Below are 141,512 nucleotides of genomic sequence, written 5' to 3' on the forward strand. Positions count from 1 at the left end.
CTGCCTCCAGTTGTTGAAGGGCTGCTCCGGTAGTTGTGCCCTCGGACATTGTGTGATGCAAGGATCCCAGATACCTCCGCGAAGTTTGCATCTTTCTTCTCAGCCTATCTTCTTCTGGGATACCAGCCCAGAAATCAGAAATTAGACAGCAAGCATCACAAATCTTGCTTTGTCTCTACTTCTGTCCTCTTCTCTTCTCCATAATCTCCTAGAGCCTGAAAGGGTCCCAACTGCCACCTCTTGCCTTCCATCATAACTTTCTTCCTTGGAGGGGGGCTTTGTCATTCTGTTCCTCCCTTCTTTGGGGCTATCACATAATGGCTCCCTGCCTGAGAACTTAATTTACTGAGGAGAAGAAAGACAACTTGAACTTCTGAGAGATCTGACTTTGTTTATGTTCTCAGGGGCATGTTAATTTTCACATATCCATAATTTAAAGGATAATGAAAGGCTGACCATTTGTGTATCACACATTCAACACTGACCAAGTGCTTAAATATCTGAAATGGGGGAAATAACTTGGTTTTGCTTTATGATGTGTTGGTCTAGAGCAGTGGTTCTCAACCTTTCTAATGCCGCGACCCTTTAATACAGTTGAGAACCACTGGTCTAGAGGCAAGTAAAGAAATGACCTCTTATAGTCACAATATCTTTCAGCTCTGGTATTTTGCTGCCCTCTCACAAAAAGCTGCCTCTGAATAGCATATTAAAACTTCAAGGAAATTTGAACCAAGCTGAGACCAGAGTGGATAATGATGCCAAATGGGTTGAGCCAATAAGTCTCGAATCAACAAGAGTAACTCCAAAGATTATGTCCTATCTGGGAAGTAGCAGAAAAGATTTTTCCCCAAACAAAACATAACACTGAATTATAACTCCATAGATATTTGCTGAAGTATTAAGGGTAAGGCAATGTGCTGGGCACCACTTGACAGAACTTCCACAGAGCCATTGAACTGCCATTAGGTAACCAATGGACAAGGTGATTCAGGACACTCATTACCAACTGTTCTGTTTTGCTTGGGACTCAGGGGGTTCCCAGGATGTGGAACTTTCAGTGCTAAAACTGGTAAAGTCCCAAGCAAACCAGGATGAATTGTTCATCTTACTGAGACAACCTCAGCTCCAAATTTTATGATTTTAATCCCAAATTTCTGCTGGATAATAATATCCCCTGGATGTCCCAGTTAAGATGGTGGAGTAGGTAAATGCAATATTGGGGACCTCCTACAACCACATCAAAATTACAACTAAATTACAGAACCACCATTATTCATAACTGCTTGAAATCTAGCTGAACACAAGTGCTATAACTAAGGACATAAAGAAGAAGCCATATTGAGACTGGGAGGAGGAACGAAGACAGGAATGGCCTGGTTCCACACCCACGTATGGTGGATAAAAATTGGGAGGGATATCTTGGCTATAGAGAACCCCCCTGAGGAGCTAGGGGGTCTTAGCCCCACACCAGTATCCTAAGCCCATAGTTCCAGTGCCAGAAAGAGAAGTCCCCATAACGTCTGACTATGAAAACCAGCATGGATTGTGGATGAGTGAGATGGAGGGCTGCTGGAGTCCCAGGTGTTCCTCTTAAAGGGCCCACACAGGAACTTACTCAGATTTTCTTGCTTTGAGCTCCAGCCACTAGGGCAGCAGCTCAAAAGGAACCAGAGACATTAGGGAACTGATTTGTCTGGCTTCAGGGTGAAGGCTGGGTGGACAGTTTTCTCCCAGACAGAAGTTTTGGCAGAGGCCATTGTTCCCTTTCTGAGCCCTCCCTCACAGACCCCCAGGCGGGTGCTATATCTGAATCTCTATCAACTTCACTAACACTGTTGGCCCTACCCTGGTGATTCCCTGAGACCCCACCCCACCCAACTTGTGGGCCCAACCCAAGACATTTCCAATGGCTTTTCTGTACAAATGGCCTCTCTTCTTCAGGCTTCGGAAAAGAAGCAGAATCTGGCTTCTTCTTACCTTGTACCACTGACTAATTGGACCCAGGCCTGGCACTAGCAGTAGCTGGCCTTGGTTTAGCAGTATGGCCTCTCCTGGGCACCTCCAAGCCCAGCAGTTATCTGCAGATTGCTCTATAGTTCTTGCCAGCTGGCCCCAGGTAGGGCACAAGCAATAGCTGACCTTTCACCTCCTAGGAGGCCCCAGAGTTAATGCACCTAGTGGACAGCTGTAGACCATGCCAGATTACCACCCTACCACATCCACAAGCCACACATTCAAGGGGAGAACTCAGTGAGCACCAAAGCCACACTAAAGCAAGTCCTGCTCTGTGGGGTCAGCCCCTACACATCAGCTCCTCCTCTGTAGTTACAGCTACTCCTTGCAGCCAATTAGCCAGGGGGTCAATCCCTCCAAGTGATATGCTACCAAGGCTCAACTACAACAGGACAGTGTACACAGCCCACACAGGGTTGCACTCAGCATAGGACACTGGGGAGGCTGTGCCACTGGGACCTATAGGACACTACATAAGGCCACTCTACCATATCCAGGAGATGTAGCAGCTCTACCTCATACACAGAAACAAATACAAGGAAGCAACCAAAATGAGACAAAGAAACAGGTCCCAAATGAAAGAACAGGAGAAATCTCCAAAAATGAAATGGAGGCAAGCAAACTACCAGATACAGAATTCAAAACAATGGTTATAAGGATGCTTAAGGAACTCAATGAGAACTTCAACAGCATAAAACAACAACAACATAGAAACCACAAAAAGAACCAGTCAGAAATGAAGAATGCAATAACTGAAATAAGGAATACACTAAAGGAATCAACAACAGATTAAATGAAGCAGGGGATTGAATTGGTGATTTGGAAAACACCCTATCAGAACAGAAAAAAAGAAAAAAGAATTTAAAAAATTGAGGATAGTGTAAGGAGCTTCTGGGACAACTTTAAGAGTATCAGCATTCACATCATGGGGGTGCTAGAAGGAGAAGAGAAAGAGCAAAAAATTGAAACCTATTTGAAAAATAATGATGGAAAACTTCCCTAACCTGATGAAGGAAATAAACATACAAGTCCAGGAGGTGCAGACAGTCCCAAACAAGATGAATCCAAAGAGGCTCACACCAAGACACACCATAATTAAAATGCCAAGATTAAAGACAAAGGGAGAATCTTAAAAGCAGCAGGTGAAAAGCAGTTAGTTATCTACAAGAGATCTCCCATAAGACTGTCAACTGATTTCTCAACAGAAACTTCCCAGGCCAGAAAGGGATTGGCACAAAATATTCAGAGTGATGAAAAGCAAGGACCTACAACCAAGATTACTTTACCCAGCCAAGCTATCATTTAGAATTGAAAGACATATAAAGAGCTTCCCAGACAAGAAAAGTTAAGAGTTCATCACCACCAAACGAGTATTACAAGAAATGAAAAACAGGGTCTTCTTGAAGAAGAAGAAGAGGAAGAAGAAGAAGAAGAAGAAGAGGAGGAAAAAGAAAAAGAACAAGAAGAAAGATACAGATTTGAATAATAAATTTTTCATAAATACAATGAAATCTCACCTTTGTGACAGCAGGGATGGACCTAAAGCAGTGGTCGGCAAACCTCGGCTCGCAAACCCCTTGAGTGTGGCTCTTCCACAAAATACCAAGTGTGGGCGCTCACGTACAGTGCAATTGAAACTTCGTGGCCCATGCGCAGAAGTCAGTTTTCGGGCTGGGTAAGTCTATTTTGAAGAAGTGGCGTTAAAGCATTCAAGGGTCCAAAGAGCCGCATGTGGCTCGCAAGCCGCAGTTTGCCGACCACTGACCTAAAGGGTATTACGCTAAACGAAATAAGTCAGTCAGAGAATTATACCATAGGATTATACTTTTATGTGGAATTTAAAGAATAGTATAAAGGAACAAACAAAACAGAAACAGATTCATAGATACAGAGAATAGACTGATGATTGGCAGAGGGGAGGGAAGTTGGGGCAGTGAGTGAAAAAGGTGAATAGATTAAGAAGTACAGATTCATAATTACAAAATAGTTATGGGAAGGTAAAGTACAGCATAGGGAATCTAATCTAATAATAGACAAATATGCAAATTGACCGCACCTTCGCTACGCTCAAGCCACGCCCACCAGCCAAGCCACGCCCACCAACCAATCAGGACAAATATGCAAATTATCCAAACAAAAATGGCGGCTAATTTGCATATCGCGACAGCGTAGAAAGAAGCCAAGAGCTGCAGAAGGGAGCAAAGCTGCAGAGAAGCAAGCAAGCCGGGGGGAGGAGAAGGGAGGAGCGGAGGCGGGGCCGGGGGACAAGGAAGTTGAGCAGGCGGGGCCGGGGAATAAGGGGCGGGGCCAGGGGAGAAGGGAGGAGTGGAGGCGGGGCCAGGGGAGAAGGGAGGAGCGGAGGCGGGGCCGGGGGAGAAGGAAGGAGAGCGGGCTGGCGGAGAAGTTAGAAAAGCAGGGGGGCTGGCGGAGATCGCGGGGCGGGGGACAAGGGAGGAGAGCAGGCAGGGTGGGGTAGAGTGCAGCAGGAAACCCTATTGCAGGATTTTTCCTGCAACGGGAACGCTAGTCCTATATAATAAAAGCTTAATAGCTAAGTGTCTGGTCGCCTGGCCATCCAACCAATCAAAGCATAATATGTTAATGATATGCTCGCTATGATGTTCACTGACCACCAGAGGACAGACACTCCGACTGGTAGGTTAGCTTGCTGCTAGGGTCCAGCCAATCAGGACTGAGCGAGACGGGCTGGACATGCCCTGGAGCCCTCCCATGGTCCCTCCCCAGCTGGCCAACCTCCTGCATCCCTCACCAGCCCCGATCATGCACCAATGGGGTCCCTTGGCCTGGTCTGCGCCCTCTCGCAATTCAGAACCCCTCAGGGCATGTCAGAGAGCCAGTTTTGACCCGATCCTGCAGGCCAGGCTGAGGGACCCGACTGGTGCATGAATTTGTGCACTGGGCCTCTAGTATAGTCAATAATATTGCAATAACTCTGTATGGTGCCAGGTGCATACTGGAAATATCAAGGGGACCACTTTGTAAAGTATGTGATTATCTAACCACTATACTGTACACCTGATATTAAATACAAGATAATATTGAATGTAAACTATAATTAAAAATTTTTTAAGTTAAAAAAAATGATAACCGTTGATATTTGAAGTAATTTATGGACCTGTAGAAATAAGCAGAGGTGTATAGGAAAGAGTTCTCTGGTCTTTGGAAAACTGGTTCTGCTGCTTTACTAGCTGAATGACCTGAATTAGTCATGATACATGATATAAATGGAAATAACCATCATAAAGGTTTGTTGTGAGGATTACTAGTAAATAAAATTATGTATGCAATGGTGTTTTGCATTATTTACAATATTATTTCTTTGCAGTTATATTCCTGCAGCAATAATAGAGTAATAGAAAACAAAAATTCTATTTTCCCGCAGTTTCTCATGATGTTTTCCCCTCAGCATGCTTTATAATTCACCAGTTAAAAATATTTGAAGATACAGCAGAACACAAAGTATTATTTTACTGCCCTCTTTGGGACACATTTGGAACTACGCTCATGTGCAGTTTTCCAAAAGCAATGTAGCTATGTTTTAAACGTTATCAGCAACAGTGATCATGATCACCAATGTAGAGCCTGAAGGCTTCTTAGCTACTAGATCAATCATAAGGAATTGAGTCAACAATGACTAACACCTGCCACAGAGCTATGCAAAGGGATGAGGCTGGTCTCCTGGAATGATTAGCTGTTAAAACTGGAAGGAACATTAGAAGCCAGTCCTTGCAGATGGCTTCCTGTCTGCTGCCCCCGAGCTCAACTCAGGGATTTAGTAACAGGAGAGTAGTAGATTTTGGGTCTGGGAGGCGCCCTGAAGAGGAGAAAGTCAATCTCTGGCACAAGGGAGAGACAACAGCCATCAGGATCTACACGTATGTATCGTCTATGTATCTATATGTGAAAGAAAGAAAGAATGAATAATGAAACTGGTGGCAGAGCTATTTGTTTCTGACCCTGGGCTCTGTCTGGGTTGACAGTGGAAATCAGAGACTCAGCCTTAGAGCCTCTGATCTGCGAATGTGAGCTCTGGCTGGAGGGGAACTTTGAGGGGGAGGTGTGATGGAAATGTTTTTTTGTTTGTTTGTTTGTCTTTATGTTTTTGGTTGTTGTTTTTTTATCTTGATCTAGTGGTGATCCAATACTGGTGCATATAAGTAGGCAAAGTTGTCAAGCAGTACACATAAGGTTCGTACATTTTTACGTCCTGTGAATTGTGGCTCAGTAAGATACTGTTAAAATCTACTTTCCTCTCCTTCAACCTTTCCACCAATTAGAATTCCATTCTGGTTTCCTGGCTCCTCTTTTACAACATTCTGGTGTGGTAATGGTAGGGGTTAGGTCATCCGGAGGGATCTTCCTTACAGGAAGCAGGAAGGAGGTAGAAAATTTCCAAAGATGACTTGCCTCCACCTTGCAACTTTATGCAGGAGTCAAGTAGTAGCAACTGTTTCAAATGTCACAAAAGAACATCCCCACCTACTCCTTGCTTACCCGGATGGATGGAGCTGGAGAAGAAACACAGCTGTGCTCATTTAGTCTCACATTACGTTTATCACCACATATCTCAAGTAGGCTCTCCGAAAATCCTTGCAATCCTATTATATTGCGCGAGTCGTTGCTTTCCTACTTCCTAAAATTATTTCATACCTAACGCCCTCTCTCTTTAAACCAACAAGACCCTTTCAGCTCAGGCTTTGTTTCATATTTCACTGAGAAAACAGATGCAATCAGAGGAAAACTGCCTTATCTTCCAGCTACCAAGTCGATTAGACTACCTGCATTTGTATGCAAGCTCTGTGTTCCTGTCCCACAGTGCATCAGTGGTTATTAGTGGGGGCTATACCTAGAATTCTTTTAAATCCTGGTGTCCAAACCCTACTCCTAGGGAATATTTTTTAATCTGGTGTGGGACTTTTTTTTTTTTTTAATTCTCAAAGGATTTATAATACATGGCTATGATTTAGAACCAATAATTTAGAATGCCTGAGCTCCTATAAGGCAACAACTCCTCTGCTTACAGAGTGGATCTTACTCCCTTTCATCTCCTCAAAACCTTGTTACTCTACTTATCTCCCCACTAGTGACCTGGTGCACGAAATTCATGCACATTAAAAGGGAATTAATTAGAGGAAACAATTTAATATTGCTATTTGCTCTTTCTCTATAATAGAAGTGTCAGAGATAAAGGAAATTAGTAAAATGTATATGAAAACCTTCCTCCTGTCAGAGTCTGGGGCTCACCATGGGACCCAGAATTAAGTCCCTGCATGTACCTCAAAATCATGTGAGACCCAGACCCGGCCGCCCCCTCCCCCATTGGGCTAGATCCAGAACCGGCCAGTCCCACCCTTGTCAAGCCCTGCTGGGCAGGGGGCATAGCCTCAGGTCCCCTGGCACGGTGCTAGGACAGGGGGCATGGCCTGAGGTCCCCCAGCCTAGACCGGGGTGGGGGGCGTGCCTTGAGGTCCTCCGTCAAGCCCCACCAGGTAGAGGACACAGCCTGAGATCCCCTGTCAAGCCCCACTGGGTGGGGGCATGGCCTGAGGTCCCCTGTCAAGCCCCGCCAGGTGGGGGGCACGGCCTGAGGTCCCCCGGCCTGGCGCTGGGCAGGGGGAGCAGCTTGAGGTCCCCTAGCCCAGCACCAGGACGGGAAGCACACCTTGAGGTCCCCTGTCAAGCCCTGCCGGGTGGGGGGCGCGGCCTGAGGTCCCCTGTCAAGCCCTGCCGGGTGGGTGACACGGCCTGAGTGCCCCTGTCAAGCCCCACGGGAGCGGGGGAGAGAGTAGCCTCAGGTCCCTGCTGATTGCTTGTTAAGGCTCCTTATGGAAACTTAGCCTCAGCTGTGGGTGCAGCCATCTTTGTGATGGAGTGATGGTCAATTAGCATATTCCCTCTTTATTAGGTAGGATTTTCCTGCATGATTATTTTTTTCTCTCTCTGCTAGATAATTCCCATCAGCATACAAACATGCTTTAATATCTTCTGTCTTAGGAACAGCCCTTCCTTAACTCCACCTTCCCTTCTAGCTGCCACCTTATAGCAAAACGCAATAGGCTGTCTCCATTCTATAACCTTCAATTTTTCATTAGCCTCCTCCTGTCTCTATCATTCAACATTGAAATTATCAACATCCTACAAGTTGGCAAGCCTAATAATTACCAGCTTTGTCTTATTCTACTTTTCAGCAATATTTAGCACAACTGATTTTTCTTGACTAGGTGAGAGAGCTTTCAGTCTTACATGGTTCCTTGAGCACCCATTACTATCATCTTCCTTCTTCCTTATTGGTGCTCTTTCTCAGACTTCTTTGCCAGCTCCTCCTCTTTTCCCAGCTCAGTCTCTGTTCCTAATCTTCAACCACGCTGTTTCTCAAGGTAATCTCATCCAGACCCATATGTTGTGGGTTCACACATATGTATCTTGAACTCTCATCTCTTTCCCAAGAGCCAGGCTCATACTCAACTGCCTCCTCAACACTTCAATTTGGGTATTTCAAAGAAATTTTTAAATTTATTTGAGTATATTTAGAACTATCTCGGAGGTTTTTAGTGTTTTGGGATCATTTGTTTGATGATAGCCTTTCTGTTTCAAGTTGTAGACTGTTCTATGAGCCTTGTGTGTCTGTTTATGATTAAGAATTAGTAGTTAAAGGTGATTGGGAGTAGTAGTTGTTGACTAATGGGCTTCATCCTAAGGTAAATATATGGGGCACAAGCATAGGCTCTATCATTAGAATTTTGTGGCATGGTGGGCATAATTCCTATAATAGGCAGGAAGATCATAATGGTAGCAGGAGAGGATGACCAGTATGTATCTTTGGAGATGGCTAATAATGACGATCATGGTATTCCTAAGGGTAAGACATGTGGGTAGGGTATTACTTTATATATATATAGAACTAGAGGCCCGGTGCATGAAAATTCGTGCACTAGGGTGGTATCCCTCAGCCTGGCCTGCCCCTCTCACAGTCCAGGAACCCTCAGGGGATGTCCTACTGACAGTCTGGCCGCCTTCTGTGGGAGGCAACTGGGCTGATCAGGGGAAGGCACCACCATCACCCTGTAGCTGCTGCCACTGCTGGTCATGGCGGCTGTGAGGCCTGAGCCCCAGGCCTCACAGCTGCCGGGGCTCACAGTTGCCTGAGCCCACAGCTGCCGTGAGCCCCGGGCCTCACAGCTGCTGTGGGTCCATGGACACAGCTGGCCCCACTATGAGGCAGATCTGGGTTAGGATTCCATCTATGACTTTAGCACCATTTGTTCTTCCCCTAATAGATGTTGGGTCCCTGAGTATCAGTGTCAGCTCAGATCCTTTATCTGAATCCCTTGACGGATCTCAATATTCTCCTTTGCCCATTGTTTGATTACCTGGATAAATGGTAATAGGGCCCTTTGTGAAATCACTACTGTATACACTTTGTAATCTTGCAGGGACCATCTTAATGTCCATGCAGACTCTTCTTTGGTAGACAGGTTAGGGTTTAGATCACTGTTTCAGGTCTGGAAACTGGATAAGAGAATGCCACTTTCCTTTGGGGAAGCAGATGCCAGCCTCCTGCTCATCCATTTTTGACCTCTTCAAATCTATACTAATAAAAGGGTAATATGCTAATTAGGGTGGATGTCTTCCGGACGTCCATCCGGATGTCCATCTGGACAAAGCAGCTGTGAGGCCTGGGGCTCACGGCAGCTGTGGGCTCAGGCAGAATCCAGAAGCTTTATCTGGATGGAGCAAATCCATGTGAGAAGCTAGTGGATCTGCGCAGTCCTGGGGTGAGCTGTTCTAGGTGCCATGGTGTCTGTTTCACTGAGCCAGGACATCCATCTCTCGGTGGCTGTGAATGTTGGCTGCTAATGGCAGTGTGTATATTCTTTCACATCTCGCTTTCTTGCATTCAACATTATTATGGTTTCATTATTTTATGTGGTTGTATATGGCTGTAATGCAGTTCATTTCTCTTTACTGCCCTATAGTATTCAATTACATCAATATAACACAATTTACTTTGCCATTCTTCTGTTGAAAGATCTTTGAATAGTTTATGGCTTTGGCTATTAAAAATAATGCCAATACGAATATTCTTTTACCTGTCTTTGAGTATATACACACACACACAATTCTGTTGGGTCTCTATCGAGGAGTGAAACTATTGGATCACAGGGGACACATGTATTCTACAATAGTAAATAGTGTTAAACAGTTTTCCAAAGAGGTTTGAGTCCTGTTAGAAACAATTTCACAGCTCTACAGTTATGAAGATATTCTACTATATCTTCTGGAAGCTTTATTGTTTTATTACCATTTACCTTAAGGTCAATAATCAACTTGGAATGAGGCAAAATAGAAGTTTAATTTGTTTTTTCATATGCAAACCAATTGACCATTTGATTTAAAAACACTTTATTTAAAAGATTTCCCTTTGTCCACTGTTCTGTGCACAGTCTCATGCAATGATTCATTTGTTGGATTGTTCTCATAAATGAGCTTTGGTGCTAAGCCAAGAACTGGACAATTATTGGGTTGAACCTTTTGTGATATTCATATTATCTTCATTTTACTCTGAGGCAACCGAGGCTCACAGATGTTAATTAGTTTAGTGAGCAGGTTCTACTGTACAAAGATTCACCTTATTAATGCCTTAAATGAGATATAAATTATAAATGGATTCATCATTTAGCAGATAACAGGAAGAAGAAAGGGGATTCGGGTCTGCTAAGGCACTTGTTAACTTCATGTAGTGTCCATTTCTGACTCCAAGACAGTTTGTTTCAGCTCCACCTTTATGCTTTCATTGCAGCCCAGTGGGAAAAGAGGAAGAGCATAGAAATGCATGACCCTTATTTTAGGAATGTTACCAGAAATCACACAACTCCACTCATATCCTGTAGTCCAAAATTCAGATATACAGTGTAGCCACAGGGAGCCTGGGAAATGGAGTCTTTACTTTAGGTGGCCAGTGTCTCGCTGAAATTTGGGGTCTCTGTTACTACAGGAAAAAAGGAGAGAATGGATATTGGAACTGCTAGCCATAGTCGTATACTTAGTTGCAGAATAGCCGAGATGCAGACAAAAGTCCGTGTGACTCTAGGCTGCACTGCACAGATCATGACAACTAGCTGGACTGCAAAGCTTGCCTTTGGAGAAACTTCTTGGGAGACATTCCTGTCAGAGCTTAATTCCTAGATGTCTCTCCACATGTGTATAATTTTCTTTTATTAGAAAATAAAATTATTTAACTCAATGTATTTTGCTGTTGTTGTAGCTTTCCGAAAAATGGAACTAAATTTAGATACAGTGCTATTGTGAGTAAAATAGTTTCCAAAGCCTGTTTTAATCCTTCCTCCACTGACTTGACTTTGACTTCTTTCTCTTACCCTTTTTCCGTTCTTCCTTCTCTCCTTACTGCCTAGTTTCCCCCCACCCCCCACCTTTCCTCTCTTCTCTTCTCCTCTCCTCTCTCCCTTTTTCTCTGCTTCTCTGGATATGGGGAGGATGAAGGCAAGTGATGAGTAACAATGTCTATTCCACTTTTTAATTCTTTTTTTAAAACTTTTATTAATAGTTTTTATTACACAAGTAATACATATTCATTGTAGAAAAATTAGAAAACACAGAAAAGCAAAAAGAAAAAATAATCACCCATAATCCCACTACCCATAAATAACTACTATTAACATTTAATGTATGTCCTTCTAGCTTTCTTATGCATATATATACATACATAGATAGATTTATATATAATTTTCTTTTTTACAAATATTGTATCATACTATCCATACTGTTTTATAACATGTGTTTTATATTTAATATATATTGTGAACATTGCTATTTATTCCCTGAAAAATTATACAGATACTACATGCTTATTGTGGAAAATTCAGAAATTACAGATATGCAAAAAGAAAATATAATTGCTCCAAATCTCACCTCTCAGAGATAATTGCTGTTAACATTTTAGCAAATAGCCTTTCAGACTCTTTAATGCACACATGTATATGTATATTTTTAAAAATGGATTTTTTCTGTAACTTTCTTTTTTCATTTAACAATATAGCTTCTTTATTTCCCTGCATATACATATGATGCTTATTCTTAATTGGTGCACAGTATTCCATTGAAAGGATATACCATATTTAACCAGCCCTTTACTGTAGACGTATTTACATTTTTCTATTTCTCCAAATATTGCTACTATCAGCATCCTTTCTTGCATATATTTTTTGAATGATGAATGAATGCAACTTAGTTCATTTTTTTCTGACCTTTTCGGGGAGAATCTCCCTGAAGTGGAATTACCTGGCATACATGTAAAATACATTGCCAAAATATTTTCCAGAAAGATTGACTCAATTTACACTCATGTTGACTCTGTAAGAGAATATTCATTTCCACACTTCCTTCAGTCCCTGGGCATTTTAATTATTTATACCTTTCTGATACACAAAAAGGAATATATTACAATAATTTACATTTTTGATTACCAGTATATTCAAATAGTTTCATAATTATCATTAGTGCATTATTTAAATTTATGGTACATTGCCAGTTTGTATCTTGGCTCAATTTTCTACTGGAAAGTTTGATATTTTTTTGAGTCATAAAATGTCATTTATTCATGAATTCATTATTCACTCATCCAATAAATGTTTTTAGTATTTGCTTTGTGTCTAGCACTGTGTTAGGTGTAGAAGATATAGCAGTAAGCAAAATAGACATGGTTGCTGCCCTCTTGAACTTCCAGTTTAGTAGATATAGACAATTAAATAAGCAATAATGAAAAAGTGCAGTAGAAAAGAAAATAATGAAATGGCAACATTTGGATGGATAGGGGATTGTAAACCATGGAAACTTATCAAAGTAGTGGAATTTAAACTCCTGATATATATTACAGGTCTATACTTTTTGTTGCACATATTTAAACTTTTATTTTCTCCTTATCTGATTTATTTTTCATTGTATAGGAGTTTTGGATTTTCAATTGGTCAAATCCATCCATCTTTTCCTTTGTGGTTTCTTCCTTTTGTGTCATGCTTAGAAAGGCTGTTTTCCACATGAAAATTATTTAAATGTTCATCAGTATTGCCTGCTAGTCCTTTTATATGTTTATTTATTTGCTTTAGCATTTTAATCTTTACTGCAGTCATAATTGATTTTGATAAAAGTTATGAGGCATAGATATAATAATTCCCCCAAAATGGCTAGCCAGTTATCTATCTATCTATATAAAAGCCTAAGCGACCGTCCGACCGGTCAATCATCCAACCTGTATCTATGACACTCACTGACCACCAGGGGGCAGTCACTCAACGCAGGAACTGCTGAGCTGCGGTGACTTGGCAGCTGCGGTTCTCGGGTGACACACCCGGAACCACAGAGGAGGGAGCCCGATTCTGGGGTGCATTACCCGAGAACTGCCCTCTCACAATCCGGGACCCCTTGGGGGATGTCGGAGAGCCGGTTTCAGCCGATCCCTGCAGGCCAGGCTGAGGTACCCCACTGGTGCATGAATCCATGCATCAGGCCTCTAATACCAATATAATTTACTTAATAATCCAATCTTTCCTCATGGATTTGAAATGTCATTTTTATAATGTACTCCATTCTTCTATGTTCTTGGGTTTATTTCTGGACTTTATATTTAATGCTAATGATTTATTTTGAGCCAATACCATCACTACTCTTTTTCATGCTATCTATAGTTAACTGAAACTTGAGCATTTTGCATTTGGTGACATTCTAGAATACAAAGAAATGATAGACATTGCTTAGGGATGTGTGTGGGGTGGGAAATTAATCTGGATGATATCCCTGATCCTTTCAACTCTGATACGTCCAGAGTCTGAAATTCATATAGGATCATTGTTAATATGGCCCATTTGTTTGCTGTCTAAGATAAATTAGATGCTTTTATACTTGGTTTCCCCCTCTCACTCGAAAGCTCAGCTTTCAGAAGGTGGCAGTATTGCCAAACAGTAAGTATCAAATGTTACATGGAGCACCAAGGAGCCAAAGGATCTGGCAGGATTTTAGAATCTCCCCACGAGCTTTCACTAGAGGAGGCAGCAGGGCTTCTAAAGTCTTCTTTGTACTCCAGAACAATGGCACACCCAGAAGAGTGCCGTGAATCTGTCCTCGATGTGCGCAAAACATTAGTGGACCCATATTTTAAAGTGACACCTTGGCCTTCCGGGCATTTCTTTACAAACCTTATCCAAAAGTGTCTTTGAGCCCCACCACTGACTGATGCAATGCCGAGAAATGTGGATTTAAACAATGTGATCGTGGTGGGATCCGGGTGATTTTTATTTTCTTTATACTTAGTGGTATTTTTCAGATTTCCTGCAAAGGACATGTATTGCCTCATAATCATAAAAAAAATAAATAAAAAGAAGAAGAAGGCAGCATGGGGCATTAAAAATATGTGGAAGTAAAGTGGAAGATTGTGTGCCAGAAGCAGCTCACATCCTTTTCTTTTTCAAGCATGTGGGTACATGCAACAAAATGGATTCAATGTTCTCTCCTTATCCCTAGAGATCAGCTCAGTGTTATTGCTAATCTGGAAGCAGATGCCAGCAGGAAGCTGAGACATTAGAACTCTATCTCATGGAACTACACCTGAGAAAGTCCCTTGGTGGGGAGAGGACAGGGGTCAGGCTCCTAAAGAGACACATTGGCATATCTAATGGGAGACTGTGAATTACCTGTTGCAACTATGAGCCAGTGTAGGTTATCAGGACTTTGAGGACTAAATTTAATTTTAGGACCTGCCACTGAAAAAAGATCTATAAATCTTGGAGTGTGTCTAAGGGAACTACAAAACTGATCAAAGGCTGGGAAACAGGCACTATGAATAGAAGATAAAGTGGTTGCATTTATTTACCTTAGGTATGAAAAGCCTAGCTAGGGAATTAGACAAATTCCCATCTCCATGAAATGCTACTATGGTCCTCCCAATCATGGAGGTGAGACCTGAATTTATTAACAGTCTTCAGTTGTACAAAGCACAATTGCACAGAAGGTAAGTGTTACTTTTACGCTGAGACTAAGAGACTAAGGCTAGAGTGAGCACAAATTAACCAAGCAGAAGTGACTTAGGCCAGGCATTTAGAAGAACGTGCTGAACACCAAGGTTAGAGTTATCAGTTAATAACTGCGCATGGATTAGTAGGAACTAGAATGAAGCTAAGGGTTTAATATAGTAGAAAGATGGGAGAGGACAGAGACTAAGTGAGAATGTGCCAAATTAGGCTACTTCATAATCTCTAAAACAATGGACCTGAAGTCAATTAACTCCAGGGGATAAAAATGAACCACATTCAGGAAAGGACATTAAGCTTAAATCAAACCTCATTTATGAAAACCAGAGTTTGCAGACCAGGTAAATCTGGGAATGGTTACCTGCTTTGCAGGGGAGTACTCACCTGAGGTGTCTTTTAAATAGCATATTCCCACAACTGTTTGTTTTACAAGTATTTGATTTAGAAAATTGTGATTTTCTTGGGTAATTTTTGAGGGTACTTCTTTATATGAAGCCAAGCATACCTATAATCATGCATCCATTACCAGTTCATTGGAACACAACTCTGACTCTACGAATAAGGCCAACAGCCAGCTGGTGTGATCCACACAGCGACCTGTGTAGCCTTTGAGATCTCTTCCAACCCTTTAATCCTTTCAACCTGAAAAACCTAGAAGACAATTCCAAAGATTATTTCCACAACACTAGATATTATGTTGAACTATATGAAATTGCCGTTTCTTAGGTCAAAACAGTCAAATATCAGCTATTTCATATAATTCAGCCTAATACAATAATTATTCCAGTAATTTGTCTGTACCTGTCTTCATCTTCACTAAAGCTAAAGGCTTTAATATACTTAGTTTTCAGGTCAAGATATTGGTGGGCATGTAAATGCCTGTGTACATAAGTAGGAAGAAATTATAGGGTTGGGATTAAAGATGCGCTTTGAATACACCACTTATAGGCATCTTGATCCTCCTTTTATTATACCAGACACTGGTGCCTCTTGTCTAACTTCAGGATTTTTCAGACTATGGAAAAAAGAAAAGTCCAAAGGCCTGATCTGCCAACCTATGGGAAATTCTGTCTGGGAAATGGGCCAAAGAAAGAACAGTGGGGAATACAACAAAATGTGTAGCATGTTACAAGTTTAGTGGAGGAAGATCACAACAAAGTTGTGAGCAGAAAAACAGCACGTGGCTTCCTCCTTTCTAAAGTATAGTATTGCTTTATGTGTCCTGCTTTCAAGAATCTGCATAAGGTAAGACACCGAGTACACATTGGAAAAGTCATATCTGCATCGTCATCTAAAATGAGACAAGCTTAGCTGAACTGAAAAGATTTTATTAACAATGTAAAATGTTAAATATTTTTACGATCTGAGCTAATTCCAGCATGCCCTAAAGAGTTAACACTATGCTGATGCGCAGACTTCATGCTTCAGATTTCAATTAGAACAAAATGTCATAATATTCAAATTTTACATTTGAGGGTAATTGTATATGTTACTACACCATTTCCTAACTGGATTACTTCATTCTCCAAGAAGCTGAAAAAGACACCATTGGATTGAAAGGAAATTAGTTGCCCATATGCACTGTACGAAGGTATTAGGATTATTGTGTATTTACAAAATTTAAACACTTTTCATAGATGGTCTTTGCTGCATTATAAATTAAGATATTTTTCTGTTGAAGCTCTTAGATTCTGATGGAATGGAAGACTAAATGTAAATGAAAGCAGAGAAAGCAATAGGTGGGGTGGTGTGTTTGCTTATATTGTTTCTAATGATATTGATAGATTGGATTTTAACACAGTTTTGCAGTTTTAAATGGATTTCTATGTTTAAAGACTTCTTCCACATAAGATAAATTGTTAACATGAGATCAGCAAAAGTTATAGGTTTACTAGTATACATGAAATGATTTTTCTCTGTATAATCCATTTTAAAAGACCTTTAAATAATTTAAAAATCATAATTCTTGCATCTGTCATGGTATGGTTTGGAGCAGACATGCACAATGTTGACTTTAAAAATCCTTTTAAAAACAGCCTGCGTTTTGAATCTGTGTTTTTTCTTTCCCCGTTGACAGCAGCTACTTTCAAATGTAAAATCATTTAAGAGGGTAGAGAGTGGCGGATAAAAGTAATAAGGAAGCATAGAAAACATAGTCAGAAACCAATAACTGTGGTTCAGCTGTCTGGAGGTCCTCGGCGTCTGTGGTTTTTTTTCAGGTCTCTCCTGGGGTGGGTTTCCAGGAGGAATTGTCTAGCTTGAGACGAGACAACATAGCCCAAAGAACCTTCTCTTCCGTCTTCTAACCAGAGGGTAGGAAGTTAGATTTAGAAGACTGCTGTCATCTGTGATGGGACAAAGTACATATGAGTGAGGCACAGACAAAACCTTCTTCTTGTGAATTGGCTTTAAAAATCCACCATCTTTTGAATCAAGGTTTCTTAACCTTATCACTATTGACATTCTGGATCAGATAATTCTTTTTAAAAAAAATATATATTTTATTGATTTTTTACAGAGAGGAAGGGAGAAGGAGAGACAGTTAGAAACATCGATGAGAGAGAAACATCGATCAGCTGCCTCCTGCACCCCCCCCCCGCCCCGACTGGGGATGTGCCCGCAACCAAGGTACACGCCCTTGACCGGAATCGAACCTGGGACCCTTGAGTCCGCAGGCCGACCCTCTATCCACTGAGCCAAACCGGTTAGGGCCAGATAATTCTTTATTATTGGGGGCTGTCCTGGGCATTGTAGTATGTTTAATAGCATCAGGGCCTCAACTCACTAGATGCCAGTAGCAACTCCCTCACCAGTTGTGACAATGATATGGCCAAATGTTCCCTGGGGGAGGGACAGAGAGCCCACAGTTGAGAAGCAGGGCTTGGAGTTAAATGTAAACTGCTTAGCTGCCATCTTTCAGTTGGGAAAAGTATAGATTCTTGGGAAGAGCCCACACTTTGGGGAAAGTAGGTTTCTTTTCTAAACTTGCCTCTGCTATTTACTAGCTCTGTAATTTGAACATGCAACTTAAACTCACTCAGCTTCAGTTTCCCCATCTGTCAAATAGGGTTTAATATTGCTTAGAGGAGGATTAAGTGAAAAAAATCTATGAAAAACATTTAGCTTGGGTGGATACCTTGGTGCCTAGCAGAGAGGAAGCACTTAGTAAATAGAGCTACTATGATGTAGGAAGGTCACCTTGCCTCCATTCACCTACTTCATGTCTCAGGAAGAAGTGTCAACTATTCCCTGTTCAGTCTTCCTCTCCCACTTTCTATAGATATCCATAACAAGGGCAAGAGAAGCTGGCCAGCTGTTGAATTCATAACGTTTTATTTGAAAATTTTTCCCATGATGACAAATAGAGAAAGAAATAAGCCTGAAAACCAAATCTAGTTTAAGGGGCTGGGTTTTAGGAAATAGTGCAGTCCAAAGAGAGGCTGAGTAGAAATATCCTGCTGGGCAGAACTGGCCAGTGTGGGTCCCAGAGGCTCGAGAAGGACCATGAACAAGTATGCTTTTCATTGCCAACAGGGACAGTGCTAGAACATGGTGAGACTGGAGCTAAGTGCAACCCCATGGCTGGTTGGTTTTTATTGATGACTGAGCCTAGGCACTCAGGAAACTGTCAAGAACAAAAAGAGTGCTGGATTTCGGGTCCTCTTATGTAAATTGTGTCATCCCAATGCCCAGGCCTTTCTTTCCCTTTCCCAAAGGTTCATGTAAGCAAATTAGCATCATACTTGCAAGCAAATTAGCATCACCCACCAAGTTGACAGTGTTCCTTGGAATGGTATGTACTATGCTATACATTTAGATGAAACTGAATAGCAAGTTGGAGCCAGGGAAGAAAACAGGCACCTCAGCTGGGCACAGCAAATTAGTCAAACACAGTCCACTTTCCCAGTCTCCACAGATTAAAATCCTTTCTTAAAACTCACATTATGCCGAAACCGGTTTGGCTCAGTGGATAGAGCATCGGCCTGCGGACTGAAGGGTCCCAGGTTCGATTCCGGTCAAGGGCATGTACATTGGTTGCGGGCACATCCCCGGTAGGGGGTGTGCAGGAGGCAGCTGGTCGATGTTTCTCTCTCATCGATGTTTCTAGCTCTCTATCTCTCTCCCTTCCTCTCTGTAAAAAATCAATAAAATATATTTTTAAAAAAAACCTCACATTATGCTAACATGGAGGGAAAAAAAGACTCTCTATGTCCTTTCCATGGTGAAAAATAATTCACTATAATCTGGATGTCAACATTTTGAGAGCTAAAAATAGGATGTCCTTCTTTTATAATTAAACTTGCCCTAGGGAGGTGGAAGAGAGTAAAGGGGGAATAAAGGTGGTAGAAGGAGACTTGACTTGGGGTGATAAATACACAATGCAATGTATAGATGATATACTATAGGATTATACACCTAAAACCTACATAATTTTAGCCCTGGCCAGTGTGGCTCAGTTGGCTAGAGTGTCATCTTATAAACTAAAAGGTTGTGGGTTCAATTCCTGGTTAGGGCATGCACCCAGGTTGCAGGTTCAATCCCTGGTTGGGCGTTTATGGGAGGCAACCAATCGATGTTCCTCTCTTGCATCAATGTTTAGCTCCCTCTCTCAAATCAATAAAAAATAGTTTAAAACCTATGTAATTTTATTAACCAATGTTACCCCAATAAATTCAATAAAAACACATACACATACAAAAGCAAAAACAAATCTTACCCTAAATAGTTAAGACATTGAAAGCAATGTCAGAGAGTCTCTATGAGCCAGACTTCCCAAGATAATATCTCAGAGATGAATCATGATATATTTGAAACAGAAAGATAGCTCACTTTCTCACCAGTTTTCGGACTCTTACTTCTTTAACCACCAAATGAGCAATGACTTAACCTAATTGGATATGGCAAAGATATAGCAGATTCTGAAGAGTAAAGAATTTTATCTTTCGATATCTGTTTGGATACTGACTACATTTCCTGAAACTCAAGTTCATCTGCAATTCAATGCTTCCTTGGAACAGAATCACCAGATCTATGAAGATATTTATAGGAAAGAAAGTCTTTGCACTTTATTTCTTTAAGACTTGGAAGACCTATTTCCTGAATTTCCATATATCCTTTCTCCAAACCTTTAAGAGATTTGGGGAGTGACCTAATTGGTATTTTATATATTATAAAATGCAATTCTGATATGTACAGTTCTCACTACATGAGGAAATGTCTACTACAATGTTGTTTTTACAAAGAAAGTATGCATGTGGATGCTGGGGTATGTGGATGCTGTACATTTGCTCCCATTCTCTCCTTTTTGTTATACATAGATATTAAGAGACTAGAGGTTCGGTGCACGAAATTCGTCCACTCAGGGGGGTCCCTCAGCCTGGCCTGCACCCTCTCTCAGTCCGGGAGCCCTCGGGGGATATCTGACTGATGGCTTAGGCCTGCTCCCAGTAGGGAGCAGGCCTAAACCATCAATCGGACATCCTTAGCGCTGCCATGGAGGCGGGAGAGACTCCCACCACCGCAGCTGTGCTCACCAGCCATGAACCTGGCTTCTCTGTCCACCAGGGGGCAGCTCCTGCATTGATCATTGGCCCCTGGTGGTCAGCGTGCATCATAGCAACCGGTTGTTCCACCGTTCAGTCGATTTGCATATTAGCTTTTTATTATATAGGATTTATACCAAGACTGACAGTTGTCAGAGGGTAGGAGGGTTGAGGGGCTAAGTGAAAAAGGTGAAGGGATTAAGCAGTACAAATTGGTACAGAATAGTCACAGAGATGTAGATTACAGCATAGGGAATATATTGTGATAAATAAGCATGGGGCTGGGTGGGTGTTTGAGGCAGTGGGGGGACCACTCTGTAAAGTACATGATTGTCTAACCACTATGCTGTTCATCTGAAACTAACACAGAATAATATTGAATGTAAACTGTAATTGAAAAAACAGGACTGACCCTTGTATCTATGTATTCATTACAGTGAATGAGAAACCTTTTGTGCTACTGAAAGTCTCTTCACTCAGTCTTTATATATATATTTCACTTGTGTGAGTACTATACACACACATAAGCAAGCATAGTACTCACACATAAATAGGAAGTGTTAGGAATGATGAGAAAGTGTTAGGATGGTGAGCAAAGAGCAGTCTGCCTATTGAGGATGACTGCTGGTTTGGGGCATCTTTGTTGAGCATTGGTGACACCTCAGCCTAGCCCAGAGCTTGTCTGATTATCACCAAGGGCTGAGGTGACACAAAAGCTCAAAAGTCGTTGGCAGACGTTCAGAGCAGCTTTCTACGCCATAGGAAGCTGACACCTGCAGTAAATGCTGACATTCACAGAGCAGTAAGTACTCCTGGAACAGTTTGAAGCGAATTGAAGTCCAAGGAAAGATGTCTTTCCACATTGATTAAAATCCTGTCTCTGAAGTGATGGGTGACCAAAAGAATGTGAGCAAAATGGACCGTTTCCCCACTCATTCTAAACTTTCTGGGCTACTTACTCCACTTGACCTTGTTGAGACATCTTTGATTTTTATTACAATTGTTTGAAATTTTTGTAGCATCTTTTCTCCAAAGTACATACTCTCAGAGAACTGTAACCTAGGAGAATTGTAAACGTGAAAATAAAAAGTGAGAAAGGAAAGGGAAGGAAGGAATGCATAGGAGAATGTGAAAAAAAAATAGACTAGGAAATTCAACGACCAATTATTTCAGATCTTAGTCATTCAATGTTTAATTCTTGGATGCTACTTGAGCCACTGGAGTTCTCTAAGGCACAATGATACCATGTTTCTATTGCTCAAATCTCCTTAGCTAAAAAAGGATCTCTTATATAAATGATATGACAATAAATAGGAAGACATAAAAATGAGAGGTTTTCAGCCATGGCCAAGCATTACCAAAAGGTTGCAGGTCCAATTCCCCATCAGGGCACATACCTAGGTTGCAGGTTCAATACACAGCCTGGGTGAGGATGGGAGGCAACTGATCAATGTTTCATGTTCTCTCTCTCTCTCCCTTCCTTTCTCTCTCTCTCAAATCAATAAACATATCCTCTGGTAAGGATTTAAAAAAAAAGAGAGAAGTTTTCCAATAATAACCTGAGTTTAAAGCTATGTTCTCAGGTAAAGTCAAAAGAAGTACTTATCATGGCCAGTGAAAGACCTTCAGTTAACCCAGTGGTTATCAAACATTAGCTTCCTCAGCATCGTCTGGGGGCTTATTAAAGCACAGATGGCTGGCCCCACCTCCAGAGGTTCTGAATTGGTAGGTGTGTGGTGGGACCTGAGAAACTGCATGTCTTACAGGTTCCCAGACCTGCTGATGCTGCTGGTCCTGAGACCACACTTAGAGAGCCATTGAATTAGCCAAAGTGCATGCTCTGTATCAGGTATAGATGGATTCTAATAGAAAGATGGTCCTTGGCCTCAGGGATCTTCCTTTGAGTAACTATGAGGCTTCAACAGTAATGCTGCAAGAGAGATGCAAATACAATGTTATGAGAATTCCAAGTGGGGAAGTTACTCCCAATTGGAGGACGAAGGAAGAAGGAAGAAGACATTCGTGAATCCACAGAGGCCTTGGTATTCATGGTTGGCCACAGGGATGAGGAGAACTTGGACATTTGGTGAAGTAGAGGGTAGGCATTCTAGATGGAGAGAGTAATGTGAACAAAGGTAGCCTGAATTTGGGTCCAAATAAACAGTCCAGCCTGGCTGGAATGAAGGGTATATGAAGGAGGGGATAGTACAAAACAGAACTACTAAGAATTCCCTAAATATGGCCAACCTCCCCCTGCCTCTCTGCCTTCATATATGCCATTTCTTTTTCCAAGGAAATGCCAACCCCCTTCTTTAAGATTAGCTCAATCATTTTTCCCCCTGCAAAGTCTTTTCTGAGTGCTCCATGCTTCTCCATGCCTTCTGTAAACAAATGCCACAGCCCTTCACACAATTATCTGCTTGCAACCGTCTTTTCCTAGCATCCTATAAGCAACTCTTCATAGAAGCCTTCATAAATTTACCCTTGCTGCCCCAGCACTTCATCTCCCACACACTCCTCAAACCTCCTTAATTAGGCCTCCAGGCCCCAAGTTCCAAGTAAGCTGCTCCTGCCAACATGTATGTCATAAGGCTCTTTAGATTTTCTTCTCAGTCCCCCTGGTAAACTGCTCCTTTCCCCTCAGGGAAATGCCTTCCTGGACTCTTCTCTATGCACATTCTCCATGGGTGCTCTCAAGCATTCTTAGAGCTTCAATTACCATTATGCTGCTGATGCTTAAATCTGTATTCCTAGTGCTTCCAGTTTACATGTCTCCCCTCAGCATAAGACTTATATGTATATCCACTCTACACCACTGGGAATTGCTCTTGGAGTTCCCCCTACGTCCAAAACTTCAGTTGTCTTCTATCTCTACTGCTCCTCCCCTGTTCCCTCTAACTTAGTGAATGACACCATCATTCACTCTGTTTTCCAAATCTGAACTTAGGTTTCATCCTTGATTTTGCCTTCTCCCCTATGCGGCCCATTCAATTGGTCATATCATTTCCTCCAGCCCGCTGGCTTTATCCTAACTAAATCCCTTCAATGGCTTCAGGATAAAATCCATACCTCTTACTACAGCTTACAGGGACCTTAAAGATATAGGCCCACCTATCTCTCTAGTCTCTCTCTCAAGCCTCTTTTCTAACTACTTTCCCAACTAATGAAGTTCTTGTGGTTCATCAAAATGCCCCACTCTTTCATCTCCCCAAATGCCTTCACATATCCAGGATCTTCTGCCTACACTATCTTTTTTCTATCTCTTTCTTTGGCTAACTCTGATTCATCCTAAGAAATCTCAGTTCAGATACTTTTCAAAAAGTAATTATCAATATCCCCCATATTCCCAAATCTGGCTAGATTAGAATACAATATGCACTTGTAGCAACCTGTGTCTATGGCATCATTATATTCTAAGCACCACTTTCTTTGTCTTTCCAGTTGTGTGTGTGTGTGTGTGTGTGTGTGTGTGTGTGTGTGTGTGTTAGTTGTTTGCAGAATTTACATGTTCTATCCTGAAGATTCCATCCCAATTTCTGAGATGGGAGGCATATATCATTTGAAAGAAAGTTCTAAGGTGATTATCTGTTCTGTTAAGATGGAGAGCCTCGAAAGGGAGAGACATCCCCATCACCTAGCACAGCATTGGACACATCATAGGTGCCCATCACGTATTGAAAAAGGATGCGAGGGCAAGAAGCTTGCTCTTCCTTCAGTAGACAATGAGCAGGCAGTTAAGGTTGTGAGTAGGGGCTCAACATGATCAGAGTAATCAATCCATTAAGAAACTCATGCGTGATCAGTGATGCGAGGAAAGTGAGTGATTGCATGTCACACTGAATTCTGCACAAAAGGTTGTAGACATTACAAAGGGTATGGGGCTACCAGTAAAACTGCCCAAAGTAACATTCAGGCACCAACTTAAAGCACAGAAAATTTTTATGGAAGGCCCTGGGGGAAGGACCCACAAGGTCATTTCCAGGCTCGAAGATGGCATAACTGTCCAGTGTTCTTCTGCCAGATGTCAGACTCTTCTGTCTGACATAATATGCTGGTTCTGGGTTTTGGAGTCCCAGATGAGAGCACGTCAGGGGTATGAATCTGCGGAATAGTTCCTAGACCCAGTTTAGACTGGAGTAGGACTGTCCACAGGAGGAGACCCATTCTAGAGCAGACACCGTTCCTGAAGAATTTGTTTCAGACTTATTCAAATGCACGGTATTAACAACCAAATTCTAGGCAAGAGTGAATGTACTAACACACCCCACAGCATTTATTCAGTCAGAATTTTAGAAAAGGTGAAACTGTCTTTCAGGCTAAATATATTTCCACCGATTTGTTTTGTCTGATTACAGCGTGCATTTAGAAGATGCTTGTCCTTCACTTTCCAATCTCCTTCCAGGCTTTGTCAGTGACCTTGTGGGCTCTCCACAGGTGTCTCCATTTGTAATCCATTTGACACAGCAAGACAATCATAATTAATGAAGCTCCCTACAGCACTGCCAGTGACCCAGAATGTAGGACAGGAGAGTCACTGAAGCAGGGGAGAGAACGCGGGCTGAGAGCCAGGAGATCTGGACACTGTCTGGAGGAACAGGGTGGCTCACTCTTTCTTCATGAATCTCTCTGTCTCTAGTCTTAACCTGAAAGGCCCTGTCTAAAATGAAGGCATAATCATGAACCATTAAAATCTCTGTTCTTGGCCACTTTCCGTTATTTGCCAGTGAAAGTCAATTTAGAGTACACTGTTGTTAAGTCAAGTTTTGCTTGTGGCAGGAAGTGGGGGAGGATCTGATTAAATCTTTAAGTGCCATGATAAATGCAGAACAGTTTCTGATTTGAGGGTGAGGATGGAGCCTGGGGAACAGGGGAGCTGAGCATTTCCAGTGTGGGTTCCCCCAGCACTCGCCTGGCAGAATTTTCACATGGTCAGGTTTTGAGGAAGGAAACAAGAGGGACAAGGAGTAGTATCTTTTCCTTTTTTCCCCTCTGCTTCAAATACACATAAATGGAATAAAAAGAGAAAGAAAATAAAAAAGCCAGAAAGAAAACAGATGTGTTTCTATAATAGTTTCCATCCAGTTAGTATTGTTTTGACCATAAGGCCCCACAGAAGAGAAATGGAATAAAACTGTCTACATTTCAAGCCAGACCATTTCCTGCATATGTTAACCTAGACTTGTATAAGAAACAAATCACCTGGAAGGTTATGGGGAAGTCCCTGTGGTCTAGTTCAGTAATAAGAACTCAGAGAAAGGAATCTGGCTGATTTGTTCATTAAAATGGTGCCATATGCATCTGCTAAAAAGTGTGTCCAGCTCCAGAGACGTGTCCCCCTTCCCTGGGGCCTTCTCAGACCCTGGCCCAGACTCACACCCTTTCTCTACTAGTCAATTCACAGTGGCATCATGCTGCCAGCGCCCATTAAACATGTAGAGAACAGAGATGTACCTTCATATGCTAAGGGTTCCCATTTCTCCCACAAATGAAGAAAACTGAATTACCCACAGGACTTCCCTCATTTAAAAAAAAATATTTTAAAATCCTATTGCATCTCTCCCTCCTTGAGAAGTCTTGCCTTTCCTAGCTTTTTCCTTTTACTGGAATCCCCAAATTGATTCAGGGTTCAAGTCCTGGGAATCATTTATTTGGATGACTATTCTCTTTTCATTCATGTTTATTTAATTTTATTGATTTCAGAGAGAGGAAGGAAGAGGGAGAGCGAGATAGAAACATCAATGATGAGAGAGAGAGAGACTCATTGTTTGTCTGCCTCCTGCACGCCCCCTACTGGGGGTCAAGCCAAAAATCTGGGCATGTGCCCTGACAGGGAATTGAACTGTGATCTCCTGGTTCACCGTTTGATGTTCAACCATTGAGTCACATCGGCCGGGCCTCATTCATGTTTTTACTTACAGTATCAATCTTTAATTACTATTATTATATTTAAAATCAAATTATCTTTCTGTTTATAAAAGTGATATAAAGTTACACAAAAATATTTATATTATACTTTTTATGGTTATAAAAACATCCTAAGTAAGTAAAATGAAATTGTTTTTCCATTAATGCATGGTTCAAAAACTGTTGGATGAATTTTCACCAAATGTAGAAGGGATGTTTGGGATGGTCTGGTTTAGAAAAGAGGCTACATAGCATACATGGGATTCAGACTGGGCACTCTGGGCAGTCTTCCTCCTGGGCAGCTGGCCGTGAGGTATAGCGAGAGGCCTGTGTGCTGTTGATGGGGGTAGATTTGCCCAACATATTAGGAAGCTGAGAATAGCTTCAGACATGAACCCACATCCAAAGTCTTGAGAATCAGTGTTCTGAACTGCAGACTCAACCTTTCATGGATGCTACATATCATCAGTGGTAACAGGGACTGCTCTCTTTGATGATGACTTCGAGTTTTCCTGAGCTGAGTTGGTGGGGCAGCCAGTAAATAATAGTAATAATAGTTACATCAACAATAGCAACAACAATATAATAAAGCAATTGAGAATGTTTGCTCTCTGTAAGGGTGGTAATAGGTATGTGACATGCATTGCATCATTTAATCCCCACAACAATCTTTGAACCAAGTGATACTGTTATCTCTTTTTCAGGGATGAGGAAATGGAAATTTCCAGAAGTTAAACAACTTGTTCCAGGTCATAAAGTTGGTAAGTGGCAGAGCCAGCATTCAAATCCCAAGTCCCTATTCCCAACCACCGGGCTTATTTCTAGCAACAGACTTGCATGCTGTGGTCACATGTTGTGGTAAAACACTGCTTTCTTAGAACTGACTACCAGGTCACCAAAACACTGCACCATGGCTTAAGCCAGTTAGCCTTGGTCGCCAGGCTCTTCAGTTTGATACACCACATCCCCAGCCTCTTATTTTCTGACACCCGCCTCCAGCCCATGGGGCTAAGGCCACATGACTCCCCGGCCTCTTTGTCTGGTGTTCTCCCTTCCACCTCTCCACCTGCTGCCACGCTGCTTCCCAAGCAAAGTGGCGCTCCATCTCTGCTGCCAAGTCCTCTCCCTCCTTGCTCAGAGGCGGGCAGCACCCTGTGTTCCCTCCTGCCCAGGCTTTGCTCAGTGGGAATGATACTGTTTAATTAGCTAGTCTATAATAATAAAAGCATAATATGCTAATTAGACCGGACAGCCGGATGTCCTTCTGGACAAAGCCGGGGCTGCGAGGGCTGAGCCCCTTGCACGAATTTCGTGCATCAGGCCTCTAGTTATTAATAATAGGAAATGAGCAAAGGGGTAAGCCAGACATTATAGGCATGTCATTTGGGCAGCTTCACCAGGAAGCTACAATTTCACACTCCCCAGAGAACCACCGGCCCATTCCCCATAGATTACTGGGGAAGGGACCAGACAAAGGCAAAAATGGATGCATAGACAGTAAATTTGGGGTGACATAGGGAAGGTGCCTGGCAGTCAAACTTGGGAACGGAGATCATTGGCCAGAGTGGGCAGGGCCACTGCAAACCTGCAAAAAGTTGGGAATGCATAATCATAGACAAAGGAGCTAGTGCTCTTGTGTGACCCTTGGAGCTCTCTCTTGGCTCTCTGGTTCCTTTGGCTTTGCTCCTGCCCGTGCTCCCTCCATAGCTGCATGGCCCAGGGTCCTGGGGACCCACACACGATGGATTGATAGACTGCAACTGTGAACACCAATTAAGCTAGCCTGATGCTGTATTGGACTGTGCAGACATGGAAGGGGAACTCCGGGCCCTGGCTTTGATCTTAGCCCCGCTGAAGGCAAAATGGGACTTCTTCCTTGGTGGGCAAAGGGAAATGGGACCTTGGAAACTCGGGTGTGTAATTCCAGAGATATAAAGCTTTTTACAATATCTCATCCTCCCCTGTGAGTCTCAGAAAATGCTTTTCTTGGGATATCTCAAGAAGCCCACTCCCACTAGCAACCTGCGGAGATACGGAGATCTCCCCACAGAGAACAGAAACACAGGAGTTTCTTACCTCTAAAAATCCTCTCTCACCCTCTATGCACCAGTCTCTAAGGCCGGTGCTTCACTTAAGGCTGCTCCGGCCATGTATGCTTAGTGAAAGTGCTTATTATTAGTCCCTTGTACATAGCTTCAGACCTGGGGCTGCAAAGTTGGGTGCAGATTTAACAAACATTTCTTGTTCATGGCCAATGTTATTCTACTATGTTCCAGGGTTGCTTTAGGTACTAGAGATACAGTAGTTAACAAAAGCTTATAGCAGTCCCTCCCTCATGGAATATCCCTTTTCCCTTTCTGGGTTAGGGTGTATTCTCCCATAGAATAGTTCTGGAGAAGTACTGCCTAGAATCATCTCCCAGACTTTCTACTTATAGTCTGTGTGACTTTGATTAAGTTAGTTAACCTCTCTGTGTCTCAGTTTCCCATAAATTGGAAACATTAATAGCATTTCTCTCAATGATGTTATTAGAATTAAATAAGTTAAAATAGTTAATAATCTACAGTATTTAGGATAGTAGCTGTGATATTGTGACTTATAATAAATAGATATTTGGTCTTCCTCCTAAAACCCTTGGAATTTCTTAAGTGATGAGAGCTATAGAGGTTTCTTTTGTTATGTTAATGAGGAAACTTTTGAAACCGCCTAAGAATGGAGGCTGGTTGCCAGGAGAACCAACCATGAGATTACAAGGTTGTAACTTTTAGTCCCAACCCTGACCTCCTGGAAGAAGAGAGAAGCTGGGGATTGATTTCCATAACCGATGACCAAAGATTTAATTAATCATGCCTGTACTGAAGCCTCCATAAAAGCCCAAAAGGACGGGGCTCTGAGAGCTTCCAGGTTGGTGGACATGTGGAGACCTGGGAAGATCGGCATACTTGCAGAGAGGTAGAAGCTCCACGCCCTTTCCCCATACCTTGTCCTTTGCATCTTGTCTATCTGGCTATTCCTAAGATATGTTCTTTTATAATAAACCGGTGATCTAGTAAGTGAAAGTTTTCTCTGAGTTCTGTGAGCCACTCTAGCAAATTAAACCCATGAAGGGGATTGTTGGAACCGTCAATCCATAGCCAGTTGGTCAGAAGCGCAGGTGACAACCCTTAAATTGCCATTGGCATCTGAAGTGAGTGTGTGTGTGTGTGTGTGGGGGGGGGTAGGGGGGGCAATCTTTAGGACGGAGCCCTTGACTTGTGGGATCTGATATTATATCCAGGTAGTATCAGAATTGCTAGGTGGGATGGACATCACGTCCTAGGTGGGATGCTGAATCATAGTGACACACTTTAAGTTCCCAATGTATGTTAACTATTACTGTTACTTTATTTAGATAATTAAATGTGTGAGTGACAGAGACCTTCCTTTGGTAGTATTCTCCACTAGGCTGTAAACTTCTTAAAGGCAAAGGCAAAGACTTCAGTTCTTTTGTGTTTGCCACACCTGGTTTAGTGCTTCCACAGCTCGGGCAACGGGTAACTGCTCTTGACTGACAGGGCCAGCGGAGGACACGTCTGCTTTGAGGTCAGGATAGATCTGGGCTATCTTCGGGAAAAACTGTGTTCACCGGAGGGATTCCATTCTCATTATCACATTTTTTTTGAGGAAAGACAAATGTACACTAAGTGCTTCCTGTTGTTTGTGTAGAAGAACTTGCTTTAATTTCTTCTGAAACAAGTCCCAAGGTTCTCATGTTAGAAAACATCCTCTGCTTCAAAAGGAAATTACATGACTCACCTTGATTTTTCAATGGTAAAGGCATAGTTTCCCTGAGTTTGCTTAAAAGGTTTTTCATTTCTCGCATGTCTCTGTAAAAGTGATAGAAAGAAAAAAATCATCAGCTGTAAATTTTGGAAATGCAATCTCAGTCTGTTCTGTGATTCAACGGAAGGACAAGAGTCTGTGCTTAATTGTATTAGCTCTTGTTGCATCAGGCAAATATTGAATCTATTTTGCTTTTATAAGAAAAAACAACACAAAACCCCAAGATGGGTGACTCTGGGAGGAAAGAGAACTAGCCTGGCCAAGATTTCTCTGGGACGTTCTGCTGCAGGAGCCCTCATCTCTGCCACAGGTTGGACCTGGCTGAGACCAGGGAAGAGCCTCTGGTCATGAGGACAGTACTTCAGATTTCCAGGGGGAGACAGAGGACACACAACTAGAATAATGGGGTTACCCTGGGTAAAGCTGAGGCTGGGTGCTGGTCAGATGGCTGTTGTGGTTGTGTAGGTTCACTTCCTGTTATCTCTCTTTTTCAGGATTGGAATTTGATATAACACAGGTATTAAGCATTCACAGAGCCAATACTTATTAAACTGACTTGGAATGATGGGAGAGTATAACAAATTCTAACAGTGTCAGAGAAGAGCTCTTCATAGTGGATGAAACGGAGAGAGGGAGAGAGAGAGGGCGAGAAAGAGAGAGAAATGGCAGGGGGTGGTTGAGGTGGTGGTGGTGTGAGACAGCTGGGCCTTCCTCTACACTGGCCTATATGTCTGACACTGCAAACCTCCAACATCCTCCCTCATCCCAGACTACGTATGGCCATGAGACCACAGAGCTGGAGAGTCAGAAGCCATCTTCCTAGTAGGATGAGGCAAGATGGACTTTTCAAATCTTTGGGACAGTGGTTCCCCCTATGTTCAGCAATGGCTATCCACTGGAGTCAGCACTCTTGAAATCCCAAGACACAGTGGTGGATTTCATTTGAAAGAGCAAATATCAGATACATCTTTTTGTTAGGCAAGCAATAGCTGGCACCCAGGATTTAAGAAAAAAAAAAAGAGGTTTCTTTTTTTGGGGGGAGGGCGGGGGAAAATCTTAAAATTAAGGATATAATATCTATTAATTGATTTTTTTCCGGCAATTTGAGGAAATAGAGGCATATTTTAATTTTAGGTTTGAAATCTCTCAGTCCATTTCATGAAACACAACTGTTCTGTTGAGTATAGTTTGAGAACCACTTGCCTTAGGGAGACCCCTGTGGGGTCTTCTCCTCAAGTATTGACTGGTATGTGAAAAGGAACTCAGGAAGAGTTGAATGGAAAAGGAGCAGAAAGCAGCCTGGGGATCTGTAGAAATACACCCGTATAAACACTCAGAACACCTTCCCACAGGTGTAAGGATCGTCTGTGCGGTACTGCATATTGCTAAGCCTCAAAGGGTATTTCTAGAAAGAGAAGTGGGGGGGAGTGAAAAGGAGGACAGGGCCCTGCATCCAGAAATACAAGGGCACCCTATGTTTTCCTGTGAAATTCCCAAGGGTAGGTGGGATGGGTGGGTGCTGGGCAGGCACAAAGTGGGAAAGGGCTAGTAATGCAGTATGTGAGGCAAGGTCTCCTTGGAGAGCAACAATTCTCAGCCTTGGACGCTTCATGGGAGAATCACCTTATGCTGAGCCCTACGACCTGAGAGCCTGATTTGGTTGGTTTATGGTGGGGTTCAGTCATCAATGTTTTTAAAAAGTCCTCCTGATGATTGTGATGTGCAGCCCAGTGTGAGATCTTAGGGCTGAAAAACAGAGGAACTGTGGAAGCCACCCTCCAAGACAGGTCTCTATTCCTACTTCTCTCAGTCATTCCCATCTCCTTCAACCTGAATCCAGGCTTTAGGACAGAACTGAAACACGCCAGCTCCTTGGACTATACGTCCCTATTTTTATTGCTAGCCATAGCTTGCTTTTGCAAGCATACGGGGCTTGGATGTGGCTTCTCTGCAAAGCTTCAAAAAAGGAAAAAGGCTTTGCTGATGGCTTATGCCCTGACCACAGCCCTTTGGCAGATATTTCTTCCTGGGAATAGAGCAAAACATTTTCCATTTTATAAATTAAGATAAATCACTCCCTCATCATTTGTCTATAGTTCTAGCAAACTGTGCCAAACAGCTTTATTGTTTGAATTGTTGGATTTCCAAGCTTATACAAAGTCCAAGTTTTATTAATAGTACATAATTACCACATGCTTCAATTTTCTATAAACACAGAAATTCGGCAATTAGCTTTAGAATTATATCATGATCTGAAAGTAGAACCACAATGGCTATAAATGCCCTCATGTGTTACATTTCTAAAAATTTAAAAAGAAAATGTTTCTTATCTTGTCAATGACTCCCCCCTCCGCCCCCCCCCCCAGCCCCCACACCCCCTCCCCCCACACCCCACACCCCACACAGAGCACTGGTGGAATTGCCCAGCATTCATTCAGTTGCTTGTGCAGGCGCTGAGGACATCAGTAGCAAAGGACAAGATATCAGCGTGAAGGACAATAAACAAGCACCTTGTCCTTCTGCCTCACAGAATAGCATTTTTAGCATTTAGATGAGACATGGCGCTTATCATTGCACCCTTTCCTCAGGTGAAACAGAATCACTGCAGACTCTATTCTTCCCAAGAAAGAAACTCCCTCTCTAGCAGTGAGCAACTGCTCGCTAAGACAGATGCATTAACTCGCTCTGACCACTAAGGGGCCATCGGCTACACTCTGGGAGAAGAAGAGAAGGGAGCCCAGCAAAAAGCTGTTTGTGAACTAGACCGCATGCTCAGCCCCTGCGTGGCAGCCAAGCAGGCCAGTCCATGCATCTGAAATCCGAGAACCTCCCAGAGGCATCTTGGCACCATTTGGGGACCCAGCCCACTAGATAAGCTGTGAGGGTACGTAGATCCAACTTCCTCCCTTGCCAAGGAAGCACACTGTTTTATTTCCATGGAAACGCGATGGGGTAGAGTGGGATGAGCAAGCCTGCCTCCACGGGAGGTTCTGCTGCGGTTCCATTGCAGTTCGGACCCCTTACCTTCTCTCAGTTCAGTTTCCTGAGCGCTCTGTTTCTGACTCTGAAACACAAAATCTTGACTCCCTGCAGCCCAGAAGCGTGGAGGAGGATTGGCAGTCTATTTAGGGTAACTTCCCACTTACCTTTCAGTGTTCTCAATGTCTGTGGAAACCTGCCAGGAATGCTGCTGCGTATCTACGGCGGGTGAAGCGGAGTCCTCTAGAGCAGGTGGTTCAGTGCTCTCTTCAATTCTGCAATCCAAACTCTTGGTTCCCCCGCCAGGCTCCTTTCCTGAGGGGCAGGGAGGTGGGGCCAGGGGTAGGGGTGATGGTAAAGAGGAGATAGACAAGAAGTCATAAATGCAGCTGTATGCCCAAGGTGTCATGACAAAGGTTGGCTATGCTTTGGACCAAATGCTCCATTAACACTAATTTCTGAATACTAAAATAATTGATATATAAAGATAAATGTGTGTGTGTGTATGTGTGTGTGTGTGTGTGTAGCATGTTTGCACAACATTCTGGGAAAGATAGCTTGAGGTCGATGCAATTTTGAAGATCAAGATAAAAGTAAAGGTCCTGTCTTTGATGGAGTATTGGTGCTCTGTAACCCGTTCTTAGGGAGTTAGATCAGGGGAAGGAGATAAGCAATTAAGTGGCGATGAACTAGATACCATTCATCAGCTTAGAGTAGAAATGAGCCTCTGAATATTTAGCCAAAGCACAAACACACATTCACCGATGAGAACTTTTGATCCTTTTGCGTGGACTTTATGCACATCGATCCTGGGTAATGGAATTGCTTTTCCAATTTTATGGCATGCTGTTGGGTGTGAGTTAATTAAGCACATAATTTAGCATATTACCACTTCACCGTGGGAGGGCACTGACCTCTTAAAAGCTTTTGCAGTGTGCTTCCTGGGAGAGTGCAGCAAATGCAGTCCATTTGCTCCCCCCTCTGGGCAGGTCAGCATGGGACGCTAGTCTGTGAGGTGGAAATGCCTTGGGGAATAGGGTATGGTTTGGGCAGCAAAGAAGATACACACAGATGGAATTCCTTGCTCTGTGGGCTCTGCCTGACTTAGGGGCCACAGTGGCCCCTGTCCTGCCATCAGGACTATATTGCCCAAAGGTTTTACTCCTTATTTCAAAATGAATAATATACCAGATATATTTCAAAAATGAAATATATCTGGTATATTATATTATACTAGAGGCCCAGCGCACGATTCAATCGTGCGGGTAGGGTCCCTAGGCCTAGCCTCCTGCAATCAGAGCCATCTTCTGCCTGTTCGCCAGTCCCCAGGCCCAATGCTGCCTCCGCCGCCGCCACTGAGCTGCCAGGCTGTTGGGATCACCAGCTCATCCCCAGCCACTGCCGCTGCTGCCTGGGCTTGAGGCACTGACGAAGGGGAGCACGGCAGGGGATCCGGGTGCACGTGCATGCACCAGGCCAAAAGCCTCCGGTAGAGGCTTTTGGCCTGGAGCCAGCGCGGACAACCGGCTCCCTGCCTCCAATGGCAGGGGAGCCGGGTGTCCGGGGTGTCCGAGGCAGCCCCCCTCACCGGCCGCCAATCCGGCCGTTGAGAGGTGTGGGGGGGCCGGATATGCCACCCCGAGTCCCGCCCCCCAGCCTCCCGCCGCCCAATCGTGGGCGTAGCGGAGTGATGGTTATTTGCATATTACCTTTTTATTAGGTAGGATTATATTATATTATATTATATTATATTATATTATATTATATTATATTATATTATACTAGCGTTCCCGTTGCAGGAAGAATCCTGCAATAGGGTTTCCTGCTGCACTCTACCCCGCCCCGCCTGCTCTCCTCCCTTCTCCCCCGCCCTGCCTTCTCCGCCAGCCCGCCTGCTTTTCTCCCTTCTCCGCCAGCCCGCTCGCTCTCCTTCCTTCTCCCCCGCCCCGCCTCCGCTCCTCCCTTCTCCTCCCCGCAGCTTGCTTGCTTCTCCGCAGCTTTGCTCCCTTCTGTAGCTCTTCGCTTCTTTCTACGCTGTCTCGATATGCAAATTAACCGCCATCTTGGTTGGGGTAATTTGCATACGTGTCCTGATTGGTTGGTGGGCGTGGCTTGGCTGGTTGTGGCTTGGGCGTAGCAAAGGTGCAGTCAATTTGCATACTTGTCTATTATTAGGTAGGATTAGTTTCAGGTATACTAATTAGTTTCAGGCATATTAGCTTTAGGGAACAGGTAGTATAATGTTCCTTCTTGGAGTCCTCTCTCTACCTTCCTCATATGTACACCTTTTACAACACAGGCATCAATAGAATCCAATTCATGACCACTTTGTTTTCATTTACTAGTATTGTCTGTAATAATTATACTTTTATAAGACAAATACCATTCTATAGCTTTTTCAAAGTAAAATAACTATTCATGTATTCCTGAAATGCCTATGAGATTGTAATGGCAAGCAATATCCTCCTTTTCCTCATTTTAGCTCTATAATGTGGATGAATAAGAATAGCTCTTGAACATTGAACTTGAAGTTTAGTAGTTGTGTCAGCTCACAAACTCTCTGAAAAAAATTCAGAATGTTATCTTTAAATTTTTGAGTTATGAAAGGACTCCTAAATATGTCTAGGGATAGGTTCTTATTATATTAACTAGAGGCCCGATGCATGAAATTCATGCAAGAGTAGGCCTTCCTTTCCCCCTCTGCTGGCACCAGTTTTTGTCTGGCACCTGGGACCCAGGCTTCCCTCGCAGCCCCAGAAGGACGTTTGGAAAGATGTCCAGTCTAATTAACATATTATGCTTTTATTATTATACACTTTTTTGGCATTTGATTGGCATTTGCAATCAATTTCCTCCCTTTTTTTGTTAATCTTCACCCAAGGATATTTTTCCATTGATCTTTTTATTTTTTATTATTTTTGGAGTGGAAGAAATGGGGAGAGACACAGAGAAACATTGATATGAGAGAGACACATTGATTGGTTGCCTCCCACAGGCGCCCTGACTGGGCCAGAATGAGCCTGCAACCTAGGTATGTGCCCTTGACTGGAATCAATTTTCAGGCTGCCGCTCTATCTACTGAGCTAAACTGGCTAGAGCAATTTCCTCCCATTTTTTACTTTGAAAATTAGCAAACCTACAGCAAACTTTCAAGAATGATACAATGGACACCCAGATATTCTAGTTTCACCAATTGTTAATAATTAGCCATATTTTCTTTTATATTTCATTCTCTGCTTCTGTCTCTCTCATCTATGTATATGTGTATGTATTGTACATTGGTTTCATATACATTATATTGATCATATATGTTTTTCTATATAAACAATTTAGAAGTAAGTTGCAGACATTAATGACACTTTATCCTTATTACTTCAGCATATATTTCCTAAGGAACAAGGATGTTTTCCTATATAACCTCTAAATAATTATTGTATCCCCAAAAATCTTTGGTTAAATATGAGTCAATGCAATTTGGTACAGTGCCATTATTTAATAGTATATATTAAAATTTCCACAATTGTTCCAATAATATCCTTTATAGTTTTTATTTTTATTTTTATTTTTTAAAAAATATATATATTTTATTGATTTTTTACAGAGAGGAAGGGAGAGTTAGAAACATTGATGAGAGAGAAACATCAATCAGCTGCCTCCTGCACACCCCCCACTGGGGATGTGCCCACAACCAAGGTACATACCCTTGACTGGAATCAAACTTGGGACCTTTGAGTCTGCAGGCCGATGCTCTATCCACTGAGCCAAACTGGTCAGGGCTATATAGTTTGTTTTTTAAAATCAAGGGATCCAATTAAGGATTATGGACTGCATTTAGTTGTTCTGTTTCTTTATTTTCCTTTTATTTAGAACAGCACCCTTTTTTTGGTCTTTCATGTTATTGATATTTTTGAAGGAAGAGTGCAGGCCAGTTGTTTTATAGAATGTCTTTCATATTGGATTTGTCTGATTATTTTCATATGCCTAGATTACGAGAAAACCTTTTGGCAAGAATATTATAGAAGTGATATTTTGACCTTCTTACGTTGTCATGTGTCAGAAAGCACATAAATCAGTTTGTTCCATTATTAATGATGTTAGTTAAGTGTTATTGATTGCTTGGTTAAGGTGGTTTCTGCCAGCTTTTACCCTTGTAGATGCAGCCTTTTCTCTTTGTAATGAAATATCTATGGAGAAATTTGTTGATAGTTATGGCCTTTTCAATTTAAATCTTTGTTTAGGCTTTAGAAAATTTTCTCTATTTTTCTTGGTTACCTACTTCTTTCTATTCTCTCTGTTCTTTCAGAATTCCATCTATTTTTCTTAATTATCCCCCATATTCCATATTTATTTTTGAGGTAAATTCCGGGAGAATTCCCTGACTTGATCTTTCAGTTCATTATTTTAGGCTCTCAGTATGTCCATTATAATAATTAAGAACTGTGAAGGTTTGAGATTTTCCTCTATCTGTGAGTTAGCCTGCTACAGTTCAATAGGTACTGGAAGAAGACACGAGACCCCTGGGTCGGAGACAGACAGCTTATTACTCACACAATGGCAGTAGCCAGAGCGTCAGCATTGGTTTCTTGAGTACTAATTCCCGCAGGGAGATACAAAAAGGGCCAGATCTTATCCATACATCCAGGAGGCTGTGTGACAGAACAGGAATGCTGAGCTTAGGGATTTTGAGTCTTTTTATAAGCATGTCTGCCTTTTGCTCCAGAGGGAAACATTTTCATTATACTGAATAGTAAGCATGCTTTGCTCCGGAGGGAGACACTGTCTCTGTTTCCCAAGGTATTTACTAAATAAACATCCTGGAAAAGATAGTGTAAAACAAGGGGCAGTCAGTGCCTCACTTTGCAAGATGTACAGAAATGCCAAAGACTAAAGAGAATTGTCTTCCAACTGTAATTAATCCAGCTATTGCATTTTTATTGGTTGATACCATTTTTTGTTTCCAATGAATCTGGCTGCTTCCTTCTGTTTGCAGACAGTTATTGTTTTATGGGTATGACATACTAATAAATCTTTCTGAGAATACTGATTACATATATTTTAAATTCTTCATCTGTTTCCACTTTAAAACTTGTTCTTGAAGTATCAGTTGTTTGTTTTTTGCATTTGGCATTTCCCTGTCAGGGTACTGGTTTTTCTTAAAAATCTAGTCATTCCTGATGTCTATTTGATACCATTGTAAATAACCTGGTTATTCATAAGAGAAAAGGAGCAAAGGAAAGGCCAAATAGTATAGTCATTTATGCAGTTTTGCCAGGAAACTGCAGTTGAATAATCCCCAGGAAGCCACCAGTCTGTCCTCCACGGGGTGGGCGGCGGGGGGGGGGGGGGGGGGGTAAGACACTGGAGAGGGGAAGAATAGGCGCATGCCCAGTAAAGTCTAGGTGACATAGGGAAGGTACTTGTCTATGGGTCACACCTGGGAGCAGCTCATTGGCCAGAATAGCATGGCCACTGCAAGCATGGGAAGATTTGAGATACTTTAACTCCTAAACAAAGGAGTTTGCTCTCTCTTCCTCTTGCCTCTTGCCTCACGCTCCTGCATTCACCCACAATTCCCACAGCCATGTGGGCCCCACACAATGGACCGATGGACTAACTGGCCTAATGCCATACTGGGCCCAGCTCTACTCTGGACATGGGCTTTGCTTTTAGCTCTGCTGAAGCCCCAGCTGCACCTCTTCCAGGCCTGGATTAAGGGAAATGGGACTTTAGAAACTGAGGGATGCAATTCTACACAAATGATTATCACTCATCCTCCAGTGTGAGTCTCAGAAAATTCTTTTTCTTGAGATAGCCGAAGGATCCCACTTCCACCAGCAAAGGAGAAAGACCACCCACACATTTCTTCGATAACATATTCAGATTAGTCTTTGAGGCTATCTGTTTGCCTATCATTCTGATTACAATATCCTCTTTCTGGTTATTGTGGAGGAGGGGCGGGATGTGTGGCTGGACAAGGTGTGTCTAAAGCTTATAAAGGGTGCTTCTTTTTTTTTTTTTGAAAAGAGGTTTTAATTTTATTTTTCAATTATGGTTTATATTTAGTATTATTTTGCATTAGTCTCAGGTGTACAGCATAGTGGTTAGATCATCATATACTTTACAGAGTGTTCCCCCAATATTTCCAGTACCCACCTGGCACCATACATAGTTATTACAATACTAGAGGCCCAGTGCATGAACTCGTGATGGTGGGGTCACTCGGCCAGGCTGGCGATCAGGGCCTATAGGGGCGGGGGGGGGGGGCAGCCAGTGGCGGGGAGAGGCCACAGTAAGTAGGCCTGCTGGGAGGAGTTGCCACAGGAGGTTGGCAGCCGCCACCCCACCCCCCCAATTGGGGCGGATTGGGGGGAGGGGCTGGGCAGGGGTAGGAGCTGTGGAGGTTGGCTGTGGGAGCACACTGACCACAAGGGGGCAGCTCCTGCATTGAGCATCTGCCCCCTGGTCAGTGCATGTTATAGCAACTGGTTGACCAGTCATTCAGTCGTAACAGTCGTAAAGGTTGTTTGGGCTTTTATATATATAGATTATTGCCTATATTCCCTATGTTGTACTTTACATCCTGTGACTATTTTATAACTACTAATTTGTACTTCTTAATCCCTTCACCTTTTCACCCAACTCCCACCCCTCTGGCAACCATCAGTCTGTTCTCTATGTCTATAAGTGTGTTTCAATTTTGCTTATTTTGTTCTTTAGATTCCACATGTAAGTGAAATCCTATCATATTTGTCTTTCTCTGGTGCTTCTCATCAGCCTGTTCTGGGGGTCCCATGCTTGCTGAGTTTCCTGTTTACCGCTCCTATGCTAATAAAATATACTGAACAATTGACCCTGGGAAAAAACACAGGAGTCCTGTGCTTACTTTCTTATTTCAACAGCTGTCCTTTCAGAAGCTCAGAGTTATTTTACACTGTGCTCTGCTTTGCTGCAGTCCTCACACTCAGACCAGGCATTTTCCTGGGGCAAGCAATGATGCCCTCACTCCTTTGCTCAGCATGGGGCAGCCCAGCTTTTCGACTACAGATTTGCAATTGTTGATTCCAAGTTTGAAGTATCTGCAGAATTGATTTCACTTTTGTAGTAATTTTCTACTGCATGAACTTGTTTTGTTTCTTCATGCGTTTCTTATCCAGCTATGGTTTCCTCTGTTTAGTTATATTCACCAATCTAGTCCCAAGTACTTTCTAGTTTTGAGAAATTCCCTAGTTTTTAGAAATTCCTTAAAAGTTCTAGTTTGTTGAAGTCATCCTTTCTTATTTTTCAGGGGCATGGGAGACAACCTCTATATTCTTTTCCTCTTACAAACAGGAGGGGTCATGTGACAGTTATGGCCAATGGATTCTGAGCAGGAGTGATTTATACCTTTTCCAGACTGGCTCCTAGAAATCGTCCCATATGATCCCCTATGCTTTCTTTCCTCTCCCTGATGACTGAATGGATGTGGAGAACAGAAAGAGAGACACTGCCAACCCCACTCAGCTCTGGCATTGGACTATGGGATGGATAAATAATGAACTCGTATTATTCTAATCCATTGAGATTTGGTATTTCATGCAGCAGTTACTCTACCCTGACAGATATAAGAACTAATATGGATTTATTCTTTTCATTATATCTTTTTCTGTTATTTCAATAGATTCTCAGTAGGAGGGAAAATAGTACATGCATGAGTTCAGTTCAACATCTCTGGACAAGCTTTTCCTCCAATTATACTCCCTGTCTTTTGACAACAGATACAGAATGAAAGCAATTCACTAACTTGTTCAATAATTATTAATTGAAAATTTACTTTGCTCTAGGTACTGTGCTAAATGCTGGGGGTACAATGGTGAGCACACTCAAGGCAATCAAATCTAGAAAGGACAACAGACAAGAAACCATGCACTATCCCTCAATGTAACACGTGCTGCAATCTGTGCCATGGAAATGCTTGGGAGACACACTTGGTGGGCATCATCCCAGCCTTGAAAGGCCAAGAAAAGCTTCCTCCTATAAGAAGTCCCATCTGAGTTATGGCCCAAAGAAAGTATAGAAGTAGGCCAAGTGAAGGGGATGGGTGTGGGGTGGGGTAGTGTGGGTTTCAGGAAGAGGGAACAACTGGGAAGAACTTGCAAGTTCAGGTTCCTCCAAGTAGTTCAAGATGCCTTGAGTGTGGTAAGGCAGAGAATGGGGTGGGGGACAGGTGAGGGGCTTGCTGGTGAGCAATGAGGCTGGAGAGGATAAAGGATCATAGTTCATTGATGCTCTTCTAAGCCACATTAAGGAGTCAGCAGAGAAACACCCCACAGATCTGGACAGTGGCCAACTTGAGTTCTTCCACAGCTTCCCCCTTTGACCCTTAGAATTATTATTCTAAGTTGTCCTTAGAATGGAGCCCTTTTCTCTAACATCAGGTGGGCTCTCAGGAAAGGAATCAAATGGCATCTTTAAGTCAATGTGTTATTTCACCCAACAAAGTGAATATGCATTGAAAATCATTTCACTTCTTATTATGAAATAAAAAACAACAACAACTCTGTCCCCTGAAAAATCAATTTCAGGCCTCACTGAACAAATATTTGCTCAGATAGGGGATGAAGGTAGGGGAGAAGGAGAGCTTTTAGAGCACCTTGAAATCATTAAGCTGGCTTCATCGCTGTTTAGAACTAGGATATCAAAAAGTTGGCCACTTTTCTCAGGGCCTTGCAGAGCTTGCTGCCTCCAGCTCCTTTGGGACTTCCATGTATTTTTAGCCTGTTTATGGATAATATAATAGGCATGTTTGAGGAAATGTTAAGGGAAACCACCCATGAAGCACATACCAGTTTGGAAGGCTGGTTATTCTTATATTCGTGAGAAATCGTCAGCCCTTTTAGGGGAACAAAACTACATCTGATTATGGGGCAGTCTCCAGAGTACCACAGAACACCCTCACCCTCAGAGGTCCTAGCCATGGGCCCGGGGGATTGGGATGGGTCATTTATTTAGAGTGGGGGTCTTTTTTTACACTCCACTCTAGAGATCACTTCCCTTCTCCTGATCTCTTATTTCTCCAGTCCTCTTTCTCCTTTGTTCTCCTTTTTACTTCCATTCCTTCTTGCTTTCCCGCCTGTCTTCAGCCAACCAGTGACAATGAGAAGCACTGACATACACAGTGCCTTTTTCTGAGGTCCTGAGTTTAGCCTCTAGTAGTGTTCAGCAAAGTCAATTTTATTCATTTACGTAAATTTCCCCCAGAATCAAAACAAAACAAACCAATAATCTCTGAGCTAATAATGTATCTGTGTACTATCATTTCCTTGATGGCAGGGGCAAATTCCCTATGTCCTGTGTGCTCCAGCACATTATCTGCTATGAGACTATGCCCAGGGAAGGCTTTAGGACAGTTGTCATACTGACTGTGAAAACAAAATGAACATGGCTGGCATGAGATGCACGGAAGCTTATCCAAACAGTTATTCTCACTCTCATGCATTTTCATAACTGGTAGGTGCTTTTTAATTCCACGCACTGTGAAAAAAAACACCTGGGGAAATATAGGCTGTTTGTTAAGTAATCCACTTTGACTCTCCCATTTCTAAAAAGCATGTAATTTAAATAGAAATAAGTTACATTAATTCAGTTGTTTACCTATGTGAAGAAACAGTTTCAAATGCTTTTCTATACTATGGTAAGAAGTTATTCAGAGTGCCATAAAACACATAGTGGAAAACAACAATTATATCATGCACAGAGCTCCATTCTTGCCCATACACTGAGAAATAAACATTTGCCAGTTCAGAAGACATACAGAACCATCCCCTTTTCCCTCACTGCCCCAAGTGCTAACTCTGTGATCCTTAGGCACTGTAGTCGCATCACTGCTCCCAGAGTAGCAGCCCTTGAGGTGGCTTCATGGTGGTGAGTGAGAAAGCACAGGGTCCCCGGGCAGCACAGGAAAGGGCCAGACAATAGAAGATACATTAGAAGAGGCCCCTATGAGACTTTCACTGCTCCATTTCTGGCCTTTAAAGTAGAGCAGAACACTGGACAAGGTGGATTTACTGTACAATTAATTAATTTCAGCTCTCCCACAGTAGGTATCTAAGGCTAAATCATGGTCATTTTTTTAAAAAAAACACACAAAACTTTATTGTTGAAAATATTACAGATGTCTTCTTGTTTCACCCATTGATCCCTTCTAGGCGGTACCTGCCCTGCCCCCCTCCAGGCCTTCACCACCCTATTGTCTGTGTTCATGGGTCATGTATATATGCATACAAATTCTTTGGTTAATCTCTTCCCACCCACCCCTGCCTTCCCGCTGAGTTTCCACAGTCTGTTCCATGCTCCTTTTGGAGCACATAAGTGGTATATTTTACATTTTTATTATTTATTTATTTATTATTTATTTTTTGTTAATCCTCACCCGAGGTTATTTTTCCATTGATTTTTGGGGAGAGTGGAAGAAAGAAGGAAAGACAGAGAGAAACATCGATGTGAGAAACACATCAATTGGTTGCCTCCTGCAGGAGCCCCAACCAGGGCCCAGGCCCAGGAGGAGCTTGCAACCAAGGTACGTGCCCTCAAACCTGGGACCCTTTTGGTCTGCAGGCCAATGCTTTTTCCATTGAGCCAAACTGGCTAAGGCTAAATTTTTATTTATTGGTTAGAGTGAGAGAGAGAAAGAGAGAGAAAAACATCCATTTGTTGCTCTACTTATTTATGCATTCATTGGTTGATTCTTTGATGTGCTCTGAATTGGGAATGAATCTGAAATCTTGGTGTATGGGGCCGATGCTCTAACCAATTGAGCGCATTTATTTTATTTTACTTTACCAAGTTTCATCATTTCTTAACATTAAGCTTCCTAACTCAAAGTAAAACATTTTATAAATCATTAAATGATTTCTGGAGTTCACGTTCTCTCCCATCTTAAACGTAACTCTCTGAACTTCATGTTATTTTGGAAAGAAATTAAATACAATGGATTTTATTCATTAAACATGGTATTTTGCAGTACTAGTAGCACACTAATAATAAATAAGCCAAATCTGTGGATAAAATTTAATCATAGTGCTATTATTTTCCATTTCTCCGTTTAATATGCTCTCTTTGTCCTTCTCCAATATAGCTTAGTGGAAAATGGGACAATTAGAGGACCAATTACAAACTTTGCAATGGGACCAATGTGCTGTGTGACCTTGGACAAGTCACCTCTTTCAGCCTCGGGTTCTTCAAATGTGAAAAGGGGAAAACGATACTTAAGGATAAAATAACACGTATAAAGCACCTGTCAAGTAGAAGGTACATAATCAGTGGAGGCTATTATCATTCCTTTAATTCTACTGCTCAGCTCATATCTACTTTGACAAAAGGTGATGACTATGGTGTCTTAGTAACTGTTTGGTATATGAAGACATGACGATAGAATAATAACTAATGGTTTTAGATCACCCTTAGAGTTCAGAAGTTGGTCATGTTTATATTATTCAAACAGTGTACATGTGTTCTGATCTTGGGTCCTTTGCATTAGATACCAGTGTTTATGAGATTGTTTCCTCTTGTCATTCAAATCTAGGTTACTAGTAAATGCTATCTCCTTACAGAGTTTGACCATCTCTTCTAGAACACCCAGTCATGATGACATCACCCATTCTATTTTCATTACTGACATCTCACTTATTGGTATTTGGGATGTTTATAACATTTTTTAAAAAAACTATTTCTTTGCACTAGACCCATGGTTGGCAAACTGCGGCTTGCGAGCCACATATGGCTCTTTGGCCCCTTGAGTGTGGCTCTTCCACAAAATACCACAGCCTGGGCGAGTCTATTTTGAAGAAGTGGCGTTAGAAGAAGTTTAAGTTTAAAAAGTGTGGCTCTCAAAAGAAATTTCAGTCGTTGTACTGTTGATATTTGGCTCTGTTGACTAATGAGTTTGCCAACCACTGCACTAGACTATATGGTCCACAACAACAGGGATCTCTTCAGCCTGATCACTGTACCTACAATGATGCCTTACATATGCTAGGTGCTCAATACATACTTGCTCAAACAATGAATGCACGTTTCCACTCAGAATTGGAATCATAGTCTATTTTAAGGTTTATTCTGCTTCGTTTCTTCTGACCTACTGTTCTATTTTAGTATCAACTGCCTCATTACATTAGAAAAGGATAAGGTCTTTACTTCTGACTATATTCCATTTCTGTCTTTATGTCGCTTGTTTCTTTCTTTGGTGTGGGTCATTTCCTTTTCTTAATGCGAGGCTGGATATATTAGAGTCTTTACTGTTCATAGTCTGCTCTTTGTCTTGAATTCATCCTGAATGTTGCTGGATAGCAGTTCATTAATTTCTCATTAGAGCCTCTTGAGGCCTCAGCTCCCACTAGATTTTGAATTAAGATTTTTCAATTTTTAACATTTTTCTATTCTTTCCCTCTTGTGATTACATTTCCTCTGCATATTTTTATCTCTGTGTTAATCATGGTGACACATTCCGGGAGAGAGCCCCTTATTTTGGGGGGAGAATGGGAAAATGGTATACGCTCAGAGGACCTGGGGACAGATTTGCTGTATGCTGTGGCAGAGAGGCAGAGCAGAGCCAGAGACGGCCACTGACAAGTGAGGTGAGATGAGAACAAAGACGGAACGAGCAAGGTCAGGTGTGAAGGGGAGTCACATGGAGTGCTCTGTCATCTCTGCTCCTTCAGAATGGGACTGTTGCCAAAACTGATTGACTGGGACGAGAATGAGAGAGAGAGACGAAAGCCATGGCCACGAGAGCAGGATCATTCAATTCCCTTAGAGTGAATGAAACCTGCAATCTCATTTCATCTGGTGGCAGGAAATGGCATTTACGGTCAATGTGATACATGGACTCAGTTATGGGAAAAGATTTCCTACCAACCAAAGTGTGAAGAAGTGAGAGCAACTATTTTTCACTATAAACATAGAAATTAGACTTTGTCAAGTAATGGTCCAATCTACAATTTAACATGCTGGAATATGAAACTACAAGATGTCTAAAATTATTCTCCTCATAAATATAAACTACAAACATAGTTTTTCAGAACCACACTCTGCATGGGATAACCCAATAGCCTTTATTAAATGTGGATTTTACCTCACATTTCGGTAATTTAATTTAATTTTGTTGGCTATGAAAAAAAGAAAACATCATTTTAGTAGTTTTTCTTCATTTCTTTGGCGATAGCTTAATGTTGTAAAGTATAAAAGATTTCCAAATAATAGATTGTATCAATCAAACTTATGAGATAGCAACAATTCAGAAGCATTGTATATGCAAAAAAATATATATAAAGATCCGCTAAAGATATTGCTAAGGACTAAGGATAATCATGATTTGCTTAAATGGGAGAAAATGACAATCTTTGTTACTAAATTCATGCACACTGCAGGAACGTTAAAATGATTTGAGGCTTCTTTTTTCCCCACAAAGAAACCATACTCTTTGCACCTGCAGTGACCTTATGTGCCCTCCAAGGAGTAAACTCATGACTACTCGATACAATAGTAAAACTAAGTGTGATATACAATACTTGCTGGACCTCTGGTGGCAGCCAGGGAGGTGATTAGAAATAAAAATAACCGTGAAGCAATTTGGTTTCAGTATTTAATCTCAAAGAAAAATTGACTAGACTCTTATTGAGCCAAACTTAATGACTCAATTACAATTCCTTTTCTTTCCTTGATGGAAAAGAAATAGTAAAGAAGAGGGGAATGGCCAACCTGTAACACTCACACAAAGAAGAAATTAGATAACCTAAAAGTTATCAAAACACCAGTTTTCATAATAGCATTAAATAAATATACCAGAAGGGGTTCTAAGCATAAAGAAATTTTGGGTGTTACAGGCTAGAATGGGAGTCACTATTCCCCTGAGACTCTAAGGACTATTTGATCTCTCTCTCTCTCTCTCTCTCTCTCTCTCTCTCTCTCTCTCTCCCCCTCTCTCTCTCTCCCCCTCTCTCCATTTATCTATCTCTATCTCTATCTCTATCTCTATCTCTATCTCTATCTCTATCTCTATCTCTATCTCTATCTCTATCTCTCTGAAGATGGAAGGCAGACAGATGGATCCATAGTAACATAGGTTAGAATTGATGGTGGCCTAAGAGCAGACATGGACAGAAGATTAAAGAGATGCTCAGGAAAGCTAACAGTCAACATGAATTATAAGTTATTAAATTTGATGTTAAGTAGTAGAATTTAGTAGTACATTGTGGCTGGCTTATAAATATGTGTCAAATAAATGAATGAAAAAAGAACGGTTTATGGCTTGGAAATTGGCTGACTGGTGGTGCATTCATTTCTTGAAGAACTTAGTGAGGTCATCTAGATGGGCCCCTTCCCTAGCCCAAGGCCACATTGGAGATACCACTGTATCAGCTATATTATGTTTAGAATTGTATATAAGTTAGGCACTAGAGCAAGAAGCAGGGTTTATTATTTTTAAAAGAAGAGGAAGGGAAGGAAGTAGGTCAAATGCTGACAATGGAGACAGAAGACAGTGAAGACCAAATGAGCTGATCAGTTCAAAGGTGATGTGTTTTTTTTATTTGTATGCTCAACACCAAATACAATAAGGAAGAAATCTGGGTGAGGGGCCCTCTTTTACTTTGAAACAGAGCTGGGAGGTGTGTGTGTGTGTGTGTGTGTGTGTGTGTGTGTGTGTGTGAGAGAGAGAGAGAGAGAGAGAGAGAGAGAGAGAGAGAGAGAGAGAGAAGAGGACAAGTAAATACATTGGGCCATGACAACCTGTTTGGATGTCATCAGTTCATCAGGGTGTATGATACTCATTTTTCTGATCAGGCTTCAGGAGTGTTGAGATAATCTCTTCAAACAAGTTCACTTGTATTAGTAACAGAAGTAAAGATAGAAACCATTGAAAGGTAAGCTTTTGGAATGAAGATAAAAATAAATAGTATACGTACATGGAGAAAATGTTCTCTTTTTTGGAGCATAGCATGACCCTGTTTTTAGTCCTATGTGTGTGTATACATCTGTATATACACAGATATAATTTTTACAAATACTTTATCATGTTATTTAGCTCCCCTCAAATTACATGCTCATTTTATTTCAAATCTCTTTGTTTCTTCCCCTGAAGTGTCTTTTTCCTTCCCTACCTGAACCCTATATTCTTCACAATCCAACTCAAGCCTAAGCCTTTCAATAAGATTCTCCTTGAGTATTAGTTTAATAACTTCTTCTATCTCTGAATTTAAATAATAGACAAGTATTTCATTTTATGTACCCTCTATTCTCCTGAGCTTAAGCACAAAATGTTTGCATTCGGGAGGTTCCCAATAAATTACTGTTTGGTGAATTAGTGAAGAAAATATGGGTTTACTCCTCCAGTAATGGAACTTTTGGCTTCCTCCTAGCATTCACTCCATTCCACTCTCTCACGTCATGTAAGAGCCACTGGTTGGGTGGGGTTGACCCTCTGCTAGTTCCAGGAAAGGGCCTGGATTGCCTAAACCAGTCCACATAATTCCATCCCTCTGGCAACAGTGATTTGTTCAAGTGTAGACCCATGATCTGACCTGGTCCAATCAGAATGAAGCTTAGGATGTTTGCTAGTCTGTAGTAAGGAGAAGTTCTGACTTTTTATGGATCTCGTGATGTGCAGATGTTATTACTCGAACTGTCCCAATCGGTTTGCTAATGTGGGGGAAGGCAGCCTGAAGGTAAAGCCAGAAGAAGACAGAACATCACTGAGAATGGGAGTCGGTAGTCTGGTCAAACCATGCTGAAGCCACTGCCACTGCTGGAGGCTTCGGTCATTTCAGCCAATAGACTCCTTTTTTCTTTTTTTTTTAAAATATATTTTATTGATTTTTTACAGAGAGGAAGGGAGAGGGATAGAGAGTTAGAAACATCGATGAGAGAGAAACATCGATCAGCTGCCTCCTGCACACCCCCTCCTGGGGATGTGCCTGCAACCAAGGTACATGCCCTTGACTGGAATCGAACCTGGGACCCTTCAGTCTGCAGGCCGACGCTCTATCCACTGAGCCAAACCAGTTAGGGCACCAATAGACTCCTTTTATAGTTTAAGCCTGGTAATGAGATTTTCTATAACTAATATGCCTCCCTCTTGTTTGTTGAGTTTCTCCTATTTTTAAATCTTTGGGATACAATTTGTCTTCTTGCAAGCTAATTCATTTAGGGAAATACATAGTAGCAATCTTGGATAGCATTTACTAGCCTAGTAAGATCATTATATATTTTTGATGCCTATGTCAATTCTAACCAAAGTCATGCTCACAAGTGGTAAAATAATAAATTGAGAACTGTTTCTATCACAATTTCTGCTCAAGGTGATCAGTGTTCTTTGGCATTTAGAATTGATATTGATTTCTTTTATTAATTTACTAGAAGCCCGATGCACAAAGATTCATGCAAGAATGGGCCTTCCTTCCCCTGGCTGCTGGCACCGCCTTTGCTCTAGCCCGGAGCCACCTTTCCGCCTTCCCACGCTGCCCAGAGGCCCGGAGCGGCTGGGGCGGCGCAGAACACCTGCATCATTGTCATAGTGATGACACAAGCGTCCCGCTCCTGGCCGCTTGGCACCTGTGTATGCAAATTAACCCACCATCTTTGTTGGGTTAATTTGCATACTCACTCCTGATTGGCTGTTGGGTGTCACGAAGGTTCGGTCAATTTGCATCTTTCTCTTTTATTACTGTAGATATCAACTATTTCCTGAACATTTACATCCTTTCTAATTATGTGTGGATAGACATACAGTGCATGCAGGTACTTTGCAAAAGATGAGCTTCTGCTTAATATTCCTCAGGTTTTATGGCAATATATTAAATGTAGCTACCTTTTCGATGAAACTGAAGAGACCCCAGCAGACATACGGATTTTAGCATCTCTGTTGTGTACATTTCTAAGCAGCACTGCAGCTGGATATAAAGCCGACAGATTTCTGGATGGATCTCACCACCTTCCGGGCTGCAACACAATGAAAGAGAAAAGCTGTGAACATTCTCAGGATTTCACTCATCAGCCATTTGCCTTAGCTCTGAGAGGAAAAGGTGCTGAATAATGCTTCCTTAAATCTTTGAGTCTAAAATTTAGGACTTCCTGCTTTCAAACCAATGACCAATATCATAGTTCTTACGTAAGTGTCTTTCTGACTAACAGCTCTTAATTCCACCACCCCCCCCCCTTCAGCAGCAGATTTCTCCTGGGAGCTGAAAATCATAAATGTTTTAAGTAATTGAAAATATCAGATATTTTCAACTTAAGTATTGGAACAAATTCCAAAATATATTTAAACCATAAAAATATCCTGGCTTGCAAGAAGAGATTAAAACCTCTTATTTTCAGAGAGACAAATGAAGAGCTAGTCAATTGCCAGTGGTGAGATTGTTCTTTAATATTAAGACCCTAGTATAATATGATTAGAGATACAAATTATTTTTATCGAAGGCTTTTGTTTCTGTCTAAAGGATGTTCCTTTAAGGTTTGCTATAGTTATTTTGTGAGAGGCCAAAAGTTTTTAATGAAAAAATAAAATTTTTATGAAAAAAGAGAAAAGTAATAAAATTCTAATAATTATGCTTAACAATCTAGTGCTAACTAAACACTGAACTTAGGTTTTAAATTTTATTCTACAGTCCTTGAGCCTTTCTCTATTAACTATGATAAAAATATAAATGTGAATATGATAGCCCTTGCTGGTTTGGCTCAGTGGATAGAGCATCGGCCTGTGGATGTCGATACTCTATCCACTGGGGGCGTGCAGGAGGCAGCCAATCAATGATTCTTTCTCATCATTGATGTTTCTATTTCTCTCTCCCTCTCCCTTCCCCTCTGAAATCAATAAAAATGTATTTAAAATAAACGTAAATATGATAAAACATGAGTGATCACTTTTATTTTTTGATTAAGAAAGGAGTTAGTTGTTAATAAAACTCTTTTTTTCTTAAATCCTCACCCAAGGATATTTTCTCCATTGAATTTCAGAGAGAGTGGAAGTGGGGGTGAGGAGTAGGAGAAAGAGAGGGAGAGAAGGGAGAGAGAGAAATATCGATGTGACAGAGACATATCCATTGCTTGCTTCCCACAAGCACCTGACTAAGCTGGAGTGAACCTGCAACCCAAGTGGTGCCCTAGACCAGAATTGAAACCGAGACCCTTTGGTGCTCAGGCCGACCAGGGCAAAACGCTTTCTTTTATATGCAAGTAAATTAGCATGTGTTGAATAAAGCAAACTAAACAAAAGGGATAAAGTTTAGAGATAGATTTGAAATGGAAGAAGCTTACAAATGAACTCTGTCCATTGTCCTAATGTGTTATTTTTATTTCTATCCCCATTCATTTAAAATGCATTGAAATCTGATGAAATAATGCAGTGTTTGGATTTGATTCCTTTGGAAAGTGGGTCAGTGGCAAAATGTCTGGGGTAATTATTAGGAGAAAAATTGAGGCTTCAATTTTTAAATTCTGGATGTAAAAGGAATTTGTATTTACGCAGCACTTTACAATGACAGTTTCCATTTTCAATACTTATTTAGTGGATGAGCCAGAGTGTGTCTAACTTAGTGGCTTACATAACACAAGAAAATGCAACATTCCTTGCTTCAGCGCCAGTGAGGTGCACAGTCATCCTGTGTCTTTCCTGTGTCAGAAAGAACAAAGTGTCTCCAAAGAGCTTATATGCAAAATGTATTTTATCAGAAAAATAAAAGACTATATTACTCTCTCATTGGTGTCTCAGGGGTCTAGCCCTAGGCCAGTGGTCGGCAAACTCATTAGTCAACAGAGCCAAATAGCAACAGTACAACGATTGAAATTTCTTTTGAGAGCCACATTTTTTAAACTTAAACTTCTTCTAATGCCACTTCTTCAAAATAGACTCGCCCAGGCCGTGGTATTTTGTGGAAGAGCCACACTCAAGGGGCCAAAGAGCCGCATGTGGCTCGCGAGCCGCAGTTTGCCGACCACGGCCCTAGGCCAACATTGGAATCAAGCATATCTCTGGTGAAAGTTTCCAGATTTTCTTTCAGAGTCTCCCACCCTCAGGCTGGACCTCCATACTCCTCCACCATACACACAAGGTCTCATTGTTTCATAGCATCTGAGCCTTTCAAAATGTCTCTGTCTGTGGCCCATCCCCGCATGGCCCTGCTAGACTCTGAAGGGATAATGGGCATTGCTAGTTGGTGTAATCAAATGTCATGCTGTATGTTACCTGCTAATACATTGACTTCGATAGGAAAATGTGAAGATAATGTCTCATCCCTAAGGCAGGTTAGAGGGAAAATATTTTAAGGCAGGCGTTTTCGTTTCTGTGCTGCTTCATCGTCCCAATCCTAGCTGCCTATTTTCACCTACGCATAACATTGGCCCTGGTGGCTCATATGCAGATTTAAAAAACCACCTATAATAAATCTGTTGTATGTATGGTACATTTGATGAGTGGGACAATTAGCGAGGACAGTATCATTCCAAGCCATGGAGTATTCTTATTTTCAAAGATATAAAATATGTGTGTAGTGGCTTAGTTCCAAAAATATGCAAACCTCATATATAGATGACATTTAAAGTAATTTAAAGAAATGACTAGAGTTAATATTCTAGTCACAACTTCAGAGCCAGTATGTTTTATTTATTATTTTGTAGCTAGACAGAGAGAGATAAAGCAATGTATTAAGTGCTTCTGTAAAAGGCAAATAGAAATGGAGATTAAAATGCCTAATTCATAACATTTCCTTGGGTGCCATCTCCCTAATGCCTCTGTAGCCAATGGCGATTCCAGGAACTGTGGAACCATTTCACCCTTTGTAACTGTTACGGGAAGGAATTAAATAGGTGCCACTGGAAGTGGAATCTGCCCAACTATAATTAATTGCTGCTAAAGTTGCATTACACATTTCCTAGTTAAAACCTTCACACATATACTCGTGGATTATCCTTTGAGATCTTGGGAAAATTGAAGTATAGCGAAAGAGAGGAACTAGTTAAAGAGCAGTGGGAATGTTATCTTTCATGTCAGTGATTCATGATCCCTTGACCGGGTTGCATTAGCCTCGAGACTTGTATATTTTATTTCTCCCACTTTAGAGCACTCAGCTGTATTACTAATTACTAAAGGTTCATTAAAAGGCAAATTGTCAAATGGGTTATACTCTGTTTAATGTTATAAGCAGTGAACTGAAATACGGTTTTGAGAAGCATTAAGATCATTTAGGCTATTTTCATAACAAATGAGCAAGAGTCAGAGCATGGGGAATGGAGGAAAAGCCAAGAAAGCAGCAATTTGAAAGCTTGAAACTTCCTAGGGATAAATGGTAGAGCCTAAGGAAACATTTACATTAACATAAAATTGTACCCGGCCGGTGTTGCTCAGTGGATGAGCATCGACCCTTGAACCGGGAGGTCACGGTTGGATTCTGGTCAAGGGCACATGCCTGGGTTGTGGGCCCTATCCCCAGGAGGCAGTCAATCAGTGATTCTCTCTCATCATTGATGTTTCTTTCTCTCCCTCCCTTCCTCACTCTGAAATCATACTTTTTAAATAATGATTTAAAAAGGAAATGGCAGCAACTTAACTCAGAGCTAACTTTACCACATATCACTTAGACTCAGTCTACAATGATTCATTCTTCTTAAAGTTTTAGGTCTATGAGACATTCCTGAGGTGACTGATGCTCATTCAATTAAGACAAAAGAAATGTTATCAGTTAGTGACTAGGTTGTGATTATTTATTTTCTTATGAGCATAAGTCAAAAGCTAAACTGACCATTTTGATTATGTTGAAAGCCTCAGTATTAATGGGAAAACACCCTAGAAATGAACGTCAACAATAGTTCAGTGATTTAGAGCTCAAGTTGAATGAAAAAACATTTAAAATAACTGCCAAATAATGTATCTTTCAAATAACTCCTTATGGATGAGAATTAGGATTTAATGTCTTTAATTAGCCAACTTAAGAAACCTGAACTGATATAGTAACAGGGGTACAAGTGTATGGATATCGCCTTAATCATCCCTTGATGATAGAAACACTTTCTATTGTAGATATTCTTATTTTGTAATTCAAGACAGACTGACCAAGCCAACTATCAGTGATGATGTGCAGCAACAGAGACTCTCATGCATTGTTGGTGGGGGTTAAAATGGTACAATTCCTTTGAAAATAGTTCTGGAAGTTTCTTATAAAACTAAACATACTCCTGTCCTATGACCTGCAATTCAAGTAATTACCCAAGAGAAATGAAAACATTCACAAAAAGATCTCTATAGGAGTATTCACAGTAGTTTTATTTAGAATAACCCAAAACTGGAAATAGGCCAGGTGTCTGTCAAGAGGAAAGTGGATAGAGAAATCAGTATATTTCCACAATAGAGTAATACTGAAGAATTAAAAGGAATAAACTCCTGGCACATGAAACAACACAGATGAATCTCAAGAACATGATCTTCAGGGAGAAAAATCCCTTAACACAAAAGAGAAAATAAATTATAACACCATTTATATGAAGTTGTTGAACAGATAAAACTAATTAATGGTGACAAATATTAGAATAGTGATGAGAAGGGGCATGAGGGGAGGGAACTTTCTGGGCTGAGGGTAGATAGAGATTTGAGATACACGGGTGTATACATTTGGCAAAACTTATTGAATGGTACAATTAAGCTTTATGTATTTGATTATAAGAAAATTGTACCTAAAAAGAGAACCGTAAGCAAGTATTGACCTCTAGTTAATAATATGCATGCTGAACTGTTCAGGAGTAAAGTTTACTGATGTCTGCAACTTCAGAAACATAATGTGAATTTCTGGTTGGATAGAGGGATGAAAAGACAGGTAGATACGTAGTAAAGCAAGCGTGATAAAATGTTAATTGTAGAATCTAGGTGATGGGTATTTTCTTGATGTCCAAGGATTTTCATTTCCCCAACTAATTTCATGGCGTAAATTGAACAAAACAACTGAGAAGCTTTATGGCTACTGAGGTCAAGTTTAGGAGAGAACACACTGGGGATTTCAGTTACAAAATGCCTTGGCCCTGTGTCTGCTTTTTTGCCGAATTTGCCAGACTTTGGTGTTCTGAGCAGCTACTAAAAGCTTTTTGAAAACCAGCAAAATGTTTGTTGTTTTTGAAAGTCTGTCCCTAATGTAATGGTTTATATATTTAGTTGAAGGCAGCAAAACATAATAAAAGGAAAATGGGTTCTGGAGTCAGAAAACTTAGTGCTAAATATAGACGTGGCTGGTTAGCATTGTGATCTTAGAAAAGCCACTTTAACTTCTCTGGGACTCAGTTTCCCGATCTATGAAGTAGGAATAACAACTATTCGGGCTGAAGTACCTCAAGGTTGTTGCAAGGATCAAATGGGACCATGTGTGGGAAAACGAGTACAAATTGTGAAGGACTGTTAGCGGTTGGCTGCAATCCATCTTAACTCATGAAAGTTGTGTTTACTTAGCCTCATGCTTGCGTAGAGTCTCTAGTTTTAAAATTATCTGCTATCCTATTACATGTTTTATGCGCTTACTGCTCCCACATATGAACTTTGGTTAAATAAACATGCCATTAGGCTGAGGAAAATAGGTGTGACCCCATTGACAAGCATCAGCACTTCACAGATGTTAGTAAACGTGGGGTTTGTTGCTACAGCAGAGATGGAAACCAGAACTCCTGTTGTAGCCAATGTAACCAAGTTTGTCATTTCCCAATCAGTCCTGCTGTTGGCTATTGAACCAAATGGTAAGGAAAGATTCAGGAAGCCAAATGGGATGAGGGAAGGGATCATACCCTTTGCTTTATTTTTCTGAACAAATAGCCAGGGAGGAAAGAGATTTAATGGTTTACCCAAGGATTTTTATCTCCAGGTTATCTCTTTTAATACCGCCTGTGGTTTCTTCCCAGATGGATTCCACTTAACCCTAATTCTGTGCCAAATTTAAGGACAGCCTCAGAATCTAGCCTTCAAGGTTTCCTTGAAGTAGACACTCAGGTAGTCAGTCCCCTGAGGGTATAGAACCCATGGAGAGTCAGAGGTCAAAGAGGGCACACATGTGTGTGGATACGAGACCCAGTTATTATTTTAGGTTTCAGATTCACTCTTACAGGCAATTATAGGATCTATCGGAGTTCATAAACCCAGAACATATGCTAGATACCTACTAAATAACTATACTATTTTATACCAAAATAAGCATTTCAATAAAAAGAGAAGCCTAGTTAATGAGAAGAAATGAAAAGAAGACATTTTTCTCCCTATGTCTCCATTTTTCTCATAATCTTCTTCTAGTGAGTTTTTTTTTTTTTTTAATGAAAGTTGTATTTTAGGCGGAGACCTGCATTTTCTTCATAGAGAGTCATAGCAAGTTTGGTATTCCCAGGATCACTGGAGAAATAATTGCAGTAAATCGCCTCACTTCACAGCACCTCCTTTCATGGGAACATATGGCTCTGTGATGTCCTCACCACTGAACACCAGTGGGGATCAAACTGCCCTGGAGCTATTCGAGTTGAGTCAGAAATGAAAGGATTTTCACAGGAAGGAGAAACTGAAGTGCAACTGAATTACCTTTTGGTTGCTACCTAGAGCACCTTTATGCAAAGCAACTAGGTTCAAGGGGCCAGCACAGTTCATGGTTTAGGGCCATATTATTTATGGCCCTCCTTTCCCTGTTACTTTTGTTTTGTCCTCTGGCAGGATCTCTGACATGACCTCTGACATTTCCCCCTGACCCCGTTGGGAGAGAGTTGATAAATAATGGGTAGCATTACCAAGCAGCTTATTTATTTTCCATTTAAAGAGTAAAAACTATATTTAAACAGATTTTAAACACTTAAAAAAATCAATAGCCATCAGTTTCCTGACATTATGATACTTATAATGAAATAAGACTAAAATATGACTATTGAGTTGTAAATCATCTTATTTATCTTAGAAGTTACTGATTAAGGCATTGCTGGAGAGAATTGGGACTGGGTGGTGACTTTGTTGGCGATTCTGAGACTTTCTGGGAATTTCTCAAGGCATCAGAGGCTGACAGAGTTAATAGGCTGCACATCATGAATTCTTTTTTCATGATACTTGAATCTCATGCCTATTGATCAGTAGGAAATGAACCTTTAATATACAAGGCCCTATCTTTTCAATCTCCAAAATAAAATAGCTTTTTTACTTTGTCTTAGCCTCTTCCCTCATCTTTCTATCCTTTGGGCTTGAGGGTTTCTTTGCCCTTCCATTTTTTGTTTGTTTGTTTTTTAATCCTCACCTGAGGATATTTTTTCCATAGATTTTTAGAGAGAGTGAAGGGAGACAGGGAGAGAGAGAAAAAAAGGAGAGAAACATTGATGTGAGAGAGACATATGGATTGGTTGCCTCCCATATGTGCCCCAACCTGGCCAGGGACAGAACCTGCAACCCAGTGCCCTTGACCTGGAATTGAACCCGAGACCCTTTAGAGTGTGGGCCGATGCTCTAACTACTGAGCACACTGGCCAGTGCATTGGCCCTTCCATTTTTTTCTCCCTCTGATTCTCTCAGTGGTTTTCTCTTTACGATCTACTGTTTGGGGTCATATGGAGTCTGCAAAAAGCTCGTTAGGTCCTGGTTACAGGGGTTGGGATTCTCACAGCTGGCAGACAGAGGCCTGTGGCTGTGAGAGTCTGAGTCTTGAATTCTTGAATCTCTGCTGGAATGACAATTGGCACATTAGGTTACATGGGTAGAACACAGCTCTTTCCCACTGACTATAGCTAGGATCAGTCTGTGCTTAAATATGTATGTGTATGTGTATGTGTATGTGTATGTGTGTGTGAGTGTGTATTTATTTTACAGAAACATATAACTATCTGTTTCCAATTTTATTCTGGAAAATGTTGGGGTTTTTTTGCATCTAAAATCAAGATTTTTAATCACGGATACTTATTATTTGTACCTGATGTAAATGATCTTTAAAGGTCAATTATTCAATTATCATGTGATACACTGCAAAGAATTCAACTCATTTATTTTCTTTATATTCAAAGTCTGGGTCATTAATTGCAGCATGCAGTTCATTCCTGCTTTTATCCACTGGGATTTTAGGCCTCAATATATTGAACTATTAGTTTAGCTAAATGGTATTTAGCCCTTCATTCTTAATTATGTCATTAAGTCAGGTGCTGCTGTATTTCTCTTTAGCTGAAGCTGCAGGCTTCATCAATATTGCTGAAACAATGCCAGTTTTAAAACAACCCAAGAGAGCTGGGCAAATTGAATTTATTCAATTAATACAAAAGAGAGTTTTTGATTAAAAGAAAAAAAGAAATCTCCTCATCTTCTTTAACTATAACAGCACAAAATGCCAGTTAATACTTTAAAAATGAATTGTGACATGTGAACTGTATAGGTATAGAATAACTAATTGTCAAACCCATCATGGTTGCAATGCCAATCACCTCCTCTTACATGTGAGACTGTTTACAGCGGTGACAAAAGACCAGGAGAGTCCAAAATATGGCCAACACAGGCCTGAAATTCTATTTTTTAGACTCACAGAAGTATTTAGGCAGAAAGGCTCTTTGGGCAGGATTTAAGGTTAGGGCAGACAATGGCCTCTGTTTATCATACTAATAGCAACAGCAAACATAGAGCTTCAGTGCCTCCAGGTTAGCCCTCTGGTTCATTCTTTAGTTTATAAGGAGGATTTAGAAAAGAGTTAGAACTTGTTTTTAGCATTTTGCAGTTTACTGTTTCAACTTCAGACTTCTACCCAATACTAGAGGCTCTTTAACTATTATATCTAACTAGAGGCCCAGTGCACGAAATTCGTGCACAGGGAGAGGGGGGGTCCCTCAGCCTGGCCTGCACCCTCTCCAATCCAGGACCCCTCGGGAGATGTTGGACTGCCAGTTGAGGCCCAATCCCTGCAGCAGTCAGACATCCATCTCGCAATCCGGGACTGCTGGCTCCTAACCCCTTGCCTGCCTGCCTGCCTGCCTGCCTGCCTGCCCAATAGCCCCTAACCACTCTGCCTGTCTGACTGATCACCCCTAACTGCCTCTGCCTGCCGGCCTGATGCCCCTAACCGCTCCCCTGCTGGCCTGATCACCCCTAACCACCTCTGCCTGACTGCCTGATCTTGTCCCTAACTGCTCCCCCACTGGCCTGATCTCTCCCCTGTTTGCTCCCCCACCGGCCTGATCGTGTCCCTAACTGCTTGCTCCCCCGTGACGGCCTAATCTTGCCCTTAACTGCTCTCCCCTGCCAACCTGATCTCCCCTAACCGCCTCTGCCTTGGCCCCCACCATTGTGACTTTGTCTGGAAGGACGTCGGATGTCCAGAAGACGTCCGGTTGATCCGGTCTATTTAGCATATTACCCTTTTATTAGTATAGATAGGATTCTGTGATATTATTCTGCCTTTTTATTGGCATGCAATGAAAATCTTTATTTTTTTTTTTTGCATAACTGAAAGGATGACACTTCATGCCAATATGGAAATGTGCATTTCTAGACAGATGTAAGAGCTATTTTCTACAAAAAGGCAAAAGCCTTATGCAAACAGAACAAACCAGTGTCTATGTAAAAAAAATATCATATTCTACTAGGAGCTTTTCCCACAGGACTATAAATTCCTCAAAGCCAGCAGGTTTATCTTGTTTATCTATAACTTGCAACACTTTGCAGATTGGCTAGTACACAGTACGTGTTCAATTAATTGGTTCTCAGGGTGACTTTAAAGAGTAGTGGCTATGAGATGTGAGGAGTTGGAAGGTCGGGGTTACATTTCACCATCACAGCTAGGTTTCTTAAGAGTGTCTTTTCTTGCAGCCCTCTTTTGTAAATGGATTCTTTAAGTAATGCATATTAACAGACATTTTATTCAGAAAAGTAAAAAGAGAAAAGATGACACACAAATACCAGAAGTATCCATTATTAAGCTTTTGGTACATTTCTTTACAGATTAATATCCTCAAGAGCAGGACCTTTTGTTCATTATTTCTGTTTCCCAAGCACTTAGCACAGTCACAGTGTCTGACTCGCTGAAGGCTCTCAATCCATGGTTGTGGAAATGAATCAAACTGAACATTCAAGGCTGACCATGTGCACATGCACGCTTCTCAAAGAGGCCAGGCTGGTAATTTCAGCAACTGTGAATATGACCGCAGGAGGAAGAGCCCACTTCCCTGCAGTTGTTTACATTTTCTCTAAGAAGGAATAAATATTAACATAAAGACCACCCCACAACCTCTACAGTGAAGCGTAGGTGATCCAGTGCCAAACAGTCTGGGTTTATTATTTCCTGATTTCATGACTTACAACGTGTGACCTTGGGCAGATTTCTTAACCACTAAGTGCCTCAAATAATGAACTAACATAAGAATAGCTGCTCCATTGGCATTATGAAAAGATTTAAGTGAAATAATATATAGGAGCTATATGGTCATAATCAGCACAAATGAATGGCGAAGTGCTCGAGGGAGGCAATTGTGTATATGATGTCTAGACATCCTTCTATCTTTGTCACAGGCTTTCTTCTTACTTAATTATTAATTCACATTCACATAGTATTTACTGTGATTTCCTGCTGTCCACAAAGGTGAATTTGGAAAAGAAAGAGAAGAAAGTGTTACTTTTCCTGGAATCCTTTTGTAAGAGTTCATTGAAATTCCCAAGATTACCCCATGGTGTTTTGATGATAACATATTGTAAAGCCTCCTTTAAGACAAATTAATTTTTTCTCCACAGTGATAGAAAACTTGCAGTCTTTTATTCCTTCCTTGGTGTGGTATCATTTTACTGCCATCAAGTTTTCAAGTGAATGGCTCCACCATGGAGAGCTGCATCTAATTTCTTCTTTCTTTGATAATGAAGTATAATGCACCATTAGGTGAAACGGAATGACAGGACTCTGTGCCTCTGCCAACTGTTCGCTCAAGAGCAGAAACAGCTCTTCCAGGCAGACGGGCATCTGGGCAGGAGGAGATAATGATGAACACACGTTTAGGTCAGTCTCTCCCATAGAAGCATTCCTTTTGATTTTCAAACTAGCATAAATTATGTAAGATCATTAGTCCTTTGCTAAGGGGAAAAAAAGATTAATGAACTTACTGACAAAGGACTTGAGGGTAGAAACCTGCTTTGTTATTTCTTCGCATTTGACTCAGCAGTAGCCAAATGCAATATAACAAACGTTTGCAGAGAGTTTACTATGTGCCAGACACCATGCTAAGTAAGCACTTACATCTCATTTAATTCTCACAATGAGTCCATGAAGTCGTTACTGTCTTTATCCTTAATTTACAGATGGAAGGAAATGAGGCTTAAGAGAGGTTATGGAGCTTCCTCAATCACACAAATAGTAAATGGAATGATAAGACTCAAACCTACATTTATGCTTTCAACTGCTACATGAAGTTGCCACAATGTGCTCAGGAATGTTCATACGTTTGTTCATGCATCCAATGCACAGATACTGAGAGTATACTTTCTGTAAAATATTGTGCCAGGAATTAAATAAAAATTTCCTACTTTTTCTTTATTTGAGCCCTTAAATTATTGTGGCTTAAAAATCGGCCCTGCTCTTAGTTCCTTCATTTTTCTATTTGTAGGTGTACAATATTTTCTGCCTAACTCGGGGAAACACCTATAACAAGGGGAGCATAAGCGTATAACACAGGAGGCACACCAGGCTAGCACAGGCTGGTGTACGTAGGGGGACGGTAGGGGGGTGGAAATTGCTGGTGACCCTTCATCTAAGTAGAGCAATGAGAATGGGAAAGGGCATGATAAGGATTGGATACAGAATCCTCTTTCTAGCTCTCTGTCCCTCTCTCTGCATGCCCAACAATGAGTGCACTGAGGGGAAGGGGAAGGTGGCATTGATGCTGTTCATGGGACATTATTATTCTGTCTTTGCCCAAGAAGAGGCCAGAGCATCCAGGATGCAATGCAGAGGATTTTTTTTACCACTTTACTAGGAATGGGAGAGTTCCCTGCAAAAATGAAGAAACAAACACTATAAATTATTTGCAAAGTGTTTCAGAAGTGAATAGTGAAGTAAATATACAGGGGTGGGCAAAAGTAAGTTTACAGTTGTTTGTATGGAAAATAATACAGTAATCCTATCTAATAAAAGAGTAATATGCAAATTGACTATACCTCTGCTACACCCACAAGCCACACCCACCAGCTAATCAGGAGCAAGTATGCAAATTAACCCAACCAAGATGGCTGCGGCCACAAAGAGAGCAGGAGGCTTGGGTTTCCCTGGCAATGGAGGAAGCCAAGCTTTCCGCACACCCTGGCCTGCCTTGGCTTCTGCTGAAGGCTACAAAGTTTCAATTATAGAAGATAAATAAATGGCTGCGGCCACGGAGTGAGCAGGAGGCTTGGCTCCGCTCAAGGCTACAAAGTTTCAATTATAGAAGATAAATAAATCCCAGATCCCAGGGCCTCCGCTTGGTTCACCGGAGGGCGTGGCCAGCCAGCAAACCACCACAGGCCCCTCGCCCAGGCTGCCCCATGCCCCAAGGCAACCCCCACCCTGATCCGGGACACCCTTCAGGGCAAACCAGCTGGCCCCACCTGTGCACCAGGCCTCTATCCTATCTAATCCTCCTATCTAATAAAAGAATAATAGGCAAATTGATCATCACTCCAACACACAAGATGGCTGCCCCCATGTGGTCAAAGATGACTGGCCCCATGTGGACACAAGAGGCCACCACAAGATGGCCAGCAGGGGAGGGCAGTTGGGAGGGTCCAGGCCTGCAAGGAAGGGCAGTTGGGGGAGATCAAGCCAGCAGGGGAGGGCATTTAGGAGTGACCAGGCCGGCAGAGGAGGGAAGTTGGGGGCGACCGGGCCTGCAGGGGAGGGCAGTTAGCGGTGACCAGGCCTGCAGGGGAGGGAAGTTGGGGGTGACAAGGCCTGCAGGGGAGGGCAGTTAGGGGCAAACAGGCTGGCAGGGGAGCAGTTAGGCATCAATCAGGCTATTAGGGGAGTGGTTAGGGGGTGACCAGGCTGGCAGGCAGAAGTGGTTAGGGGCATTCAGGACGGCAGGCAGGCAAGCAGTTGGGAGCCAGCAGTCCTGGGTTGTGAGAGGGATATCCAACTGTGGGCCAAAATGGGCAGTCAGACGTCCCTCGAGGGGTCCCAGATTAGAGAGAGTGCAGGCTGGGCTGAGGGACACCCGCCCCCCATGCACAAATTTCGTGCACCGGGCTTCTAGTTAATAAATAACAATACAAGACTAAACTCTGTGTTTCACATACTCACAACTGTAAGCCTACTTATGCACACCCCTGTATTAATGCAAAAAAATGACATTGTTGGTGACTAATGGCTCAGTTGGATATAGAGCATAAGAATTTTTACATGTTAGACAGGTAGGCTTCAAACTTTGTATACCATGCATCCCCCTCAAAAAAATAAACATGCAGCACTCCTTAGATGCAACCTGTATTTGTTGATAACTTTTTTCATATATAATGATACTAACGCATTGAGTATATTAAAATGTACGAAAAGAGGAATTAGAAAAGGAGACTCTAAAATACAAAGTTATAATATTTTCTTTCAGATCGCCTTGCACGCATCACTTTGAAGCCCACAGGCTTAGGTTGGAGGTTCTCAAACTTTAATGTGCATTTGAGTCACTTGAAAGGCGTGTTAAAACACAATGCCGCGCCGCGTCCCCAGAGTTTCTAATTCAGTGGGTCTGGGCTGGGGCCTGACCATCTGATTTATAATAAGTTCCCAGCAGACCCAGGAACCATACTTTGAGAAGCAGTGGGTGAGCCTATTACAGCCATACCCCTCAGGGAAGGCATCTAGCATCCAAAGGAAAGAAGCAATGATGTTGGCACGCCATTGGTAAGGCTGACCTTTAAAGCAGATGACCCTATGGAGTGCCCCCAAATCACAACACAAGGCCACAGTGCTCATTCCATTAAGCAAAGGAGTAGCTTCAGTAAACATCCAAGTACATTCCAGGCACCTGGAGAAAAGAATGTTTTCAGATGACATTCAGGATACACATTAGGGAACTCTTAGTAAACAGATTCCAACTCACACCTTAGCTCAGCTTAGGCAGATGGGAGAGACCACAGGAGGATCCAGGACAGCAGTGACATGGCATCCCCGGGACAGGCGCCCCCAGGAGCCAAGCATTGCTTGGCAGATTCTTCTGAGAGGCCTCCTGGAGGGTGTGCGTTCAAGTTGCAAATCCTATTTGGTTCTCACTCCAGGTTTTACCGGGCAAGGTTTCATCCTCACGTTTTAAACGTCTTGTTTTAAAAGTGTTGCTTCGTTTTGGCCTCCTTTTATCTCCTGTCCTTGAACTCATGTTGCAACACTCAAATATGATCTGACATCTCATTGCAAATCAAAGGAAACACAGGAACACCTACTACAAATGAGTACATGCATTATCAAACAGCCCCACAAGAGAGAAGACTGGAAAGTGGCATAGTCCCTGGCAAGGGCAAGGCCAAGGCCAAGGGCAAGGAACTCAGAGGCTCTCTGCCTTCTGCTCTGAACAAGTCATTTAAGAAGTGTTCGTTGCGCCCTGACTGGTTTGGCTCAGTGGATAGAGCATCGGCCTGCAGACTGAAGGGTCGCAGGTTCGATTCCGGTCAAGGGCATGTACCTTGGTTGCGGGCACATCCCCAGTAGGGTGTGTGCAGGAGGCAGCTGACCGATGTTTCTCTCTCATGGATGTTTCTAACTCTCTATCCCTTTCCCTTCCTCTCTGTAAAAAATCAATAAAATATATTTAAAAAAAAAAAAAAAAAGAAGAAGTGTTCGTTGGGAAGCACGTGGGAAAGATAAAAAAGCACAAAGGCACATTCCAGCTCACGCTGCTAAAATCCCAGAGATCCATAGGAGATACTCGGTCTGCTTGAAGGATGTAAGACTGCCGCACCACTGGAGCCTGCGGTCTCAGAGACAAACTGTAAAGAGAGCTCGAGCCTGTCCTTGTTAAAGGTGAAGGTCCTGGCTGTGCTCTCGGGACCTGCTGCAGAGAGTGCTCACACCAGGGGCAGAAGTCATCACTCAGCGGAGTGCAACAGGAAAACTGGGAGAGTTGATCCAGGCAGGAAATGGAAAAATAATAGAAAGACGTCTGGGTGAAAGTACGACAGAGGGAAGGGGCCGATGGGGGACAAGGCTGTTTGGGTATGCGTGGGAACTGAAGCACATTTCACTGGTGGGAGGTTACACATGCTGGTTGCTAATGTGGCCGTGAAACACGAAGACAGCCCATTCTTTTTCAAGGATTTAGGTAGACAGGAAATAATTTGTATTTAATTTTTTACACAATCATTTCTCTCTCTCTCTCGGTTTTGTTTTTGTTTTAAACCCTGCAGTTCCACATTTTAAACAACCTCATTCATTTCCTAAGTGGACTACTTACTTAACTACTGTGTGCTTACGTTCCATTTCCAAACATGAATGTGCGATGTCTCCAAGAGATAGGCACAGAAACCCATTTCCATCTTCTATGAATTATGAAATGCAGTTTCCACTGCAATTTAAACATGTCGTCTAATTAAAGATACAAATCTTGAAATGTTTTTCTTCTCTCACCACTCTATTTTACACACACACACTTTTTTTCTTTTTTCTTTTTTAGGTCAAGCACACAGTGTTCTACCAGAAAGGAATAATGTCAAATAACAATAATAGCAGGAATAAAGAAAAATAATCACCCAGTCTACATGGAGCCAGGAAAAAGACTTAGAAAACAAAGAGTAAGAAGCTTTAGGGCAATTTTCCCAAACATCAAGCAATATTACATTTGTTTGTTTTTTGAAAAGGATAAAATAGTATGACAATATTAAAATAATTTTTAGATGAAAAGTAAGTTACCCCCAAATGCTACTTTTTAATATTTCTAAATTAACTTTTGTGACATATTTTCCAAACTTTGATCATCCGGATATTTATTTTCATCCAATTGAAATTATTGTAGGCCAATTTTGTGTTCTTCCTCTTCTTTTCTAACTTATCCCTTTATCATAGACAATCTCCCATTTTAAATAATTTCAGCATAGTAATGTGGAAAAAAACAAACAGGGAACTCACAGAAAAGAAAACATGAAAGGATAATAAATACATAAATAAATAAGCACTCAACCTCATTAGTAATCAGGGACATGCATATTTAAATCAGTGAAATACAACATTTCATACCCACTAGATTAGAAAAATAAAAGTCTGAAAATACCAAGTGTTTAAGAGGAGCTGGAGCAATGTGCCAATGGGAAGGTCAATTGATACGACCATTGGAGAACAATTTGAAGCATCAAGTCCAATGTAAGTTGTGCATATTCAACCAGCATCAATTCTGCTCTGTGTCTGTCCGCAAGAGCAGCACTGTTCCACAGCGCTCCTTGTGGTGACGGAAATAGTCTTCCGTGCAGAGCAGAATGGTAGCCAATAGCTGCCTGTAGCTTCTGAGCATTTGAAATAGGCTAATGTGACTGAAAAATTGAATTTTTAATTTCATTTCTGTAAATGTAAATGTCTCTGCCTGTAGCAACATATAAGTATACCAATTTTACCACAGAATTACCAGGGCCGATGTAATCATGTTTGACATTTTGCTAATATACAATGTGTAAAATACTATATATTATTTTACCATATGGTTTTTCAACTATTAACAGAATTGCCTTTTTTCCTCATGTTTGATTACTCCAATTGTGTATCCATAAGCTTTGTCACTTTTCAGCTAAAGTCTTTGCTATAAATCCCAGGCAATATATTTTTTTCCTGGCAATAGTTACTAACCAATTTTTATAGACTCCTTAATTTCTTTCTAATTTGTATCTCCTAGAACTTTAGAATAATTTTTCCATTTTGTTTTTCAATAAGCATTAAAATATTTCTGCATTTTTACTTATGGTTTCTCATTTAAAGGTTAAAACAACTTTAGTTAAGATTAACAGGTACAGCCCAGCCAGTGTGGATCAGTGGTTGAGCATGACCTATGAATCAGGGGGTCACTGTTTGATTCCCAGTCAGGGCACATGCCTGGGTTGTGGCCTCGATCCCCCAGTAGGGGGCATGCAGGAGGCAGCTAATCAATGATTCTCTCTCATCATTGATGTTTCTGTCTCTCTCTCCTTCTAAGCTTCCTCTCTGAAATCAATAAAAATATATTTTTAAAAATGATTAACAGGTACAAGTGTGAAAAAACTAAACTACTATTAAAACAAGAGAAAAATGCAAATACTGAATTACATTGAGTAAAACAGACAAATATGCATAAAGTATAAAGAACTCATTTGGTTCATAAGGAAACAGTCATCTAAGAGATGGAGGCCATTTTATTGCTCATTTATTGAGTTGGTTCATTTACTGTTATCTGCTATACACTTTATTCCATTGTCATCTGGCCTCTATTTTTGCTGTGGAGAAACCTGCTTTCAGTTTCATTGTAGTTCCTCTGTGGGCAATGCCTTTTCTCTCTGGCAGTTTTTAAGATCTTCCTTTTTCCTTGGTGACCTGTGTCATCATTATATTCTCTCTATTTTTCCTTTCTGAAACTCTTATTAGAAATATGTTGGACGTTCTCATTCTAGCTTCTTCTCTATGTGTTTTACGATTTAAGCTTGAAATCACATATTCAACAGGACTTTAAATTCCTGAAAAGTATTGCTTTTGGACTACAATGGCAGTGAAAAGCATAGTTATTATTTCTTAGGAGGTCGAGTCAAGCAAACATCCTAGTTATCTTCTTGTGCTGGAGGTATATTTCCCCCAGACTACCTTTTATGAAACATGTAGCCCTTTGAGAGTCGTGGTTTGTATCAGAATCCCAACAGGAAACAAATGAATGATTCAAAAAGCATTTATTTACATAGGGATTGATGACAAAGGTACACATGGCCAGCAGGGACCGTAAGGAATTTGAGACTGACCTCATGGCACTGTCACACTTCTAGGCACTAAATGAGGAGAGGAGAGAGAGTTGTATAGTGCAGGCCTCCTTGGGTAGAACAGTTACGGGTGGTTATGGGACACAGCCAGTTCAAAGGGACCTCATAAAGAGGGATATAGAAGAATAAATACCTTGATCTCATCATTCCCCATCCCTATAAACTTTGGCCAGGGTTTCCAGTTGACTAAGCTCAACAGGAAGCTAGAGGACCAGGGAACCTGGCGATACAGTGTGGACAAAGACAAAGACAAAGATCGGATCTGAGGGGCAAGGGCAGGCACGACTTTATGTGAGTATCTCTTTTCTACATCAGTTACTGGTATATATTTTAAAAAGTGTGCATCATATTTTATACAACTTACCTGTCTTGTATGTTTTAGAGTTATCTAGCCCAGTGTATTGCCAGAAATAGAAGACACAAGACTCTCGGAGGTAGATACTATTCACATGTTAAAGATGAAGAAGCAGAGGTTGGGTCACATATATATTAAGTCTGGGATTGGAACACTGACTCCAAAGTCCAGGCTTTTTCTATTGCACTAAACATTGAATGCAGGCATACTGTGTGGATGCCTTTTTAAAAGGAAGAAAGGGAGGGAGGGAGAAGGGAGCTCCAAGATTAACTGTAAAGGCCCCCCAAAAGAAAGATATGTAGGCTAAAAAGTAAGAATACCAGAGAGTCACTAATATAGAACTAGCATTTAAGTATTATAGGTTGCAGGTGTGAATTAACACTGACATTGATTCTTCCACAGAAGCCATTGTTACAGGAGGAAAAAGGTAAATCCTAATTATCTATTTTCCTTTGGACGATACAAATAAAAATGTCCTGATCTCAGATTATCTGAGCATTTACAGCTGTACCATGAGCATATGACTTTAAAACAGAATCAAAAACCTCCAAAGAGATAAATCAGTCAACAAACACCGTGGATGGAAAAAAAGCAACATTTAAAAGTCTAGAAAACCCTCAATTTAAATTCAGACCCAGATGTAGAGCACAGAGAAGAAATTCTAATTCCAGATTATGTTAAATCAGGTCAAATAACTGCTTCACAGGTAGAAAAAAAATGAAAATGAAGATATATTAGCAATATGAGGTCAATTATATTCTAAAACTTTTGTTTTGCAAAAGCAAAGGAAAATTCTGCTTTGTTGAGAAATTAGGACAAAAACAAAATCAAAAAAGAAACCCGTAGAATGCAGTAACACACATCCTATTTGAAAGGCTAAATAATCAAGAAAAGTTGCTGATAGAGTCTAAAAACTAGATATATTTTGGGAAGCTATTTAGAAAATATCATTGACTTTGGAAGAAATAATCAGAATTGGTAGACGATAAAGGAGAAAAAAAATTATAAAATTAAGAATTTTCCTAATGTGTACATTTTTAAAAATTATTTTGGGAACTGTTGTTTAGGGGTAAAGTTCTCTCGACCGTTTCCCTTAGAACACACTACCACCATCTTGTGATCATCCAAAGCCCTATTGGATTGAGTGTAAGTGGTAATTCTTAAGTGAATATGTAAGATTTAAAATCCACAAGTTTAGAATGAATGAGATTATATAAATAGTGTTTTGTAATCTGCTTTTAGAATAATGGTACACTGTAAATACTTTTCTATGTTAGTGTACCTACAAAATTTCATTTTAAGAAAAACTTATCCACATATCCTTATAAAACACGATTATTTCCTTAGCATAAATTGCTATGGAATTAAAGGTGGAAATATTTCTTACAGCTTTATTGAGGTATAATTGACAATAATTATGCAAATTTAAAGTATACAATATGATGTTTTGATATTGTATACATTTGTGAAATGATTACTACTAATTAACATATATATCACCTCACATCATTATTATTTTTGTGCAGATGGTAGAAATACTTAAGACCTACTCTCTTAGCTAATTTCAAGTATACAATACAGTATTATTAGCTACTAGAGGCCCGATGCACGAAATTCATGCAAGAGTAGGCCTTCCTTCCCCCTGCTGCCAGCACTGGCTTCCCTCTGGCACCCAGGACTCGGGCTTTCCTAGCAGCCCTGGCTTTGTCCAGAAGGACGTCCAGAAGGATGTCTGGAAAGACGTCTGGTCTAATTAGTATATTACGCTTTTATTATTATAGATTGTCATCATGCTGTTCATTAGATCTTCAGTACTTATTTATCCTACGTAACTTAAACTTTGTACCTTTGACCAATATCTCCCCATTTCCTTTACTCCCCAGCCCTTAGCAACTACCAATCTATGCTCTCCTTTATAAATTTGAATTTTTTGGATTTCATATATAAGTGAGATCATGCATTATTTGTCTTTCTGTGCCTGTCATATTTTATTTAGCATAATATCCTCTGGATTCATCCATTGTTGATGAATCTCGCAAATAGCAAGATTTCTTTCTTCTTTAATGCTGAATAATATTCCATTATATGTATACTAGAGGCCCAATGCACGAATTCATGCAAGAGTAGGCCTTCCTTTCCCCAGCTGTCGGCACCAGCTTCCCTCTGGCACCTGGGACCCAGGCTTCTCTCTGGCTACCGGCAGGCACCCGGGACCAGGCTTCCCTTGCAGCCTTGGCTTCATTCGGAAGGCTGTCCGGAGGATGTCCGGTCTAATTAGCATATTACACTTTTATTATAATAGATACTAGAGGCCCAGTGCACAGATTCGTGCACCGGTGGGGTCCCTTGGCCTGGTCTGCGCTCTCTCGCGATCCGGGACCCCTCAGGGGATGTTGGACTGCTGGTTTCAGCTCAATCCCTGCAGGCCAGGCCGAGGGACCCCACTGGTGTACAAGTCCATGCATTGGGCCTCTAGTGTGCATGTAAGATCTTTGGTTAATTTCTTCCTGCCCTCCCCCCTCCCCACTTCCCTCTGAGATTCATTAGTCTGTTTCATGTTTCCATGCCTGTGCATTGAGTGTCTGGCCCCTGGTGGTCAGTGGGCATCATAGCTACTGGTCGGTTGGCCAGTTGGCCAGTCGCTTAGGCTTTTATATGTATACATACCACATTGTATTTATCCATTCATTCATTTGTAGACAGATTGTTTCCCTATCTTGGCTGTTGTGAATAATGCCACAGTGAACATGGCAGTCCAGATATCTCTTGAAAATACCAATTTCATTTCTTTTGGATATATACCCAGAAGTGTGATCGCTGAATCAAATGGTAGTTTAACTTTTAATTTTTTGAGAAATCTCCATACTGTTTCCTATAATGCTATACCAGTTTACATCCCCATCAACAGTATATAAGAGTCCTTTCCACAGCCTTGCCACCACTTATCTTTTGTCTTTTTATAATAGTCTTCCTAACTGGTGTGAAGTGACATCTCATGATTCACTTTTGATTTGCATTTCCTTGACCACTAGTGATGCTGAAATATTTTTCAAAAGAGGACATAAACATGGCCAACAGGTTTATGAGAAATGGAAATTTTTTAAGGGTTTTGATAAATGTTGTTAAAAAATCATCCATCAACTTTAAACTAATTTATGTCCTCTACCAGCCATTTCTGAGATAGTAGTAAATTTCAGAACTTTTTAAAATCTTTGGCAATCTAATTGACATTTCTTTGATTACCAGCAAGCTAGAAAAATTTGCAATATATCTTCTGATCATTTTATTTCTTCTTTCATTATTTCAGATTTCATACCCTTTGCTTATTTTATTCATAAAGTCTTTGTCTTTTTATTAATTTTTAAATGTTTTTAAAGTGTGTTAACTTCTTTATGAAACATTTGTTGAAAATCTTTTTCTTTGTCCTTCAATTGCAACTAAGTAACTACAGAAATTAATTATACAATTAATAAATACAGAAAACATTCTTAATACTATCTAATGTGTTTTCAAATTTTCTCAATGGTCCCTAAGTATCTTTTTTTTTTATTTTTAAAACCAGGAATCAATCAAGGCTCACACAAGGTTGTTAAGTCTTTTCCCTTTTTTTTTCTTTTTTTTTATCTACAGAAGTCCCTTGCCTTTTTTTCCCTATGAAATTGACTTTTAAGAGACCAGATCAGTTGTCCAATAAAATGTTTCACGTTTCTGAACTGATTTGTTTTTATGTGGTATTATTTTATTTTGAGTAAAGAAATTTAAAATTTTGAAGTCAAATGTATCAAATACTTTAAATTTTGGTCACTGGTCTTGGTGTCATTTTTAGAAAGGCCTTTCCCAACTCAATTATATAAACACCAGAGGCCCGTTGCATGATATTCGTGCAAGAATAGGCCTTCCTTCCCCGGGCTTCACTCCCAGCCGCCCGGGAGCCGGCAAGTCCCCGCTCCCTGGCCGCCTGGGAGCCTGCACCTCCTCGCTCCCAGGCCGCCCAGAGTCGGCAAGTCCTCGCTTCTGTCTGGAGCACCACTCCAGTAGCTCCTTCCACCGCCCCCCTTCCCCTCATAGCAGGCTTCACTCCGCTCCCGTGCCTGCATATGCAAATTAACCCCCACCTTTGTTGTGTTAATTTGCATATCACTCTGATTGGCTGTGGGCGTAGCAGATTGAGGTTAATTTGCATGTTTCTCTTTTATTAGGTAAGATATATCTCTGTTATTTTTCACTACTTTCATCACTTCAGGTTTTACACTTAAATCTGTAAGTAACCTTATTTTGGTAAAATATGTGAACAGATTTTTCAGTACATTTCCCCTGACATTTAAATTATTAGGTGATGATGTTAACCACCAACTTCATGTGTAATATTAACATGAATAAAGATTTATCTAGTGCAAAAATAAATCATACAGAAAATGTTATTTGAGTGTCATATATTTACTTTCTTTGTCAGGTTTTAGATATTGCATCAAATAGAAACTACATCAAAAGAGAGGGAAAGCTTATGTGTCAAATTATAGAATAGCCATATTCAATTTCATGCCAATAGTTTATTCTATTTTATTATTTTCTCTCAAAAGATTCATGAACATTCTTCAAAACAGTGGAGTCTATAATTCTGATCATAGTTAATGATGATTTTAAGTATAGTTCATTAAAATGAAAATGAGAAGAGGAAACAGCCATCATCTTCAAACTCACTACTTACACAAAATGTAAATTGGAATAGATGGATCAAGGAAAATTTCATCATAACATAAGCCACTCAATTCTTACTAAGACATTGATTGTAATATTTCCCACATCTTCATAATTAGGAGTGAGATTCTTTCTGACAGGATTTTCCTGATCATTATGTTATAATTTAGCTAACTTTAAAGGGGAATTAAATTACCTCTTTCTTATGAAACATCTGAATTCTGTTTACATGTTCTTAATATTAGATTTGGCCTACTGAAGGGCAGTAGCCAATAATGGAAAATGCTTAAGAGAAAGCTTTAAAATGTTTATAAATACCAACCGAGAAGCTGTGGCCTGTATAATCTCAAAAAGCCTGACTTTCAAAGCATCTGCTCACCAGAAAGCTAAAATAAAGAAGACAGACAACTCCAAGCTTAGGTGAGAAGAATTTCTATATCTTGATACTGGGAGTGTAATTGGTACTATTCCTTTAAAAATACTGTGTTTGTACAGGGGTGGGCGAAAGTAAATAAGTAATAATACAAGAATAAACTTTGTTTTGTGTACTCACAACTGTAAACCTACTTTTGCCCCACCCTGTAGTTTTTACTTACTCATGATGAATATTCACCTATTCTATGAGCCAGCATTTTACTCCAAGAGAATTGAAAATGTCTGTCCACCAAAAGATCATATACAAGAATATTTATATCAGCTTTACGCATAATAGTCTTAAGTCAGAAACAACTCAAAGTAGTTCAATAGGAAAACAGATAAATTGCAGAATATTTTAAAAACTGCTACATGCATCACATGGATGAATCTCAGATATATTGTATCAATTCATTTACATGAAGTTTAAAACTGGCAAAACTAATCTATGGTGATAGAAATTAGAATAGTGCTTATTTATCTCTTGAGGTGAGGTTGAGTGGGGAGAGGCATGAGGGAAGCTTTTGGGATACAGGAAAGGTTCTACATCTTGATCTAGGTGGTTTTTACACAGGCGTGCACAATGTAGGGATTAAATGAACTGTATACTTAAGATCAGTGAACGAACCCTCTGTGTCCTATGTGTGTTCTGCTTTATATGGGAAAAACATTCTATCCTTGATGGTTTTAACTATATGATAGCTAGAATAAATATATTCAAATTTCTCCCATCTTAAAAAATACCTCACCCCTGTGACCCTCCCATACCTGCCTCTGTTCTGTTTATAAAGTTATTTCAAAAATGTCTGCATTCACTTTCTTTATGTCTTATCTCCCAATCTTGCTTCCACCACTGTCCTCCTCCCTCCCTGAATAGTCCTTCCCAAGGCCTCTCATATTCCTGCTATTCAATCTAAAGGACAATTTGCAGTTATTGTGTGACCTCTCTGTAGCGTTTGACACTCTTGACTTCTCTCTCCTCTTTGAAAGTGTCTCTTTGTTTCTGCGATGCTCTGTCTTTCTTGGTTTTACTCCTGCCTCCCAGGGTGCTGCTTCTTGGTTTCCTGGGCTGGCTCCATTATCTTTCTTCTTACTGTTAGTTTCCTCAGGGTTCTGCCTGGCACGCGTCATCTCACATTACTCACTCTCCCACCCATCTTACCCATTCCCGTTACTTCCATTAACACTTGTAACATTTACTTCCAGCCCAGACCACTTTACTGAAGTCCAGATCCACTTATATAAAAGCCTATTATTCATTTCCATTTTGATTTCCCACAGGGGCCCCAAATCAATATTATTATCCTGCTCCCAAATCTTCTCCCTTTGTATTCCCCATCTCAATGAATGACACCCCCATTCACTCAGATGACCAAGCCAGAATTTTATGGGTTAGTCTTAATCTTTCTTTCTTTCTTTCTTTCTTTCTTTCTTTCTTTCTTTCTTTCTTTCTTTCTTTCTTTCTTTCTTTCTTTCTTTCTTTCGTTGCAATTAACCCTTTTGATTCTAGCTTTTGAATTATGCTTAATTCCTTTTGCTTCTTTCCATTCTCATTACACTAACCAAATTCAGGTTAACATCACTGCCCAAATAAATTACCCAAGCATCCTCCTAAGTTTTGACCCCTTCCAACACATCCTTCACAGTAAAGCCAGAGTGAATTTTATTAAATGCAAATTTGATCATGCTATTGCTTTGTTTAAAACTCTTCAATGGCTCCCATTGTCCTCAGGATATAAGCCAGCTGCTTGATGTGGCCAATAACATGGCTCTTGATTACCCCTCCAGGCTAATCTCTCTCTTCTGCTTATTGATGTCCGCACTACAGCCTTATATTAAACCCAATTTTAGTTCTAAAATGTGCCATGATTTTTGGCAACCCAGGGCCTTTGCACATCTCTTCCCCTGGCTGTCACACTTTTCTCAACAACTTTTTTCTCTTCAACTCCTATACATCCCTCAAGTCCCACCTTAGATATCAGTATCACTTTCTTTGGAAAATTCTCCCTGAAATCCCTAATTTGCATTAAGTACTATCCTGGTGAGATACCAGTGCACTCTCTAGTTAACCCTAGAATGCCATGTCTCATACTGAATTATCATGACCTGCTTGCTTCTCTCTCTACCCCACTGCACTGTCAGCTTGATGAGATGAAGGCAGGGCCTGTGCCTTACTCATTTTTGCCCAGTGCCTAGTACAGTGCCTGACTGTATTGTATATTGACTCAGTAGTTGTTAAATGAAGAACAAGCCAACTATTTCTAAAGTACTAAATATTAAACATCATTATTGTATTTATATGTATAATTGTACTATTAACAGAAAGTAATGAATCAGGGATGTCTAAATCATCATTATCATATTTTTTTGGCATTTCTGGCAAGGGAGCCCTATTAAAGAGTTATTACTTTTTAATACTCAAAGTTTACCTATTGTACAAAGATAGGGACATTATTTTGCCACAGAAATAGAACTCAGGACTTCAGTTAGTGATTAAAGACCATGTCTCAAAGGCCTCTGCCCTTCCACTTTCTTTTTGTCCTCCAGGGAGAATTCAGTGGATACCCTGTGCAGCTGCCCCACACACCCTCCTCATGTGTCTGAGCACAGTTCCCCCAGGAACAACTACTCTGCCTGCTCCACTAATGTACCTCCTGCTGATCTGTCATTTTCTTTCATGACACTGCTGCCCTAGCCACAGGAGGTTGGTTAGAGAGAACGCCAGACTTAAGCTGTATCATCATAGTACCCACCTGTTATCCCCAACTGATTACTCTAGAGATGGGAGCAAATCTGTTCCTTTTCTGGGATTTTTCTTTTTTCACTTTTTTCGCTAGGTAGACGGAGCTGGTTTTGAGTGCCAATGGGGATGAACTGTCACAGAAATGACAGATAAATGCTCCTTCTGGTGTTTAAGTTCTGGATTTAGTTATTCCTGAAAGCGACCCCGGACCCAGTTATTCCCACACTAGAGGCCCGGTGCACAAAATTTGTGCCCCTCAGCCCAGCCTGCACCCTCTCCAATCTGGGACCCCTCGAGGAATGTCCAACTGCCTTTTTAGGCCCAATCCTGGTAGGATCGGGGCTAAACGGGCAGCCGGACATCCCTCTCACAATCCAGGACTGCTGGGTCCCAACTGCTCACCTGCCTGCCTTCCTGATTGCCCCTAACCGCTTCTGCGTGCCAGCCTGATCACCCCCTAACCACTCCCCTGCCAGCCTGATTGATGTCTAACTGCTCCCCTGCCAGCCTGTTTGCCCCTAACTGCTCTTCCCTGCAGGCCTAGTCACTCCTAACTGCCCTCCCCTGAAGGCCTGGTCACTCCTAACTGCCCTCCCCTGCAGGCCTAGTCCCCCCCCAATTGCTCTCCCCTGCAGGCCTGGGTCCCCCACAACTGCCCTTCCCTGCAGGCCCGGTCGCCCCCAACTTCCCTCCTCTGCCGGCCTGGTCACCCCTAACTGCCCTCCCCTGCAGGCTTGATTGCCCCCAACTGCCCTCCCTTGCAGGCCTGGTCACTCCCAACTGCCCTCCCCTGCTGGCCTGATCGCTCACAACTGCCCTCCTTTGCAGGCCTGGTCCCTCCCAACCGCCCTCCCCTGCTGGCCATCTTGTGGTGGCCATCTTGTGCCCACATGGGGGCAGCCATCTTTGACCACATGGGGGCAGCCATCTTGTGTGTTGGAGTGATGGTCAATTTGCATATTACTCTTTTATTAGATAGGATAGAGGCCTGGTACAGGGGTGGGGGCCAGCTGGTTTGCCCTGAAGGGTGTCCCGGATCAGGGTGGGGGTTCCCTTGGGGCATGGGGCAGCCTGGGCAAGGGGCCTGTGGTGGTTTGCAGGCCAGTCACGCCCCCTGGCGACCCAAGCTGAAGCCCTGGTATCTGGGATTTATTTATCTTCTATAATTAAAACTTTGTAGCCTTGAGTGGAGGCCTGGGCCGGCCAGGGTGTGCAGGAAGCTTGGCTTCCTCCATTGCCGGGAAACCCAAGCCTCCTGCTCACTCCGTGGCCGCAGCCATCTTGGTTGGGTTAATTTGCATACTCACTCCTGATTGGCTGGTGGGCGTGACTTGTGTGTGGCGGAGGTATGGTCAATTTGCATATTACTCTTTTATTAGATAGGATCTGATTTCAGAACTTTTATAGAGTTCTCTTTTCAGCATAAGGTAGTCTGTGTTGGTTTCTGTCACTTGCAGCTAAAAAAACCTTGACTACTTTAGAGTGAAATGCTCTAGATCTGTTTCTGTCTTGGCCAACATTTATTTATCTAAAAAGGCTCCCAAACATCCAATTATCTGGCTAATAATCAGTACACTAACTATTGATAGCATGGTTATGTTCTACCAGCAGAAGTATTTTCCAGCATCAACCTTGTGCGTGTGTCCACAGATGGACTCCGCCATTTTTCTTGTTCAGAGGGCAACTCTTTGTGAAATATTACTTGACATCACCCTATTTATGGCTCTAAAAGGATGACTATTTTCTATGCATTTTTCAGATATATGTTGACTCTCTTCAGTAGTCTAGTATTTTGATACTAGTCTTCTCATGAAAAGTGAATGGGATAGAAAATCATTTGCTTAATTTAGAATTCTAAAGGTTTTTTGAGTATTTCTTCACACTTAAGTAGACTTCCTATATTTACTGGCACTATTGAGTTATATATTTTCCTGCATATGTCATGTGTACTCTGAGCATCTCCATTGAACTATTATGAAATAGCAATGTGTATCATTTACAAAATGGGGATATGCCTCCTTATTTGGATCAAAATAACATAACCATGACATTAATGAAGCTACTTCCACATGAAAGAAAATACCTGGAATGCGGTAGAGGAGTTCTCCCCCAACATCAACATCAAAGAGTTTTATGAGGCCAAAGGAGCTGATGCATGTGCAAGAGACAAGCATCATGGGCTTAATAACTTTGTGTTCATTCATTCATTCATTCGTTCCTGTGATGAAAATGTGGTACCATAAAATGTTGATGAATTTTAGACGCAGAGCTCAGGTTATTCAATTCATGGTGCTGGAGGGGACATGTTAAAATGGATACAGAAGAAATTGCTTGCGTATGTTTCCTTTTATTGGAAAATCAAGCAATGCCCACATGGGAAGCAAAGAGTTAACAGCCTGAAACACCCTCTCTCCTATTCATGGAAAGTGAGTGACCTTAACCAGAGCTCTTTATAAACACGCTAATGGTATTTATTAGTGGAAAGATACCAGAGTCCTTATCTAAAATAACACTTTTTGGCAGCATAGACCTGGTCTGTCTAGACTGTGTATTGTAAATAAATCTGCAGTTTATGGATTTATGGGGTATGGCTGGCTAGAGATTGGGAAGTACTTGTAAGCATTTTCTGTCTAACTAAAGGAGCATAAAACTGGAAACCCCAAAACCAAAATGACTTCATTTATTTATTTTTTTGAGAACAACATGTTCACATAAATTGTTCAGAACTCAGCTGTTAATGTGAAATCAAAACCTATCCTAACACAGGAGAAAGGGACAAGGTTTGGGGAAGCCGTGTGTGATGGACTCGGGCCCCTCTGAAAGAAGTGCCTCATCTTGGGTTCTTGCCAGTAGCCTTGTATCCTTAGTAAAGTTTTGTGTTGGATAAGATGTATGATACTCATGCATCTACGTTGACCTTTCAACTCTTTGGTTAACACACCATGTATATATACAAGGAATAAGAAGCTGATAAAGGTGGCATTTCAGAATAGAGAGAGGGGCTAGATTATTTACAAAAACAGTGCTGTGAAAATTGGTAAATATTTAGAAATAAATCAAATCCTTCCTTAGATCGTATACTACAAAAATAAAAGAAGAGAGAATCTTAAAAAACTAGAATAAAATAGAAAAATGTATGAAAATAATTCTGATTTTGAATTAGGGAAGCTCTTTCTAAGCAATAAATAAATAAATAATCAAAAGATGAACTGGCAGAGAAAGGATTGATAGACCAAAAAAATGAAGAAAGGTATTTGCATCCCATTTGACAAAGGTGGAGTTAGTATATTAAAAGTTTTAAAATGACTGAAAAAAATTAATAATACCAAAGGTGATGACCTACATTACTAATCAAGAAAACTCACATGAAAAAATATATGTATTTTTTGTCCACCACATTGGCCCCTTTCTTTTTGTTAATCCTCACCTGAGGATATTTTTCCATTGGCAAAAAATACATGCTATTAACTTACTTATACCTATAGACATATTTACAAAAAAAGAAAAATATTAAAATATGATTACTGGTTATTCTTTGGGTGATGATATTATGAGTAATATTATTCTTCACTCTCCTGAATTTTTAAAATTTTCTAAAATTAAAAGTAATCTTCAATACAATTAGACTTTACTATTTTTGAAAAGGCAAATCAATTTATAATGGTGCTTGAGCAATTAGACATTTGTATCAAAAATATGAACTCAGCCTATTTATCATACTTTATATAAAAATTAGCTCAAATGGATCAGAGATTCAAATGTGAAACATAAATGTAAAACTTTTAAAAGAAAATAGGAGAAAATCCTGTTGTCTTGGGTCAGACAAAGACAACCCAATGACTCTTACCCAGTGTCATTGAGGCTGGGTAAATTAGACACCAGAAACATGATTTATAAAAGTTACTTGAAAATTAGAGTTCATCAAAAATTTTTAAAATTTGTTCTGTGAAAGACACTGTTAAAAAATTGAAAATACAAACTTCAGACTGGGAAGAATATTTGCAAATCACATGTCTGACAAAGGACTCATATTTGGCATATATAAAGAACTCTCAAAATTCAACTGTAAGAAAACAAACAACCGCCAGGCCCACATGGCTCAATGGTTGAACATCGACTTATGAACCAGGAAGTCACTGTTTGATTTCCAGACAGGGCACTTGCCCAGGTTGCAGGCTCCATCCCCAGTGTGGAGTGTGCAAGAGGCAACCAATCAATGATTCTCTCTCATCATTGATGTTTTTATTCTCTCTCCCTTTCCCTTCCTCTCTGAAATCAATAAAAATATATTTTTAAAAAAAGAAAACAAACAATCCAATAAAAAATAAGCAAAAGACTTAAATAGACACTTCACCAAAGCATGGATCAGACCGTCAAACCTCAGAGGGAAGGTAGGGGAGAGTGGGGGTAAGGGGGAGAGATCAACCAAAGGACTTGTATGCCTAACCAATGGACACAGACAACAGTTGGGTGAGGGCATGAGTGTGTGTGTGTGTGGGGGGGAGGTAATGGAGGGATAGGGACGCATATGTAATACCTTAATCAATAAAGAAATTTTAAAAAAGAATATATATGGATGGCAAATAAGCACATTAAAAAGTGCTAAACATTGGGTAAATTCAAATTAAAAACACAAGGAGACACCTCTAATCTTTTAGAATGACTAAACAAACAAAAGCTAACAATATTAAGTGCTGGCAAGGATGCAGAGATATTTTAATTCTATTCATTGCTGACTGGAATGCAAAATGGTACATCAGTTTGGCCATTTCCTATGAAGTTAAATACATAATTGCCATAGGATCCAGAAATTCCATACCTAGGTATTGCCCCAAATAAACAAAAATTTATGCTCACACAAAAACCCATATGTGAATGCTTGCAGCAGTTTTATTCATAATCACCCAAACTAGAAAGAACACAAATGTCCTTCATTTGGTGGGTGGATAAACAAACTGTACAATGGAATATCCATGCAATGGATTGCTCCTAGACAATAAAATGGAGTGGACATTCAACAACCTGGACGAATATCAAGTAGAATCTTGGCTGCGTAAAAGAAGTGAAAGAAGCCAGATGCTCTATGCCACAGCTAAGCTACATGCTCTTTGGCATTTTGACAAAGGTAACATTAGAGGGATAAAGAACAGATCTGCCTTTTCCAAGAGCTGGGGATGGCGATGAGGGATTGACTACAAAGGGACAGCATGAGAGAATGTTTTGAGGTGATAAAATTCTTCTGTATCTTGATGTTGGTAGTGCTTATACAACTCTGTACATTTGCCAAATCTCATAGAAATGTACAACAAAAAATTAAATTTTAGTATATGTGAGTTAAATAAATTTTTAAAAGGTAAAAAAATAAAGTAGGGGGACTAAAAGGGAGAATTGGGGAAATGTTAATTTTTGAAGCTGAAAAATTAAGTTTTATAGGTGCATTCAAAATTTTGATATAATATTAATTGAAATTGGTTATATATATATATACGGTTTAGGTTGTGTGGATAAACTAATGCATATTGACTAGGTTTACCAACTTTTAATTAAAATTCATAAATCCATAAGAAAACATGTTAAAGCAGAGGGGGAAGGAGCTTTATATTTAATTGGCTGAGATGGTTATGTCTAAGGCTATGATTTCTCTCCTCTTCCTTTCCTGTCTTTCCGAATCTTCCTATGTGGCTGTCTTTAGGCATTTAACACTGAGTGAAGTTTATCATGTGGTTCTTCAAGTATGAGGCTTACCATATATATTAGAAAGCTTATACAGCAGTTTGACAGAGGTATTCTTCATACAGTCATCTCTTTTATGGAACCTCAATAAAAGTCAAGAGTTAACACTAAAATCACATTTCTGCAAAGGAATTCCCATAATAATCTAGAGCAAAATAGTCCTGTGATGTAGCTTTCTGGGGATCTGACTGAGCCAGGGATGGAACTTAGAGAAACTTGTGGCTAACGTATACCTATGATATTTCTCTTGAACATAAATGATTGTAGCTGTGCTTCTAGTGAGAAGTAAAGCTCAGAGACTCCAAAAGGAACATCCCTAGCAGGTACAGTAGAATCTCTCTTACCCAGTGTCATTGAGGCTGGCAATTGCAGGTTAATGTCAGCTATAACTCTATCTTAAACTGTTATTCGATAATTATACACTCATCCACCAATCTTCTGATGAAAATCTTGTCTTTGAGTATGGATCTATTGATTGGAGTTCTCATCTGGCAACACACATCTCCAATTTCCATTTTCAGTTTCTTTGAGGTACAGCCATAATTTAAAGATACTTTGTGAGGTACCCCAAGTGCAGAATCCTCCAGATTCTCTAGAATTTCATTATTGTTCATAGCCTTTTACAGTTCTCTTGTTCACACCTGATTTGATAGCAATTAATTTCGTATACACTCACTTTTATGGTCACTTTCTAAAGTATTCAACTACTTAGTTTTTATACTAACAGTTTTCTTTTGGCCCTCCTGTTTTATCAGATTATATCTAATCAGAATTACAGCAGAAACATAAGCCAATATAACTGATTCTTGATAAGCATACAACCCAACTGGAGGGGCAGAGGTCCATGGCGGGGATTAGAAGATGCTTGCTAACACGGCATTAGTCAGTAGGATTCACAGAGAGAATGGAGAGCTTCCCTTAATTCAGTGACTCGAGGAAGTGAACGTCAGTTAAAAGAATATCTATAGTACTTGAAATGTAGGTTGATTGACAGACTACAGGTATGCTTTTTAAAATATATATATTTTATTGATTTTTTTACAGAGAGGAAGGGAGAGGGAGAGAGAGTTAGAAACATCGATGAGAGAGAAACATCAACTAGCTGCCTCCTGCACACCCCCTACTGGGGATGTGCCCGCAACTAAGGTACATGCCCTTGACCGGAATCGAACCTGGGACCCTTGAGTCTGCAGGCAGATGCTCTATCCACTGAGCCAACCCGGTTAGGGACACAGGTATGCTTTTATACATTGTTTTGAAAAGTAATGTGTATGATATGCGCTCCTTGGCTCGAGGAGAAATCAGTCCTCTTCACAAAGAAGAGTTGCAGCAATAAGGGCGAATAGGACCAAGATTTTCATCCTACAACTACTACCACTACTGCTGCTGCTACTACTAAACATAGTGGGATTTTTTTGTTGTGACTGTACATGACAATACACCATAAGGAGCATAATCACCCTGGTCAACACAATCTCTTTTTCTCCAGGCTCCCCCTACACCGGGTATCTGATTCCCACTAGATTCCTCACATAGTCCTTTTAAGAATTTCCTTCACTTCTCTATTTCCTCCCCATGCTTACTACTTCTTGCTCCCATCTGAGGTCTGCTCACCGAAATCAGAACTATTTTCCTTATACTACTATGGCCATAGGCTTTGGTTTTCAAACTTGACCCTGCTCCAAGATGATGAGCTACTTTTTTTGGCTATTGCTTAATGTCTAATTAGGATGGCACCTACCTGAAGAAACTTCTGGACTCCGGTTCTAAAAAGGCGGCTATACAAGGCAATACTATTTTGACTTTGAGAGTTAAAAATGATCCTCCTCTGTAAAATAGAGACTTAAATCGGTACCTCTATAGTACCTTATTTCAGTAGTGACTGTACCCCAAAGGGCTTGTCTATATGGATACCCAGACATCTAAGTCTCTGAGTATTTTTTTCTGTTATCCATTTTGATCCCCAAGATTCTTTCCCAAAAGACTAGATTTTGTTTTTTAAAACAGTAACTGGCCAAACACATCCAGTTGCTTCTTGAGGCCACACTTCAAAGGTGCTAGCAGAACTGTTTAATCTCCAAAAAGGAGAATGCATGTCTTCCTATGTGCTATGGAAGGAAGGTGAGAATCTAGTTCACCCAAAGAACCATATGAATTTATTTGAGTTTTAAGTGGAAATAGGAATGTGAGGAAGCTTTATTATGCTCTTTAATATCAAATCTCTCTATGTTAGGTAGCCTTTCCTGTCATTTAATAATCTTTATTTACAGCTTTGAAGCTAACCATATATTTTGCTCATTTGTTATGATGCAAGGGTGAACCTGAGTGGGGGCAGTGAAGGATTGAGAAAAGACAGACAAGAGAATGAAAGCTGGGTCTCAGTGGGACGCTGTCCTCTCTGATAGAGAGCCTCTCTGATGTAGAGCCTCTCTGATGGAGTGCCTCTCTGATGGAGTGCCTCTCTGATGGAGAGCTAGTGACAACGCCACAGACTACAAGCCCTGTCCTTATTTTATAGCCCGATGCCACCAGGCAAAGTAAGGGTGTGGTCAAGATGTTTACACCATTCTCGTGAGTTTTGGTCCTACTCAATTACATGCACCTGAACTCTATCAAGCCCACATCACTCAGGCATGTGGCACCCAACATGGGGCCACGTGTTCGGACCATAGGTTCAAGCTTACAACTATAGCTGTTGGCTATAATTGTGCTGGGAGGGCTCTGCCCTCCAAACTGGGACTTGCATGTGGCCATGAGAGGACTGTGCCCTCTCATTAGTCCAAGGCTTGAACCTGTACAAATACTGTAGCTGCTCTCCACAAGGCGGGCCTGGTAAGAAGGATATTTTGAGAAGTTATTGCGTAGGGTGAGCACAGAACCAGTTCCACCCCATGCATTGATGCAGGTTTCTTAAGGCTATTATTCCAACCAGGGGATTCTCTGAATATATGACATTCAACTGGGATCAGGCATCATACATCCACTTGTGCCCTGACAAGAGAAATGTGTACATTGCAAGGAGTCTGTCAAAGATCTCACTCAGAAGGGGAAGAAACTACATGCCTACGGGCACAGCAAAACTTCTTGTACGCAAAGTCAATAACCACAGTCTCCACGTCCTCCCCCCTCCCCTCTCCATTGTCTCCTTGACTTTCTAGTCTGAACTCCTGTCCCCACTGCTTGTGTCAGAGTCACCAAAAACCTGTCTCCCACAAAATCCATGGATTCCCCTGTTGTCTCCTCATGTGGCATTTCAGCAGCACTTGGCACAACTATCACACCCTCCACCTTGAGACACTTTCTCTTGACTCCGAGAGCCCTATAACCCTAAGTCCCTGGCCTCTCCTCCGTCTCCTTTACTGATCTCTTTTTTCTTCCAAAACTTTCAGAGTACCTTAGTGCTCAGTCCTTCACTGTATTCTGTTTGCTATATACATTATCTCCCTAACCCACCCAGGCCCAAGGTTAAATACCACCTCCATGCCCATGACTCCCAAATTTAAATGTACTGCCCTGACCTTTCCTCTGAGCTCCAGACTTGCCCTAATGGACATTAGCTTCTAATGGATATTAATGGATGCCTAACGGAATTTCAAAGTTATGATGTGCAAACCGAGCTTTGGATTTTTGCTCTCTCATCCCCCACAGTGCGCCTCCCCCAGACCTTCCTGTTCCGTCATGTGGCACTGCCATCCAGTCAGTTGCTCAGGCCAAAAGCGAAGGATTTCTGTTTGATTCTTCCCTTTCCCTCGTTCTCTCACCCCACCCCCTCCAACCCTCCATCCATCTGGAAGTCCTTCTGGCCTTACCTCTAAAACAATACCTCTAAAATAAGCCACTATCACCCGAGCAACTGATCTCCCTCTTTCCCTCACACATTTGACAATCACAGACCTCATCCTCCAATTGCTTTTTAACTGCATTTTGAATCAAATCTACTCTTCCCTGTGACCTAACAAGGCCAGGTGATCCCAAAGTTAAGAACCACTTAACCGCATCCTTGACCTTGCCTTGTCCTGCTCCCCCACCCTCTCACCGCACTCCGGTCTGGCAGGTTTTGGAGCTCGCCAACTCTGTTCCTGCCTCAGGGCCTTGGCACTCGCTCCCCTTCTGCCTGAAATGCTCTGCCCCAGATCTCCACATGGCCAGTTCCTTTAACCATTCTGGTCTCATCTCAAATATCTCCTATTTCACCCCTCAGAAAAGACGTCTTTGGACACCTAAATCTAAAGACTTCCTCAGACAGCTGGCCTTTCCCTGCCCCTGGATGGGGCGCACTTGCTGTCACATTATCCTTTCACACATTATTGTCTTTGTACACATTCCACTTTTGTAATTATCTTGTTTCTTGTTCATATTATCATATATGTTTTCTAAAAATATAAATCCCATGAGGGCATGTCACATCTGCTTTAGTTCCTGGGGTACTCCCCCCCCCCCATATCTGGTACATGGCTGGTGCTCCATAAATCTTTGTTGAAAGAGTAACTGTAGCTCAGAAATAGACACGAGGAAAAAAAGACTGAAGTAACCTCCAACCTTTACTGATAATACAATGTTACTTCATTGTGTCTAAGTACAAAGAAGCATAAAGCTTTGAATGTGTGTGAAATTGTTCTTAAAGTCCAGGTCCCTTCTAGGTAGTCAAGTTCATGTAGGGAAGAAAACGTATCAGGTGTTGATCTTTATGTTTAATTTCCAATCCTGCTATTTTCCAGGGCAGTGGTTATTTTATTTTATTTAGGAAGGATGAGGGAGAGAGAGAGAGAGAGAGAGAGAGAGAGAGAGAGAGAGAGAAAAACATCAATGAAGAGAGAGAATCATTGATTGGCTGCCTCCTGCATGCCCTGCACTGGGGATTGAACCTGCAACCTGGACATGTGCCCTGACCGGGAATCGAACCACAACTTCCTAGTTCCGTGGTTGGCAAACTGAGGCTTGTGAGCCACACGCGGCTCTTTGGCCCCTTGAGTGTGGCTCTTCCACAAAATACCATGGCCTGGGTGAGTCTATTTTGAAGAAGTGACATTAGAAGAAGTTTAAGTTTAAAAAATTTGGCTCTCAAAAGAAATTTCAATCGTTGTACTGTTGATATTTGGCTCCGTTGACTAATGAGTTTGCTGACCACTGTCCTAGTTCATAGGTCAATACTCAACCACTGAGCCACGCCAGCGGGGCAAGGATAGTGGTTCTTAACTATGGAATCACCTGGGGAGCGTGGGTCCACTCCAGGGGTGCTGATGTAATTGATGTGGGCTCTGGCCTGAGCATCACAAGCTGTAAATGCTCCCCAGGTATTTCTAATATGCAGCCACAGTTGAGAATACCTGTTCTAGGGGATATTTGTGGACCTCATGAAATATGCTTTCCAAAGTCCATGAAATCTGGAAAATAGAGCCATTGCTTTAGAACCTAGTATTAGAGGTTTCCATAGCTTCTCATTCATTAGTACAACCGGTGGTAGAAAGGCCTATTCATCCTGGCTGAGTTTCAGTATCACCATCCACATCAGTCTCTCTAAAGCAGGGGTCCTCAAACTTTTTAAACAGGGGGCCAGTTCACTGTCCCTCAGACCGTTGGAGGGCCGGACTATAGTTTAAAAAAACTATGAACAAATTCCTATGCACACTGCACGTATCTTATTTTGAAGTAAAAAAACAAAACGGCAAAAACACCCGCATGTGGCCCGCAGGCCGTAGTTTGAGGACGCCTGCCTAAAGCAACTAAAGGTTGATGAGGTTTCAGAGCAATGAGAAGAGAATTGAATGTAGGTGTGTGTGTGTGGCGGGGGGGGGGGGGGGGGGGGGGGGGCGTGTTCCACTCAAGAGAACAGAAACCAAGGGGCTATATGTGGGCCCAATGGAGAAGGTGATATGGTTATCACGTGGACCATACCACTAGATGGAAGAGTTCTCTGGGCGGCCAGCCAGGGGATGGCTGGTCAGCAGGGAAGATTACCTGGTAACAGCAGGTTTAAGTTAGCAGAGCTCTGAGAAGTGAAGGCACAAGGGTGGCAGACCAGATTTCAATCAGTCTGTGTACGCAATGAAGCTCTGAGGAAAGATCCAGAGTCTCAAGAGGCAGGAGCAGTGCTGAAGGGAGTAGTCTGGTAACATCGGTGATTCAGGCTGCAGCACGGGCTGACTCAACAGCGAACAAGGCCCCCTGCTCCCCAGACTTGCCAGAGCAGAATGGCCTGGCAAGGGGGTGTTCGGACATGGAGAGCTCCAGGTTCCCCAGAGAAATCTGACGGGGACTAAAGGTAAGAGGAGGCCCCCAAGGATGAAGAACTTGTCGAAACTTTCATTATTCATAGAGTTATTTGAGCAACTGATGCTTTCATTTTCTCTGTGAAGTGAGAGACTAGATCCGTGGTCGGCAAACTGTGGCTCGCGAGCCACACGCGGCTCTTTGGCCCCTTGAGTGTGGCTCTTCCACAAAATACCACGGCCTGGGCGAGTCTGTTTTGAAGAAGTGGCATTAGAAGAAGTTTAAGTTTAAAAAATGTGGCTCTCAAAAGAAATTTCAATCGTTGTAGTGTTGATATTTGGCTCTGTTGACTAATGAGTTTGCTGACCCCTGGACTAGATCATCAGGTGTATTGTTTTTAAATGGAAATGGCCTCCTGAATACCTAGAAAAGCAAACACTGATGCTCCATCATTTAAGTTCCAGAAACAAAAGGTTACTATTTTGACACTTGAAAAGGTATTTACACAATTTCTCCTAAGAGTAAAGGCTCTTTAAAAGCCCATCTTCTTAAAGCTTTTGCAGATGGAGCCTCATGGTTCTGGGCAGCTCCTTCTGTTTCGGTTTATGAAAACAGACACTGAGCGGATACAAGCCCGGTACAACTTCAGGAAAGAGGATATTACAACAAATTGTGGTGGTGTCTGCGTTGTCTAGAACAAGATTTAAACAATGATAACATTAAGTCATTGTTCGGCTCTTCCTATGTATGGCTCCGGCTCAGTTTGTATCACCTAAATTAGCCCGACTTTAAGGATAAATGTGTCTTTGGTGAGTTCCCTCCTCTTTATTTATTTATTTTTTGAAAGACAGTAAGCATGCCAGAAATATTTATGAAACAAAATCTTTCAAGACCTGAGATTTTTCTCTAAAAATAGTACTTACCTACCAATAAAGGAGTTTTTATTCTTTAGTTGTGTGTGTATGCATGTAGCAAAAAAGACATAAAAAAAATGGAGCAGGAGGTGAATTTTAAAGTTGATGAAAAAATTTAATGCTGTCTCAACATATTAGTCTCTCGGGTACTCCAGTATTATTGATAAAGGGATTCTGTAAACTACCAAAATCCCCTATGTGGTTTGAAATATTAGGTTCTCTCTAATTCTTGCATTGCAACCTACACACATTCAAAATCATACATGCAAGGACACACCTACCACACACATGCATAAACAAGATTTGATTCCAGGACCTATGAATTTTTTATCTTTGTATTCCCAGAACCAGGTACCAAAAAAACCTCAGTGCTTGGTACACAGAAAAGTGTGTTATAAATGTCAGCTGAGTTAAGGGCCGAACGAGGAGGGTATTTCCAGACTCTGGCTGAGAGCCGCTCTAACCCTACTGCACGGGGACTTCATGCACTGCAGCTGGTTAGAAAGCTAACCAGACAGAGTATGCCCCCTCAGACCGCCTAACAAACTCCCCAGCTGCAAAAGTTTACTCTCAATGTGCAAACTGATGTCTCCAATGACTTTGAGTGATTAAACAGATTTTTAAAGTTAAAAGAATGAAGATAGTCTTGTTTTTAGAGTATCTTATAATCTTCCTTAGAAACCTCTCATAAGATTTTCTAAAACTGCAAGAAAAAGAGAGATTTTTTTTAAACTAGTGCTGTTCTGTAGGGGACATTTGCCATTTCTTTGGCCAGCCCATATTCAACCTTTCTCTCTGTTGGGACAGTCCCCACATCAGTGGCACTGAGTCACAATGTCCTGCTTTCCACTCTAGACGGTAAAGGGAAGAGAGCCTCCCTCCCCTGCCTGCAGACAGGATGCTTATGGACCAACTGGGCCTTCCTACCAGCGCTTGAAGCTGCAGGGTGTGATCAAGGAGGGAGGGATGGCTAGGACTGGTTTGGGCAGCAGCGTCCATCAGCATTGGCCAGAACAAGGTCTAGGCTAGCCTGTTTCTGCTCTGTACTCTGTATGGTCTTCTTGGTTCATGTCAGTTTTTGAAGCCCTCCCTCAAATTTTCCCATAACTTTCCAATAACGCCTCCTATTTGCTTAAGATATTTAGAGCTAGCTACTCTTGCTTACAGAAACAAGAACAAAAAAACAACAACAACGTAATTGATACATCTCCTCAATTACTGATCAGTAACAGAGCTAAGCCTATTCCTGGCAATAATGAATGAAATGAAGATAAATTTATTTATCTAATAAATTTAAGCTATCTGCAGATACTGTTTGTGTTCTTTCAGTCCTGGCACAGTGCAAGTCTAGTGGCCTTTGAATCAAATACTGACCCTACCATTTACTGACTGTGTGACATTGGGAAGACAGTGTATCTCTATGAACCTCCGTTTCTTCACTTACCGCACAAAAATAAAAATATCACAGAGATACGTATGTTTTATGGACAATATGAGATTATTTTGATCATGAAGGCACTTTTAAATCTTAAATCTATTTTTATGATCCCAGGCCAACAAAATCTCCTCTGTGTAATCTCATTTTGCACATAATCCACATTTGTTATAGTATATCTCCTGCTTTTCTTTTTTGGATATAGCCTGGGAGGTGACTTCAAATTCTAGTTTCAAAAAATATCTTATTCCAATGTAAGCAGTAAAAAAACAAACTATATTGAAAAGATGAGTAGATAACTTCCTTGTTCTCTATTCAGAACCTGTTTCTCTTTGACTCATCTCCCTGACACACAGGCACACACACACACACACACACACACACACACATACACAATGAGCAGAGCTCAAACCACAGCTCATTTGCTTATTGATCACCAGGTCCTTTGAGGCCACCATCGAAGAACTTTGGCTTCTAACTAAAATTAGTGGTCAAAACCTGTTTTCCTGGTTTACCGATGTCATTTAGTATAAAGTGAGGTCCTACCCGAGGAGGCTTTTCGTGGACAGAAATGGAAGTTTTCTGGTCATGTGACGCAGGCACCGAAGGAAGGCTGTGGAAACTGAGGGGGAGATACAGACAAGGAGAGGTGGCATCAGGCTGGCACAGCAAGGGCTAAGTCTGACATCTGGTCGTTGGTCTTAGATGACGTAACATAAATTTTTGGGGGTAGTTGGTGTAGCTCTTCAGTAGAGGGCAGGAAAAAGGGGGAGAAGGAAAGAGGGTCCATGTGGGGCTACTCTTCATTGCCACACCCTGGGAACATCCCTTTGAGCAAAGAGGAAGGGAGGCCCAGGGTGGGGCACGCTTGCTCAGGTGGATCCTTTGTCTATGCCAGTAGTTCTCCAATTTGTCTATGCAGCTGAATCACCTAGGATATCTAATAAATTCTGGAGCCCAGGCCACATCCTTACCACATCAATCAGTGTGTCCAAGGGCAGGACCAAGGCACTAGTACTTTCTGAAGCTCCCCAGGTGATTCCAATGGGCATCACACATTGGGGACCACTGATCAATGTTGTTCTCATACTCTATTTCAACAAAGCTTGTGAACTGATAAAGTTCTCCCCTCCCCCCATTTCTTGACCTAGTCCAGGTTCTTTTTAATCTTAACCTTGACAATGAAAGTCAAGATACATTCATTATATTATATGCATATGGTGTGTTGCTTTGAAAACATTTTTAAAGGTCTAATCACTTTTATAACAAAAAAAAATACTTGCCTTAAACTCAAAGTCATTTTCTAGTGTAACCGCCTTTATCAGTGGCTCATCATTTCTCTAAGGCATTCTTTCTGAAATGAAATATTCTATTCTTGGTGTCAAACCGCAGAGGATTCAACACTTGAAATAATACTCTTCTTTTTTAGGACTGAAATGACAAAAAATACATTTCTAATCAAAATATAATCTTCCAATCTTTTTTTATTATTCCTATCCCAAACTGTTAAAGCCATAAGCTAGTACAATTCTCTTTTTCTGGATTACAATGAAAGTCTTACCAATATTGCAAGGTATTTTGGTTAAGGAATACTTGAATAAGGTGTAATAATAACAGCTGCATGTATTAATCACGGATGTGTTTGGTGTTTGCTTAATGCTTTACGTAAACTACATCACATCATTTAATTCTCACAGCAACCCAGTGAGGTTAATACTATTATTATCTTCACTTTTCAGGGGTGGAAATGAAGCTTGCTGGGGATGAGAACGCTCTGAGGTCCCATATTCGGTAAGTAGCTAAGTTATTCCTTTCAGAGGCATGCACAAAGGAACCAAAATTTGTTCCTAAATGTGTGCCTAAATGTGTGCTACGTCTTTTCACTGCTGCCTCTCATTTTATCTTCATAACCACCAACACACCAGGCAAAAATATGACAGAATGCTCTGGGGAAGAAAAACAGATCAAACGCCTTCTCTCCTGGCTCTCTGTCCTCCTGACCTTCTCACTTCTGTTTCCTCTCTAATTATTCTCACCAGTGAAATGGGGCAGCCCCACCAGGACCCAGAACAAATACTGCAGGAGAAATGCTTTCATATATATATTTTAGAACAGCACTTCCAAATCAGGAAGATGAACAAGTCTAAGGGTAGCACATTTTGTAGGTAACCTAGAGGAAAAGCAAAGCACCAGGTTTTTGCAGAAAAGGAAGAGAAGACCTAGAACTCTACATAAAGAAGTAAAATTATATTTGAGATTTCCTAGATAGTCAAGGCTTGACGTGTGAGTAGGTTTCCCCCCCCCCCTCCTTAATATTTAGTACAGGTTATTTAGTAGTACTGAGAATATAGAAAACAGATATGTAAAAAGAAGAAAATGAAAGTCACTCACTTATTCAGAAAGGAAAAACTGTAAAGATTTTGGTGTGCATTCTTGCAATTATATCCAGCTATATAATTTTCATTTTGTTTTAAAAATGGAGTCATACTGTAAAAGTGTTTTATAATCTGCTTTGTTTCACTTAATGTCATTTTAAATGTGTGCCTAGTATTCTAGCACCAGGGTATATTGTAATCTGTTTAACCCCATTTGGATAAATAGAACATTTTTTTATTTTTCACTGTTGCAAGTGATGCTGTCCTGTACATACACAGTTGCAGCTTACAGAAAACTTAGAAATTATGTGAAAACTACAGCTCAGAGTAGTGAAGAGAACTGATCAAAATGACCCAGTTGAAAGCCTGGCTAAAACTTTAAACTGATTACCAGTATGGGCCTCTTCCTTCTACACCAGTGGTCCTCAACCCCTACCGCAGGGTCTTAAATCACTGACAGAGGTTTTTTTTAAAAATTGTGTCTAGGCCTCAGCACAGACATTCTGATGTAATGGATCTGGGTGGGGCTGAGCATCAGTATGTCCCAGAGCTCCTCCAGGGGTTTGAATGTGCCGCAGGGTTAGGATCACTGCTCTGCACCGTGGGCTTCTGGAACCAAGACCACACAGAGAGGTCTCCTAGGATCCCATTAGCATCACTGCTATGAGTTAAAGAGGGAACTCGAACCATCCGACAATTATTCTTTCTGGTGCTAACAGCATCCATGTTACTCTGGTGACTTCTTAGCCAACTTCATGGGGTATTTTATCTTGAAAGTTGAAATAAAAGTGCTTATTTGACTGTCACCATCAGGCTGAGAGCTCCTAATGTTTGCTTTAGAGCTGGCCCAGGGGAAGAGCTGGGGCAGATGAGGTGCTACAGCTTGAGCCTCTCACCACCTGAACTCACAGCTACACAGCCCTTTAGCATGAACCCTCAGCTCTCAGCTCTCAGCCCTGAGCCCCCACCTGCTTGGTGGCAGCCAGCCTCCCCAGGCATCGCCAAGCATCCTGGGGCTGTCTTTATGCAATATACTGGTAGGTATCTAAGCAGTCCCTTAGTGGCTCACTGCCCCTGGAAGCTGGCCTGAGCCACAGAGGTGCCAGTCAGACTAGAACTTGGCCATCCTGTCATTTCCCCTTCCTGGTACAGTGGAGCTGGAAATTGTACCCTGAGGCTGGGAACACAGAGCCTACCCACCACTTCTCCAGGTCAGAGACTGAGGATTAGAAAAAGACAGCTTGCTCGGTCTTCCATTTATTTAGAGAAGCATCTGGAAGCAAAGTTAATTGGACTGCAAAGCTCTAGCATTGAGTGATTCAGTTTTCAGTTCATGCACACAGGTTCCATCCCAGGGCCTGGGCTGGGAAGAGTTTAGGGGCCTTGCTATACCCGGAACACCAGTCCTGTAGGCATTATAGCAAAGTGCTGATTCCTTCTTCCTTCCGGTGGATTTGCTCCTGGAAACTCCCTGCTGTCTCTCCTGTAATCTGGAGCCTCAGGTCTGCATCAGAATATGCACTGATGGTAAGGAGGGAGTACAAGCAGAGGAGATGCTTGTCCATTCACAGGGGAGAGAAGAATCTGCATGGTGTCTGCTCTGGTTATATAGAAATTCCTTAAAGGCAAATGACAGAGGATGGGGAGAGTGGTCCCTGCAGTGCAGTGGACAGGGCTGGCTGTGGCCTGGAACCAGGAGACCTAGCTTCTTGTTCCACTTTATCCCTTCCAGGCTAGGTGGCCAAAGCCAAGATACCTCGCCTCTCAGAACTTCAGTTTCCTCATATATAACACAAGGGAAATAATTCCCAGCTCATTATGGTGTAGAAAGGATTCAATGACATGATATTTGTGTAAGTACTTTGCATCCTGTAAAGCACTAGTTATCCATAGTGATAGTGAGTTCTATTTATTCAGTTAAGGGTAAGCGTACCTCTCGGGGGTCTCTAAGGCTCTGGGAAGTCAAGGAATTATATACAACACCCCCATTAGCTCTAAAGGTATAGGCCCAAGGAACCCTTGCCATGGTTGGGAGCGTGAGGGTCTTCATGAGATCACCTGGGAAGGCATATGGGTCCCAGTAGCTATTGTTCCGATGGTTGGAGGGAGGGAGGGGAAGGCAGGGGGAAGGGCAAGAGAAAAATGGATGATCCACTGGGCTACACTGAATCTTGAGTTTGGACTAGGGACACACCGAATGCTGGGAAGGAGTTTCTTGCCTTAGTTTTAATTCCAGAAATGTTTAATATATTCATAAGGCTCATTGAATATGTTTGCCTTAATTAACTGACAATTCAAGGCCAGAATATATTTGCCCTCTTTCTGTATTTGGTAGGTGTTTGTTTCTTTTTTAAAAATGAGTGACAGGTGATGACAAATTTTAACACTCTCTGTGCCATTCTGAAAGCAACGAAGAAATTAAGAAGGTAATACAGGTCAAAGTTACTAATACAAACAGAAATGATGAGACATCCTGGCATTTTTCTTATTGTTCACATCTAACCATCTGCAAGCATCCAGCACAAGCAAGCAGATGATCATTAAAGAGGTGGACACTAATGGCTGGGGTCCCCTTGTGGTTGGCAAATATTTTCTATCAGTCAACATTTAAAAATTGTGATACTTCACACACAAGCATGAATTCATGGATTCCTTTAAGAAAGAAAGAAAAAAAGAAAGCAAAAAATATGGCACATTTGGCCCGCATTTCCACCTGGGAATCAGCAACCCGGGTGGCAGCGGCCTGCTTCGTATCTGCAGGTGTGTGCTCTCCAGCTCACCACGGCCCCACCTGCTCCTCTTCACTTTTTTGACATCACCTACCTGGGCCCCAGTGGACCTGAATTTGGAGACCTTGAATGACATAGTGCCTCCAGCCATGAACCCCACGGCTTCATTCTCCTTTATTTCCCCTTCAACTCATTCCTTTATCTTTTGTCAGTACCGACTGACTCCTTAATCAACATAGTTCCCAAAGAACAAATTAGTTCCTCCTTCCCCAATTTCTTTTTTCCTTTCCAGCTGATTCATCCTCCTTTCCTGCCTCTTCCCCCCTCACATCCCACAGAATTGCCTTCTCAGAAGTTGGAGAATGCCTTTGGAATATTGAAGTATGAAGCACGATTTTCCCAGAATGAATACTGATGATATTTCTTTTGCAAAGATTACACCTAAATAGATATCTGAACTCATTTCACATTTCCACATCAGAGCTACTGGTGTCTGTACAATAATAACCTAATACTAAATTTTAGAGAAGTAATTTGAAGCCACACTCAGTCTAAACAGATGTGGTCGCTTAAAATGTATTTCATCCTCGGAAATATTTGGGTGCAGGTGAGGGGGAATGGTTTATTCTTTAATTCTAAGACAAATAGGCATTTCCACAGTGATGGAATGATATTAAAAGATGAAAAATCAGAAATTATCTGTTTCTTGATACTGCAAAAGGAAAAAACAAAACACCTTTATATAATTCCTCAGCTCAGTGAGTAGATGGCAAGAATGGAAATAAGAATTCTAAGCCAAATTGGACTGCTTCAAAATTAGTCCCACTAAAGGGAATAAGAGTCTAAAACTATGAGCCTGAAGCTCTAACAAGCCATAAATTTGGCCAAAGACTGAAAATCCCAGGAGAGGGACAATTTAGATGATTCCTGGTAAGATTTCAAACTCCATTTGCTGAGGAACAGGAGTTCCTATGGATTTACTGACAAGGGGTTTGGGTATCTGAACAAATGGTATTTTGAGATTGGTCTGGGAATCTCTTCCCAGTCTCATTTCCTCTGAAGCTTTCTTTTCACCCAGCCTCAACGTAACTTTCTTGAATGTCCCCATCTCCCCAGTGGGAAGCTGTCTCTCCTTTGAGCCCCTCCAACACTTAGTACCACTCCTCACCCTTCCCTCCATTTCTTTTTTCACCCCGGTGCTCACTGGTGTCCTGGAGTAGCCCTGGGAGGCCAGTGGCCCTGTGGTAATGGTGTGTCCCACTCCTCAAATGTCATCTTCTGGGGCAGTGGTCGGCAAACCACAGCTCACGAGCCACATGTGGCTCTTTGGCCCCTTGAGTGTGGCTCTTCCACAAAATACCACGGCCTGGGCGAGTCTATTTTGAAGAAGTGGCGTTAGAAGAAGTTTAAGTTTAAAAAAATTGGCTCTCAAAAGAAATTCCAATCGTTGTACTGTTGATATTTGGCTCTGTTGACTAATGAGTTTGCCGACCACTGTCCAGGGGAGAAGCAGGTCGGGTGTGGAAACCCAGAATTCAGTCTACCTAGACCTGAGCCCATGTCTGACCCAACGTGGTCAGTTCTAGTCCTGGCTCAGACAAACAAACGAGGAGGAGGTGTCAAGGATGGAGCGATTTGAGTAGACCTATGGAGGAAGAAAGTCTGAAAGTTTCGGGGCCCAGAGAGAAGTGCTTGAGGTCTCAGGAACACAGAGCCAGGATCAGTTCACATTCTCTGGGGCGGCTTCAGTGGGGCCATCATTGTGCTATTTCCCTTTCTTTCCTTATGACTGAGGAAACGTAAAACCCTCAAATCAGCTGTTTGCTGGCTAAGGAGACCCCTGTCCTGCAGTATGTCCAGTGGAGGAGAGACTCTGAGTGGAAATAACAGCCCGTGGCGGTGGAAGGGAAGGAAAGCATGTCGGCCAATCCTGGGGCCCCTCCAAGAAGGCAAGGGGCTCGCTGGGAAAGCATTATCCCACTGGATTCTAAGTAAATATTTCAGATGAACTCATTTACTCATGGAATGATATGTTCAAAGGGTACAGCACATGAGTTGCTTCTCCACGCATTTGAACTCCTATTTCGAGATCCTTGGTTCAAGACAGACAAATAGTGTCCCCTGAGGTTTACTCATTGTAGGAGGCCCAGGGCCACACAAATATGAGAAAGGACACTGCTACTTGCTCTTTGGAGCCCAGTGTAAGCGGCAGCATGCCCTTTATGAAGTGTCTTTCCTGGCTACACCCACTCAAGCGGAGCCGATGGCTGCCTCCTTTATGCCTCTACACTATCATCTGTGTATCTCTATAACCACACGGACCACACTGTTTTGCAATGATTTATTTATAGGTCTGTCCTTACACAGATTCTAGGTGATATGGTCCCTAAGGGCAGGGGCTGTGTTTTATTTATCTTTATACTTCCAAAGCCTAGCACACAGTCTGGCCCATGACAGGTGGTTCAATGTTAAATGAAAATATGAGCGAGCAAACAAACTAACACAGAGATGGGCAAAAAGGAGAGGTAGGTGCTGAGGGATCTCCTTGCACTTCTTATTCACCATTCCAGCACCCTTTTCCTCACTTCCTCCATCCAAGCACCCTACCCTGCTTGTCTGCCCAGGCTTGTGAAGGATGCCTCAGGAAGCATGGCTTTGGCTTACAGATGGAAGTATTTTTGTTCTCCCTAGACAGCAAATTTGGAGAGAGATGTATGTAAATCAGATCATATAACCTGTAGCCAGGAAAGCCACTTGACAGTCCTGGCCAACTAGATGTTAATGGAAATATGCCTTCTGAGAAAGCCCTTTAAAAGGGGGCACACTTAATTGGCTACATCTTTGCCTTTTGCTGTCTTTCCTACTTGCCTGGAACATGGACACGATTTCTTGGGGCCTTGAGGAAAAGGCATGGAGCACCATAGAAATCTCAGTTCTGATATCCTTGAATCATGAACCAATGCTTGCTGTCCCCTACACTGGGTTTTTAAATATGTGAGAAAAATAAACCCTTATGTGTTTAATTAAGTCACCAAAATCTGGCCTGTGTTACTTGCAGATGAAGATAATTCCAAACTGGTAATTCCAAACTGGTAACCCAGTCTTTCTCTTTTCCTCAGACATGCCAGGGTTGGTTCATCTTAGGACCTTTACACCTTCTAGTCCCTCTGCCTGAAATGCTTCCCTCTGAGATCATCACATTAGAATCCCTTCTCTAAGTCCGATACCACTCAGAGGAGCCTTTCGGAATACTCTATCTGAAAATAACTTCCTGCCCTCCTGCATCCATCATTCTTTAATAATATCATCCTATTTTTAATTGTCTTCACTGCATTTATCACTATTTGAAGCATTCTCTCTCTGGCTTGTTTCTTTTTGTCTTAGTCCATTTGAGCATTACAACAAAATACCATGAACTGGGTGGCTTGTAAATTATGGAAATGGATTGCTCACAGTCCAAAGTCTGGGCAATCTAAGATCAGGCACCAGCATGGTTGTGCTTGGTGAGGACACTCTTTGTGGCTCATAGGTGGTGCCTTCTTGCTGCTTCCTCACATTGGCAGAAGGGGCCAGAGAGCCCTCTGGAGCCTCTTATATAAGGGCACTAATCCCATTCATGAGGGCTCCACCCTCAGGGTTTAAGCACTTCCCAAAGGCCGCACCTCCTAATATTATCTTATTGGGCATTAGGATTTCTACATATAAATTTGGTGGGGACACAAATATTCAGAAAATAGCAATTTTCAGCCCTCCTACACCATCAATGCAGGAGCCTTGCCTATTTTGTTCAGAACTGTTGTATCGCTAGCAGCTACAAGAGCATGAGACATAGGATGAGTGTTCTGTGAATAGGTTCCCAGAAAAGAAGATGACTTCCAAAGTTGGAAATGAATATATTTCCCCATAGAAATACTGTCATAGATGTTGAATGGGTTTATAATTTATGGAATTATGGGTTAGAGAGTCCCTGTCAATCTCAGGTAGATTTTCTAAAATTGATTTCTTGCGTGCCACTCCTTATATCCTTGCAGGCCCTCTCCCATTTCACATCCTGCCTTGTGAAAATTCTATTCGAGCCCTTTCAAAGCCATCTTCCCTAACTTCCTGCTCTCCCACATGGTTTTCTAAACCACTTATCGTTTTCACGAGTCCATTTAAAAGCAGTACAATCTTATTCCATTTGAGACCCTGCCCTCGGTTACTTTTTTTTGTGTGGGGAGCATGGTGGACTATGAGATGGCAAGTACGACCTTGATATTAAGGAGAGGAAATTATTGCTTTGAATACCTAAAGAGGATGCCTTTACAGAGAGAAACCATAGATGTAGACTCATAGGGTAGGGCTATCCTGTTACACACACTTAAGGAATAAAAAGCAGACAGTTTGAGTAGGTAAAGGATTTGCAAGTTCAATGGTAAAAGGTAAGTCCAGGAATACAGGTTGGGGGCTGTGACAGGCTATGTTAGTGGTTTCTCAGTACCCACCCTCTCCCTTTTCCTAACTAATAAAGTCTGCCTTTGGCAATGACAAATAATGTGTTTCCCAGTTTCTCTGTGGTTAGGGGCACCCTGCCACACAGCTTGGGAGGAAGGTTTGTTTGGGACTGCATCAAGAGGGCTGACCTAGCTGGGAAGTGGGGCCTTTGCCCTTCACTTTTCTTCTAGTCTGGAACTTGGGCTGATGGATGGGGCTCCTGTAGCATTTTGTATCCTAAAGTGAGGTGGATGGGAAAAACTAAGAATGGGCGACAGAAAGAAGATAGACAGCTTCTGCATTGCCCATTCCAGGGCTGCTCTTCTGTGAGAGAATAAACCCTGGTGCCTTTAAGCAATTGCTCATTTGAAGTTTTAGTTAAATGGAGCCCAATATAATCCATTTTAATGAAGATGCTCACTTGGGGAGCTTTAAAAATACCCCGATACTCAGGCTGCATCCCAGATCATTTAAATCAGAAACTCTAGGGATGGAGTTCAGGCATCAGCAATTATTTAAAGCTTCCCAAGTGACTCCAATGTGCGGCTCAGGTTGAGAATCACTGCTTCAGGCCAAGAGGCCTCATATTTAGCATGTTCAGGAATCTCCTGGGGGCTGGAGTGTTGCTTGTTAAAAATTTGGATTTCCAGGCCTCACTCCTCAGAGATTTCACTTCTTTGTCTGAGGGTGCCCCAGGTGATTCTGAGACAAGCAACCCAGGGATCACACTTGAAGAAACATTGCTTTAGACAATGGGAATCTTTGGAAGTTTTAAAGCAAATAAGTGATGAGATCAGAGAAGAATTTTAGGCTTAGTTCGGATCTAGTGATCAATGGAAAAGAAGAGGTGAGAGAATGACACTAAAGAGACCAACTGGGAGGCACTACAATAGTTGATGGCCTGAGGGGACAGGATTCTGAACTGAGAGAGTGACCAGAGAAATGGGAATAAAGGAGAGAGACAATAGACACTGAAAAAGAAAACACTAGAGGACTTTGTAACTGACAGACAGAGTGGGTGGAGGGGAACTTAAGAATGTGCTAGGGCAGTGGTCGGCAAACTCATTAATCAACAGAGCCAAATATCAACAGTATAACGATTGAAATTTCTTTTGAGAGCCAAATTTTTTAAACTTAAACTTCTAACGCCACTTCTTCAAAATAGACTCGCCCAGGCCATGGTATTTTGTGGAAGAGCCACACTCAAGGGGCCAAAGAGCCGCATGTGGCTCGCGAGCCGCAGTTTGCCGACCACTGTGCTAGGGGTTTGACTTCTGGTTAATATATTTCCCTCCTTCACTCCAACTCAAACTAGTTTACTATATATCTACAGCTGCAAATGTTAAGCTGATTTTTGCTAACCTGATGGTGTCTAGAGTTTCCCCTTAGATGGAAAGCCTTTATTTGCTAAATCAGCTCTTCTATTTAAAGGCTCAGACACTTTATCCTAACAAGGGTCTATTCACAAATGTTAGTATTTGTTTACAGATATATGCATTTAGACAAGCAATTAAATATTTTTCATGAGGTTTTTTTTTGTGTGTGTTTATTTGAAGTCATGTTTGTAGAGCAGAAGAAATAAATGGACTGACTGGGGGGTACAGTTACCGCTCTGGAGCTATGATTTATACGGCTATCTTTTTGGATGAGACACAACTAAACATTTAAGGGCCAAAAGTTTAAAGAATGGATTGAAAAGGTAATCTCAATGGAAAATTGTTATTTAATTATTCAATATAAAACCACCCGGCAGACAGAGGTGAGGGAGATATTTTGTCAGATAACCTCAATTAGACATGATTACTTTATGAGTAATTCTGTAGTCTACACTGCCCCCCGATTCGTTGTAATAATGTGTTCCCATGCCTCAGGAATCCATCTGAGGTGAGCACCTCAAGCCCTCCATTGTTTAAAAATGAACATAACGACATTATAGTTACAAACCAGAAAGAAACAGTCAAATGCAATAGAAATGTCATAAACTGTAAGCTAATCTAGCTTCTCAATTCTTACTAAAGTCTATGTCAAAGACACAGTTTCTTTGAAGAATAGATTTTAAAATACTGAGTCCCCTGAATGTACAAGTAAGACACATACATCCTCACCGAGCTTGCCACCCAGGTGCCAATGCGAATGAACACAGCCTTGCTCTCTTGGACTTCACAGTATAAATAATAAAGTGACAATTTCCCCTAAAGTTTGGTTTACAATCTAATTTTCCCTCTAATTGGAAATCTATCCAGAAGGCTCTAACAAGGCGAAAGCCGTTAGATTATTCAAACATGAAAAGGCTAAACTTCAACAAGCAACGGGAGAGCACTCGTCTGGATTCCATGTCACATTTAGTTTCGTTGCTAATAATAGCACTCTGCTTTAACCTGGTGCGAGTCCATGCTTTGCCACTCACTCCAGAGTACGCTTATGGTCCTTACGTAGCAGTATCAGCACCTCCAGGTGACCATGACCTGCTCTTCTCCCACAAACACCTGAGAAGGTGAAGCCCTTTATGTGGGCTGTCAGGTACCTCTCTCACTCCCCACACCTTCTCTTCTGCGGCAGGATCTCGGTTCCCCCTTCTGATACCAGTAATTACATTGGTGAGAGCAAAGTGCTAACCGTAGTGGGGATTTAGTACCTTGGTAAGCACATCCATTTCACACAGAAAGCCTTCTATTCCAGGGTCACGACCCCCACCCCTGACATGAGCTACGGTCTCGCAAACGAGAAAACACTGGGCACTGGGAAGTTTTTGTGTGCAAGTGTTGAGAGAGTCTATAGACAGTTCTGGGCAAAACTCCATCCCCATTGGGCAATGCAGGCCAAAGTGTGCATTCTACTGCAGATGTGAATTTGCTACGGGTTGAATTATGTCTGTCTTCCCTGCCCCGAATTCATATGTTAAAGTCCTAACACCCAGTACCTCATACTGTGATTTTATTTGGAAATAGGTCATTATAGGTGTAATAAGCATTGGGTCCTGCTAGAGTAAGATGGGCCTCTAATCCAATATAACTGATGTCCATATAAAAAGAGAAAATTTGAACACACACACACACACACACACACACACACACACAGGAGAGGAACAGATTCTTCCTCCCAGCCCTCAGAAGGAGCCAGCCCTGCCCACACCTTGGTCTTGGACCTTTAGCCTCCAGAACTGAGGGACCAGACATTTCTGTTGGGTAAGCCCAGTTTGTGAGCTCTGTCACTTACAGCTCTGGCAAACTAATACAGAATTGTCTCCCAGCATTATGGCTGATGGACAGCATATTCTGTTGGTGCAGATGTAACTCACCTCGCACTGTTTGATCAATGAGAGTTAAAAATTTGAAGCGAAAACACCTGTAATAGGAAGGGAAGCTAAAGGACAGAGTGGGGGGAGTGGCATGCCTGCCAACCAGGCCTCTGTCACTAACACCCGAGGCCTCCTCTGGCACGTGTGGCAAAGAAAGCTGAGCGAGCGAGCTGCCTCCATGGCACCGAGCACTTCTGCGCACTCCACCAGCCCACACACCTGCCACTGTCTCAGCCCAAGTGTTGAAAGGGAGCATTACTGACTGGCCAGCGCTCTATTCTCCTTCTCGCACCTCCTAACTTCCCAGGAAACAGAATAGGGAACGGACAAGACCCAGCTAGAAGTGGGCCTGGAAAAAGTAGAGCAGAAAAGTCAAGTAGGAATCCAATAAAACTAAAACAGACCCCCTCCTATAAATAGAAGAAAGAATGAGAAGAGAGATGTTGAAAAGCAGGGGAACATAGGCATGACCGGCCAGGAAAATAATTGCTGGAGGGAAAAGCCTGAAATTTGTGGGCCTGGGTCTCTAGGTTATGCGTTCTATTGTTCCAGAAAGCCATTAGGAAATTAAGATTCTTTCTGTGATCATACTATGTTCACAGCTTGACAAATTATTTCTGGCATTCAGTCTTCAAACTTCCTCCACAGTGCTTGTGTTTTCATAGCTCGGTTCTGTAAACAAACGTGATTCTACATGAATTAACTTAGAACGCTGGAGCCACAAGACTCACAAGTCATTCAAGTTCAACCCTCTCACTGAGATGTACAGAGCGAAACAGACTTGTCCTGTGTCACGCAGCCATACTAGAGGGAGGTGAATAGATTTTATAAATATATGATTTATGAAGCATCTAGGCCAATTTATACAAAGAACATATTTCTAAACGTAAGTACTTCTGAACCCTCACCTCACATCTCTGTATTGTTTTTAAGATTTTAAAGAAGAGGACTTTTGATAACCATCTGGAAAATAACAACCTGGAAAATTTGTCAGAAGATAATGTAAGAAACTAAGGTAAGCAAAAATTTATCCCAGCCAAAGTATTTATTTGAAAAATATTTGATGGGTAAATATACTTTTATATAAATGTATCTTGACCACTTGCATTTTAAATCTTATTCATAATTCCACTGACACTTAATAATAGCATTTACTGTCTAAGTGCTTGATGGATGTTAATTTAATCCTCATAATACCATACGCTTTGGTCCTGTTACTTATTAACCCCATTTTGCTGACTAGAAAACTGAGGCAAGGAGAGACAATATCTTTTGTCCACGATCACACTATTTATAAATGGTACAGCTGAAATGTGAACACCGGCAGTTTAGTACGAAGTCTGTGTACTTAACCAATGTACCAGGCTACCCATTACCACCCTGTGAAGCAACTTGCATATCAGTAGGTATATATCCCTAATTTTAACCAGGTCTGATCTTTCCCATCACACAATGTACTGCCTCTCACATTATCACACTTAAACTTGACTTTTCACTCTCCTCAGCAGACACAGCAGAAGGCAGCGGAGAAAGGGCAGTGCAGTAGACATCACAGAAGCAGTGCAGGAAAAGGGGTCCAAACCACCAGCTCACCAGCCATAGCACAAGCTCTTGGGTTTGCTGGAGGACATTGGCTCCTCCAGGTCACTCCTGGCTTGGGTGCTGTGCTCCGCTCTCTTCCTTCTCAGGAAGTGATGTGGTTGATGGAGCAGGGAGTGAGAGACTAGAGCAGGGAGTGAGAGACCTGGGTTCCAGTCTCAGAGCAGCCTGGGACTGGCAGAGTGCCATGGACAGGTTGGGCACCACATACCGGCTCCCTTTAATCCTCTCAACCGCATGAGTGAGCATGACACCTGGTTTACAGGCAAGCGAAGTGAGATTTAGAGTTAAGAATAATTCCGTCAAGGTCACAAAAGGTATGATGTTGCCCAGGTCTGCCTGACTGCAAAATCCTCAGGTTTACTTGACCACGTTGCCTCTGAAGTCACTTCAATCATCTAAATCTGACTCCTCAAATATAAAATAAGGTAATGGTGCTAAATTAGTTCTCTCTGTGCCATGGAGCCCTAGGGATTCTTTGAAGGTGTCTCAGAAGTCATTTGGAGGAGGAAGTCCAAGCAGACAGGGCCAGGACAGCCACTTACACACATATGCTCACACACACACTCACACAGCAGTGCAACATCACGTTGGCCTTATAATTCTGGCTTTCCACATACGGTTGAAGGGGAGATTCTGCTGCTGAAAGAGTGTGGGATCATTTTTGCCAATTAATTGTTAAAGCCCCTCCGCTTTAATACTTAGGAGAGGATCAGCTTTGCAAAGGTACAATAACTGCAATAAATCAAGCCAGTCAGAGGAGACTTCTGATGCACCTGGCTGGCTCAGTCCAGAAAGCGTCAGATGCCTTTGAAAGAAAAGGCTGTACCCAAACTTTCGCTGATCTAGACACAATTTGAGAAAGTATTTCAATTGTGTGTGTTTCAATGGTCTTCATACCCATGTCAGTTAGTGAGAAACACAGTCTGAGTTTTCTTCTTTCGTTCTCACCAGTCCTGGAGGCTTTCAATTGGTCAGGAGTAAGAGGGGTGCAGCAATTGTAGTTTGTTTAATTCGAATGCATTGTTTTTTTTTCTCTTTCTACTTATCTTGCTTCATGCTTTTTTTTTTTTTTTTTAAACCCTGTCCTCCTTCAATCTTGTCTCTCTCCTCAGGCCCCAAACCAGGTGATAGACAGGAAGGGAGTGGTCTTTGTTGGTAAGAAATGAGTGAATTCATGTACTCCTTTCCCTCACTTGTAACCCTACACAGAGCAAACACTGGTGCTTAGATGTTAGCTCTCAGGCCGGCATCTTGATGAATGCACGGAGAGCCAACTTTTCCTTTCCCCCATCCCTTAAAGCTCATATACCTTTCACTAAAAGCTACATATGTAGCAAAGAATAAAGCCGAGGAAAGGCAAACATTAATTATGGTGATGGTGATCACATCTTAAAACATACACACACATTAAGGTATACTTTACATACCTTAAAATTCATGCATTTAAGCATGCAATTGAGTGATTTTTAGTAAATACACAGTTGCATAATCATTACCATAATTCAATTTTGGAACATTTTCATCCCCCAAAAGATCCCTCAAGCTCATTTGCAGTCACTCCCTGTTCCCACCCCCAGCCCTAGGCAACCACTAATCTACTTCTGTTTCTGACAGATTTGCTTTCCCAGAGCGCCTCATATAAATGGAACCATATAATATGTGGTATTTTGTGACTGGCTTCTTTCATTTAGCATACTTTTCTTTTTGAGGTTCATCCATATATTAGCATGTCTCAGCGCTTCGTTCCTTTTTACACACCACTTTTTTGAACGGCAGCATTATGTAGAGGAAAGATTGTGGATTTCAGAAGCATGCAAACGTAGGGCTGGAGCAAAGGTGTGCCACTTCTTAGGCATGTGGCCATTAGGCAAGTTCCTTAACCTCTCTGAGACCCATCTGTAGGATAAAGATAATAATCGCTCCTTCAAAGTACTATTCCATGAGCTAGCTGGGGTGTGCCGGCAAATAATGGGCTCTCAAAAAATCCAGACTTCCTCTCTACAATTACCCAAAAACCTTTGCTTTCCTTACCCAACCTGCTTCATAAAACTAATATAAGTGAATCCTATAGCCTCCCTTCTAGCCTTCACATCAAGTTTGAAATGAGAGCCCACATAACTAGCAGCATGAGGAATGGAATTCGCTCAGGGAATTACATCCTTCATTAAAGGAGCCCAGATGGTGAGGAGCTAAAGGGATTTCCTTCAATTAGATTGCTGTCATTTTTTAGAAAGAAGGTTAAACTGTATTTAATTATTATTTTAAGGAGGAAAACATTTCAAACTTTTTAGAATATCTTATAGAGATGGCCTGACCTTGGCAAGGCTCTACGAACAACGTATTTTCCCACTAATTCTTATAAAACTGCCCCTGTAACATCAACCCTCAGATAACATGTAAGCAAGGAGCAAAGGGCTACGAACCTGAATAAATAAAATCCACCTCAAATCCTCAAAACTCAACTTTTAGTCATTAGTTTCAGCATTTTCCTTTTCTAAACCTTAGAAGAACCTGAATTTCACATATAACAAAATAAACTAAATTGAACCAGTCCACCTTCTCTGATGAGAACATGTTTATCAATTTGAGTTCCAACTTAAAGGAATCCTGATATAACCCTATGGTACACTCCTGGTCAAAAAGTTTACAAAGATGCTACTCCTTAGCCCTGAGTATAAAATGATCTGTTCTAAACCTGTTTTTACTTCCGAATCATTATTTCTCTATCATTTTTAATCCACCACTATTCCCCTTGGTGTTTCTGATGGTTTTTCCCTCCATTCTTGTCTGGTATGTATCACAGTTGCATTTCTTTCCCCGATTTCTGAAACACTTAATTTCCTCCCACCTTCTCAATTCACTCTCAGCTTCACTTCCTGCTAAGTACAGTATAACAGTTAAAACAGAAAAGGAGAAGGCTTCTCTATACTTCTACTGGTTAAAATAGGTTTGTAACATTTTATTTCTCTTTCACTTCAAGGAGATTGGTATACTCTATTATTCATGTAATAGATTTTCTATCTATTTTCATGATAGAAAATGCTTGTTCTCAAATGTATCAAATGTAAACTAGTAATTAAGAGAGGCAACATATGGCTTTCTAATCTTTATATCCCAATAATAGTCACTATGCACAATATTGGCATTAAAAATGGCAAAGAACGATTCTTCCAACCAGGTAAATTAGATATAATTCCTATAAGTGATCATTGTGCAACATTATCAAGTGATCTAACTTTCATGTGTATTCTGACAAAGCCACATCCACACAGATAAACAGATAAAAGGCTATATCCAAGCTGAACCAAACAATTAATATATTTGTATAAAAATTCCTGTTTCCTTTCTATATGTACTTACGTGGAAATAGGAACTGTTAATAAACTCCATGACTATTTGCCCCATATTGAGAGATCAGGAAGAAGTGGATAGAGTCCCAAAAGAGTTTTTTCTCACTATATTATCATCTAAAATAAGCGTGGGAATCCATAGATGTGATACAAATACATAAAAATAATTTGGGGGGGGGGGCATAAGCAACTTAGGTTTAGTTAGATTTGTGAATTATTCCAATCTTTAAAAAGTTTTCTTACGTTAAAACTTCCCTTTCAGATGTAATGTACAGTATGACAACCATGACTAATAACATTGTATTGCATATTTGAAAGTTGTTAAGAGAGTAAATCTTAAAAGTTCTTATCACAAGAAAAAAAATTAACTTTGTCTGGTGACAGTGTTAAAGTCGACTTATTGTAGTAATGATTTCACAATGTATACTAATATCAAATCATTATGTTATATACCTGAAACTAATATAATGCCACCAAAGGTACAAACAAATTACCTTTCCTTTTGTATACTACAGTGAAGAGAGAAAATTAGATCCAAGACTTTATTTTAGGGATTTTATTTTAAATGGCATCATAGGAATTTATGTCATGGTATAAATAGTTTAGCGAATCTGGGACTTAGCAAAGATTCTCTACTGCACAGGCCTTTTGTGCAGATGTTTAGCAACAGATGACAAAATAATCTTGAGGCATGATGATTATACTTCCTTTGATTATGATTTGGCCTATAGTTTGTTTAGAGACTCCCGATCTCAGGGTGATTGGCTAAAACCCCAAGTTTGCAGAGTTCATCTCTGAGTCCCTGGCCACCGTAAATATGTCAATGTGCATGCATCCTCCATATGAATTACCAAATAATGCCAAGAGTCTCCTACCCTGAGATGGCAGCAAGTTTTTGGTGCGCCTGACGGGCCATTTCACAGCCTTTGGTTCTTGTCTTGTGCATTTCCGCCCGGAGTGAGGGGCAGCTGACCGAGACGTCCCCAATAGAAATGACCAGCTCTCGGTACAGGGCCACTTGCGTGTTGAACTCTTGGACAAGCTGGAAAAGAAGTGAGTTTCTTTCAAGAAACACTTATCCGAAAATGTCCTATTTTTGGTGTACATAAACAGGGGTTTCACTGACCCTTGAACCTCCCCCTTTGTCCCCCTTCCCCCAACCCCCCACAACAGCCCAATCTCTGGTTTAAAAGCCTACACATTATTTAAAGATTAAAACACAAAGATGGTACATTCTCTTTGTCCTGGGCCAGTGTTTATTTTTCATGGGGAAGTCCGGTTGCGGGAGGCTCTATTTCCAGACCTACTGGCCCCCACCCATTCAGACTCAGCTTCCGAAGGTAGCATATTTGAGCCCTCCCATTGCCACTCCCAGGTTGTTAGGCAGCGATGCCGGGAACTCTCCTCCAGAATGCCCCGTGGATTACAGCAAGGAGATGAATTTGAAGTTGATAAAGGCCAAAGAGAGGTTATAATAGGCAAACCATTCGCCTCCTGCGGGACCACTGAACTGCTCAGGCTCCAGAGCCTGATGGGAAGACGGGGCACAGCCTCCGACGGGAACGTTCGCCCCCTCCAGGCCCCTCCGCGAGGCCCCGTGCACTCACTCGGTTTGGGTTTGCTTGCGGTCTCCCCACAAAGCGGCACCTCCACCTCGCTGTCCTTTCCCTCCCTGGTGAGCAAGCCCTTTAACAGTGTCTCCCACTTCCACCCCTCTCGGAGGGGTAGAGGCATGACCGCAAGACGCTGGCCCTGGCACTTCTTGGAGGGGCCGTCACCACCTGGGTGTCACCCCGAATCTAGGGGACTACAGATTTAAAAATAGTGCGTGTGCACGTGATCGGCATGGAGGACTGAGGGTGGGGGAGTGGCTGGTACTCAAGCAAACGATTAACATACACATACACGATTCCCCCTTAAAAAAAAAAAAACGCAGTTTTCACCTACCATCTTGCAGTCGTCCAGGGTTCGGTGGGTTTTGCTGGCGCTCTCGGAGCCGCTGCCCCTGCGTTCCCACTCCCCGCTCTGCAGCTGGGGCTTGCTGATCTGAAAGATCGAGGAGCGGGTGGACCGGCTGGGGCGCTTTTTGCGCCCATTCGGTGCAGAACTCATGCATACACATCCACCAAGCCGAAGCCTCTGGTGCAGTGCGCCCCGGCGCGGGCGGCCCAGTCGTTGCCCGGCGCCGAGCAGCCGAGCCGCCGGAGCGAGGACCGAAGCGCGGCACTCACAGGGCTGGGGCTGGCTGCGCGGGTGGGTAACCTTCAGCTTGAAGGAGAGCCGGGGGAGCGCCGGCGGTGCCCTGCAGCATCGCTTCCACTAGCAGTGAGGAAGAGGCTCGGTCAAGTTCTGCTCAGCAGCATCGCCGGCCCCGTCCCGGGAGCTGGGCGCTGGCGCAGGCTCGCACCACCTTCCCCTCGGCATAGGTTGCAAGGCTGGGCGAGAAGGAGCGCGCCTCCGGGCGGTGCTGAGTTTCCATTCAGATGCGGGAGCAGCTTTTCAAAGCTGGTGCTGCAAGGTGGGGCGGTTGGGGGGCGGGAGGAAGCGGGGGGGGGGGGGGGGGTGTCGCTCTTGCTTCAGTGTCTTCCTGCAGAGAAGCTGGGTTCCTCTTTCCCCTCCCTCCCCTGTTGCTAGGCCTGGAAGGACTGGCAGTCCCTGAAGCAGGCAATTGGCTCTAATCGGCCGCCCGGATCCCTCGTCTCCACCGGCTCCTCGGTTTGAGGATCCCAGATGAATCTGTGGCGGGACTGGCGGACGCAGGGAATCGGCCCGCTGACGTCCTTCTCGGTCCCGCACGTTGATAGGGCCGGAATACTAATGTGATCCGTCCACACAACCCTCTCCCCCCTCCACGGTTTAGGCACTTACCCAATCAAATCCCCGGGAACATCAATTGCAATATTACTTCATCGGCTCTATTATTAGAAACGAAACGTGTCATCAGAGTGGAGCACAGTTGTCACATGCTGGGACCTAAACAGGGATTTCAAATCAACTAGTGTGGGCTGGAGGCCTCCCTAGCCGAGGCTGCGGTGGGGCCAAAGATTACCAAAGCCCAAACCTAGGAGGGAGGGAGGTTTTTACTTCCAAAGGAAGATGTCTGGATAACCCAAGAGGAAAGCTTTGTTCCCCTGAGTTCTACTGAGGTGGTGTTTTCGCTTTTCCTCCGAGGAGGGGGTCAGGAAGCCAGTAGGACAGAATGCCCTGAGGCCATCGGTCACATTGGTCCTCATCCCATCCCGTTTTAATTAGTAAAATTTTTGGTTTTGCGTTCCAGAGTCTCCAGATCCCCAGCTCTGAGAGTTTCCCAATAGAGACTTGAGCAAACAGGCCCCCCCCTGGCCACTCGGGAGGACCCTCTTCTCCTTTATGGGACTTCAGTGACCCAGGGGCCTATGGAGTTGGCCCAAAAAAGTGGAGAGGATGCCTGTATGAGAGAGGGTGGGTGTGAGTTCCTGGACCATTTAAGTCCATCCTTACCACACGTACAACCTAAGGTTCTTCAGGAACAAGAGAGGGGGAGTGGGCATGCAGTGCCAATGTTCTGAGAATGCTGATTACTGTGCATGGTTTATTTGGAGGGGACAGATAAAGAGGTCTGCCACAGGGGAACTAATTATGTGTAGGAAAGCCTAATGAAGAACTAATCAAGGCTCCTGGTCAGTCTCATCTCATAGGGGGATATGGAGAGTACACAGATAGGGGGAGCCAGATGTAGCTAGGAAGCTAGCGCCCTAAGCAGGTGCTAGAATTTTTGTGTGTGGTGTTTTGTTTGTTTGTGTTTGTTTTTTACAAGCCACGTAAACATAATGGGGGGGGTGTGGTATAATAAGAAAAATACATGGGCTTTGTTCCTAATTCCTGACACAGAGCTCCTAAAACCTTTGGACGTTCATGAGTGACCAGGGTGGTAAGCCTCTGGTCACCAGAAAGACCGAGCCTTGATTTGAGGTCTAGAACTTACAGCTCAACCCCCAAACTTCTGGGGAGGACGGAGGGGCTGGAGATTGATTTAATCATGAAAAGCCATGATGAAATCTTCATAACACCTAATTGATGGGGTTTGGGGAGCTTCTGGGTTGAAGACATGGAGTTGCTAGGAGGTTGGCTTGCCCAGACAGGGCATGGAAACTTGGTGTCTCCCTTCCCATACCTTGCCCTATGCATCTCTTCCATTTGGCTTTTCCTGAGTTGTATTCTTTATAATAATAGGCAAAGAAAGCACTTTCCCAAGTTCTATGAGTCATTCTAGCAAATTATCAAATATGAGGAGGGTGTGTGGGAATCCCTGCATTCGCAGCCAAGTTTGATACAAGTGTGGGTAACCTGGGGACTTGATACTTGTAATTGGTCTGTGAAGTAAAGGCAGTCTTGTGGGACTGAACCCTTAAACCTGTGGAGTCTGGAGAGTTAGTGTCTGAATTGAATTGAATTGGATTGTAGGGCACCTGGTTGGTGTTGGAAAGTTGAAGTAGTGTTGGAAAAGATACCACATGTTTGCTTGGGAGGAAAACCTAATAGGTAGAACTCTGATGGGTTCTCAGATGTTTTTGTACGTTACTTCACAAAAGATCCAGTCAGTTTTCCCTAACACTGAGTGGGGAGGGGCGGTATCATCCCCCACCCCAGACCTTGGTGTGCTGCTGCCCCCAGGTGTTTAGATGGACCAGGATGAAGGGCTCTTCAGCTGGCCGAATCTCCCCGAATATGGGAAGATAAAATAGGTTAACTCTTAGTCAGCTCTCTGTTCCTCTTTCCCTTGGTCTCAATTTTATTTCTACTTCCTGTGCATAGAGAGGAGAGGTTGATGAACACATTAGGTGATTTGGTGGGATTTGCTGGGGCTTACTGAGTGGTTGGGATGCTGAGGAGGAAGGTATAGGGGGGCTAAGAGGCTTTAAGGAAGAAGGGATAATAATAATTTGTAAATTATTTAAGTCCTGTGACATAAACCCTTTTTGTTACTACTAACTCCCCCCGCCCCACACACACACCAGAAAAAAAAAGTAAAGTCTGCTCAGCTCAAGGTTGGTGATACTTTGGAGAGTTAAAGGAAAAGGGCTGCATTTTTCATGTGTGTAGACATAGGGTAGAGAAAACAGAACACTGGAGGTCAGGCTTCTAGACTTCGTGTGCCATCACTCTGTTATTTCATCCCCTTTCCCTGCAGGGAAATAGTGACTGTCACCAGATTTGAGCATCTCTAAGCTCCTCAGTAGTAGGTTTCTACTCCAGCTACAACCATCTGGTTTCTACCTCCCTCCCCTCTCCCCGCCCGCCCTCCCCCCCTTCCCCTTCTGCCTAGAGACAGTTCCTTTCTTACAGGAGGTGGAGGGAGGGGATAAATGGGTCAAACTCGGTGTCACATCTGAAGGACTACAGATTTGGAAACCTGCAGGGGATTAAGCAGAAACTGTCATTTGTAGGTGCCCAGCTTGGCCTTCCCCAATATACAGCCCAAGCCAGTTTCTTGAGAAGGTAGAAAAATAGCATCCATCCCAGAGCTGACTCTCTCAGGGACAAATGCTGTAATCAGAATAGCAGCAGGCAAGCTTAGTTCCCTCACCTTCCCCCACATTCAAAACAGCATGAATTTACATGCCTAGTGCTGTCTGACTGCCAAATCGAAGGGTAAATGCAGTTAATTCCAACAAGGGCATGTTTTCTGGTTACCCAGACCCAATCTTGGCACAACCCCAACAATGGGTCCTCTATAGATCTATGGCTTCGACCCGAGTCACATCCTAGATTCACTCCAATATAAGATCCACCTGATGGTTCATGTTTTCTCTATGGCAATTTTAGAGACTTCATTTTGATTTGGAATTTTACCAAAATGAATACTAGTTTAGAGTGAATGTGAGCAACTTGGTAGGTTTCTTCAAATTGGTTCTGTAAGAAATCACAGTAGGACCAGAGATGCACACCTCAAATTGGACTGGCCTCTCGTGAAAGGAGATACTGGGAGGCAGGTTTCATCTGGGAGTAAAGTTCACGGAAGGGCAAAGATGAAAAAGGACCTGAACCTGTGTGAGACAGCAGCAAAGAAAAACACATTAAGATGCTGAGTTCTGAGCCATTGGGGAGAGCTGAAGGGAATAATCAAGTTATTTTCTGTTAGTGTCCAAAGAGATTAAGTTATTGTGAAAAATTTAGTGAATAAACTAGTAAATGGTTTATTTCCACTAAAAACAAGAGGAAGTACAATTTATTGGGAATACTTACTTATTAATTTTAGAGATATTTTTGCGTGTTTTCATTAGGTGCAGTTCCAGGTTTTGTTGGTCCTAAAGCTTATATAATTTGGGGGGCCCTTCTTTAAGATAAAGAATCCAAAAAAATTAAAAACCAAATCAGATCTATGGTCTTAGAAGGAGCCCATGCAAAGTGAGGTTCCCTGAAGTGTAGGCTTCGTTACCTCCATGGTAAATTTTCACAGCTGGTGTCTATTATATGCCCAGTGGGCATCTGGCGTTTTGCCTCCTTTGTTTTTATTCTCCCTTTTCTGAAGATGGCACTTTAAATTTCCTTTGAGAAATCGGTCTTCTCTCACCTTTTGTCACATGGCTCATGGGTTGGGCATATGACTCAGACCTGGCCAATGAGATCATTACATCCTGGTGGCCACAGTGACTGGTTTAATAATGGGCATGGGATCTAAACTGAACCGATAAACTGAAGGCCTTGGGGCTCTCTCTGCAACAATTAGGTTGGAACATATGAAGGAGCCATTATTCAACAATGCTTGGCCTATTTCAATTCAATTTTATATGTTTCAGCCACTATGAAACATTTCCATTGGGTTTCTAGGGTGATGAGATGAAAGCGTGGAGTTTTTGGTGGCTGCCTTTGCTATTCATGGTCAACAGACTGCCTGAGAGCCAACCCAGAGGAAATCAGAATGGAGAGATGGAGAAAGATTGATTTTTTTAAATTTTATTTTTAGTTTTATTGACATCAACATTATATTAGTTTCAGGTGTACAATATACTGATCCAATATTTGTATATATTGCAAAATGATCACCACACTAAGTCAAGCTAGTGTTACCATGCATAGCTACAGACATTTTTCATATGATGAGAACTTTTTAAAACAAGTTTTCTCATCTGAAGATACTTGTTTTGTCTGTGTGGTTTGTTTATTGATTATTTAGAGAAAAGAAGGAGAGAGAGAGAGAGAGAGAGAGAGAGAGAGAGAGAGGTCTACCCATTGCCTCAGGTATGTGCCCCCCAACCAGAGATCAAACCCAAAACCTAGGTATGTGGCCTGACCAGGAATCAAACCCACAACCTTTCAGTGTATGGCATGACACTCCAACCATCTGAGCCACATGGGCCAAGGCTTGTGATAAAAACTTTTAAGATTTATTCTCTTAGCAACTTTCAAATATGTTATACAGAATTATTAATTATGGTTGTCATACTGTACATTACATCCCCATGACTTATTTAATTTTTAACTATATATTTGCTCCTTTTGGTTTTCTTCACTCATTTCACAGCCCCCCCCCCCCATCTCTAGTAAGTAACGGTCTGTTTTCTGTATCTATGAGCTTAGTTATTTTAAGACTCCACATATAAGTGAGATCACATAATATTTGTCGTTTTCTGTCTAACTTATTTATTTCACTTAGCACAATGTCCTTAAGTTCCATCCATGTTGTTGGGAAGGGCAAGATTTCATTCTTTTTTTGTGGCTGAATAATATTCCATTGTATATATACTACAGTTTTTTTTATCCATTCATTCATCAATGGACATGTAGCTTGCTTCAATATCTTGTGCTATAAGTAATGTTTCAATAAACATGGGGATATATATATATATATATATATATATATATATATATATAAATATATACATACACACACACACTAGAGGCCCGGTGTATGAAATTCGTGCACGGGGAGGGGGGGGGGTGGTGTCCCGCAGTCCAGCCAGCCTGTACCCTCTCCAATCTGCGACCCCTCAAGGGATGTCCAACTGCCTGTTTAGGCCTGATCCTACTGGGCAGTCGGACATCCCTCTCAATCCTGGACTGCTGTCTCCCAACTGCTTGCCTGCCTGCCTTCCTGATTGCCCCTAACTGCTTCTGCCTGCCAGCCTGATCATCCCCTAACCACTACCCTGCCAGCCTGATTGATGCCTAACTGCTCCCCTGCCAGCCTGTTTGCCCCTAACTGCCCTCCCCTGCAGGCCTAGTCCCCCCAACTGCTCTCCCCTGCAGGCCTAGTCCCCCCCAACTGCCCTTCCCTGCAGGCCTGGTCACCCCCAACTTCCCTCCTCTGCTGGCCTGGTCACCCCTAACTGCCCTCCCCTGCAGGCTTGATCGCCCCCAACTGTCCTCCCTTGCAGGCCTGGTCACTCCCAACTGCCCTCCCCTGCTGGCCATCTTGTGGCGGCCATCTTGTGTGTTGGAGTGACAATCAATTTGCATATTACTCTTTTATTATATAGGATAGAGGCCTGGTGCACAGGTGGGGGCCAGCTGGTTTGCCCTGAAGGGTGTCCCGGATCAGGGTGGGGGTTCCCTTGGGGCGTGGGGTGGCCTGGGTGAGGGGCCTGTGGTGGTTTGCAGGCCGGCCACGCCCCCTGGCGACACAAGTGGAGGCCCTGGTATCTGGGATTTATTTATTTTCTATAATTAAAACTTTGTAGCCTTGAGCGGAGCCAAGCCTCCTGCTTGCTCCGTAGCCACAGCCATTTTTGTTGGGATTTATTTATCTTCTATAATTGAAACTTTGTAGCCTTGAGCAGAGGCCAAGTCAGGCCAGAACTGCGGAAGCTTGGCTTCCTCCATTGCCAGAGAAACCCTAGCCTCCTGCTTGCTCTGTGGCCGCAGCCATCTTGGTTGGGTTAATTTGCATACTTGATCCTGATTGGCTGGTGGGCATGGATGGTGGGTGTAGCAGAGTGATGGTTAATTTGCATATTACTCTTTTATTAGGTAGGACTAGAAGCCCAGTGCACGAAATTCGTGCACGGCGGGGGGTTGTCCCTCAGCCCAGCCTGTATCCTCTCCAATCTCGGACTCCTGGAGGGATGTCCGACTGCCCGTTTAGGCCCGATCCCACCTGGGATCGGGCCTAAACGGGCAGTCGGACATCCCTCTCACAATCCAGGACTGCTGGCTCCCAACTGCTTGCCTGCCTGCCTTCCTGATTGCCCCTAACCACTTCTGCCTGCCAGCCTGATCACCCCCTAACCACTCTGCTGCCAGCCTGTTTGCCCCCAACTTCCCTCCTCTGCCAGCCTGGTCACCCCTAACTGCCCTCTCCTGCAGGGTTGATCACCTCCAACTGCCCTCCCTTGCAAGCCTGGTCCCTCTCAACTGCCCTTCCTTGCAGGCCTGGTCCCTCACAACTGCCCTCCCTTGCAGGCCGAGTGCCTCCCAACTGCCCTCTCCTGCTGGCCATCTTGTGGTGGCCATCTTGTGTCCACATGGGGGCAGGATCTTTGACCACACGGGGGCAGCTATATTGTGTGTTGCAGTGATGATCAATCTGCATATTACTCTTTTATTAGATAGGATAGAGGCCTGGTACAGGGGTGGGGGCCAGCTGGTTTGCCCTGAAGGGTGTCACAGATAAGGGTGGGGGTTCCCTTGGGGTGTGGGGCAGCCTGAGCGAGGGGCCTGTGGTGGTTTGCAGGCCGGCCACGCCCCCTGGCAACCCAAGGGGAGGCCCTGGTATCTGGAATTTATTTTCCTTCTACAATTGAAACTTTGTAGCTTGGAGCAGAGCCAAGCCTGGGGCTCCGGCAGCCATTTCTGTGGCAGTTAATTCACCTTCTACAATTGAAACTTTGTTGCCTTAAGCGGGTGAGTCTGGCCAGGGTGTGCAGAAAGCTTTGCTTCCCCTGTTGCCGCCGGCAACCCTGGCCTGCTCTCTCAAGCTCCATTCTGCCGCCATTTGTTTGAATTTGTTTACCTTCTATAATTGAAACTTTGTAGCTTGAGTGGAGGCTTAGGCCTGCAACGGCTATGGAAAGCTTGGCTTCCTCTGTTACCTGGGAAACCTTGCTCTCTGTGGCTGTAGCCATCTTGGATTGGGGTTAATTTGCATACTCGCTCTGATTGGCTGGTGGGCGTGGCTTGGTTTGTGGGTGTGGCTTATGTAGCAGAGTGATGGTTAATTTGCATATTACCATTTTATTAGAGAGGATATATTCATTGTGTTCAGATAAATACCCAGAAGTTGAATTGCTAGATCATATGGTAGTTCTATTTTTTATTTTTGAGGAAGCTCCTTACTGTTTTCTATAGTGGCTGCACCAATTTTCAACCCTGCCCACACTGCACAAGAGATCCCTTTCTCACCAGTACTTGTTATTTCTAGTCTTTTTGATAATAGCCATTGTAAAAGGTGTGAGGTGGATATCACACTGTGGCTTTGATTTGCATTTCCCTGATGATTGAGGTTGAGCATCTTTTCATGCACATTGTGGCCATCTGTATGTCTTCTTTGTGAAAATGTCTATTCAGATCCTTTGCCCATTTTGTAATTGGATTGTTTTTTTTGCTATTGAGTTGTATGAGTTTTTTTAATATATATTTTTGGATTTTAACCCTTTATTAGATATACTAGAGGCCCAGTGCATGATTTAATCATGCACGTGTAGGCTGTCTGTCCGCTGGTCGGACCGGTGTGGCCGGCAGCTCCTAGTTTTTGCTTCTAGTGTCAGATTCAAAAAATCATCACCAAGACCAATGCAAAGAGTTTACCACCTATGTTTCTTTCTAGGAGTTTATGGTTTCCGGTCTTACATTCAAGTCTTTAATCTCATTTTGAGTTCTTGTGTGTGTATGGTTTAAGATAGTGGTCCAGTTTCATTCTTTTTCATGTGGCTGTCCAGTTTTCCCAGCACCATTTGATAAAGAAACTGTCCTTTCCCCATTGTATGTTCTTGGCTACTTTGTCATAAATTAATTCATCATTATGTGTGGATTTATTTCTGGGTCCTCTATTCTGTTCCATTGATCTGTGTGTCTGTTTTCATGACAATATGTTTTGATTACTATAGCATGGTAATATAGCTTGAAATTGGGGAGTGTGATGCCTCCAACTTTGTTCTTCTTATGATTGTTTTGATTACTCATGTTTTTTGTGGTACCATACAAAATATAGGATTGTTTGTTCTATTTTTGTGAAAAATGTCATTGAAATTTGTTAGGGATTGCACTGAATCTGTATATTGCTTTCTGTAGTATTAACATTTTAATAATATTCTTCTAATAAATGAGCACAAAATCTTTCATTTATTTTTGTCTTCTTCAATTTCTTTCATCAATGTCTTATAGTTTTCATTATACAGGTCTTTCACCTCCTTGGTTAAATTTATTTCTAGGTATTTTATTGTTTTGACACAATTGTGGAAAGACTGATTCTTAATGATATTATTTAAGCATATGGATCCAGCTTTGCCTTAAGTCAATCTACACCTACAATTTCAGTTAGGTGAACCACATCCCTTTTATTTATTTTATTTTCCAATTATAGTTGACACTTAATATTATTTTATATTAGTTCCAATTGTACAGCATAGTAATTAGAAATTTATATAATTTATGAAGTGATCCCCCCAATAAGTCACTTCACCTGACACCATATATAGTTATTACAATATTATTGACTATATTCTCTCTGCTGTACTGCTACATCCCTGTAGCAACATTTATCTTAAGTCCTTCACCTTTTTACCCAGCCCCTCAAGCCTCCTCCTATTTGGCAACCATCAATTTGTTCTCTGAGTCTATTTCTGTTTTGCTTTTTAATTTATTTTGTTCTTCAGATTTCACATATAAATGAAATGATGGTACTTTTTTTTCCATGACTGACTTATTTCACTTAGCATAACACCTCTAGGTCCATCCATGTTGTCAAAATTGTAAGATTTCATTCCTTTTTATGACTAATATTCCATTGTATATGTGTACCACAATTTCTTTATCCAATCACCTATCAGATCCCTTTTAAATTCAGTTTCATTTGAGTTACTACCATTTGCCACCCAAAACGTCTCAATTTAAATAATCTATAAAGAATAATTGTGTACATGTATAGTATACACCAAATCCATCATCTAGTGCTTATTCAGTGTTCACTATAAACAAGGATCTGTGTCAAAAACTGGAGAGAATACAATAAAATTAAAGATATGATTTTTCCTTCAAAGGTGTTTACACTTGGGAGATGAACATATGCACAAATGAAATAATGAAGAATGATAAAATATATATTAGCATTATTTTCTGATATATGTACCTACTGGAGGAATTTAGTGACAGGATCAACCTCTGTAGGCTGAAGCTATTTGAAAAGGCTACGTGATAGAAATGCAACCTGAAGTCGGTACACATAGAATCTGGTTAGATGGAGGAGTGGGGAGAGTTGGTGGAGTCGGCTAATAGGAGGAGCAAAGGCACAAGAGACTGACGAATTGAAGGGAAGAAGGACAGACTTGGGTGAGGTCAGGGAAGCAGGGTTAATGGACTGGTGCCTTTGGTTTAGGACAGGAACTAGGTAGTAGGTGAGAAACAGAAAAAAACCTGACCATTCTCTTTGGATGACCGTCATGTACATGATTTGAGGCCACATTGGGGAGTTGATCCACTGAAGGAGGACTAATCTGATGTTTACCACTGATGTTCTGTATTTTTGAAGGTATGAACTTGGAGTCTGACTCCAGTGATTAGAGGAATCAGTGATGCAAGTCACGGGTAGCCTAAGCGTTAATGTTAGCTAAGAGGGGCATGGTTCCCATTATCTAGACCTTTTAGAGCGAAACAGAGGAGGTTTGATCCTGATGCTGGGTTGAGATAGACTGTGGGCAAAAGAAGACCACTGCCATTTCTTAAGTGAATTAATAAGAGGCAAGTGATGTTTTAAGAAAATTAATTTGGCAGTGATATGTAGCAGGCACTGGAATGAAGAGGTAGTGAAGCCATTTCTTAGGCTATGGTAATAATCCAAGTGGAGGAGGAACCTGACTGCCGGTAAGAATCAGGGAGAGATTTAAGAGGGTTTTAAGGTCAAAGCATTACCTCATGACAGAACTGATTAGGAAACAATCTAAATGATTCAAGATAAAAGCAAAGTAAAAAGCAACAGGCATTTCAATCTCCCATGGAAATAAACTATTGACTAATATCCCTGAAATTTGCATCTCACACTGGCTCTATACAGTAGTTCCTGCCTTCTATGTACAGGGGGCATGTACCCATTGGCCATACTCCAGCCGTTCTTGCCTATGAGTTCTGCTGAGTCTCCTGCCCATTGACTAGACTTCTTTCTAGCTAACCATGGCTCTGATCTAAACCTAATCTGCACCACACCAGAGCCAGATAAGAGGTGGGAGAGGCAAAGAGTCAGCAGAGACATGGAGAAGGCACAGCCAGGAAGATAGAGGAAGTCACCCACTGCTTTGCTGGCCCTATTTCTTTCTACTGGTCCCACCAACCATGTCTGCAGTGGCCACTCCTTCCAATGCAACTTGGTTCCTTTAAGGACACTTCAGGGCTTGCCAAGTATGCTGCAAAACATGCTGGAGGAACACTGCAGTGCTGTCTGCAGAACCAGTGCCTTAACTGCCCTTTGACCCATCTGCGCCCTGGCTCATTTCTGGCCATTCCATTTCCTACCTTTGCTTTATTCTCTGGTGTCTCTCTCTCTCTCTCTCTCTCTCTCTCTCTCTCTCTCTCTCTCTCTCTCTCTCTCCCTCCCTCCCTCCCTCCCTCCCTCCCTCCCTCCCTCTCCTTCTCTCTCTCTCCTTTTCTCCCCTCTTTTCCCCCTTCCCTTTCTCCCTCTCTTTCTAATAATCACACAATTAATACAAACATATATTTTTTATTCTAAAAAAATTACATTGCAGATAAGGATAAAGTCCTCTTTGACCACCATCCCAGCCTCAGTCCTCTCCTGCCTCCCCTGAAATAATCCTTCTTATCTGTTTGCTTTGTAGATCTATTACACAATTGTGTACTTACTTCTTTTCAGTGCTGTTTATGTATGTGAATGCATTTATAGAAATGATATATGTGTCCTTTTGCCACATGCCTTTCTTCTTTCCAGCCACCACCACGTCTTTGGAGAGGCTTCTATATTAGGGTACTCTACCTCAATCTTGTACTTCTGCATAGTATTCTAGAATAGTAGATATGAATTCTGCAGTGGCCACTCCTTCCAATACAACTTGGTTCCTTTAAGGACATTTCTGGGCCTGCCAAGTATAAGATTGTACTTCCACATAGTATTCTAGAATAAGTAGATATATGATAGTTAATAAACTATCATCTACCTACTAGTTGGGACATCTAGGTTATTTCCAGTTTTTAATATTGTTAATGATGCTGCCATAAACTTTTTAACTATGCTGGGTCATAGAGTATACACATTTACATTTGTAGGAGACACTCCGAAATGAAATTTCTTTCCAAAGTGGCTATATCAAATTACATGCATGCTGAATATTTACAGAAGTACCCGTTTTTCCATATACTGGCCAGTCTGATATTGATAAACTTTTAAATTTGTGCCAACTTGACTTTTTCTCTTGATGCTGTAGTCTTACCGCTGAGACTTCCAATAATTCAGTCTCAGCAAAGAATCTCTGCGGACTGATCCTGTATAGACTGGTAATGGTTCCTTCCATATGCTCACCCCCTATGAGTCCAGATCTCCTGCTTCTAGGAGTAGCCCTGAGTGGGTGTGGCCCATCTCTGAAAGAGTGGGCTTTTAAATTGCTTACCCTTTGGAAAAATAGGCAGCGTAGGGGTGAGAAAAAAGAGTAAAAGATGCATTTGAATTTCCCACTCTGAGAAATTAGAAAATGGAGCTTTCTCTGATAGAATTGGGCAATTTAAAATATTAAACTGCGAACAGGTTAGGGCTGGAGATATAAGAAGTCAGAAGCTAAGAGTGGTCAATGAAACCTAGAGAATGGATGTGTTTCTAGGAAGGATTAAGTGTAGGAAGGAAAAATGGCAGAGGGGTGAAGATAAGCCCCAGGTGAGTCAACAGATAAGAGGTGGGAGAGGCAAAGAGTCAGCAGAGGCATGGAGAAGGCACAGCCAGGAAGATAGAGGAAGGAGCCACAGAGTACAAGGCAGAGTCACTTTCAAGGAGGGAGACATACCTTGTCCCTGAGGTATGGAGGCAGGAAAGGGCTTAGAAAAACACCTTTTGGTGAGCAGAAGTCCTTGTGGAAAGTTGGTAGATCTAATGAAGGGAAGCAGTGAACCCTACATTGTAATCGAGCAATGGGGATAAGACACAGAAGACACGGGTGGGCACCACCAATATGAGGGCAAGGATAGAGGTAGGTCAGATGCTACAGAATGGCAGGTTCTATTAAGTGTGTGTTTGCCTTTAAAAGGACATGTTCGAAAAAGAAGGGGAGAACCAGTGGATAAGCAAAGAGATGTTGCTTTTACAAAAAAACGTAATTATAGAAAGAAAGCATCCGAGGAGAAAGAATGTGGTACAAAATGGAAATGAATGGAAATCTACCGATTTTTTTTTGCAAATGCGAAGAGTCTAGAAAATCTTTCCAAGAGTCTTTAATAGGAATTCAGGATTGCTGAGCTCAGTTCAATACTGAAAATGAATTCAGGTTTAAAGTATCTAGGTCTTTAGAATATGTTAATAAAATCTGTTGAATAAATAAAAGGCTACAATATAGAACCATTAGCTGGCTTTGGGGAGTGAAACATTTAAACTCTTGAGTTTTTAACCTAATTATTGAAATTCCGCTGCATCAGAGGGTGGTAAGGGACCTCCAGTCTCCCACTTGGGAGGCCAGCTCAGGATGTGGCCTGTATTTATTCCTCAAGGCTGGCTCTGGAAAAAGATTTTATAATTCGTCTCAACAGCCTTTTCTAGCATCCAACAAACTTTGCAGTCAGGGCATTATTGTTCTTTATGTATATTCTAAATTCCTCCCCGGAGCAATTTAATTCCATTTCCTCAGTGAATATGGGAAATAAATAGCATTTGTTGCCAGACTTAAAGTAAGATTGATGATTTAAAATAAAAACTGGCTTTTTAATATGATGGGGTAGGTAAGCCTTTTAAGGTTGGACAGAAATGGGGAGAGGATTCGGTTGGGAGAGTGTCTCTTAACAGTAAAATCTCTAAGGTTTTTCCTCCTCCAGGGAGCTGGGGAATAAGAGGGTCCTTGCAGGGGAGGTTTCAGCATCATACCAGGATGCAGGCTGGCCCCTTCATTCTGGCTCATTCTGTCCTCTCCCCATTGCTGTGGAAGCTGGAAGGACTTAGCGATGTCTCTATTCTGGTAGTTTGGTAGAAAGAGAAGGCATCTGACTTCCAGTTTGGCTACAAATGCAGCTGCAATATCTCTGGCTTTTTCAAAACTGCCAGCGCTGAGTCCATCAGCAGCTCTACTTATTTGTGCATGACCGTAGCTAATGTGAGGCCACTGTCTTCTTTACAGTAACCCTTACATCCGGAAACAGTCATATCAAGTCCCCTTTCAGGGTTTTTTATTTGTTTGTTTTGTGTTTTATTTTATTATTATTATTTTTTTTTACTTCCAAGCAAAATTGCTTTAGTTCCCTCATCCTTTCCCCAGAAATATGCACCATCATTTTTGTCATTTTAAGATAATGGAAACTAAACTCTAAAATAAAGTATCTAATAATAACCTGATTAAAGTCAAAGCAATTTTATTATACCTTCATATTATATCTAAATAATTCATTGAGGCTCTAACTACAACTTTTCAAATTAAAGGACTGCTTTACTAATCTATGTTGACTTTGTGGCCCAAATGACAGATAGAAGTTCATTCTTACCTTATATGATAATATTATTCAGAAAAAAGGCATAACAACAGGCTTTTAGACCAGGTCTGAAAGACATAAAATAGATAAGACAGAAAGGTTGATTTATTCCAAAATTTCAAAAGGAAGGGCCTTTATTATTATTGACTGTTTTGTACATTAAAAGGAACTATTAATCACCTCCTTTTTAAAAATCCACTCTTCCTTGTTACTCCATAGTTATAATTGCCACGAAAATTATTGAAAAGTCCTTAGGTAAGTAAACTGAGAAGTACTCCCCATCTGGAGGCAGTATTGGATTCTGGCACTATCCAGGGATATATTGAGGAATAAGAAACTTCCATTGAATGATTGATGGATAATTTCTCATTGCAAGACTAAAAGACAGTGGAGCATTTCAGTTTTTTACAGTAAACCCACATCGTCATCAGCAAAACTTGGTCGACTCTCCGGTGTTTTTAAGGCACTAGGCCATGTAATAGAGGTCCAAGAAATCAGATGACAGTTTTGCTCTCAGAGCCATCCAAACAAATGTCAATCTAAGATGGCAAATGCTGAATGTCATGACTCATGCCTGATTGTGTGGCATTCTGGGAAGTTAGTAGTAGGGGCTGACAAGGAGGAGGAAAAAAAAAAGAGTCTCCAACAAGGAGAACTGCTCCTTGATGGGGAACTAACTGTCCATTATGTCATGTCCAAAGAGACAGGGCACAACTGGCATGATTCAGATTAGCTCAAATATTCATGGAGGTCAATTTAATTAGCATATTTTGGGGGGCTAGGGGTTCAAAACAACAGGACTCATACCTACTATGTGTTGATTGCTGAGGATACCATCAAATGAGGTAAATCCCTGTTTAAGAGGAACTCACAGTAACAGAAGTAGAAAGGTAAGCTATATACAGGGTGGCAGTGTCATCTGTGAGTGAAGTCTGTTATGAGTGTCTCCCAGCAGACAGGGGAACAGAGAAACAGGCTGACAAGAGCTTAACAAGATTCTGGGTTGAGATACAAAGCTTGGCTTCATTTTCCAGAAAGAACCGGAGATCTGAAGAAAAATTTGAAGCAGAAATTCAGTGATAAGGACCATGCCAACACTCTTAGGAGCAGAGAAATGCTGCAATTCAATGACCACATTGGTATACACACTTGCCCTCACCAGGCATCTGGCCTCTGGCAACAAGACTGATTTTAGACTGGCAGATTTTTAATGTGCTACGTGCCTGAGAGAGGAGTGTCTTGGGATCTGGCTTTAGAGCTGAGCAGGCTCTGGGCTCACACAGCGATGTACCTGGTATTTGACTACAGAGGGGAGGGGCTCACATTTCATTATTCAATAAGTAGTGGCCAGGGTGCCATATAGGAGGAGCCAGCACATTGCTGAAGTTGTAAAGAAAGATTTCAGGGAGAAGTGACATTCTAGGAGAGTTGTAAAGAAAAGAGGTGGGACTAAGATACGGAGAAAAGAATGGCAAAGCGTTTGAGGCAGGGGAGTCAGTATGAACAAAGCACAAGAGGATAGTTCAAATGGACGTAGTATTTATGGGGCCTCTTAAGTATATCAGCTTGGCTGAATCAGAGAGTTTGTATAAGCAAATAATAATCAAGTAGATTGGAAAGGTGGGTAGAAGCCAGATTATAATAGATATTGAAATGCCAGGCTAAGCATTGGACTGTGTCCTATGAACAATAGAGAAAATTGATTTTGTTTTTAATTTTGGAAGTGAAAGTCTAGCAGTATCTTGAGAAGAGTAATCTGATATGAGAATATAGATGGATAGGTAGAGGGTAGAATGAGAGATTGTTGCCATAAGAGCCTGGAAATCGGAAGCAGCAGTGGGGTAGGAAAGGACAAGCTGTCTCTAGAGTTTTATGTTTAGGAGGCTGAACAATGATGGGACCATTGCTGAAATATCAAAATCCACAGGAAAAACTGGTTTGGTGGGAAAAATAATTAGCTTGGATTTAGATGTGTTAAATCAAGGTGATAACGCAACTTCTTAGCGAAGAAGTCCTACCGATAATGAAAAATGCCACGTCTGAAATTCAGTGAAGAGATTAGGGCTCAAGATGCATGTGTGAGAATCCTGGTGGAAGTGAAAGGTTAAGCCCTGAGAACAGCTGATTCTCCAGGAGACTGTAGAACAGTGTCTCTCCACCCAGGCCACGTAGCAAAATCATTGACCACTGGTGCAGTGTGATTCTGGTGGCCAAGGGGAGGGGCCTACAATTATGGGGTCCCACTTCTCATACCATATAGGCTAGCCCGCAACCCAATCTGGACCATCAAAGAAGCCATCCCCTAGATATAGTGCCTGGTAGGGATATGACTAGTGATTTTTAGTGTTTAGTCTGGAGACCAAGCTAAAGAGGGCCTAACTCTTTTCTTTGGACATACTAACTGTAAGTGATGGAACCAGAAGCTCCCCGAGGTCCTCTTTTCTACCACATAAAGAAAGCCTGCCTGACAATGACACCATCACAGTGGGAGGCAGAGACAGGGTCCTACTGCATCCCCAGAACCAGACATTCCCGGATGAGGTCCGAGCACATGTCTGCCAAAGTGGCCACTTCATTTCTAAGCCATTGTGCCATGCTGCGGGGAGTGTGGGAGAGCGCTGTCAACGGCTGCCTAACTTCAGGAGGCTAAGTCATCTTGTACATCAGCCTGTTTACATCTTTATGATGATGGGATAGTGGTAAAAACTTTAATTTATGAGGATGCTATCTGATAACATAACCTCAAAATATCAAAATCTAGAAAATAAAAATTGACTAATTAAAGAAGAAACAGACAAACTCACACTCATAATGGGAGAATTTAATATACCTTTCTCAATAATTAATACATCAAACTGTTAAAATTTTCAATAATAATGTAGATCAATATAGGACAATAAATTGCCCAGGATTCTACAACTACAGAATGTATAAATTTAGGAAAATCAACTCCATACTGGGCCATAAAGCAAGCTTCAACAATTTTCAAAAGACTAGAAATGTTCAGACTTCATTCTTTAACTACAGTACAGTTAGGTTAGAAATCACAAACAATAGATAACTAGAAAATTCCAGATGTTTAAAAATCAATAAAAAGCATACTGCTCATTGCTAATGTGTCAAATAACTCATACTATACATTTTAAAATATTTATATAGCATGATATACAAGTATCTGTACCTAAAGTTGTTTGATGAATCTGAAATAGTATCAAGAGGGTAAATTTCAGCCTTAATTATTTATATAAAAACAGAAGACGGGCTAAATTATTGAGCTAAATATCCAAGTCAAGATGCTAGAAAAAGAAAAGCAGAGAAAAATCCCTCAAAGAATATATCAGGAAGAAAATAAGATAAGAATAGTAATCAATGAAATGGTAAACAAACTGACAATAGAAAAGATTGACAAGACTGAAGCTGTATTTTTGAAAGATTAATATACTTTACAAACCTTTGACAAACTTGAATAAAAGCTAAACAATATTAGCGATTTAGTAAAGAGATCATTACTATGAATGTTGTAGACATAAATAAGACAGTAAGAGGCTATTAGGAACAACTTTGTGGCAATACACTGCAAAATTAGATGACGTAGGAAAATTCTTAGAAAAACTTATGTTAAGAAATTAAGATAATATTCTTTCACAAAGAAAAAATACCAACTCCATATGGCTTTTGAGGCAAGTTTCATAGAATATTTAAGCAAAAAATAATTCTAATCTTACGCAAGCTATTCCTGAATATAGATAAGGAGGGCGTATTCCTGATTTAACTTATGACACTAGCATAATTTTGACAATGACAGTACAGGAAAGGAAAATTATAGGTTAATCTCATTTACTAGCATATATGCAAAACCCTGAAACATTAGCAATTAACATCTAACTATGTATGAACTGTCTCCCTACAGTTACCATATGGGAAAAGACATGGAAGCTTGATATGCTGCTTGTATTTAAGAAACACAACGTATTTACATATTTCAATACCAACACAAATGATCCATATGGTCCATATTCTATTGTGAAATGATATTTAAAAAAAGAAATTTATTTGAGTTCAAATCAGAGAACATTTTCAATAATATCATAGTGTTTTCTTATCCTTTAAAATGAACCAGTTGCTCTATATAATATGCAATCAACACAATAAACTCAAATAATGCCTTCAAAAAATCTAACTATTTAAGAAAATGGTACTATTATCATTATCTAGTTGGGTTTATTACTTCTATGAAAGATTGATTTTATATAAGAAAACCAGTCAATATAATTTTTCATATTATCAGCTTAAAGGAGAAAAATTATATGATGATTTTTAACAGATAAAGTTGACAAAATTTGACAGCTATTCAACATAAACAGTGTGCAAGCAATTTAGGAAATAAAAGTTACTGTAATCCTGAAAACATGCCCTATAAAATCAGAGAAACTACAAAAGTACCTGCCATCATTATTTGAATTCAACATTGAATTAGAGATCCTAGCCAACATGGTAATATCAGAAGAAATTTTAAAAAATAAGGATTGGAGCTGAAACCGGTTTGGCTCAGTGGATAGAGCATCGGCCTGCGGACTCAAGGGTCCCAGGTTCGATTCCGGTCAAGGGCATGTACCTTGGTTGCGGGCACATCCCCAGTAGGGAGTGTGCAAGAGGCAGCTGATTGATGTTTCTCTCTCATTGATGTTTCTAACTCTCTATCCCTCTCTCTTCCTCTCTGTAAAAAATCAATAAAATATATTTAAAAAAAATAAGGATTGGAAAAGAATTATTCTATCTTTTATAGAGAAAACCTAAAATAATCTACAATTATTTTTTTACACACTTAACATTGTATTACATTTATGCAGTTTTGTAGCCTTGCTTTTCATTTTAGCCTTGCATTTTCCTTGCTTTTAAAAATTACTTTATAAATCATTTTATTGACATACTATTCTGTTATATGGTTGATGATGATTACTTATTCTTTTTCTAAATGTTCAGAGAGTTTCCAGTGGTGGTGACAGAGGTCATCTTTGTCTTATTTCTGATATTATAAGGGACATATTTACAGTTAGCTTATTATGTAAAATTATGCTGTTGGTTGGCCAAGCTGTTCTAAAGTCCCTTTATTTTTTAAATTTTTATGCATTTTAAGCAAAACTAACCTTTATCCAAGACTTTTTTGCATCATTTGCCTTGTCTCAGTTTTATATATCAATGTATCAATATGGTGAATTACATTGATAGATTTTTCTGATGCTAAACCATGCTTACATTCTTGGGATAAAGTCTAAAAACAATATAATTTTGAAATATACTATTGGATTCAGGCATTTTAAAAACTTTTATACTCAAATTAATAAGTAAAATGAGTATACTTTTTTTTCTTTTCTGCTGTTGTTATCTGATCTTGGAATCCTGATTACTCTAGCCCTCTGCAACAAGCTGATCAGCTTTGTACAAACATCTATTAAACATTCCTGGCCTATAGCTTTTTTGGAAGGAGAGATCTTTGGCCACCATTTCAATTTCTGTAATGTCCACTTGCTTGTTCAAGTTTTGCTTTTTCTATTTTTATCAAATTTGTTATTTTTATTCTCTTAAATGTAGACATTCAATCCAGGATCAATTGAGCAAATGACCAGTTGAATATATTCCAAGAGGTTGCAGCACTATGGGACATTTTATTGATTAACTTGGATTCCATTATTCATAATAACTAGTGTAAAATGTAATTAAAAACAAGCGTTAGTCTCTCCCTTACTCTATTCTCACAGGCAACCCAGAAGTCAGCATTTTAGTGTGTTGAACTTAAAAGTAAAAGTCAGTTATTTTACCAGCAAAAATGGGTTTATTCCAGAACAGTAAAGAATTGCAATTTGGGTCAAACAAACTCTGGCAAAGGTCATAGGCAAATCAAAAAAGGAGAGGAACAGTTATTTTATGGAGAAAAACAAGGAAGTTGGCAAGGGTTGTTTGAATGAAATTCCATTGGATAAAAATGAGTTCAGGGAGATGGCGGTTTCTCATGGGCTGAGTTGTTGGGGTAGTCAGTCAACTTTTTGTAGGGTCTGTTTCTGTTGGGGCCCATAATTGTTGATGATTCTTCCGTTGGCATCTTAACTGACAGCTTATTCCTGAAGGTGACATGGAGTGATACTGTCTGAGAGCTCCCCCTGCTGGCCTCCCAGTCCATTTTAGTGAGATTTCCTTTTCTTTTCACTTGTGTCTTGTTAAATGATAGAAAACTACAACTGAAGAATCATGTTCTAAATCAGAAAAAAAAGATAAAGTGCTCAGATCATAAATAAAGGTAAAAGGAAGGACACACTAGAATTATAGTAGAGGCAGAAAAGGGCCTCCAGGGTTGTGGCAAAGACTGGAAAGCACGGGACCAGGATGAGGGCCAGGGCTGTGTTTATCCTGTTCTTTTCACTTCCAGCTCCACACACAAAAGCCTGAAAGGAGGGTGTTTACCTTGAATTAATGGATAAATTGAAGGATCCTTCAGAGAGAAAGAGATGGAGGCAGAACCACAGAAGTGGGTACAGAATAGAATTTCTGTAAAGAGTTCTTGACTAATGGCCTGTTTTTCTATAAAGAGGGCAAAATCCTTACAGAGAAGAGTGTGAGGTGCATAGACTAAAATGTTTTACCAGCAAGATTTTAAAGCAATGAGCTTTGACTACTCTCCCTTAACCATGCGCTCTGCTGGTTTGAGATCTGCTTCTTGGGTCCTAAGAAGTTTAGAGATTAGAGGCATCATGTATAATGTTAGGCTCTCAATGGCCCCCAGCCCTAGGCCAGACCTCTCCAGCCCTGGCCTAGTCTGGGGCACCTGGAGGTGGCGGGCTGCAGGTAGAAGCAGCTCCTGCAGTTGGCACCATGAGCCACGTGTCACGCCCGCTCTAGCGGTGCCCAAACTCCCCATCTCTAAGGCCAGTGCTTCTTGGGAAAGGGATGCCCGGGAGAGGGCTCCCCACAGTAGCACGGCCTCAGCCCTCAGAGCTGGAGACTGAGCCCTCTTCCAGGACCTGTGGGGACAGGTCAAGAGACATTGGGCCCTATGACTTGACCATCCTTTATTTCAATGAAGTTTACAATGTAGACCCAAGACCGCAGGAGCCCATAGGAGATGCCACTGGGACTGCCACCTTCTAGTCCCAGAGGGAAGATGGGGATGGTGACTCTGGAGACCTGCAGAGGAAGGTCTGGAAGCCGTGAGGACTCCCCCCACATAGCCCTTGGGCCTCTGTTGCAGCTCCCTGCATGTCCTAGTGAGTAAGTGCAATGGTTTTGGAGGCCAGGTGTTAGAGGCAGGACTTACTAAGGGGAAAACCTGCAGCTAGTGTTGCCATGTCAACAATCTATGTTTCCTGCCACCAACACTCCTCCCCCACTATAAATGTTTTCTTCATGTTTTTTAACAGGTTGACTATGATGTGCCAAAGTGCGCAAGCACGTGTGTGTGTGTGTGTGTGTGTGTGTGTGTGTGTGTGTGTGTGTGTGTTTATCCTTCTTGTGGTTCACTGAGACTCTTGATATGTGAGTGGATATCTTTAATCAGCTTTGGGAAATTCTTGGTCATATCTCTTCAAATCTTGTTTCTGATCCACTTTCTTTCTGGGATTCCAATTACTTGCAAGTTAGACTTTTCTTAAATAATTGCTACTATCATGTTCATGGTTGAAGGAATTAGCTGTAGATAGATTGTTGATATAGGTACTCAGGGAAGAAGTATGATGATGATGAGAAAGATAAGGTGGGAGTGGATATAAAACTGGGGAATTCTCCTTATTCTATTTTTTCCACAGGGAAGGTCATCTGAGAATGAAAAAGAGAAATCATGGTGTTTAGAGAATATAGTAAATTTGTTAATCCATAAAACATTTAGCCATAGCTGAGATACAAAAAATGAGTAAGAAAGTCACTTCAAGGGGTTCACAGAGGAGCAAGGGAGAGGGTATTTAACTCAACATATAATTAGAATAAATATGGAAAGTGTTGGAATAGAGATATGCCTTTGACATTATATGAGCACTAGAGGCCCGGTGCACGAAATTCATGCATGGAAGGAGGGGTCCCCTCAGCCCAGCCTGCACCCTCTCCAATCCGGAACCCCTCAGGGGATGTCCAACTGCTGGCCTAAACTAATAGTCAGAATCCCTCTCACAATTTGGGACCACTAGCTCCTAACTGCTCACCTGCCTGCCAGCCTGATCACCCCTAACTACCTCTGCCTGCCGGCTTGATCACCCCCAACTGCCTCCCCCCCTGCCAGCCTAGTCACCCCCAACTGCCCCCACCCCTGCTGGCCTGGTTGCCCCTCACTGCCCCCCTGCTGGCTTGGTCACCCCATGCAGCCTGCTGTTTGGTTATTTGGTCATCCCTCACTGCCCCGCCCCACCCCACCCCTCCTGCCTGCCTGGTCGCCCCACGCAGCCTGCTGTTCAGTCGTTTGGTCTTCCCTCACTAACACCCCTGCCAGCCTGGTCACCCCACGCAGCCTGCTGTTCAGTCATTTGGTCGTCCCTCACTAACCCCCTGCCGGCCTTGTCACCCCATGCAGCCTGCTGTTTGGTCGTTACTGTTACCGTGATGGCATCCTGGACAATTTGCATATTCCTCTATTATTAGTATAGATGGGGCAGGGACATCAAATCTGGGGTCAAATCGCCTGGAGTGATGGTGGAGTTACTGCTCTGAAAGAAGTGAAGCTTTAGCTAAATTTTAGTAGAAGAGTAGGAGTTTGGGAAGAAGTAGAAGTGGGATTCTCAGCAGATGGCCCTTGTAAGAGTAAACACTTGGAAGCATGAAACAACACAATGCTGAGAGAAATACTAAGACATAAAATGAAAGATGGGGTTAGAGAAATAAGTGCTTAGGAAGATAGTGTCAGTTGAGCTATAACAGAGGAGTTGAATAATCCTGTTTCATCGGTTTATAGGCACGGAGAGAGTATTTAGGAGCTAAAAGGATTGTTCAATGAATCTGAACATTTTAAATCAAACCTAGGGATTTATGTGGTAAGATCTTTATTTGTGCCTTTCCTTGAGAAATATTATCAGTAGTTAAGATCATGGGTTTGAAGTTAGCTGGACCTGGATCTAAACCCTGGTTCCACCATGCTCTAGTTAAGTGATCTTGAAAAACATAGATAATCTGTCAAAGCTTCAATATTATCAGATGTAAAATAAGAAAAATAATGGTTCCTACTTCATAGCATATTTGCAAGGATGAAACAAGATAAACATATAAAGTGAATGGTGTAAGAGTAAGCACTCACTTGCATTTTAGCTGTTTTTATTAAGATGAGCAGATAACAGATAAAGAATAAAAAGGATATTTGAATTATATGAGTGAAATGTGTGGGATTTTGATGAGAAGACAATGGTCTGGACATTATTTGCCTACATTGAAATTATTAAGGAATTTAGAGGTTGATATTAATAGAGATCTATATCTATCCATCCATCCCATTTTAGGGATATACAGGAGTAGGCAGAAGTAGTTTTACAATTGTGAGTATGCAAAACACAGAGTTTATTCTTGTGTTGATAATTATTGTATTTTTCCATACGAACATATAAATATATATATGATATACATATAGCTATATAGTGGTTAATAGTGGTTATAGCTGCATGGTACAGAATGTTTTTATATTTTTTCTGTGAGCCTTCCTAAATTTTATTCAATGAACTAATGGCATCATTGAGTCTCCTTGCTTAATGATTGGTTCCCACTGGTTCATCATACTATATATACTATTTGCATTAAAAAAAAAACAATACATTGTGGCATTTCTCCATGTTATGAAATAATCTTTTTTATTTTGGTAAAATATAAATAACGTAAAGTATCATTTTAATAATTTAAAAATGTACAGTTCAGTGGCATTAAGTACATTCACATTGTAGCGCCTGAAATAATTTATATATATAAAAGCCTAAGCAACCTTACGACCTAACAACCAGAACAACCAGTCGCTATGATGCACACTGACCACCAGGGGGCAGACACTCAATGCAGGAGCTGTCCCCTGGTGGTCAGTGCACTCCCACAGCCAACCTCCCGTGGCTGGCCAACCGCCTGTGGTCCCTCCCCTTGGCCAGCCAGGCTCCATAGCACCCTGGTGCTAAACCATTTGTAGACGACCTGCTTCTGGGTTGGGGTTTCATATGTAGTAGAGCAGCTCCCTCGCTGAGATCTATTGAAAGTCAGCTCTCAACACAAAGGTTTGTCTCACTCCCGTCCTCTCCCTTCCCTGGGGGCCACCCGCCTGCCTCCTGCGGTGGTGGTGTGGCAGCGAGGAAAGGAGAAGGTGGGGAGATGGGGAACCGCGCAGTGACAGGGTGCCAACTGTGGTGGTGGCGTCTATTCCTTCCACGCCCAGCCCAGCGACCGTCGCCTCCTCTCCCGACCCTGCCGGGGAACCAGGAGTGGGTGGCGGTGGGCACGGCCCCTTTCCCAGGAGGGCTGAGGGCCGGCTCCCTCCTTGAGGTCAGTGGCCAACCTCCCGTGGTCCCTCCCCCTGGCAGGCCAACCTCCCGCGGTCCCTCCCCCTGGCAGGCCAACCTCCCGGGGTCCCTCCCCCTGGCAGGCCAACCTCCCGCGGTCCCTCCCCTCAGCCAGCCAACCTCCTGTGGTCCCCTCCCCGCCCCCCAGACAGCCCTGATCAGCCTCTAGTCTTTTATAACATTAATTTTTATGGTTGTATAGTATTCCACTCAATGGAAGATGTTTTATTACTTAATGAATCTATTATTAGGTATTTACGTTGTTTCTGATTTTTTTGTTATTACAATAAAACTGGACATTGAAGGAGGTTTGGAGAGGCTGATCTGGGGGACACACGGATGTTGAAACACTTTGGCCAGGTGTTAGGGATTGTCTATTGTAAGAGTAGGCAATATGGCAAGGGCAAATAGTTAAAGGAGGAAATGATTACATATAATTCTATCCTTTGTCCATCCTTCCCAACTCTAAATGATGACAGAGAAGATTATGAACGAAGGAAAAGAGGCAAAAATCAGTCCTGGGCTTTAATTGCCCTTTTCCCCCTTTATCTACTTGCTCTGTTCTTTATCTGCCAAGGACTGTTCTGAACTCATTACCATTAGAATTTAGAATCTAGAAATCTTCCACATTTAAATCCAGTAAATATTTGGTTTCTATTTTTAGTCTGAGCATTGAATTGGGCCATGTGTGCTTAGTTATACTGACCTGTATGTGAAAGAAGGGAGCTGATGCTGAAAACTCCAGATGCTAGCAGCATGGTCTGAGCCTGGTAGTCTTTGACTCCCCTTTCTAAGGAATGTAGAGATTTGCTCAGAGTGATATTCGTTACAGTTTGTTTGACATTCTATTTATACCAAAATCTATATTTGATTAATTTCATTTCCTTTTTATAGACATTTTTGGGTGAGTTTATAGGCATACTTGTTATAAAAAGGTAGGAACAAATAGTCAACTCCTGTTGGTTATATTCACTTTATCGATTTTCTTAAGAATTATATTGGACTTTTGACACTTTAAATTCTTTTTTCACATATTTAAAGCAGTTTGAAGAGTATCAAAAAGTACCAAGAAATAGAAAATAATCATTCATAATTCATTATTTTTGGTTACCATTATATTTCCTTTGAAGTTTCTTTTATGTGCATTCATCATGTAGTTGAGACTGTACTGTAATTGTATAATTTTACATACATACTGCCTTTCCTTGAACATTACATTAAGCATTTCCCCCATGTATGTCAGTTTCATCCTGGCAGAAAATAGATGACACACCCACATGGGTAATTTGAGGATAATTTAATAAAAGGACTATTTGTAAAGGTATGGGGAGAGGGAGGAAGGGAAACTCTCAGGAAAGGATAATATAGAGCACTTGAAATGTGACTAGTCTGCATGCAGGTGTGTCGTAAATTTAATATATACACTGGATTTCTATGACTTAGTATGGAAACAGAGGAACTAAAAATATCTCATTAGTCATTATTTATATCGACTTCATGTTGAAACAATATTTTGTTAAACGAAATATATTAAAATCAATTATATTGGTTTCTTTTAAAAATGTGGCTACTAGAAAAATAAAAATTATATACATTGCTTACATTATATTTTTATTAGACAATACTAGTATGGTGTATATATAGAGGCATTTCTAAGCCTGAAAGAGGAAAGGAGGAGCCATGGAAAGATGAGCTGATAGAAACTATGACCTTCAGTAGAAGGCTGCACTTATTCTACATTGGCCCAGAAAGGAGAGAATCTGGGAAATACTTGCCCCTGTTCTTTCCCTCTCAGAATCCTGCCTGTGTCTACCATTGGTTCAATCTAACAGGAAGCCAGTAGGTAAAGGAGTCAGTTGATGCAGTTCATAGAGGGGCTTACCTAAGCCCAAAGCAGGGTAGAAAACGAGAGTGAACGTGGAAGAGCCTCCTGAAGATATCCAGCATACCACCCATTAAAACGCTCTGCTTATTTCACTAAGCATAATGTTCTCCAGGTCCATCATGCTGTTACAAAGGGTAAAATTTTCTTCCTTTTCATGGCAGTGTTCCATTGTGTAAAGGTACCACAACTTTTAAAAAAGTTTTTTTTTTTTTTTATTAATTTTAGAGAGAGAGGAGGAGAAACATCAGTGAGAGAGAGAGAGAAAGACACCGATTGGCTGCCTCCTGCACGCTCCCTACTGGGGATCGAGCCTGCAAGGAGGCCATGTTCCCTGAGCCAGAATTGAAATGGTAACCTTTTTTGTTGTTGTTTTTGTTTTCATCCACTTATCTGATGGAATAAACTAGTCAGAGAAAGACAAGCATCATATGATTTCACTCATATGTGGAGTTTAATGAACAAGCTGAACTATCAAGCAAAACAGAGACACTCATAGAGAGCAGACAGCTCTGGTGTATGTGTGTGTGTGTGTGTGGTGGGGGAGCATGAGGGTATTGTGGGAGTGGAGGGATTGAGCAAAAAAGAAAATGTGTGTACCAGTGTTTGTGTGGACATGTTTTCATTCATCTTGGGTATATACTTAGGCATGATTGCTGGGTCAGATGGTAATTCTACTTTAACTTTTTGAAAACCTGCCAGGCTATTTTCCAAAGTGACTTGTATCACTTTACATTCCCACCTGCAGTGTTTGAGGGTTTTAATTGCTCCACTTCCTTGCAACACTATTATTTTTTTTATAATAGCCATCCTAGTGGGTGTGAGGTGATATCTCATTGTAGTTTTGATTTGCATTTCCTTAATGGCTATTCATGTTGAGCATCTTTTCATGTACTTACTCACCATTTGTATTTCTCTTTTGGAGAAATGTCTAATCATATCCTCTGTCCTTTGAAAAATTTATTTACCTTATTGAGTTCTTTGTCTCTTTTAGATTCAAATCTATTATCAGATAAATGATTGGTACACATTTTCTTGTACTTTGTGGTTTGTCTTTTTGCTTCCTTTATGGTGTTATTTTAAACACAAAGACTTCATTTTCAAGAAGTCCAATTTTTAATTTGTTGTTGCTTGTGCTTTTGTTGTCCTTACTAAGAAACCACTGCCTAATTCAGGATTATAGAGTTATGCCCATGTTTCTCCCAAGAAGGTTTTAAAAATAGTTTCAGCTCTTACCTATGGGCCTTTGATTCATGTTGGGTTATTTTCTGTGTAAGGTGTAATATAGGGGTCTAACGCTATTCTTTTCTCTATGGATATTTGTTTCAGAACCATCTGTTGAAAAGACTATTTTTTCCATTAAATTGTCTCTGCATCCTTGCCTGGTATCAATTTACCATAAATCTAAGGGTTTATTTCTAGAATCCCAATTGTGTCTCATTGATCTATAATTCTATCCTTATCGGCAATACCACACTGTCTTGTTTACTGTAGCTTTGTAGTAAGCTTTGAAATTGGGAAATGTGAGTCTTCCAACTTTGTTCTCTTCTTTCAAGTTTCTTTTGGCTATTCTGGGTCCTCTGTATTTCAGAATGAGTTTCAGAATCAGCTTGTCAATTTTTTCAAGAATGGCATCTGGAATTTGATGTGGATTGTGTTGAATCTGTAGATCAATTTGGGAAGTATTGTCATCTTAAGTCTTTCAATCCATCAACACAGGATTTCTTAACATTTATTTAGTTCTTCATACAGTGTTATGTAGTTGCAGATTATAACTATTAACCTTTCTTTTGTTAAATTTGTTCCTAAGTATTTTATTCTTTTAGATACTACTATAAATGGAATTGTTTTCTTAATTTTAATTTTGTACTGCTCATTGATAGTGTATAGAAATACAAATGGTATTTTTGTATACTGAGTAAATTATGTTTTTTTAAAAATATATATTTTATTGATTTTTTACAGAGAGGAAGAGAGAGGGATAGAGTTAGAAACATCGATGAGAGAGAAACATCGATCAGCTGCCTCTTGCACCCCCCCCACTGAGGATGTGCCCGCAACCAAGGCACATGCCCTTGACCGGAACTGAACCTGGGACCCTTGAGTCCGCAGGCCGACGCTCTATCCACTGAGCCAAACCGGTTTCGGCTGAGTAAATTATGTTTTAACATCAAACTAATCTGATGCTAATGTGGAAAATAAACTCAAGAAAAAAACTTACAGTAGTATATATAACTAACTACCTATTTGTACAGTTTAGGGTGAAGTGCCTAGGAATCTCCATAAGTACCTTCTTTGTCAAAGGTAGAAATGCTTATTTCCCACAATACTTTGTATGAACAAATTCTGATTCCTTTTATATTTTCTCTAATTTACATTTACCTAGGTTCTGCTAAATATAAAGTGAATTGGTATTGGTTTGTGAATTTGATTTTTTTTAAAAATATTTTTTTATTAATATCAGAGAGGAAGGGAGAGGGAGATAGAAACATCAATGATGAGAATCATTGATTGGCTGCCTCCTGCACGCCCCCTACTGGGGACTGAGCCCGCAACCTGGGCATGTGCCCTAACTGGGAATCTAACTATGACCTCCTGGTTTATAGGTCAATGCTCAACCACTGAGCACACGAGCTGGGCTGAATTGCTTTTTTAAAATGAAAAAATAAATCACCTGCTGAAAGTATTCAGAAATGTACTTCAATCTGGGTATTTTTTATGAATGTGTGAAAAAGTTTAAAATTAGCCTTCACCATAATTAAGTGCAGTAAAAGTAGAAATTATTGATAGTGATAGCTCAAAAAATGAAAATTGTTAAATAATATTAAGACAAATATTGTAGTCCTTGATTAGTTTTAGGATTTTCATTTTTTTCCTTTCTTTTCTTTATTGGAAAGTTAGTTTTATGTAATTGATATGGAAAAATCAACTCATGTCAGATATTTGCCATCCATGGGTAAGGGTGCAGAAAGGACAGTAAGAAGAATATGTAATTTTCTGTTTCACTGTAAAGCTCATTCATGTATTTTATTTATACATTTATTAATTATCTATTGAATGTGTGATACATAACAGAATGGTTTCTTTTCAACTCCAGTTCTGTCTGGCTTCTCATAAGCGAGCAGCCCTAGGACATGCTGTATGTAATATTTAGCTGTAAACTCCATTTGTATAAAAATTTCAAATATTTTAAAGTAAAATGACAAGTTTATAATTTTCCACATTTACTTTTAATATGCCAAATGATCTAATTCTCAGAACAAATTATCAATATGCATATAGTCAATCCATTTAAAATGTTCCTTCAGACTATGCTTTATTTTTAAGGACATTATAGTTATTTAATATAATATATATTTATTATATACTAGAGGCCCAGTGCACAAACTCGTGCACTAGTGGGGTCCCTCAGCCTGGCCTGCAGAATTCGGCAGAAACTGGCTCTCCAACATCCCCCGAGGGGTCTTGGATTGTTAGAGGGTGCAGGCTAGGCCGAGGGACCCCACCAGTGCACGGTTTAGGCCGGGGAGGGACGCGGGAGGTTGGCCAGCTGGGGAGGGACCGCGGGAGGGCTCCAGGGCGTGTCTCCTCCCCCCCCCCCCCCCCGTCTTGCTCAGTCACGATCAGCTGGACCCCAGCAGCAAGCTAACCTACCAGTTGGAGCGTCTGCCCCCTGGTGGTCAGTGCACATCATAGCAAGCAGTTGAGCGGCCTTAGCATGTCATTAGCATGCTTTGATTGGTTGAATTGATG

At 41.5% G+C, this 141,512-nt stretch overlaps 1 protein-coding gene across 1 annotated transcript; it reads right to left on the reverse strand.

The window, feature by feature from the left end:
* Nucleotides 1–11,679: 11,679 nt before the first annotated feature.
* Nucleotides 11,680–111,508, reverse strand: RGS7BP (regulator of G protein signaling 7 binding protein). Its single transcript, XM_079792238.1, has 7 exons — nt 111,444–111,508; nt 110,523–111,086; nt 109,451–109,617; nt 50,163–50,293; nt 33,490–33,637; nt 30,317–30,387; nt 11,680–17,419 (listed from the first exon to the last, which is right to left on the reverse strand). Exons 2-7 carry the CDS (start codon nt 110,685–110,687, stop codon nt 17,328–17,330), a joined length of 774 nt encoding a protein of 257 aa, XP_079648364.1. The 5' UTR covers nt 110,688–111,086; nt 111,444–111,508; the 3' UTR covers nt 11,680–17,327.
* Nucleotides 111,509–141,512: the final 30,004 nt, after the last annotated feature.

The sequence above is a fragment of the Cnephaeus nilssonii genome (genome assembly GCF_951640355.1).
Source record: "Cnephaeus nilssonii genome assembly, chromosome: 2".
NCBI classification, from domain to species: Eukaryota; Metazoa; Chordata; class Mammalia; order Chiroptera; family Vespertilionidae; genus Cnephaeus; species Cnephaeus nilssonii.

Coding starts and splice junctions, on each gene's coding strand:
- RGS7BP (XM_079792238.1), bottom strand. CDS start 110,687: ATGAGTTCTGCACCGAATGGGCGCAAAAAGCGCCCCAGCCGGTCCACC. Junction 50,294..109,450: donor AAACTTGCTGCCATCTCAGG/GTAGGAGACTCT, acceptor ATTGTGTTGCAG/CCCGGAAGGTGGTGAGATCC. Junction 30,388..33,489: donor GACATTGAGAACACTGAAAG/GTAAGTGGGAAG, acceptor TCACTTTTACAG/AGACATGCGAGAAATGAAAA.